Below are 144,179 nucleotides of genomic sequence, written 5' to 3'. Positions count from 1 at the left end.
GTGGTACGTGTATGGAATGAGCTGCCGGAGGATGTGGTGGAGGCTGGTACAATTGCAACATTTAAGAGGCATTTGGATGGGTATATGAATAGGAAGAGTTTGGAGGGATATGGGACAGGTGCTGGCAGGTGGGACTAGATTGGGTTGGGATATCTGGTCGGCATGGACAGGTTGGACCAAAGGGTTTCCATGCTGTACATCTCTATGACTATGACTCTATTTCAACTTCATCAATCTTGATCTGTTCAAGCCTGTTTCCCAGCTCCTTGAAGTTCTCATTCACAACAAGGTCCCTTTCCTTAGTGAAAACTGAAGCAAAAAACTCATTTAGGGCTTCCCCTATCTGCGGACAAGTTTCCTACACTGTCCCTGACCGGCCCTACATTCTCCCTGATCACTCTTATTCCTCACATATGAGTAAAATGCATTTGGGTTCTCCATAATCCTTCCTGCCAAGCCTTTTTTGTGCCCCCTCCTGGCTCTCCTCAGTCCATTTCTGAGCTCCTTTCTAGTAAGCCTGTAATCCTCTAAAGCCATGCTAGATCATTACTTCATCCACCTTATGTAAGTTGCCTTCTTCCTTTTGACAAGAAGCTCCTCTGTTCTTGTCATCCAAGGCTCCTCAATCTTACCCTTTCTTGCCTGTATCAGCGGATCAAATTTATGCATCACTCACAACAACTGCTCTTAAACAGTCTCCATATGTTTGTTGTGCCCTTTCTGTGGAACAATTGCTGCCAATCTGTACTTCCCAACTCCTATCTGATAGCATCATAATTTCCTTTTCACCAATTAAATATCTTCCCTCAGTAACTGCTCCTTTCCCTCCCCAAGGCTATGCTAAATGTGAGGCAGTTGTGACTGCAATCACCAAAGTGTTCTCCCACGCGAGATCTGACACCTGTCCTGACTCATTGCCGAGTACCAAATCCAAAATGTCCTCTCCCCTCATCATCCTGTCTACATACTGAGTAAAGAAACCCTCCTGAACACACCTGACAAAAACTGATCCTTCCAAACCATCTGCACTAAGGAGGTTCCAGTCAATATTGGAAAAGTTGAAGTCACCCAGAACAATAAACCTGCTACCTTCCAAAATCTGCTAGCCTATGAGTTTTTCAATTTCCCTACTGCTATTAGGAGGTCTGTAGAAACCCCCCCAATGAGGTGGCTGCTCCCTCGTTGTTCCTAACTTCCACCCATACTTTCTCAACAACCTTCACTTCTGTAGCTGTGATGCACTCTCTGATTAGCAATACTACACCCCTCCTCTCTTTCCAACCTCCCTGTTCTTTTTAAACACTCTAAACCCTGGAACATCTAGCAACCACTCCTGCCCTTGTGACACCCACGTCTCCGTTATCGCCGCAACATCATAGTCCCAAGTACTGATCAATGCTCTAAGTTCATCACTCTTATTTCTGACACTCCTTGCGTTAAAGCAGACACACTTTAACCAATTCTTTTGTTTCATCACATGAAAATCTTTCCCAATAGATTTACTACATCCTGTCACTACCTCATCTCCAACTACCCCCCTCTCAGATATGTAGCTTTGGTTCCCACCCCCTTGCCAAACTACTTTAAACCCTCCTGACTGACGCAAACAAATCTCCCACCCAGGATATTTGTGCCCCTCCAGTTCAGGTGTAAACCATCCTTCATGTACAGGTCCCACCTTCCCCAGAAGTTATCCCAATGGTCTGGGTATCTGAAGCCCTCCCTCCTGCACCAGCCTTGCAGCCACATGTTAAGCTGCACTCGCTGACTGTTCCCCACCTCACTATCTCGTGGCACCGGTAGCAAACCTGAGATCACAACTCTACTCAGCCTGCTCTTCAACTTCTAACCTAGCTGTCTGTAATCACCTTTCAGATCCTCAATCCCTTTCCTGGCTATATCATTGGTGCCAATATGTACCACAATTTCTAGCTGTCCACCCTCTCCTTTCAGAATCCTATAAACCCAATCAGCGATATCCCAGATCCTGGTACCAAGGAGGCAACATACCTTCCAGGAGTCCTGTTCCTGATCACAAAATCCCCTGTCAATCCATCTAACTATTGAGTCCCTAACCACTAGCACTTTTCTATTCTCCCCCCTTCCCTTCTGAGCATCCGTGCCAGAGACCTAACAACTATGGCTTTCCGCTGGTAGGCCGTCCCAACCAGCAGTATTCAAAATGGTATACGTATTGCTGAGGGGAAGGGTTACAGGGGATCTCTGCTGTATCTATTGGTTCCATTTCCTCCCCCTGACTGTAACCCAACTGTCCTTATCCTGTGTCTGAGGAGTGACCACCTCCCTGTACATCCTCTCAATTTCTCCCTCAGCCTCCTAGATGATCTGCAGGACACATGATTCAACTTGTGTCCTCTAACAGAAATGAACAATTTTCCAACAAATTATCAGCTGTTTTGTGAAATGGGTCCACCAACTATTTCAGTTGAAGCTGCCCATTCTTATTTAATGTAGATTACTTACAGAAGAGCGAGGACATGTTCATAATCCCCACTGTTTTCTTTTATTCATTCCTGAGATAACAGCGTCACAGACTGGATTAACATTAATTGCCCACCTTCAGTAACCCTTGAGAAGGTGATGGTGAGCTGCTTCCTTAAACTGTCGCAGTCCATTTGCTGTTGGTAGACCCACAATTCCCAGAATGGATGGTGTTTCAAGATTTTGACCCAGTCACACTGAAGAAACTGTGATATATTTCCAAGTCAGGATGGTGAATGGGCCAGAGGGGACCTTGTAAGTGGTGTTCCCTTGTCCCTCGAGATGAGAGCGGATGTGAGTATGGAAAGAGCTTGTTTTCTTTCATTTGCTTGAGTTTATTTTTATCCTGGCCCCTTGGGGCCCCTGCCCAAAAGAGGTTTGGGAGGCCCATTTATTTGTTTGTTTATTTATTTTGGTTTTTCCCCGGAGTAATAGGGCTTTTATTCTTGTTTAACAAAGTCAAGGCAGTCTTATTTTCTGTTTAGAGAGAGTAGAGTGAGCTTTGGTCTGTGTTTCACCCTGTGTTGTCCCGGTCCCAGGAGTGTCTGATGAGGGCAGTGTTGGCAGGGGGTGGGTCTTGGTTTTTTTTTCTGTTTTCATCTTTCATTTATGAGTGGAAAGGGCTGTCTAAGGAGCCTTGGTAAATTTCTGGAATTTTGGAATTTGAAAGGACGGTTGGATATTCCTCGAGGTGTCTTTGAATGACCTTCTCACGTGACTGAACATCCCCACACTGCGTGGGTGTCTTGGACATCCCATACTTGTGGTGCACCACCATCCCGTGGAAAAGCAAATAGCTTTATTCATTACCCAATTTGGAGGATTCCTGGCTGTTCATCCAAAAGCCATCGTTCTCCATTTTCAACCTTTTTATAACCAGTAAACAACTCTGAATCATAGAATCCCTGCAGAGCAGATAGAGGCCACTCAACCCATCAAGTCTACCATGACCCTCCAGAGTCCATCCCATTTGGACTCAATTCCCCCTTCCATATTCACCATAGCTAACCCATTTATCCTATACATCCCTGGACATTCCAAGTCAATTTAGCATTGCCAATCCACCAAACCTGCACATCCTTGGACTGTGGGAGGAAACCGGAGCACCCAGAGGAAATTCCATGCAGAAACAGGGACATCATGCAAACTCCACACACTTACCCAAGGCTGGAATTGATACCACGTCTGTGGTGCTGTGAGGCAGCAGTGCTAACCACTGAGCCAACATATCACATAGCTTGAAGACTTTCTTTTAACCCTAAAATGTCTTATGTCTCTTTTCCCTGTGTTGTTTTCCTCATTGTTCTAAAAGTAGGCTTCTAACTCCTGGAGGTTCCTAACAAGATCCTGGAACATTGAAGACCCAAAGCGAGGCTGAAACTGAATCCAAAGGAATATTTCACTTTCTAATCAGAAATTAGTTAGTATGCTGGAAAGTGCAGGGGAGATTCTTTCTGCAAATTATTTCTGAATGTATTTTGCATTATATTAATGTTGGGGCTGAGCTCATGATAATTGGTACAAACAGTTTGAGCTCTGTATCTACCATACTAAGCATCAATAACTGCATGCTGGGAAATCTCAACTCATACATTTATCAGGTTAATTTAAGTTCTCCAAAGTCTCAAACATGAATACATATCTTTAAGAGAAAATGTGAAGGTCAATCATTTGTGCATTTGACTGTGAATGTAAGTTTCAATCATTATTTCATTGAGCTACTCAAGGTTACCCAAGGATAGATAATAAAGAGGCCTTTCAGTGGAGGCAGCCCCATGTGTTTTTTTCACATTACTCATTATGCACATTAACTGTCCAACAGAATTGTTCTCGAAAATCAATTAAAAGGCATTCAAACTGAATAAAAGCATCAAACTCAATTTCAATTTCCATTTACACACATTCACAAAAACCCTAATGCATGGCATTCTGCTTTCAGTAGTTTATTGGATAATGACACTTAATCAATAAGTAAAAAGTTATATACGTTCCAGAAGAACAGTCAAACACGCATCCGTTTGATGGAAAAGAAACAATGGTGATTTCACAGCTTTGTACCTTTTTCTCTGTGCTAACTTAATGCTGTGACTCAACTTAATGCTGTCACTCTATCATTCACTCAAGGGCTCAAAGATCCAATCTATAGACGTTGACAATGCAGCTGCCTAGCACTATTCTATCTTCAGCTACTATGGCTGATCTCTGGGCTGGAACTGACTATTCCTTCTTCTCATTTAAAACATGTGACAATCAAGTCAGGAGAAGTGAATAGATTCCACTCTTCAGAGCACTGTTGAGCTCCGACAACAAAGTTTGAATTTATAAGAGAAAAGATATTGTCAATCTAATAAATAAATACTTCACTTTGTCTAAACTGGTCTCAGAGGTAGGCCAACCTTTAGTTAACAAGTTGGTTTTATTTCTAAAGCTCACCCAGGTAAGAATGCTGAAGTTATCAACAAAAGGTTTAAAAGGTATTAATATATCCAACTACACTCAACTGCAAAAGCAAAACACATAATCTTCCCAAGCACACTGAAAAAATGAACACTGCAAAGTGTCAGATCACAAAACGCGACCAAACAGCAAGTCAGGAAAGAAAATAATTTGTGGATTCTCAAGAGGCTTGTTTCCAGCTGTTAGGCTGCCTTCCTGCAGTAGCTTCTGATACTTGAGATTTCTATTCAAGTCATCATTCTGTAGTTGTTGATGTATAGGCGTTTGCCAGTTCACTCTGCCATATGAACTGCTGCTCATGCTGAAGGTTACTGCCTTTATTCAGTGTGGGAAACTCCAGGGCTTGCTTGGTCTAATATGGGAGAAAGAGAAAAACATTTCCAGGCCTAACTGGAACAATTTCTTGTAATTAACAAGATATGGTTTATTGCATGTCAGCATCTGGTTACAATTTACATTGATATGATAGATAATGCTAAAGGATGACCAGATATTCGATATAACTCTGTTTAGATTCTAAGCTGATCTGTCCACAAGTCCAAATGATATCAGCTTGGTGACAGGAATCACATTTTTTTCAAGAGCTCCTAATTAAATATTCTAGAATCTACTTTTTGATCTTTGGAGCTATTTTTTCATTCTCACTAACTTCTTTTTAGTGGACTATACAGTCATGTCTTCAAAATTGCATTGAATTTCTTCAGAGTTTTCTTATTTAGAAATATTGCATAACTATCTCAGATGGAACATACTATCTGTTCATTCTTTTATCTCGCAATCTATAAGTAAGATATTTATGTTAATTCATTATAAATTAATCTCCTGATAAGCAGTCTGTCTGTATAAAAGAGCTAACCAAGATGGCAATGTGGTTGAAGTACCAACATGTTAACTGGTGTTGGGGCACAGCAGGCAAGGCAAAGCATGCTACGGTAAGCATGCAGGTTGGTGCTAAGTAAGTAATGGCTAAAGAGCATATGATCAAGCTCTAGGATGCAGCCTGGTCCAATCAGTGAGCTGAGTGTCTGTCCCTACACACAAGTTGCTTCTACTGCAGCCACACAATGTTGCAATTGGTATCAACAGATCAAGCCCTGTGATGAAGTTCGGTCCTGAACACTATACAGGTCCTTCAGAACAAGCAGCGAGCTGAAGTCATCAGGTACCTGCTCTGACTCCTACCCACATCGATGTCCAGCTTGGTTGGTAAAATGGGAAATTGAATATTAATGAGGTAACACATGACAATAATAAGACATATAGCATGTATTACCTTATTTCTTTATTTTTCTACTTATTTTATGAAGTAATGCTTAACCTTTTTGCTCTATTTCTCTTACCACTTTGTACCTAAGTTTTTTTTGTGCCTGGATATCTTGGTACCCAAGATGGTACCTTGTGTGGTGACATTATACACTTTTCATCGTACTTCTGTACTTGAGTACATATGGCAATAAAACCTAAACCTAATCTAAAAGTAATAATCTCCCATAATTAGCAGGTTGTTGCTGCCTAGTGAGAAACTCACCTTCCTTTGTCAATGCATAAACGTAGCAGCAACATGTTCAGTAAATATCTATTGTGAACAAAGTAATTTGACTCTGAATAAGCTTAAATGGCCATTAATTGCTTGTTTGGATATGGCAAGTCAGCTCCCGATTGGTGTTATTTATTGATGTTGTGGTGAGAACATGACCATTATCAAGTCCGCCCGAGTCAGGCAAGCAAGGATTTTATTTAAATAAATGCAAGTGAGAAGATCAGCTCGATGACTTGAAAACCTTAAAAATACAGAGCTTTGAACACATCTTTAACATTCCCAAGTTGATATTTTCTGTTAGCCCATCTTCAGCTTTGGGTCTGTTCCATTGTAATTCAAACATCTCATCTGGTCTTCAGTTGTCTTATCACCCTGCTCTGTATAGCAATGCTTACGTGGACTGTTATTGTTACAACATGGAAGAAATCGAGGATAACTACTGCTCTTATTTCAAGACGATCATGCACTTATACTTAAACCCTCCAGATATCAACCCGCTTGTCTTTATCGACTTTAATTCGTTGGTGACTGATGTGATGGCATGGGTATGGCAATCCAACATGCTGGAAATTACACCGTTTGCAAACTGAAACAAGCCAGCTCTCAACACATCAAATTCAGCCAACATATTTCAATGTGCAATGAGCACATAGACCAAGTGGACTCTTGTGATTCACTTCTTGGCAGGATGCTTTTGTGCGTCTTCACTTTCTGCTGGTAATATGATTAGGTAATGTTTGAATGCAGGTGACGAGGCGTTCTATCACAGTACTGTCCTGTTACTAATGCCATCTGGAATCCCATTTCCTCTTTTCACTTCATAATGTCTGCATTGTACCCCTTTCCTGTTCACTGTGCCATTGCCAATTGACAGGAAACCCACCTGTCAAAAGCACTCGATGCTCATTTTGATCTTTGGAAGAAGCAGAATAAGGCTGTTCTACCTTAAAGTGCTCCATCTAGTGCCTTAGAATAATATGACTGCATCCTGTCCTGTGAATGATGATGTGACTCCAAACAAGAAAGAAAATAACTTCACTTTATCAAAGTCCATGTTGCAACTCTTAGGAACATCTTCAAACAATCTCTATAGAATATTATTGTTAATCCGCTGCAATAGTATTTACATAGTGACTTGAACACAACAGAATGTCCCAAAGTGCTTCATAGAAGCATAATGAAACTAAATCTGACACCAAGTCATACAATGCAATATTTGGTCAAATGACCGAATGTTTGGTTAAAGAGAGAATGTCTTAAAGGAGGAAAGTGAGGTAGCAAGACAGAGGTGAAGAGAATATACTCCAGAGTTTAGGGCCTAGTCAACTGAAGACACAACCACAACGATAGAATGTTTAAAACTGGGGATGCTGAAGAGACTAGAATTAGAGCATAGATATACCAGATGGATATGGGCCGGAGGAGATGTGGTGTTAAAAAGGTAAAAGTACTAACTTGCCTGCTTTTTCTGGAGGTTCCATTCTACAACTGCACTATTTGTGTCTTGCATTTTGTACCCATTACTCCAAGTGTCACAGAACATTATTTATAGCAATACTCATTACTGTGTACCATCTAAATGTCAACTAATAAAGAAAATTGTAATTCGTCCTGTTCCAGAATTTTCTCTTGTGTACGCCTTTTGTGGGATGCTTTAGCACATTTTTAAATGAAAGGTGCTATATAAATAGAAATTGCTGTTTCAAAGCTGGTGATTTAAAACTCATACTTTAATTCTGTAATCATCAACTTAATGACATCGCCCACACAGCAACATAGAAACGAACTGGCAGGGATCCACAAATTCAAGTGTTCGCTGTCAGAAACCAATGCATTTTACTATCTTTGTGTAATCACAACAAGCACAACAGGAGCCAACAGAATATATCCCAATGCATTTAGCAGTCATAATGCAAGCAATTAGAAGCTCAAACAGGTAGCAACCTCCTTACGTGTTCCTGTACAATATAACAAAGAGGCAGCAAAATTACATCCAATGCATGTATAGAGTCATACAGCACAGAAACAGACCTTTCAGTCCAACCAGTCCATGTCAACTATAATCCCAAACTAATCTAGTTACACCTGCCTGCTCCTGCCCCATATCCCTCCAAATCTTTCCTATTCATGTACTTATCCAAATGTCTTTTAAATGTTGTAATTGTACCTTTGTCCCACCACTCCCTCTGAAAGTTCATTCCATACATGAACCACCCTCTGCATAAAAAAATTTGCCCCTCTTGTCTTTTTTAAATCTCTCTCCTCTCACCTTAAAAATGTGCCCGCTAGCCCTGAAATTTCCCATCCTAGGGAAAAGACAGCTACTGGGTGGTAGGGTAGGTCAGTGTTTATACTGCTACCTCATGGCACCAGGGACCTGGGTTCAATTCTAGAATTAGGCCATTATCTGTGTGGAGTTTGCATGTTCCCCCGTTCTCTGCATGGGTTTCCTCCAACAATCCAAAGATGTGCAGGTTAGGTGGATTGGCCATGCTAAATTGCCCATAATGTCCATGGATTAGCCACAGAGAATGGAGGGTTGGAGGAGATAGGGTAGGGGTGTGAGTCAGTGCAGACTTGTTGGGCTGAATGGCCTGTTTCCACATTGTAGGGCTTCTATTTTAAAAATCTACCATCAACTCTAGCTATACCTCTCAATATTTTGTAAATGACAAAAGGAATCTCAAAAGCAAGGGGCTAAAGTTCAGTAGACACAATGAAATGGTACTATTTGTCTATTCAATTTGTTTTATTTAGATATGATTGATTGTCTGTCTGTCTGTCTGTCTGTCTGTCGGTCTGTCTTTGCATGCTCAGTCATCATATTCTTTAACTTTGCAAAACAGTTAATTTCTCCACTGCGATTTTGAATCTCTCTCTTGGTTGTCCTCTGAGATGAAGATGGCCATATTTATCCTCGAGGGTTTTGGTAAGATTCCATTGGGTGTATAGGTGACTGCTTAGGACAGTCTGCGCTCAGTGTGTTCTGCAGCAGATAGGATGGGATATAGTCTGTCAATCAAATAATGAAGAGTTGGATGGGATGCTACTTGGAGGTTTCCTTCTCTTGTGTTTTTATATGGTTCTGATGTGTGCGTGTTTTGATCCTGGATGACCTTTTCCCAAAACTTGGATGAAACTTTCCGAATGTCCTTATAGTGCTTCCTTAGATTGGCACAAGGCTGCACCCCAATTAAAAACTGTCTGCAAATGATTTGCTTTGATCAGCAACTAAGTGGTGAATGTTCTCAAGTGCTGACATGATCTAGTCAGGGACCAAAATCTTGGGCTTGAGATGGGGGTTGTCCTGGAGCAAGCTGGTAAAATTAGTCAGTTCTCCTCATACTGATCATTAAGATGGGAACCAGTTTAGCTCAGGTGGCTGGATTGTTGGTTTACAGAGCAGTGTGATGCCAACAGCGTGGGTTCAATTCCCATCACTGGTTTGAGGTTACCACGAAGGATTCTCTTTCTGAACCTCTTCACTTGCCTGAGGCTTGGTGGCCCTCAGGTTAAATCACCACCAGTCGCTTCTCTCTCTAATGAGAGAGCAGCCCCTATGGTCTATGGCAACACAACAAAGATGAAGTTGCCACATGTATTGAAGAACATGTCCATGTTACATGTGCAGCTCAGTCATCGCCAAAAGGGAATTTGTGAATTACGTCCCCAGAGATATCGGTCTTTATGTCCATTTGTCTCTCAGCAGTTTCCTGTTCACATGATATCTCCTAATGGTGCATGTGTCACTGTCATAAATGGCATTGGTGAGCATGGGACAGAAATTCACGCTGAGGGGGGCTGGCACTAACATGCATCCTTAATTAATTCCATTAGTTACTGGGAATGGATCAGATCAATCAAAGTCCAACAATGTTAACAGCATTATGTCAGGGGAGTGTATAGAAACTGCACCCAGACTTACCTCATCTCTGAATTCTGAGAAATAAGAATTAGGGAGTGAGCCAGATGAAGAGAAACTCGACCTCAATATAATCCCATTCATGGATATGTCACATTTGTTAGCCTTCTAGCATTTGCCAGCCACCATCAACATGTCATATGTCCTGGCATACGTGTTGTGAAACAGGAGTGAATTCACTGGGAACTTTACCCATGGAGCTTGTTTTGCCTGGGAAGGAAACAGAAATAGAACCCAGCAGCCCCTGAGCCATTGATCAGCCTTTTGAGAACCACACCGCTTAACTCCCTCATTAGGAGGATAGGGCAAGAAAAGGTTCCTGAATCAATCTCTGCTTTATCACCTTGGTCAGTAGGTCAGAATTGGCAGGGTCCTCAAGATATACCAGAAGCAGTTTTCTCTTCTTTTTCTGAAGCTTCGATCTAAAGAATGTTATGGCTTCAGACACAAGTAGTGAGATTCAAGTGATTACATCTAGATTAGATTAGATTAGATTAGATTCACTACAGTGTGGAAACAGGCCCTTCAGCCAACAAGGAGAAAGTGAGGACTGCAGATGCTGGAGATCAGAGCTTAAAAATGTGTTGCTGGAAAAGCGCAGCAGGTCAGGCAGCATCCAAGGAGAAGGAGAATCGACGTTTCAGGCATAAGCCCTTCTTCAGGAATGAGGAGGGTGTGCCAAGCAGGCTAAGATAAAAGGTAGGGAGGAGGGACTTGGGGGGAGGGGCATTAGGAATGCGATCGGTGGAAGGAGGTTAAGGTGAGGGTGATAGGCCGGAGAGGGGGTGCGAGCGGAGAGGTCGGGAAGAAGATTGCAGGTCAAGAAGGCGGTGCTGAGTCTGAGGGCTGGGACTGAGAAAAGGTGGGGGGAGGGGAAATGAGGAAGCTGGAGAAATCTGCATTCATCCCTTGTGGTTGGAGGGTTCCTAGGCGGAAGATGAGTTGCTCTTCCTCCAGGCATCGTGTTGCTATGGTCTGGCGATGGAGGAGACCAAGGACCTGCATGTTCTTGGCGGAGTGGGAGGGGGGAGTTGAAGTGCTGGGCTACAGGGTGGTTGGGTTGGTTGGTCCGGGTGTCCCAGAGGTGTTCTCTGAAGCGTTCCTCAAGTAGGCGGCCTGTCTCCCCAATATAGAGGAGGCCACATCGGGGGCAGCGGATGCAGTAAATGACGCATGTGGAGGTGCAGGTGAATTTCTGATGGATATTGAAGGATCCCTTGGGGCCTTGGAGGGAAGTGAGTGGGGAGGTGTGGGCGCAAGTTTTGCATTTTTTGAGGTGGCAGGGGAAGGTGCCGGGAGTGAAGGTTGGGTTGGTGGGGGGTGTGGATCTGACGAGGGAGTCGCGGAGGGAGTGGTCTTTCCGGAACACTGATAGGGGTGGGGAGGGAAATATATCCTTGGTGGTGGGGTCCATTTGGAGGTGGCGGAAATGACGAAGGATGATCCAATGTATCTGGAGGTTGTTGGGGTGGTAGGTGAGGACCAGTGGGTTCTGTCCTGGTGGCGACTAGAGGGGCGGGGTTCAAGTGTGGAGGAGCGGGAAGTGGAGGGGATGTGGTGGAGAGCATCGTCAACCATGTCTGAGGGGAAATTGCGGTCTTTGAAGAAGGAGGCCATCTGGGTTGTTCGGTATTGGAATTGGTCCTCCTGGGAGCAGATGCGGTGAAGGTGAAGGAATTGGGAATAAATTTGAGGTCGGGGTGGAAGGTGTTAGTAAAGTGGATGAACTGTTCAACCTCCTCGTCATCAATGTAGCGGAGGAAAAGGTGGGGGGTGGTGCCAGTGTAGCTGCGGAAGATGGACTGTTCCACATATCCAACGAAGAGGCAGGCATAGCTGGGGCCCATGCGGGTGCCCATGTCTACACCTTTCGTTTGGAGGAAGTGGGAGGATTGGAAGGAGAAGTTGTTAAGAGTGAGGACCAGTTCAGTCAGAGGAAGGAGAGTGTCAATGGAAGGGTACTGGTTGGTTCAGCAGGAAACCAAGAAGCGGACGGCTTTGAGTCCTTCGTGATGGGGGATGGAGGTGTATAGGGACTGGATGTCCATGGTGAAGATAAGGCGTTGGAGGCCGGGGAAGCGAAAATCATGGAGGAGGTGGAGGGCGTGGGTGGTGTCCCAAACGTAGGTGGGGAGTTCTTGGACTAAGGGGGACAGGACCGTGTCCTTCAGCCAACAAGTCCACACTGACCCTCTGAAGAGTAACTCACCCAGATCCATTTCCCACTGACTACTGCACCTAACACTACGGGCATTTTAGCATGGCCAATTCAGCTGACCTGCACAGCTTTGGACAGTGGGACGAACCAGAGCATCTGGAGGAAACTCACACAGACACGGGGAGAATGTGCAAACTCCACACAGACAGTCACCCAAGGCTGGAATCAAACCCAGGTCCCTGGCGCTGTGAGACAGCAGTGCTAAGTACTGAGCCACCATGTCATAGATGGGAGGCTGTGACAGGAAGGAATGATTGCATGGGACCTTACCCCCATTCAAGGATGTAGGAGTACAAGTTATGCTGCAGCTATACAAACTCCTGGTTAGACTCCACTTGAGATGAGATCTGGGCATCACACTTTAGGAAGGATATATTGGCCTTGGAAAGAGTACAATATCGGTTTACGAGAATAATACCTGGCCTTCAGGGGTTAAGTTACAAGGAGAGACTGTACAAATTAGATCTGTTTTCTTTAGTATTTAGAAGATTAAGGGGGTAAGCTGATCGAAGTGTCCAAAATATTAAGAGGAAAAGAAGGGGTAGATGAAGAGAAACTATTTCCATTGGTTGGGGATTCAAGAACTAAGAGACATAGTCTGAGAATTAGGCCAGACATTAGGAAGCACTTCTACACACAAAGGGTGGTAGAAGTTTGGAAATCTCTTACACAAGCAGATACCAGATCGGTTGCTAGCTTTAAGTTTAAAGTAGATAAATTATTATTGAGCAAAGGTATTAAGGGATAGGGCCAAATCCCGATATGGAGTTAGACCGCAGTTCAGTCATTATCTCATTGAATGATGGAATACATTCAAGAGGCTGAATAGCCTACTCCTGTCCCTATTTTCCTGTGTACCTCAGTTATGACTCCACTCCTCTGGCTCAGTAAGTTTTAGGATTGACCACCTTTTCTAGAGCCCTTAAGCTTGGTGTACACTAAGGTGCTATCCCAATGTAGAGCTGTGTTGCTGAGGATTTAAATGTTTGGATGCTAAAATAAAGCCTTTATTGTTGATGGATTAATTGAGTTTTCCATTTCTTAAAGCAATATTATAGGAGAGCAAAACGTTTTTCTGATGTCAACATTCCTCGCTCAACCATACCCACAATTCTCTCATTGCCGTTGCTGAGGCCTTGCTGCATTCCAAGGTGTGTTCTCAACAAATCATTATTCAAAGAAGCTCCGAATAATTCATTATTGTACATTAATTATTTTTGCAATGTTTCTGAGGAATGACAAGATGCCTCTAAATTCTTTCTTTCAACTTGATGAATTTTTGCATATATCTGGCTAAACTCAAGGCCAAATCACCAAGGTAAGTGATAGCAAAGGCCATATTTTCCAAGCACTGCTGCTGGCCTATTTGAACTAAGTGGATTGCCCACCAATAATTGGAACAACCCAGATTTAATGTGAGGCTGAGTGTATAAACTCTTTTGGATGATGGCCTCAATGACCATCTGGGAGAAGTGTGCGTCACACTACGTGACTGTGCTGGAACTAGTTCCTGCTGCTCAAGGTAGAACAGGGGTTGTATTTAACAGTAACACCACAGCACACTCAGTTTTGGAGAAGAGTTTTGGTTTTCCAGTAATTCTATTGACAGAAAGCTCTTTGTATAATGTTCCATTCGGGAATGTACAAAAATGTTAACATTATCAAATGGGATTTATTTCACGTATTCAATGATGAATCCTTGCGTGTTGCAACATTTTAAGGAAATATTCTAGTAAAGGAGTGCCTTGTCACAAGAAGTGGTGCATCAATTTTTCAGCCAGTCAATGCTATCTTATGCTTATACGAGTATATGTACATGGAAACATAGGGAGCAGGTGCAGGCCACTCTACCCCTCGAGCTAATTCTGCCATTCAGTAAGGTCACTGCTGATATGATTGTCACCTCAATTCAGTGTACCTGCCTACCCCTGGTAACCTTTCATACCCCTGCTCGGCAAGAATACCACTTTCCAAATATTCAAGGACTCTGTTTCGACACCATCTCCAGAACAGTGCTCTAAAGGCTCACAACCCTCTGACAGAAAATAATGTCTCTCTTCTGTTTAAATCAGCAACTCCTGATTTCTAAACAGTGGTCTTAGTTCTAGATTCTCCCATAAGTGGAAACATTCTCTCTCCTCATCCTGACAGGACCCCTCACAAGCTTGAATGTTTCAAGCAAGTCACCTCCTACTCTTCTCAACATCAGCATAGCCTGTCCGATATTTCTTCATAACACAACCCACCCAATCCAGGTCTTAGTCTAATTCTTCTCTGAATTACTTTGAAATCACATACCTCGTTAAATAAGGTGAGCAATACTGTGCCCAATACTGCAGAGGTATTCTCCACTATAACCATTAGGAACTAACCAGTGGCTTTTTTGCTCAGCTGGCCATGGACAGACTATTTGATAATGTAGAGAGGCACTAGACCTATTCCTGCCTTTAGGCCTAATACCAAAGGATGGTAAGCCTGATGATTTTGTTTCCCCCAACCAGTGATGTAATAGGATAATTATATTTCCTTCTGAGGATGCTATTGCCAACAATAGCAAAAAGAGCAAAGAGATTATGTGCAAGATTGGGCAGTGCGTCTGCTGCTGAGCCATCAAGTGAGCTTTTGTAAAAGGGATGACAGCTCTCCTCCAATTCATACTGTGATGTTGATTGCCTCCCTATATCTATTAACTACTCGAAAGCAGAAGGACTCCAGGTCACTCAGTCATGTAAAAGCGCAGATTGATTTATATTGTGGCCTTATATCCACAAGCATCTGGATTGCCACTATCCAAACTTATTTTGTTTACAGCCTTCAAACCATCAGAGAGGAGGAGTGGGGAGACCTTCGTGAAAGTTGCTTGCGATGGGATCAAATCCCGGAATTAAAATGAAAGCAATCCTTGTTTTTAAAGCGCACAGTGACACCATTTATTGGGATCATGCAAGTATCAAAATTGGAATTTGAAAACAAAATTAGGATAACAAGCATGAAACACATTCTGTACACTCTGGCCTTGAGGACAGAAACTGCAGTTAAAATGCATCCTGTGAGTCAGGCTTGAACTTACGTTTAATCTCTCCTAAAGGGGCTGGTGACAATGCATGGGTACCTGTTCACCTTCCAGTACCACACCAATGTGACTGTTCCTGTTGTGTGAATTTGAACAATGAATATCAGATGGTTGTCTCATCATGAGATATAAAAGAGACCTACTTTTTCACACAGAGTGGTACGTGTATGGAATGAGCTGCCAGAGGAAGTGGTGGAGGCTGGTACAATTGCAACATTTAAGAGGCATTTGGATGGGTATATGAATAGGAAGGGTTTAGTGGGATATAGGCCGGGTGCTGGCAGGTGGGACTAGATTGGGTTTGGATATCTGGTCGGCATGGACGGGTTGGACCGAAGGGTCTGTTTCCATGTTGTACATCTCTACGATTCTATGACTCTATGAGGGAAAGTACACTGGACGATGAGGTTCCACAACAGACCACTGCACTATACTTGGAAACCCCAATTAATGCTCCTGCCTTCAACCCAACTGGAGGCCTAGAAAGTTCCAGAAGAAATTGTGACACTTCATTACACCCCAGTTGATTTTATATTTTAGAAGTTAGAATACTTAATGATTTAATGCTTTCAGGTACTGCACACAGAATGATGCCTTAATTAAATATCCAAATTATCTTGCACTGCGGCAATGTTAAACTGGATTTGGTTCCAGTTACTCAATCCTTCTACGTGAGTTTGATGCGCAAAATCTTTGCTATATTAGCTGTGTTATTTTCAGAATTAATGTTCTCAAATAACATAAATTGGAGCCCAAGCAGAGATACTGTATTTTACCAGAAAAAGATTATTTAAATAAAGATTTATATCATTGCGTAAAATTTCCAGTCCAGATTTTTTCTTTTTTGTTGGAATTTGCTCTTGAGGGATTTATAGATTTATGCATTCACTACTGTTTCAAACCAAATCCTTCCCTGATCCTCCCAGGACTGTTGAGAAGTAATAGCAATAAGGCTGAATGTGTTCACTGTTATAATTCCTTTCCAAACTGGCTTTGTGGTTGAAAATAAATTAATCTCCTTCATTACAGCTGAGTCAAAATCTATGAACTCCAGTTGGACGTTCACTACATGGACTGCAGAGATTCAAGAAGATGGCTCACCTGTTCAAGGGCAATAAGAGATGGGCATTAAATGCCTTCAGTGCCACCCTTGGTGAATGAATAAAAGAAGTATTAATTTTGCGCTTCTCAAGCTGTGAAGTTATTGGTGCTGGGCTGTTGTGCTCTGTGTGTGATAACAGTGAGTGCACTTCAAAACTAATTGGTTTGTAAAAATGTTACCACTCTTGTTCGTCCAAGTGGAATTGTCATTTCACATTGAATTAGGGGACAGTTTTGTGGCATAGGCCTTTGCCTACCAATTGAGATTTCCAGATACATCGTGGACACAATCCTTTGCTTTCATTTTGGACAGTTTTGATGTACCCATCAACATTAGATCACTATTATTACTGCGTGGTGGGTGTCCCCTAATATTAGTGCAGAAACCTAATGTCAGCACATCCTAAAATACTATGACCCCTTAAAACGTCATAAATGAGTAACTGTAGAATCTGATTTGAATTCCATTGGCCAATTGAAATGATGCTGAAGGTAAGACAGGTGCAAACAATTGAAATTTTCAGTTATGTATTGCTCTTTTGTTAATATGGGGGCGACTTGTGCACTCAGATTGAGTCTTTTTTCCTGACTCCAACACATTGTCTCCTGACATGCAATGATCTTGAGCAACAACTTGCATTCATATAGCACCATTCATATCCTCATGTCTTGCTATGGTGCTTCCCATCCAACATAGTTCTGTTGAAGTAAACACTTGTGAATCAACAACAAATTATTTTACAGTCCCTTCAACGTGACAAGTTGGGACATTTTATTACACAAGCATTACAAAGTATGACCTCACCTAATATTTAGCAAGGTGACCAAAAGCTTGATAAGAAGGTAGGCATCTGAAGTGTCTTCCTGGAAGAAGGTGAGATAGAGACAGAGACAGAGAGAGAGAGAGAAGTGGAAAGGTGTAAGTAACAAAGGAAATCTTGCAGCCAATTTGTACATGGCAAGTTCCTACAGTGAGATGAGGAACAGATAGCCTAGTTCTTTTTTAAGTAACAATGACAAATATTGTCAGGACACTGATGACTGAACTCCTTGCTCTTTTTTAACATTGTCCCAGAGGTTCTTGTACTTGCTGATGGGAAAGATGAAGCTATAGCTTGATGTCTCACATGAAGATGGTACCACCAACAGTGCAGCATTCCCTGAGCCCTGTACTAAAGTGTCAACCTGGACTGTGTGCTTGAGACTCTGGAGGTGAGAATTAAATCCCCCATCCTCTCCTTTGAGGCAACAATGCTATCCAGAGAGCTGCAGCCGATACCTAATTCTTCAATAGCTGTGCTGAATATGTTTAAACTGCAAACAGCAACTTGATGAATGAAAAGCAGGCCTTTACAAACTGAAAATAACTGATAAACCAATCTCCAAGTGCCTCTTGCCATTAATGACCGCCCAGTATTAACACTGGAACATAAAAAGTAGCAGCAGGAGTAGGTCATTCAGCCCTTCAAGCCAGCTTCATCATTCAATATGATGATGGTTGATTATCCAATTTAGGACCCTGTTCCCACTTTCTCTCTCTATCCTTTGATCCCTTGAGCACTAAGATATTGCTAGTGATTATTTGGAAATAAGCTTTCTGCAATCTCTTCCAGAAGTAATTAGATCATGATCAGAAGCAAAATGGAGCTAATTTTACTTGTTCATAACTGGTGGACACTCTTGTAAAGTGTAGCATTCCTAATCCTCTCTTGTTTGAGATCAGCTAACTCAGTACCAACAAAGGAATGACCCAAAACATTTTCTTCAAGGGTTTTGCTTCTAACCTTTGTTGTCAATACCAATTTCCAGATCTCCTCAGGATGTGGGACATTAGAATGTGAAGAACAAAGGTTTAGAAAAGAAGGCATATAATAAAAAGGGTTTTGAAGAGCAGTCATTTGAAAGAATTAAAATACTGTAATAAACTTGATTTCCTTTGACATCTGCCCACACAGCACAACAAAAGGGATACTGTAGGTTTATAAATAGCCCCGTTATAATCTGCTGTTTCTTTTGGAACTTGTCTAATGTATCAGCTTTGCTGTCCAGGATCTGCAGTTTCCAGTGATATAACAAATTAAATCAATTTTGCAATCGGCAGCCACAGAGTGAGCGAAAGAAAAAGCTGCCCTGATTGTTGATCTGGCTATCACCTCATAGTGTTACATTTACAATACGTGTCTAAGGCAAATCCCTCTGAATCACAGAAAGAAAGTTTCATAACATCAAGCTAAAGAGTTTTGCCTTTGATCCACTGTTGCCAAGCCTACCTTCCCTCATTGCTTTCTATCTCGGTACTGCTATTCAATTCATGATTCCCCTTTTTATTTCGGAGCTGTTCAATTCATCTTGTGTCTTTCCATAGTTTTGTTTAGAACAGCCTCGAGTAATGGACACCCTTTGCACCTAATCATTGACATATTTGAATTCCTAACCACAATGCTGAATTGGTCAATGCCACCTCGGCCGGTCTGGGGCACATCTCCACTGGGCACTGGGAAGATCTGGCACAGGCTGCACTATGGAGATAGATTTAAACAGGAGCAAATGTCACCTTACAAGATTCAATGTTTGGAGAAATTCTGGCTTCCAGTCATGAAGGGAAGCAAAGCCGGAAATTACACAAAGTTTTGACCGAATGTCCTCTTAAAATTGTTGATATTAATTCTTAATTTGCCTTTCACTAGTTTCTATCTCTACCTCCTTGTCATTGTGTCATCACTGACTTTGAAGTTGTTTCCTTGATATATTTCTTTAGATCATTTTGTTTTCTGTTTCTATGAAGTTCCCTTCAACAAATGAGTTGCACTCTGCTGATCAGATGCACGAATATTGTACCTTCTGGTATTGAATACTGGTAGCTTTTTCTACCCAGGTTTCAGACTGTCATCGCTTGTGGTTTTTATATTTCTATACCAATGTCACAGAGCAATATTTGAAGACTTGGTTTTCGCTGGCACCCAACACAATGCCATTGCTACATGAAGATACCATTTTGCTTGTTGGGTCTTTCTGGGCGCATATTTAATCTTTAATCCTTAGTCACAATAAGTGGCTTTGTCGCTGTTTTGATGGGTTTTTCATTCACAATATTCATTTGAATAAGAATGAATATTCAGCAATGACAGATCTGACCATCTTGAACCAAGCACCAGCAAAATATTCAAAAGATTGCCATTTTAGAGTTTCACTTTCATTCCCACACCTGGACATCTGTTCCAGTTTTATTTTTCCTTCAGTAAGGAATTAAAATATAAACAAGCAAGCACTGTAAAAAGAACAAATTAACCTCCGACTATACAATGACCTGTTTTATACTGTGACCAGGCTCCAAATTGTTATCAATTCTTTCCAATCCTCTACAGATTGAGGGCAGGCAGAAACATAGAAATAAAGGGAATAGGAGCAGGAGGAAGCCATTTGGCCCTTCAAACCAGATCTGCCATTTGCTATGGTCATGGTGGATCATATAGCTCAATAAGCCTGTTCCTGCTATTCCCCCATATCCTTTGATTCCTTTATCCCCAAGTGCTGTATCCAACTCCAAATTTAAATCATACAATAGAGTCATAGCGCTGTACAGGATGGAAACAGAACTTCAGTCCAACTTGTCAGTCCAAACAGATATCCTAAATAAATCTAGTCCCATTTGCTAGCATTTGGCCCATATCCATCTAAACCCTTCCTATTCATGTCCCTGTACAGATGCCTTTTAAATGATGTAATATTTTGACCTTGACTGCTTTCTGTGGTAGTTGAATTCTACCAGCTCACCATTCTCTGAGTGAAGAAATTTCTCCTCATCTCATTACTCAATGGATTACCCCGTATCCTTAAACAATGAGCCCTGGTTCTGGATTCCCCACCATCAAGAACATCCTCTCTATCTATTCCTCATAGAGACATAGAGATGTACAGCATGGAAACAGACCCTTCGGTCCAACTTATCCATGCCAACCAGATATCCCAAACCAATCTAGTCCCACCTGCCAGCACCCGGCCCAAATCCCTCCAAATCCTTTCTATTCCCATACCCATCCAAATGCCTCTTAAATGTTGCAATTGAACCAGTCTCCACCACTTCCTCTGGCAGCTCATTCCATTACATATACCACCCTCTGTGTGAAAAGTTTGCCCCATAGGTCTCTTTTATATCTTTTCCCTCTCACCCTAAACCTATGCCCTCTAGTTCTGGACTCCCCAACCCCAGGGAAAAGACTTTGCCTATTTACCTGATCCATGCCTCTCATGATTTTATAAACCTCTATAAGATCACTCCTCAGCCTCTGATGTTCCAGGGAAAACAGCCCCAGCCTGTTCAGCCTCTCCCTATAGCTCAAACCCTCCAATCCTGGCAACATCCTTGTAAATCTTTTCTGAACCCTTTCAAGTTTCACAACATCTTTCCAATAGGAAGGAGACCAGAATTGCATGCAATATTCCAACAGTGGCCTAACCAAATGTCCTATACAGCCACAACATGACCTCCCAACTTCTGTACTCAATACTCTGACCAATAAAGGATTCCTGTTGGAATTTTGTGGGTTTCTAAGATATCCTTCATCATTCCTTCAATTCTCAAGCTCAAGGAAAGAAATAATGTATTCCTGTTTGAATGTTCTCATATTCTCGACTCTGCAGACTCACTGCTGGCCCCTCCCTGAAGTATTTGGAGTTGGAACTAATGTCAGTTCAAATGCACAAGGTGGAAGGAGATCCCAAATTAATTTGGCTCCACAAAGTGCAACATGAAGCGAACTGTGCAGCTCTCATGATGAGATAGTCTGTCACCTCTCACTGTCTAGATAATGGCCATTAACTAGCCTGTACTATGTCATTGTTCCTCCACTCTGTTGTCTGTTGTACCAGTGAGGTAAAAACAATGACTGCAGATGCTGGAAACCAGATTCTGGATTAGTGGTGCTGGAAGAGCACAGCAGTTCAGGCAGCATCCAAGTAGCTTTGAAATCGACGTTTCGGGCAAAAGCCCTTCATCAGGAATAAAGGCAGTGAGCCTGAAGCGTGGAGAGATAAGCTAGAGGAGGGTGGGGGTGGAGAGAAAGTAGCATAGAGTACAATGGGTGAGTGGGGGAGGGGATGAAGGTGATAGGTCAAGGAGGAGAGGGTGGAGTGGATAGGTGGAAAAGGAGATAGACAGGTAGGACAAGTCTGGACAAGTCATGGGGACAGTTACTGAGCTGGAAGTTTAGAACTAGGGTGAGGTGGGGGAAGGGGAAATGAGGAAGCTGTTGAAGTCCACATTGATGCCCTGGGGTTGAAGTGTTCCGAGGCGGAAGATGAGGCGTTCTTCCTCCAGGCGTCTGGTGGTGAGGGAGCGGCGGTGAAGGAGGCCCAGGACCTCCATGTCCTTGGCAGAGTGGGAGGGGGAGTTGAAATGTTGGGCAACGGGGCGGTGTGGTTGATTGGTGCGGGTGTCCCAGAGATGTTCCCTAAAGCGCTCTGCTAGGAGGCGCCCAGTCTCCCCAATGTAGAGGAGACCACATCGGGAGCAACGGATACAATAAATGATATTAGTTGATGTGCAAGTAAAATTTTGATGGATGTGGAAGGCTCCTTTAGGGCCTTGGATAGAGGTGAGGGAGGAGGTGTGGGCGCAGGTTTTACAGTTCCTGAGGTGGCAGGGGAAAGTGCCAGGATTGGAGGGTGGTTATACCAGTGGTCAGCTTTCAGTCAGCCGAATCCTCCAACTCGAAAATTCAGCTCACCTTCACAATCCGCATGAAATGACCTTTGCTTCACTCAAGTCTCCTGACACCCATTCTGTAAGTCCTGACATGTACAATTAACTTCCTTTACTTTTTAGCTCTCTTTCGATATAAACTAACCAATTCAACCACGTTACTTGCGAGCCCCTTTCATCCCATCTCACACCTGTTCCCTACAGCCAGGCTCCTTACTTCTTCCAGCTTTTATCTTGCACCTTCTGTTTTCTGGAACTAGTTCCTTCTTGCCATTCTGATATGTCCACCTATTTCCACCATTGGTTCCTACTAATAGCTCTTGGGCACTCTCCAACAAAACTTTCTTCCTTCTCTCCATCTAAGTGCAAGCATTTTATCTCTCATCAAAATGAGACCCTGCCCCAGCTTGCAACCCTGTGATCACTCAATGTCAATAATCCAAGCTCCCAGAGCTGACCTTCATTTATCTCTACTTTCTAACTGGCTTTTCTTTCATTCAAAGGTCCATAAACCATTACCTGGCTTCCCAGAAGCAAGCCTTCGATTTTGTCATATTCTATTCATTGCAGACCGTACCTTCATCTTTGAGGTTTTTAACATTTTTTTAAAATGATGATCTCATAAAACTTCTCCTTGTTGATGTGACTAACTTCCTCTCCGATGGCCTCCTGCACTTGAATAAGATTGTAACATTACTATATTCAGGTTGCATGAAGAATGGCCACTGGGGGATATTAGCAGTGGCCAAAGGAATGGCACTCGGATATGAATTAACATTGTCAGGAGTGTAAAGGAGAAATGAAGAGAACCGTTTGCTTTAGGGGATTAGGTGGGGCTCATTCTTCCTAGAACACAGGGAGTCAAGTTTGTTTCGGGCAAAATGGACAATTGGGATTGGGCCATCCATTACACAACTGATCCCACATAGTTTAACAGTAGGTATTCTTCTGGAAGCGATAGAAGTGCCTATCTAAGCAATGGTGCACCATCTAATGCTCAACATCTGAATGGAGATGGGGCAACTGGGTAACCTCAAAGTTAAAAAGCAGCCAAACCATGAAGACTTGATTTCAGCATTTTGAAGGATCAAGATTTGAGGAGGGGTTTGAAATTATCGACAGCAGCAAAGATCAATATTGATAAATCCTGAACACAATGGGCAAACTGAATAACTCATGAGGTCATCAGATTCATTAGTTACATAGGTTAACGTCACTCTATGGATGTTTTTCACTTCTCGACTAATCAGTGGGCATATTACATTCCACAGTTAATGAGTCAAATGGAATATGTAACTGACAGGGCTGTTTCACCTTCAAAGGTGGAGAGGAATTTCAAGTGGCACGTTTGGAAAAAATCATGCATCAGAGCTAAATATATAATTGGACACATTGGTATTAATGAAAGTAATAGTGGTACAGACTGACTAGGAGCTGGAGCCCTGCTTTTATAAATTGTAGCTCTATGCTTCATGGGTTTAGAACATTACATGTCAATATGAGTGATGACTTCAAGCAAGAAATTTCAGCTTAAAAGCAAAAAAAAATTCACCTTCAGGCTTCACCCTCGCAATGTTATATTTCTCATCCTTGCAAGTTCTTCCTCACTCCCACTCCCCCCCCAGTGATCCTATTTTCCTTCCTGCCATTATCTTCTTTCACTTCCTTTCCCTCGCTCACTTTCTACTGCCCTTGTTGTCTTAACATCTCACTTTCAACCCTACTTAGTCAGAGCTAATGACCCAGGATGTTTGCTGCCACTTGCTCTGAGGAACTACGGACACTTCCTATAATTTGCAGTGGTTCCAATTTTCTATTTCAAAGATTAAACAGCTGACATACTAAGTAATTGCCTTCTAATGACCACTAAATCAGCTGCTGAATTTCTTCCTGGCCTGTAATTATAATGAATTATTGCACTTTCCCCTCGCCCGCTCCCAAACAATGAATCCTGTTGTGAAACCATCAATGAATGTGGTTTAGTTCCTTCAGTTGAGTGGGGGTGTTGAAGAAAGAGGAAGATCATTTCAAATACAATTGTAGTTAAGGTCCTAGGCTGCCTGATTCAATATTGAATGATAGTGGGCGTTAGGACAGTCTCCTCCCTGCATTCAGAAGTCCACCCTGTCCTGGTAACTGCCTCCAGCTACTCCACCCCCTCACCACCTTGTGTTCAGTTTGCTCCACCTCCAGCTTAGTGACAGCTGTCAACCCCTGGACCACAGCCTGAGACCTCCAGAGGCGGATCCACAAATTTGGTTGTATCCCAGCACTAGGGAGATACCCACAAGCTGGCAGGAGGAGCTGTGCATCAACTCTCAAGCTCTCCTCATTCTGTGGCTATTGACCTGGCTTGGAGAAGTCTGCGCTAGCTCTCTCTCTCTCTGCTCCTCTCAAGGATCCTGTCTATCAGGGCAAGGATAATTGACCAAGGCAACAGCAACAGGACAAGCAAAAGAAAACATACAAACACACAAAGGAAGAAGGAACGTGAAAAGAAACACCGGCATTGAAGATTTCACACGAAGCGAGGTTTTCCTGCAAGGTGTATGGTACATTCCACATTCCGAACAATTGCACTGAATTGTACAAGGTAATTAGCTTGTGAGAGAAAGAGAGGGTTTTCTTTAAAAAGAACAAGGCATTTCCCAGTGTCTGGGGAACTGCAGAGATTTTGTGAAGCAGCAGCTAGCTCATGTGTTGGCTGCTGCAGAGAACATTGAATGTGTTTCCAATTCAAATATCAAGAGGAGAAAAGGTAGTAAAGATTTTTCTGCTTGAGAAAAGCAGATTAAAGCAGCTCTCAGTGATGCTGAATATTGTGCAGCACCTCGTAAAGAAAGCTAGATTTTACTGTTTTTCTTTGGCTGTGGAAAACCTGAACTCCCAGTGGGTGACTAACTTCAGAATGCTTCAGGGCTACAGTGGGGCAGTTGCTAACTTAGATAGCTCAGGGAGGTTTATTTCTTTTTAAGATGCACATTTTAACGTTTGTGATGCATTGGAGATAATGGGACATCACTTGACTGGTTTGATTATGTTTATTTGATAATGTTGGCTGGTGAGTGGAATCTGACTTTCTAAAGTAAACGATGATGTTTGCTGTACTGTAGGAAGTCACTTGAAAGTCCGCACTTAGACAGATGTTCAAATATTGGAGATGAACCCAGTACAGTGTGTAGCTGTTTGATATGCCAATGTTATAATTTTAGCTTGAATTTCTCCGAATTAACACGAAACAGATAAAAAGAGGAGTGATCTTATTTAAAGTTGAACCGATAGATAAATGTACAACACATGCACTTACCTCTGGCATCTAATCATAGCTAACGTCTTAACTATTTCTTAAAGCTGAAGGATTTCACTATTTCCTTAACGATTATTCTCTGATTTTAAAATGAGAGGGGAAAGTGTGACTTGTTCAGTTCTCCAGCTGAATGATAATCTCTTGGCTGCTCCTGAGGATATTACCCGTTTGTCCCTCGACTACACAGCAGTTAGTGTGAACGACACAGCCGCCAGATGACGCCAGCTTTCCCTCTATAAACACTGGCTTCTATATGTCGTTGCAACAAGTCTCGGAGCAAGCAACAAAAGCAGTTTTCATGAAGCCAGGAAGGCGAACGTCAAGAAAAAGACGACTGTATGTTTTAAAAAAAAACCAACGCTGCCTCCAATGCAGAAACGGAAACCTAAAGTTTACTTTCTTTTTTGCAAAATATAGTCATTCCATTTTTTTTTAAAACGCACCCCTTGCTACATAGTCTGTGTCTCTTTGCAAACTAACATTGACGCACCTAAAGGAACTTTTTGTTGGTTGAATAACTGGCCATATAAAAAGATGTCAGTCATGAATTTCCAACGGTGGGGCACTGAACATTTCCAGGTCACAGTAATGCAAATGAAATTAACCATGTGAAATTCACAGCATTTCATAACCGTCAAAAATAGTTGTGCTCTTGTGAAATTGGATGATATATATATAAAAAATGTGCTCACACTTTAACCTGACAAGCAAGTAAAATCTTTTCTTGTCCCACCTCAGCACTTTGTTTTTGTCCCTCTGGTTTTCAATCATGTTTTACCCCTTTTGAAGTTAGGATGTCCCACACTGTCTCAGAGCTCAGAGGGTATCATTTCTCCTCCTGTAGCCAGTGGTTAGTCAGCACAGTGTGTCGACTAGAATAAGCACAAGGGAATGCTCCAGTTCAGCTAGCCTGGCAGCATCTACAGATAGCAGAGTTGGCGTTTTGAGTCTGCTATAACTCTACGTCCAAATAAGGTGTCGGTTCGGTTTTTCAAATACTTTATTACACCCGAGTCTGACCGTGTTCCTGTCACTTGGACAGCGATCAGGAACACGCCCAACCACCGGCCACTCTTTCTTTATGAACACTGAATAACTTCTTTGAGGAGATTGGTACCCTGCCGGAGACCAGTGAACTCAATACTGTATACACCAATAAAGGTACCTGTGATCTCCTATCTGTCTGACTCAACCTCACAGAAAATATAGCATCTGATACTCAATACAGTCCTGCATTGAAGTGTCAGTCTTGAGCTTACTTTCTCAAGAGGTATATTATGGAATATATCTCCAAACTACAATCTTCCAACTCCCAGCCAAGAGCACAACACTGTGCAACTACAGCATCTACAATTCTCCAGGTTTTGTTTTGCTGCCATTCCTAGCTTCATTATAATTACTTTAATCAGTCTGCTTGGACATGTTATGGCCCACTTCAGAGGCAGGTTGGACTTGAGGTCCCTGGCCCTGAGGTAGGTTCACCAGTACTGCACCAGAGGCCCTCCTGACCTCTTTATGGATGCTTTTATTCAACCTGTTGAGTGTTGTTATGACCAACATCTGGGGCTAATTTGAGATTTGAACCCAGACCTTCTGTCCTGGAAGTAGGGACACTGTTACTACACTGCAAGGCACTCCCTAGAGCTTTACCATTTTAGTCCAACTGATAAATTGTCGAGAGGCAGGGTGAGATTGACTGACCTGAACATAAAGGTAAGCCTTTGTCCAAGCATGGCATTGAGGAATCTCAGTAAAACTGAGGTCAATAAGAAGCTGGGGCTGAATTCTTCACAAGATTGCAGATGAATCACTGGACAAGTTGTAAATTGCGCTTTCAAACATCATAGCCTTAGGCATAAAATTATTGTTTCAATAGATAGATAGGTGTTGAAGATATCTCTGTTTCTAATTAACTGGTTTCAATCCAAAAAAATCTTCCATTGTGGATCTGAGTAAATTATTTGTGAATATATTCTAACAGCAGTGATACATTGCCAGGGTTCAACTCCCCCTGGCACTTTAGTTTGTACTGTATATTTACTTAACAATGATTAAAGCTCCAGTAAAACAAACCACAAAAATTCCATTTAAATATTTTAATCAATGTGTTACCAAAGGATATTTGAGTTTTAGTTGCTTCAAATGTCATTACTATTTGTTTCAATATATCCTTGGCATAGCATTGGTTAAAGTTTTCACAAGGATTTGTTTCATTGTTTTTGCAATTGGAAGGATGAGTATTCTCTATCAGCTCCCTCCCATTTCTTGACAATTTTGTGGAAATGTAATATGCCACAAAACAAATCACTCCACAATGTGCCATCATTGTGTTGGAGTGCCACAACACTACAAGCCACAACAACATAAGGACAGAATGTCAACATTGGCCAATTTAAAAAAAATTAAAGTGCTTGAAAATCATGTTACATTATGGAAGTAATGTATAGGTACTCTACCTAAGTTAACAGTGTCGAGCCAATTCTCATCAGTAGATGAGATTTAGTTTGATTATTTTAAAATTATAATTAATGAGAATTTATGTAATCACCTTGTGACTAAACCAGTTGCTCTAGCAATGGCTCCTAACTGGTTGTCAAGTTTAGATTTACCCTCACAAATAACTGCTGTAATTAGTTGTAATTACATTAATAACCAAACCAATACCGATGCTCAATTCTGTTCTTAAGATCACAATCCACTGCAGCTGGTGATCTTGTTGTGAAAAATGGGAATTGGATCACACATCTATAAGACTGTGCAACATTGTGTAGGATTGACAACCATTCCAGATTGTTCCTCAGAGATCTAAAAACTGATAACCGTTGGACACTGCTTTGAACAACCCAAAAACTTTGCAAAAATTTGTGGATTCTTTAACCTTTTTAAAAATTAGATACATAATCTTTAGAAGTGGGGTAAAATGGCTATGCAACTTGTCTGGGGTGGTGGTAAGCAGGAAACTAAGTGATTGAAGATCCAGAGATTTCCAGGAACATGTTAAGTTGGACTCTGCTGGGCACTGACCTTACACTTTTGAATATCTTTGCAAAACTTTCATACAGAGCAGACACATTATGAAAAAAGAGCATTAGATTGTTGAGTGATGCCAGACAATACCAAGAACTTACATTTTTATCGTACTTTGAACATTGTTAGAAATCCTAAGGCTGTTATTAGAACCATGATCAATTAAACAGTGATGCCAAGACACACGTAGTAGGTATTAGGACAGATGGTCAGAAGTTTGGACAAAGAACTAGGTTTTATAAAGTATATTATGGAAGATAGTGGTGGTCAAGTCTGACAGTAGCTGTGCAGAAAGAAACAAAGTTAACAAGTTTAATATGACTCTGCTTCATAGTTGAAGAAGAAGAGACATACTTGACTCAAAGCATTACTTTTATTTCCCTCTCTTGCTGAGGCCTGCAGTGTTTCTCCACGTTCTGACTTCACATCTCTGTCTTTGCTTAGATTTTCTAATGTGTCTTAAAGCAGGAAAGAACAATGATTTGAAGTACGAAGGAAATGCCAGAGTCAGACCCTAGTCAGCTGGAAGCGTGGCTGCCAATCAGAATGTGTTGCATTCTGGATCACTATTTTGTGGAAATTCCTATTATTGTCCTTTCCAAGCTGTTAGCCCATCACTTCTTCAATGGTGGCATAATTTATTATTCTTTCCCCTCTCCTTTCCTGACTCTTGCTGGGCAACTATTCCATGTGGATCACACTCTCCGAGGACTCCTAACATGAGAGCTGCAACAGAGAGAGGTGATGGGGAGGTAAACTGGGGAAGGCATCATAGGTGTGCTGAGTCTTATCCTCACCTATTATACACACAGCAGGAAGGGTCTTGTGGTGATATCCCAAGCACTGGGCCAGGAAATCCAGGATTACGTACCACCTTCCTTGGATGCGTATCATTCTGTCTGAACAGGTTGATCAAAATAACTACACATCCAGCAGTAGCTCCTTTGATCATGGTCACATTGGAAAGCCTTGCAGGATTTTTCTAAACCCACCTCCCACCCTCTTATTTCCTTTCACAGCATAATACCCAAAGTATACAACCACTCACCCTATAAAGCCTTGAACATGTTAAACATCCAAAGTCACCCTGCTGTCTTTCCAGGTAGTTTCAATTCATTCTACACAAAACGTGAGTCAAGTCTGGGCCAGTCGTGTCCTGTTCAGTCCTACACTATTCAATTCAATAATTATGTTGGTTGATCATCAGGGACCTTTCTCTCATTGGATCTTGTAATTTGATGCATAACCAAACAATTCTAGGAGTAATTTTCTGGAATTACATAGGACTCAAATAGAATGATTTCTTTTGATATTGTAATCTAAGAGCTTAGAATGTCCAATGACTGTTGAAATCAAAGTGAGAAAATGGATAGGAATGCAAAAAAAATCATTGACATTATATCTGCTGTCAATTTTAATCCAACCTCCCACTTGATATTCAGAATGGTTAACCCAGAGGAGCCAGCAGCAGATGTCATTCTCTTGATTTTACATTCCCTCCCAAGTTACATTTTACCCATTTTGCATCTTACAATAGAATTACAGAATAAAGTGATGGCAGGAATGTCATCTGACCTAGAATACATCGAATGAGGCAAGAAGCAAACCTCATTACCCCATTGTGATCATAATGGATTGCCCTAACTTTGGCTGGTCAATGACACTTGGTCACAGATTTTGTTTGTTGGTTTTCTCTCAAAGGTTTTTATTTTCTCTTATTTTTCTAAAATTGAAAACAAAATCCATAATTATTGTAATCTTCTTTCTTTGTGGAAAGTGCTCTCAAGCCATCTATCGTACCTTCTTTTAACTCATTCCTTAGCAATGTTTCAAAATTGTGTAATACCTTACCTCCTCGTTCTTGTCTTCTAGCTATAAAAGTTAAAAATCAGGCATGGGGTTCACGTAATCAATACTCTTTTGATTAAACTTGCCTATTCTCCTGTCCTTTTGACTCTCTGTCGATGTTTACTCTATGGCAGTTGGCCATTCACCCAGTCCAACTTGGTTAAAAAAAGAATCTCTGGTCTTATCAATGTTGTGTAAGATTGATTATGAAATTAATTTAATACAATAAATGTCGCCAGCATGCCAAGAGATATGCATTGTCCTTCCACATCAGTATTTCTGTGTGATGTTAATGCTATGGATGGATGCATTTATCACTCAGTTGTGAGTTAGCCCACTGCACAAATGATGTTGTGTATGTTGTCATTGGTGTTGTAGGCATTATTGTAATGTTGGTTGATCCCTTTGGCAACCTTTATTTATTTTAAAACCATGCTTTATTCATAAAAATATCTTTATATACATACAAAGTCCGTAAAACAGTTCGGTTCTGTGCAAGAACATATTAAAAAACAAACCCAATAGATAGATTAAATTAGATTCCATTCCCTACAGTGTGGAAATAGGCCCTTCGGCCTAACAAGTCCACACCGACCCTCCAAAGAATAACTCACCCAGACCCATTCCCCTACCCTATATTTACTGCTGACTAATGCGCCTAACACTATGGGCAATTTAGCATGGCCAATTCATATCTTTGGATTGTGGGAGGAAAACTGAGCACCCAGAGGAAACCCACGCAGAAACGGGGAGAATTTACAAACTACACACCGACAGTCGTCTGAGGCGGGAAATGAACACAGGTCCCTGGTGCTGTGAGGCAGTGGTGCTAACACTGAGCCACCATGCCGCACGAGCTTGACTCCATCCAGCAAACAAACCAAAGGCATTTCTTACTTGTTCAAGACTATATTTACATATATTTGAGGATCCGATAACTGAACAGACGCCCATTTAACCACGGTAGGAAGACGTTAGATGGTGGTCTTTCCCCACTGTGCCTTGGCGGCAGCTGCTCTAAGCTTTTGTGCGTCCCTCAGCACATAGTCCTGGACCTTGGAATGGTCCAGTCTGCAACACTCAGTCAGGATCAACTGCTTGCTCTGGAAGACCAACAAGTTTCAGGCAGACCAAAGAGTTGATGAGACCAAAGAGTTCCTCCAGGTGGAGTCGATGTTTGTCTCATTGTGCGACCCAGTGAACAGACCGTAGAGCACAGAGTCCCACGTCACGGAACTGCTCAGGCTGAACCTCAACAAAAACCATTGCATCTCTCTCCAGAATTCCTTTGCCAAGGCACATTCCAGCAGGAGATGTGTGACAGTCTCTACCCACCGGCTGCCACTTCGAGGGCAGCATGCGGTGGCGCAGACTGACCGAGTGTACATGAAGGATCTCACAGGTAGTGCCCTTCTCATTACCAGCCAAGTGACGCCTTGGTGCTTGTTGAAAGTTCTGGTGATGAGGCATTCTGCTAACTGACTTTGACAACCCGAAAGGATCCATCCTCTTCACAGGGTTTCAAGGATGCTGTGTGCTGACCACTTCCTGATGGACCTGCACTGAAAGGTGTTTTTCTTTGTAAGTTTCTCCATGAAGGACAGGTGATACAGAACAGTCTGACTATTTGGGACATTCCACGGCAGCGAGGCCAGGCCCATCCTTCTCAACACCAGGGACAGGTGGAACCTCAGTGCATAGTGACACTTGGTGTTTGCGAACCGTGAGTCTGCATACAGCTTGATGCAGCCATACACCAAGGTGGCCATCAGGATGAGTACGGTATTGGATACATTCTTCCCCCTTTATCCAGAGATTTGTACATGGTACCCCGGCAGACACGGTCCATCTTAGACTTCCAGATGAAGTGGAAGATGGCTCAGGTGACTGCAACATTACAGGTTCGGGGAATGAGCCAAGCATTTTCTTTCAAAATTTCCAGAAAGATCATCTGAAAGAGTCTGAGGAGAATGTTGTTAATCTGTGCTCCAGTATTGACTTTCAGCTTCAGATTTAGGGTTATGTGCTCCTTTCTTATCCACTTGCTGATCTGAATGGTTATTTATGTATTTTCTTTGGAAATTGTCATATCCAACCATTTGATGTAAGTGTATGGTTCCTATGTCTATTATGTTCTCAAATGTGTCGTGATCTTCCAAGGTGTATGTGTCCTGGCTTCTCTTCCTCCTCATTTGCTCTATTGATTGACCTCTGATAACTCCTTTACCATCTTCTTTCTTTGTTTTGCACAACTTTTTCCATAAACTCTGTGATTTGATGAATGTGTACAGCATTTCCTTCTAGTTGTGAACTCACAGTCATCTACACTACCAGCGCATCTTTCTCACTATCTGGTGCGTATGCTTTGTGTTGCTTAAACAGTGTCATAGAGTCATTGTGATTTACAGCATGGAAACAGACTCTTCGGTCCAACTCATCCATGCCAACCAAATTCCTAAATTAATGTAGTCACATTCTTCAGCATTTGGCATATCCTTCTAACACTTCCTATTCATATACCCATCCAGGCGCTTTTAAATGCTTTAATTGTACCAGCCTCCACCACTTCCTCTCGCAGCTCATTCCATCCACACAGCACCCTCTGCGTGAAAAAGTTATCCTTTAGGTCCCTTTTAAATTTTTCTCTCCTCACTTCAAACCTATGCCCTCTAGTTTTAGACTCCCTTATCTGGGGAAAAGACCTTGTCTATTCACCCTATCCATGCCCTTCATGATTTTATGAATTTCTATAAGGTCACCCCTCCAACTTCAATGCTCCTGGGAAAATAACCCCAGCTTATTGAGCATCTCCGTATAGTTCAAATCGTCCTACCCTAGCAACATCCTTGTAAATCTATCAACTCTGTTGCCTTTCTCTTGACCTTAATTGAAGGTTAATCATTTGGGTAGCCATGATCTTCATTAGTCTGCATTTGGGCTCACGTGCTCTGACAATATCTAAAGGTTGCCATGTTGTGGGCCTGTACTTTGCAATGTAATCTTTGCATTCCATTGTGTGCAGAATCCCAAATGATCTGATCTATCAGTCCTTCATCTATATCTTTGATTTTATCTTTTCTGCTTGCAGTTTTCAATCATGTTAAGAAGTTATCAATAGGCTCATCTAGTTCCGGCTTCAAGCTTTGAAATTCACCAGTGGATCCAATGATTTGACAATGGCGAGAGACGTGTGCTGAATTTTTCAAGTTATTTTATCTCGGTTTTTACTCATTCCTCTTCCAAGAATTAAACAATTATAAATCTTTCCCTTCTGGCCACAAAAGAATGCAACTGACCTTTCCCTCTTTGCAAGCACCATTTTGTTTATGTGCAGTTTACTACTTGTTCTTCCTCCGTGATTTATTAATTTTCGTTTCCTTTCAATCTAGTCCAGCTTGAAATCTATTTATAATATTGATATCTGCTGCCACCACTAGATCTCAGAAGTTCAAAATAATAACATTTTTAAACTCAATATGGAGTTTCAAGTGTATTCCATTCAGCTTTTCACGTGACTGATGGATTGATGCATTGTTGCTTGGCACCCCTCTGCAATGGGACAGTAAATGTGTCACCATGGGTGGACATTCTCACAATAACCAGTTCCAACTTCCTTACGAATAACACAATATGACAGGTAGCCAAAACGTGTGGTGCTGGAAAAGCACAGTCAGTCAGGCAGCATCCAAGAAGCAGGAGAGTCCACTTTCAGGCATAAACTCTTCATCATTCCTGATGAAGAGCTTATGCTCGAAACGTCAACTCTCCTGTTCCTCAGATGCTGCCTGACCTGCTGTGCTTTTCCAGCGCCACACGTTTTGACTCTGATCCCAGCATCTGCAGTCCTCACGTTCTCCTAATATGACAGGTAGTGTCATTGCTAATCTATGACTCCAGGCGAGAGAATATTCAACATATTCTGATATAAAACCAGACAGACAAAATTTTTGCAGAATATAGTGGGACAGCGACCTGTGTGTACAAAAGATTAGTTTATCCTTGCATGGTGGTGGCATAGACCAGATGTGCCCTATTGTCCTGCAATGCCAAGGCTCCTGAGCTGTAGGTTAGTACTTAACATCCAATCTGCAAAGTTTCTTGATCAAGCAGGAATTGCACCACTGAATTACAGATGATATATTAAAGCAATGGATAATTTAAATGCTGCTTCATTTTTGCATCTAGATAATATGTTGCCCAATATAAAACAGCAGATTACCAGCTTAAGGAGCAATGTCCCAGCAAGCCACTTAATGTGCACATACATCTTTCATCCACCCTGTGGATACCACATTTCAGATTTCAAACATGATAACTTGGACCAATTCAAACCAACTTTAAATAGGGGAAGCCAGTTAATGAATGAGTACTGTTGGGCTAGCTGGGAGCCAAATATGACCAGTCACCTAAACCTAATCCCTTCCTCACTCTGCTGGAATGGTAGCTTTAAAGGGAAGAAGTGGATCAGGTACCCATCCTTTTTAATAGTTAATCGTCACAAATATATTCTCAACACTATGTAATAAGTAATTACTGTCATGGGAAATAAGCTAGTAGCGATATTGATGAATAGAGAATATTACCTGGGAAGGGTAAAATTTCTTTTTGTCAATGCATTTAATAATATTATAAATCAGGATGGGATAACCTCCATTCAGTTAGTTTAGCGAAATCGTTCCCTGTCAAAGTTTGATATGATGTCATAATCCCCAAGAGCAAAGATCAAACCCAGCCGTGTTTCACTGGAATATGTGTGAGATTGTTCTGTATTGTAAAAAATTTTTGTACATAATGTAATGATTCCCAATCCTATTTTTCTTGTTAACAGTAGAATTACAGTACAGATCATGGTTCCAATGATTGCAGGACTAATTTGAACTGCAGATGTATCAGGATTAATTAAATATTATGGCACAGATGGATAGACACTCCACAGCACTAATAAAATGTCCTGCCTTATGGGGAACTGAGCTATTTGATCTACAGAGCGCCAATGCAATCCTTTATCAATGCTGAGTTAATTGATCTTAGATGGGGCAGCGTCAAGGACAGCAGAATAGACCTAATCAAATCAAGGATAGAGAGTGGAATGATCAGTTACTAGGATTCTGTTTCGAATTTGTGTGATCTACACGAAAGTGAGCAACATGAGGACAACAGGTTCAATGATGTGCCTCACAAGGTAAAAATGCACACTGACTAGATCCTATGCATGATCTGTTAAATTTAAAACTGAAAAGAAGTTTAAAATGGTGATTTCTTAATGATTATAACATGGTTCTAAATGGCTTTTGAGGTCCATCACCTTTGAAGATTTTACATGAAACATTTTTGTTTGAATGCAATTTGTGGAAAAGTAGAACTATCAAGGTGAAAGTGACATGTGACTGCTTTCCCAGAGTTTTCAGAAAGGTGTCATCCTTTTAGGAGATAGCTTGAGCAATGCCTAGAGTCCAGTGGTAACACATTTGACTTTGAATAAGCCTGTAGATATTTCATTGCAGTACCACAGGAGTGCTGTAGTGACTATGAAAGAGAAACTAATTGCAGGACCTATCTTCTTACTTTCGGTGCATCCAGCTCACATTAAGATGCCCCGGCTATATTTTCATGCACTCACCATATGAATGGATCGTTTCCTTTTCGAGTTTTACCATCACTCGTCGACGCATGGATACCCCTATCTAGCTAACCACAGCCAGATGATCTTAAGGGAATGGGTTAAAATAATGTGGACCAGAATATCAACAAGGCGAGGGATGAGCTGGATTTTTCAACCATTTGATTACGTTACCACTCATCTGTCGTGTGTCGCGAGCACTTTAATTCTTAACACCATGATTACCCACCACCAATTACTATGTGACTTAAAATACTCTAATTTTTATTAATGAAATGTTAAAATTTTAAAATACTAGTTAAAATCAATACTATTTAAAATTAACCTAAAACCTTGTTTAAAAACAATCAAAATTAAAAAGTTATTAGATTTTGTCAACTGGAGAATCCTGAGTCCATAAAAATCCTTAAAAGCTCAAGAGTCAAAGATAAAACAAGGTTTGCGATGTCCTGAGCAAAAGATTTAAATTTCTCGATCTCGAGGTCTTTCATTAGTTCATTGTTCTTTTCGAACCATTTTCCTCGGGATCCCATCACAAAACCATAAAAGGATATTTTTGTTCCTTTTGTAAGGTCCAATATTTCCTTTTCCAGATGTTTATACTTGGTTTTCTTTTCTTCCCAGGCCTGTTCGAGTGAGTTAATTTGTAGGTCTGTTCTAATTGTTACATCGACCATGATAATCTGATTTTCCTTTTTAAAACTTAAGCCCGGTATCCATAATTTCTCGGTATTATCTTTAATACGTGGTTCCACGTATATTATCCATCCTTATTTCTTTATAAACTTTGTTATTTCTTCCATTACCCTATTGTGTCTTTTTAGCCTCATATTTTTAATATAGAGACACCATCCTGAGATATGCGCAATTGTTTCAGAATTATCATTACATCTCCAACAACTCTTGATATTAAACGGCCTTCCATACGTTAGCAACACCCGTGTTGGATATAGGTTCGTTCGTAATAAGATCAAATTTATTACTTTGGACGTCTTCGTGTGTTGTATTTTTGTCAACCAGTTATTAGAGACATTATCATTCTTAAAATAGTGGGTACCAGCCCCTTGATAGGGCAAGGCCATCCATCTCTGAAGTTCCATAGATCTCCAGTTAGCATAGTTCTTATTGCTAAATTCTTCTATTCGCTCACTCTCTTCCTCGATAATATCAGATTCTCCCAATTGTCGATTTATATTTGGATTCCGGATATTTTCTAATATTTTCAATTTGCTGAGCTTGTGCATTTTCATGGCTATACTACCACCCACGAATGAAAACGAGGCATGTAGGATTTCATCCTCAGATTTGTATAGCATCTCGTATTTCCTCAAAATCGCAATTGGTATAAATGTTGACAATCTATTCACCGCAAGGCCGCCATCCTGGGACTTTGTATATAATAGCCCATCCGTGATAGATTGTGGGAGATGTAATATTTCTTTGATTGCATTTTTAATTATGTTATCCAGTTTATTAAGATAGTTTTATGATACCTCTGGTAAAATTAGATAATAATATAATCTAGGGATAAAATAAATTATTCAAAGTTCCAATTTCTGAACAGGTTTTAAAAGGGATCTTTTAAGATTTTCAATCCATGGGTCTAGTTGGTTTTATACCTAGTTGGTTTTCCCAATCCGATTGGCTTACACCAATCCATGCGTCTATCTTTGCTCCTAAGTATTTATCAGTACTTCCTGGATCTATGAATTGTATATTACCCTCGTTAAACTTCCAATTTGCCTTATCATTATATATAAATGTTTTGTTTTTATAAGTAAAGTAAAACCCTTTTGGTTTTCTTATATTGACCTCCATCCCTGTATTATTACAAAATTTCTCAACCAGTTTTAAATTGTATGCCATTCCATCATAGGATTGGCTAGTTAAAGCTCTATCATCAGCAAATGCTAGAGTTGCACAATGATAGCTCTCTTTAGCTTGACCTAAAAATAATCCTCTTTTTCTTTCTTCGATAGTGCTTATAAGGGGGTCCATAACTATATTAAAAAGAATTGGTGATAACGCATCACCCTGTTTGACCCCTCTTAAAATTTTAATCTTATCAGTTTTACAGTTAAAATCTTCAATCTGAGTAAAATTATTTTCATACAAATTTGTAATTAATGTAATAAAGGTTGGGGGGAGATGAATTCTTTTAAGGGCACTTATTATTAATTTATGTCCTACGGTATCAAAGGCTTTCTCCAGGTTTACGAATACCACTGCTAAATCAATTTTATTCTTCTTGGCTCCATTTATGATATTCTCCAGGATTTTAATATTTTCTTCACACCCTGCCACACCTGCCATAAAACCTTTTAGCCTCTTATTTAAGTTTATAACTCTACTTAATCTATTGGCTATAATATTTGTAAACAGCCTAAGCATAATTGGACCTATCGTGATTGGTCTCCAGTTACTAATATCGTTTAATCCATCCTCATCACTTACTTTGGGAATCAGCACTGTTCTACTTATTTTAACTTTTTCCAGGATTTTACCTGTTTTTACCCAAATGGTATATATTCTAGGAATTATCACATTATCTTTGTTAAATATACTAATTATTTCTTTCAGCGTCATCCGATCTGGTCCCGCCGCGGTTTTAACATCCATCGCCTTCACGGCCTGATTTACGTCTTCTACCGTTATAGGACCAGTCAGTATGTCGCATATTGATCCCTCAATCTGACCTTCGTATTTAGCAAAACCTCTTAGATTACTTTTATCGGTGGAATTAGATAGTCTCTCTTTAAAATATTCCTCTAATTCCTCTTTGCTAATCGGACATTCACACTTAGCCAGAGCCCCCATCAGGGTTCTAGCTAAATATTGCCTTTTAGTTTTATATAAAACCTGTACTTCTTTGAACTTTCTTTTTTTTCTACTGTATCTTCTCTTAGCGTTATTTATCTTCTTATTACCCTCTTGTCTACTATCCTGCTTAGTACCTACTTGATTTTCATATTTCAATTTCTCTGACTTATGATTCTCATTATTATTCTCTAATTTACCGACTATCATATCCATAATACTATCATAGTCCTTCAGTATACCTTTACTCTTACTTATTTTATCCTCAATTATCTCTACTAATTCTGTAAGTGACCTATCTTTATATCCTACACTTCCATTAATATTATTATTACCTTGATGACTATGCTCACCAGCTCCTATCTCCTCTATTACAGTATCTATATCCAGGTCACTACTCGCACTTTCACTTTTATTATTATTACAAAGGACCACTTCCTGACTTATGCCCGCAACTTTATCGCGACTTTTACTATGTTTTTTTAACAATCTCCTTTTATCAGAAATCTGTTTTGTTGTTCTAGTTTCCAATTTTTCCGCAATAAATTTATTGATATTTTTACAACCTCTGAATTCTAATTCTAATTGTTGTAATATTTTAATTTCAGAATTAGACCATATACCTCTTTTACCTCTCTCTCCTTTTTCCAAGTTATCTTTATTCTCTTTATTCTCTTTTTTCCTCTTATCGTTTCTCAGATTGGGATGCATGTGCCTCTCGTGTTGTCCCAATCCTCTAGCTGTTGTAAATTTCAATGGGCACATTTCACATTGGTATGACTTCTCGTCTTCCCTCTCTTTAATATTGCACTTAGAATAGTGACATGCGACTGCGTGATAGTTACCTTCCCAGCCACACTTACTACATTTAATTCTTACCACTTTAATCCCTTTACATAATTTTAGATGTTTCCTAAACAATCCCATAGTATTATAAATATTGTTACAAAATTTACACATAAAATTGTCTAACGGGTATTCTACTATTATCTCTAATTTTTCTTCCTCATTAATAACCGGATGAATAATCCTACTCTCACTCCTTTCCTTGTTGCATTCTAGTTCTCCAATTTGACTAAAATCAAATGGCCCTTTAAAATTCGAATTAAAAATTGTCCACCTGTTAAATGAACCAGACTCTAGAGGGGCCTTCTCTAAGAGTCCTTCCATTCGAATTTGGTCCTGATTACTCTGGACTTTCTTATTGGCTTCCTCATGCCTGCCAGAGGACAGCCATGCCGGAGTAACTCTTAGGGTCTCTTCCGTTTGTGTTGAAACGGATTGTCTCGTCCATGTTTAGCTAACACACTTAGCACACGGTGCAGCCAATAACAACTGTGCGGGGCAGTTATTTTCCCGGTCTCCCACCCAACTGGAAATTTTGGAGTTAGACATAATCGCCACTGCCAAAACTAGGTTTCTATCATTGACCGAATAGTCACCAGCCGTCTTGTATCTTTTCTCTGGTCGTATTAGCTGACCTGATCCGAGTAATGCTCTTACAACAGAAGGAAATGGTAAGAACTGTCAGTGGCATACAGCATAGGTTAAATCCAAAGGTAAAACCAAAGATAAAATCAGTGATAAAACCATGCTAATATAACCTCTAGACAAGTTAAAACCACTCCTCTGTTTGGAGCTTCCTCTTACAGGTCGTTTCCAGGGGGAACCGCGTGGAGGTTCAACCAACTTTGCAATCGATAAAATACGTAGAAACGATTACAAAGGTGACAACACAGGCACCGGTCAGAGACCAACAACCATTAAAATCTGTAGTCACATTCCCCCCAAGGTTGGACTAAAGAAGGTGTTGTCTAGTCGACATTTTTACCTCAGCAAAAAAAACTGAAGAATCTTTCAGTCAGTCCTGTTTGGAAAATACTGCTGTGCAGAATTTCTATTGTATTTTCTGCTGTAATAGAAAATGATTCTGTTGTATGAAGCACCAAGATGAGACGCAATATGATATCAATGTTATTTTAATTAATACTTTCATTTCATTTTAGATAGTTACATTATGCTCACGTTTCATTTTGATCTCATGTGCATTGTCCTAGCAAGGTGAGGATTATCTGGGAATAATGGAACACTGTTGACTGGTTGTGAGACCCACAAGCCAGAGATAATGGAACACTTTTTATTTTCGTTTTAAAGTCAGTTATTTTTATTGACTGGGCCTAGTCATCCTCCATGCACTTAAAGTCAACCCAAACTTTGCTGCCCATGTCTAACTCACAACAGGGCATTCACTGGGGCCAGGTACAGAAGACATGAACTCTGGTGCTGTTGCAAGCCCAAGCACCCAGTCTCACCCCCTGACCCCAACCCAAGCACATTAGCTCTGTCCCTGACCTAAGCACAATTGTCCCCCCACCTCCCCGCTTCCCCCCCCCCCAGCACCCAGATTATTGGGTGTTGGTGTATGCCTTAGTCCAAGCCCTGCCATTCACCCCTCTTCCCAGTGCACTGGCTCCCGTTTATGTAATACCTTGATTTAAACTTCTTACCCATAGTTTTTAAATCCCTCCATGGCCTTGCCCCTCTCATTCTTTGTCCTACCACCCTCCAAACTATCACCAGTCCTCCAATTCTGACGTCTCAGGCAATCCCAATTTTAATTATCTTTTATCTTGGCTCATGTACTTTCCGCTGTAAGGGCACTGAGCTGTGAAATTGTCTTGCTAAACTTCTCCAGATTTCTGTCCCTGTCACTTCATTTAAAATGCTCTTTTAAGAATGACCCACTCAACTGAGATTTTCATCACTTGCCCGAAACACCACCTTAAGTGGTGGTGTTTCACAAAGACTTCTTATACAGCACCTGCCACACCTTTCCATCCCCTTCCTACTCGTGACCAGTGTTGTCTGGAAACACATGGGTAGCAGATATATGGAAGCCTCCAAGTTCCCCTCTCAGCCATTCACCATCTTGGTTTGGAATGATATCACTACTTCTTCCCTGTCGCTATGTCAGAATTCTAGAGCTCCCTCTCTAACGGCATTAAGGAACTGTCTACGCCAAAGGGACTGCAGCGATTCAACCTGGCAACTTACCACCACCTTTTCAAGAACAACTAGAAATGGGCAATAAATACCAGCCCAGCTAGTGATGCCCAAATCCCCTGAAGAAATGAGTGAAAATAAATCTATCTGAAGCATTAATTCAGTCACTGTAAAGCATCTCAGAAGATTGCACTTTGTTAAAGGTTTAGAATGCAGATTCTTACTATTACCTTAACTTCAACTTCAATTGGAAGAGTGCCACCTACTGTATCAGTTACTCGTTTTCCTTTCTTCGTCCCATTCTGATGGTTGTTGAGAGATTAGCTTTTCTTTGGCTTTATTCCAGTGACAAACATACCAGGTGTGCTCATTGAGAACACACAGCGAAAATCTAATTTAAATTTCCTTTGGATAAGCATTTACTTACACACTGTTAGCATTTATATTGATTCCAGAACAGAAACAGGCCATTTGTTCCATCTGTTACATCCTTCCGATAGCAGGGAGACCAGGATTGCATGCAGTACTCCGAAAGTGACCTAACCAATGTCCTGGACAGCCGCAACATGACCTTCCAACTCCTGCACTCAATGCATTGACCAATAAAGGCAAACATACCCAATGCCTATTTCACTATCCTACCTACCTGTGACTCCACGTTCAAGGAAATGTGAACTGCACTCAAGGTCTCTTTGTTCAGAAACACTCCCCAAGACATTACCATGAAGTGTATAAGTCCAGCCCTGATTTGCCTTTCCAAAATGCAGCACCTCACATTTATTTAAATTAAATTACACCTGTCACTCCCTGGGCCATTGGCCCATCAGATCAAGATCCCATTGTAGTCTGAGGTAACCTTCCTTCACTGTCCATTACACCTCCAATTTTGGTGTCATCTGCAAACTTACTAATTATATCTCCTACGTTCACATCCAAATCATTTATATACATGACAAAAATCAGTGAACCCAACACCGATCCTTGTGGCACACTATTGGTCACAGGCTTCCAGTATGAAAACAACCCTCTACCATCACCTTTTGTCTTCTACCTTTGAGCTATTTCTGTATCCAAATGGCTAATTCTCCCTGTATTCTATGTGATCTAATCTTGCTAACCAGTATAGCATGAGGAACCTTGTTGAATGCCTTACTGAAGTCCATAGAGATCACATCTACTGCTCTGCCCACATCAATCCTCTTTGTTATTTCTTCAAACAACTCAATCAAGTTAATGAGACTTGATTTCCCATGCACAAAGCCATGTTGACTATCCCATCCTGCCTTTCCAAATAAATGTAAATCCTGTCCCTCAGGATTTCCTCCAACAACTTGCCCATCACTGATGTCAGGCTCGTCAGCCTATAGTTCCCTGGCTTTTCCTTACTACTGTTCTTAAATAGTGACACTATGTCAGCCAACCTCCAGTCTTGCAGCACCTCACCTGTGACTATCGATGATACAAATATCTCAGTCAGAGGCCCAGCAATCACTTCCCTCGCTTCCCACAGAGTTCTAGTGCACACCTGATCAGGTCCCAGGGATCTATCCACCTTTATGCGTTTTAAGATAGCCAGCACAACCTCCTCTGTAATACGGACATTTTTCAAGATGTCACAATCTATTTCCCCACACTCTGTATCTTCCATGTCCTTCTCCATAGTAAATACTGATGCAAATATTTGTTTACTACCTCCCCTATCTCCTGCAGTTCCACACATGGGTGGCCTTGCTGATCCTTAAGGGGGCCTATTCTCTCCCCAGTTACATTTTTGTCCTCAATGTATTTGTAGAATCCCTTTGGATTCTCCTTAATCCTATTTGTCAATGCTATCTCATGCCCCCTTTTCGCCCTCCTGATTTCCCTCTTAAGTATTCCTCTATTTCCTTTATAATCTTCCCGTGAATCATTTGACCTCTGCTCTCTATATCTGACTTATGCTTCCTTCTTATTCTTTACCAAAACTTCAATTTCTCCAAACAATATCCCTGTTCTGATGATGTCCCCAGTCGAACATAGAAACTAGGATCAGGATCAGGCCATTTGGCCCATTGAGCCTGCTCAATTTCTCCAGTCATCCAGCATTCCCTGCATCAACCAGCATTTCCCTCACCCTAACAGGAACATACTGTCTCTGGACTCTCATTATCTCATCTTTGAAGGCTTCTGATTTCCAGCCATCCCATTACCTGTGAACATCCACCCCCCAACCAACTTTTGACCGTTCTTGCCCAATACCATCAAAATTGGCCTTCCTCAATTTAGAACTTTAAGTTTTAGATCCAGTCTATCTTTTTCCATAACAATTTTAAAATTAATAGCATTATTGTGGTTCTGTTCGCCGAACTGGGAATTTGTGTTACAGATGTTTCATCCCCTGTCTAGGTGACATCCTCAGTGCTTGGGAGCCTCCTGTGAAGCGCTTCTGTGATGTTTCCTCCGGCATTTATAGTGATTTGTATCTGCCACTTCCAGTTGTCAGTTCCAGCTGTCCACTGCAGTGGCCGGTATATTGGGTCCATGTCGATGTGCTTATTGATTGAATCTGTGGATGAGTGCCATGCCTCTAGGAATTCCCTGGCTGTTCTCTGTTTGGCTTGTCCTATAATAGTAGTGTTGTCCCGGTTGAACTCATGTTGCTTGTCATCTGAGTGTGTGGCTACTAAGGATAGCTGATATTATAGGACAAGCCAAACAGAGAACAGCCAGGGAATTCCTAGAGGCATGACACTCATCCACAGATTCAATCAATAAGCACATCGACCTGGACCCAATATACCGGCCACTGCAGTGGACAGCTGGAACTGACAACCGAAAGTGGCAGATACAAATCTCTATAAATGCCGGAGGAAAGATCACAGAAGCGCTTCACAGGAGGCTCCCAAGCACTGAGGATATCACCTAGACAGGGGACGAAACGTCTGCAACACAAATTCCCAGCTCGGCGAACAGAACCATGACAACGAGCACCTGAGCTACAAATCTTCTCCCAAACTTTAATAGCATTATGGCCACTGGCACCAAAGTGCTTCCCACTGACACTTCAGTCACCTGCCCTACCTTATTCCCCAACATTAAGTCAAGTTTTGTACTAGTCTAATAGGTACATCCACAGACTGAATCAGAAAATTTTCTTGTACACACTAAACACATTCCTCTCCATCCAAACCCTTAACACAATGGCAGTCCCAATCTATTTGATGCTATCTTAATCATTTCAGGTTCTTCTGCACAAATTTGTTCTTTACATGATTTATTTAAAAAGTACGCAGTCTTCATTAAAATCATTTTGATTTCAGAAAATGTCTTTTCTCGATTTCTGAGCCATCGTGAGTTGAAATTTCAGCTTATTCTGTACCTACTGCAGATTAGAATGACTACAGTCTGATGTGAGTGATGAGCAACAGCTTGTGGGAAAATGCAAATGTAGAGATGCTATGAAGATTAGTTACAAGTGACTGTGGAAATTTAATTTGACAGCGTGGATAGGTATAGCGCAGTAGATGGAATTCCGCAAGAATCCATGTTTTCACACATAAGGAATAAACTAAATTATGAATAATAGATAATTAGCCAGTTGTCAAAAATCTTCCTGGAATTATCTGAAGAGTTCAATGAAGAACAGTACTCTGGTGGTGTGCACATTTTGAGTTCAATATAATTTCTCTTCAAAATTGAAAATCACCAATGTGCCCAGTCATCTCTCCAATCATTGTTTCTGCAGCTAGACCTATTGAGATAAAGGATCAGCCATGATCATGTCAAATGGTAGAGCAGGCTCAATGGGCCAAATGGCCTGATCCTGATCCTAGTTTCTATGTTCGACTGGGGACACCATCAGAACAGGGATATTGTTTGGTACAAATAAATAAGTTGTATGGCCTTTGCCACCATTCATATTCAGATCTGTTCTGAAGAAAAGTTATATTGGATACATGAATTCTCTCTCTCTCTCTCGCTCTCTCTCGCTCTCTGTCCGCTCTCTCTCTCTCTATACAGATGCTGCCAGACCTGCTGAGTTTCTTCAGCAATTTCTGTGTTTGTTTCTGAACTCCAACTTTCATTGTATTTTAGATTCTTTTAGCACTCAGATACACTGACTAAGAAAAGAAATGTCAGTTCTTACTTTGGAATGGAGAAAAGAAAGGACACTGGCAGCTGAAACATTAACACCAAGTGTTTGTCACTGGTTCCTGTCCTACGTCCGCAGGATACAAACTAAAATTGGGTGTTAAGAGGATGTGGTACAAACAGGTAGTAAAGAGACAAATTGTTCCATTATAACATCTGCCCAAACTACACTGTCCACATCATAGAGTTGAAACATGTTCCTTATAAATTACCAGCACAGAATTTTGTCAGAATTGCACATGAGCTCTAATTCACCAGAAATAAATGGAGTAAATTTCCAATGCATTTTCATTTGTTACAGTGTTTGTCTGAGGAAGTTGCCACAGCTTTCTCGGAGCTTCTTTCGAAAAGAACCCTTTTTATAGTTCAATATTTTAGTTGAAGAATCGGTATATCTGACAATGCAGTCCTCCCTCAGCACTGCACATGAGCATCCGCTGAGTCTATGTACTGAAGTCATATGTTGGATTGAAGCCTTTGAACTCAGCAAGACTATGACCAGTTTCTTTGGAAAATACTCCCCTTCTCTCAAAGTCTTTCATTCCTTTAATACTATTCTGGGCATCTTTAAAAATCACGCAACACCAGGTCATAGTCCAATAGGTGTATTTGGAAGTACAAGCTTTTGGAGTGCTGCTCTTTCGCCAGGTGGATAAACCTGTTGGATTATAACCTGATGTTGTGTGATTTTTAACTTTGTCCACCCCAGTCCAACACCAGCACCTCCACATTCTGGGCATGAGAAGTTAAAGCGCAGCTCAATTTGCCCTCTTGAGCGAATACTTAACATCCCATGATGCTATTTGTAAAAGAGCAGTGAGGATCTCCCCACTCTCTAACCAACAATCATCATCACAAAAACTGATTATCAGATTATTGTCACATTGTCGTTTGTGGGAGTTTGATTGGTGAAATGTTGCTGCTGTGTTTCTTACATTACAACAGGGCTGACTGCACTTCAAAGGTGCTTTCTTGAATGTCAGGAATTTTGGAATGTTCTGATGTCTTCCCGGCACTACATAAATGCAGATTATTTTCTTCCAATGGCATGGATGGCATAACATGTAGTGTGTAAAACAATGGAATCTATTGTTTCTCTGAGCTTCGGCCTTTCTTAGTTTTTCAATCCTAAAAATTTGCCCTGTGAGTATTTACCTTGTTTTTAATCGTTTTCTAGCATTAATGAAATTTGTTTAAAATGTCAGATACAATCCCATTGGAACTATGTGGCTATTAATCTCCGTCATACATGATTTGTGCTCACCAGAATCACTGATAGTATCAAAATGAGGTGACTCTCGCACGGGATTAGGCCATTTGGCCCCTTGACCCTGCTGTACCATTCAATACGATCAAAGCTGGTCCTTTCATGGATTCAGCTCCACTCACCTGCCCATTCGCCATAATCCTTCATTCCTTTACTGTTCAAACATCTATCTATCTTTGCCTTAAAAACATTCAATGTGGTCATCTCAACTGCTTCACTGGTCAGGGAATTCCACAGATTCATAACCCTTTGAGTGAAGGAGTTCCTCACCCCTAAATCTACTCCCCCTTATTTTGAGACAATGCCCTCTAGCTCTACTTTCAGTCACTAGTGGAAACAACCCCCCTGCTTCTATCTTATCTATTCCCTTTATATTTTTATGTCTTTTTTAAAGATTCCACCCCTCCCCCCTCCAATTCAGGAGAAGATGAAGGGAAAATAACAGAAAAAGATTTTGGATGGGAGTTCATGTTGCAGCTGTATGGGACATTGGTTGGACCACTTTTGGAATATTGCATGCAACTCTGGTCTCCTTCCTATTGGAAGGATGCTATGAAACTTGAAAGGGTTCAGAAAATATTTACAAGGATGTTGCCAGGGTCGGAGGATTTGAATTATAGGGAGAGGCTGAATAGGCTGGGGCTGTTTTCCCTGGAGCGTCAGAGGCTGAGGGGTAACCTTATAGAAGTTTACAAAATCGTGATGGGCATTTATGGGATAAACAGATAGCATCTTTTCTCTAGGGTGGGGGAGTCCAGAACTACAGGGCAGAGGTTCAGGGTGAGAGGGGAAACATATAAAAGGGACTTAAGGGGCAACGTTTTCATGCAGAGGGTGGTGTGAATGGAATGAGCTGCCAGAGAAAGTGGTGGAGGCTAGTACAATTACAACACTTAAAAGCATCTGGATGAGTACATGAATAGGAAGGCTTTAGAGGGATATGGGCCAAGTGATGAAAAATGGGACTAGATTAGGTAAGGATATCTGGACATGTTGTCCGAATGGTCTGTTTCCATGCTGTATATCTCTATGATTCAATGTCTGTAGCTGGTAAAAAAAAAAGCTGAAATGGCCGTGAGAATATGACATTATTTACAGAGCTGTCTAATTTATTTCTTGATGAATTCTCCAAATACATGGATTGACGTAAATAATACAGAAGTATGGGATGTAAATAATATAAAATGTTTGAAATACACAGCAGGGCCAACAGAATCCACGGAGGGAGCAACTTTTTCTTGTTGAAGGTCACTTGACCTGAAACAATAACTCAGTTTCTCAGTGTCTGTCCAGATGCTGCACAAAACTTGCTGTGTATTTCCAACATTTTCTGTTTTTATTTCAGATTTACAGTCACAGTGTTTTGCTCTCGTACAGCCAAGTGGCAGTCTAGTGCATAAATTTAAATGATCAACATGATTTTAATGAAACAACTTTGAATTATATACAGTAGGATATGCGTATAATGCACTCAGCAGATTTCCATGACCTTCATGTGAAATCTATGTAAAACCAAATTGCCTGCACATATGCAATGATGGTGTAGTATAAACTTTTTACAGCTTTTGGAATAGAGTCATAGAGATGTACAAAATGGAAACAGACCCTTCAATCCAACTCATCCATGCTGACCAGATATCTGAAATTAATCTCATTTGCTAGTATTTGGCCTGTTTCTTTCTAAACCCTTAATAGAACATAGAACAATACAGCGCAGAACAGGCCCTTCGGCCCTCGATGTTGCGCCAACCTGTGTGAACTAATGTAAGCCATTCCCCACCCCCCACCCCTACACTATCCCATCATCACCCATGTACTTATCCAAGGATTGGTTAAATCTCCCTTATGTGGCTGAGTTAACTACATTGGCAGGCAGGGCATTGCATGCCCTTACCACTCTCTGAGTAAAGAACTTGCCTCTGACATCTGTCTTAAATCTATCACCCCTCAATTTGTAGCTATGCCCCCTCGTACAAGCTGACGTCATCATCCTTGGAAAAAGACTTTCACTGCCTATCCTATCTAATCCTCTGATCATCTTGATTTTATTCCTATTCATATGCCCAACCAGATGCCTTTGTAAAGTTCCATTCAATCATGGTGTTGTACAGCTACAGATATGATGTGTGACTGGTGCCTTTGCAGTACCTAACACACCGAGAAAATGTCATATTTTGTTTTAAATTATATTACTTACTATAAATTTTATTGTGAAGAAACATTGCTGAAAGTGTTTTAACATCTGCTGTTGGATGAATGAATGTGCTGAAACATAAATATATTAATTTAAATTTGTCTGTCTTCTGGTCTGTCAATAACATTGAAGCCATTTCAGATAAATAGGTTAATATGGCACTATCATCAAAATAGCAAGCTGTGGAACTCTCTTTGTAACTGTTTTATTAGTTATCTATTGCACAGCCTACTGTCAAGGATGGTCACAGAGCAAATTGCCCACTAATGTTCATTTTAATTGGGGATGCATTCAGTGAGGATTGCCATTTTATCAGATGCAAAATGATGTAGGATTACTTCATGGAGTGGCTGTGCAACCCATTATTATAGTCTGTAAGATTTTGTCATGTCAAGACAACATTTATAGCTTGTAAAGGAGTGAACTTAAAATGTAACCACATGTGACATTAGGTTGTCAAGGGACTAGCAGACAATTACAGGAGGCTACGAATAAACATTGTGCTTTTATGAGGGAAGCGCAAGTTATTTGTCACCTTTTTTAGTTCAGTGTTATAATGGAGGGTCTGCAACTGCACAACTCAGAGCTGTTCATTATTCCTTTTAGATCAATGTGGATATCACATTGATGTCAGCAGGCAAGGGTGCAGAGAGAGAAAAAGAGGAGGTGTTAAGGTGAAATTGGGGGCCAGAGGTTTGTTTCAGTCTGTGGACCAGAAAGGGTGACATCAGTGTATCCAGCTGGACTGTAATGGTTAGGACATTTAACGTAGAAATGAATAAGTTAAGAGTAAAAAGTTACAGTAATGTCTTTTTAAGCCAAAGAATAAAGTGCAAAGGAAAATTATTGAAACTGATATTATGGATTCAGGAAACAATTAGGAAGTTTCCTGAGGACAGAAAGTAGTAATGAAGAGAAGCTGTTTCGAGTGTGGGTTATGTTTAAAATGTGAAGAGTTGTGATTTATCTAATAAAAAGGAGATTACTTCTTAAGAGCTAACTGAGGTTTCCTGTTTGTAAAATTAGCATTTGTTAATAAAATTGTTAAAAATGATCAGCAAATCAAAGTGATTCCGGGTCACAGATCTCAAACTCCAGCTGGATGCTGTGATTGTGGTGATTCTGTAATCGACTTTTGAGGTGGAATGTCTGAAGCCCTTTTCCTGCTGCCCCAGTGGTGGCAGATCTGTGGGAGCTCATTGGGATTTACACCAGTTACCTTGGGAAATCAGGAAAACCCAATTGGAATTCCTAGTGAACAAGATATTTTTGGCTTGCTTATATGCGAAGGTCAGTATCCTATATCATACAATGATTCTTTTTAAGGGTTAACATCAAGTATGAATTGAGTGCATTCTGATAAGGTTACTTAAGGTATATATTGTTCTAAAAATTGAAATCTGGACAGAACGTTAGCTGAACAAAAGCCTTTTTGCAATCAGTAGCTGAAAACTCATTTTTCTTGTGATCTTGGTTGAATGTTTTTCTATTCCATTTGATTGAGAACAACCACATCTCTAACCTGTGGCTTCAGTCAATAGAGGAACATAAGAAACAGGAGCAGGAAAACATCATAAGATTGATCAAGTCTGCCACGCCATCCTACTCTCCCACCCTATTCCTGTATCCCTTGATTCCTTAGTGTAGTGGTCAGGCAGGTGGGCCTCACAGAATATGAGATCCCTGATTGGGGGTGTCAACCCAGTCCAATGAGGGAGCCTGGCTGACAGATATAAACAGGAGTGTAAGGGGTTCTGTTCACTCTAGGAACTAGCTTTGAGCTAGCTGGGTCAGTGTCAAGTACTATGCACGTGTAAATAAAGGGTGATTTGGTGACAAGATACCAAAATTTGTGAGTTATTTCAGTGAGTGCCCAAAATCTATCCATCCCAGTCCTGAATGTACTCATTGGCTAGACATCCATAATTCTTAGGGGGGGGGCAGATTTCCAAAGAGTCTCAAACCCCAGAGAGGAGATATTCCTTATCATCTTTGTCCTGAATGGTAAAACCTTCACCCTCACCCCTGGTTCTAGACTCTCCTGCCAGGGAAAACAGCAGCATGATATAAACCCATCTTTAAAAAAATATCTGTTTCAATTAGCTCACCTCTCCCTTTTCTCAAGTTCAGAAAGAGTAGACCCATTCTGTTCCTTCTTGTAGGAGAGCCTCTCATCCCAGGAATTAATCTGGTTAATCTGGAATTGCATTAGCAGGTAATTTTAAATATCCATTTACAAATTAATTCTCAGGTTGTAGACTTTGCAAGAGTGAGCCAGGAACCTCTCAGTATTAAGTAAGAGAAAGATCAATGAACTAACTGGACTTTTACAAACAGTTGATAACATTGTAGCCACGTTCACCAATACAAGCCTCAAAGTTTTCAAACTTCCAACCTGATGATTGAACTCATATGTTCTTTAGCGATTGTAGTTACCATAACATTGTTGTACCCTGCATCTGCGCAGTTCCAATGCAGAATGGACCAAGGAGACAAAGAGGAATGTTTCTTTCCCCATGTGGTTGTTCTGTTCAGTACATTAAGTCAATAGAGGTTTCCGGTGAATTATTACGTACCATCAAAGTAAAGAATATGGCTAATTATCATATGTGAGCTGAAAATGTGTTGCTGGAAAAGTGCAACAGGTCAGGCAGCATCCAAGGAACAGGAGAATTGACGTTTCAGGCATCAGCCCTTCTTCAGGAATGAGGAAAGTGTGTCCAGCAGGCTAAGATAAAAGGTAGGGAGGAGGGACTTGGGGGAGGGGCGTTGGGAATGCAATAGGTGGAGGGAGGTCAAGGTGAGGGTGATAGGCCGGAGTGGGGTGGGGGGGCAGAGAGGTCAGGAAGAAGATTGCAGGTTAGGAAGGTGGTGCTGAGTTCAAGGGATTTGACTGAGACAAGGTGGGGGGAGGGGAAATGAGGAAACTGGAGAAATCTGAGTTCATCCCTTGTGGTTGGAGGGTTCCCAGGCGGAAGATGAGGTGCTCTTCCTCCAACCGTCATGTTGCTATGATCTGGCGATGGAGGAGTCCAAGGACCTGCATGTCCTTGGTGGAGTGGGAGGGGGAGTTGAAGTGTTGAGCCACGGGTGGTTGGGTTGGTTGGTCCGGGTGTCCCAGAGGTGTTCTCTGAAATGTTCCACAAGTGGGCGGCCTGTCTCCTCAATATAGAGGAGGCCACATCGGGTGCAGCGGATGCAATAGATGATGTGTGTGGAGGTGCAGGTGAATTTTTGGCGGACAATGTCGGTGGGAGATTTAACCATAGAGCGTAATAATCAAGCCTGGTCATGTCTTGAACACCTATGCCTTCCAGGAGGTTCTGAATAATAAGGAGCAGGAGTAGGAATCGGGACTTACTTTTCAGCCCCATGTCCCCTCAAACCCAGGGATATCTGGGTACAATGTATTTCAACTGCAGTTGTGCAACACTTAATTCAGCGGGCGCATCTGTGTGCATGTTCATGTCCATGTGCGTCTATCCACATATGTGTCCATCCGTGTGCCTGTGTCTGTATGTCTTTACATGTGTGTCTGTCTGTGTGAGTGTCCATGTGTGTTTGTGTCTGTCTGTTTGTGTTCGTGTGTGTCCTTGTTGTACATCCATGTGTGTGTGCATGTGTGTGTGTCTGTGTGTCAGTATCCGAACCATCCATCCTACCATTCACCAGGAATCAGCAACAAGTAAAAAGAAGAGAAATCCCAGACTTAATAAGAATAGAAGCAGACAGTGACCACAATCAAGATTAGAGTGGTGCTGGAAAAGCACAGCAGGTCAGCCAGCATCCAAGGAGCAGGAAAATCAGTGTTTCGGGCAGCAGCCCTTCACCAGGAAAATCTGCATGGACCTGCAGAAAAGGAATTTTAACATGCAGGTTATTTGATTCATTTTTAGGCCATTGCTGGCAAGACCAGCCTTTATGAACCATTCCTTTTAAATGTATGGCTTGCTCGGCTAATTCAGAAGGTAGCTGAAAATGTGTTGCTGGAAAAGCGCAGCAGGTCAGGCAGCATCCAAGGAACAAGAGAATCGACGTTTCGGGCATCAGCCCTTCTTCCTGAAGAAGGGCTGATGCCCGAAATGTCGATTCTCCTGTTCCTTGGATGCTGCCTGACCTGCTGTGCTTTTCCAGCAACACATTTTCAGCTCTGATCTCCAGCATCTGCAGTCCTCACTTTCTCCCCTAATTCAGAAAGTAGTTATGAATGAACAGACAAATTGTTTGGACCTGGAGTCACATATAGGCCAGTCAAGGTAAGGATGGCAGATTTCCTCGCCGAAGGGCATTGGTGAACCAAAGAGATATTTTTACAACAAATCACTAGTTACGAAGTCACCATTACTGATAATAGCTTTTTGTCCCATATTTATTTAATTAATCAAGATAAATTCCCAAGCAGCAGTGGTGGGATTTGAACTTCAGTCTCTGGATCATTAATTCTGGCCTTAGGGCTATTAGTCATTCACATAACAACTATGCTACTGTCCCCTTAATAAATGAACACTGATGAGTAAGCCTGTGATATGAAGGTTTGCATTTGTGTAGCGCTTTATCTCGTTGTCCCAAAGTGCTTAATGGGCACTGAATAACCCTGAACTAAAACAGCTATTTATTGTGTTATAGTCAAAAAGGGCAGTCAGTTCGTGTTTGTGAAAGGTCCAAACAGGAGTGAAACTGTCAATCAACATCTAAGAACAGAACATTCCTTGAATATTTCTCAATATCCCCAAATGATAATGGAGTATTGATAAAAATCTGGAGAAAACGTCAAGACACCAATTAAAATGATTATTCCTTATTCCTTACCATGAGAAAAGCTATAGCAATAACAAGTTACATTTATATTGTGCCTTAAATTATTTAGCTTCATTGAAGCATTATAAAATAAAATATTATATCAAGTTATATAAGGAGATATTAGATCCAAGGACCAAAGGGTTGGTTTTAAGGAATGCATTAAAAAGTGAAAATGAGTGAAGACACTGAGAGGAATAGGGAGGAAGCTCCATGCATGAGGGTCAAGGCGACTGAAGTTATAGCTGCCAATGGCACAGCTATTCATGGGTTTTTATAACAATTTATGACAAATGACAAGCAGGATATGAGCTAGCCATTAGTTGGTGTATTCTCAGGAAACTGTATCACTCAAGTAACATCCTCTGTATATGTGATGGCAGAAGTGTAAGGTGTTGGATTCTTATGGGTTCAGGCTTATAGCTCTTCCTTGCCATAGTTTGGATGGTAGGTCCCAAGCCCTTCATTTGAACAAACAAAGGATCAGTCTTTCCTCTGAGTGCCATTAAGAGCTAATCATATTCGGTGTGTGCAGGCAGGCTGTGAAAGCCACTCTGGGCTCCTCCAGTTTAGAGTACAGACATGCTCCAATACACTGGGTAATTGTCTCATGGATAATTAGGGCATGAATTTTGGAAATTAATATTTGAAATAAAAGTGGAAATTTGAATCACAAACCTTCAGGCTTCAGTGACATAGGAGTCTGTCTGTCCAGTCATCCCCAGAGAATACTGTATTTCCATGAACTCTTGGCAGAATGTTACATTCTTGGATTCACAAGAGGTTTTGAATAAACTAAAATATAAATGGTTCATACGTTTTGGAGCAAAACCCATTCAACCTCTGAACTCCTCTCTATTATACCGTCTGAGGGGCAAAAAACTAATTTTTTGTCGAAACAGATAAAGCTCCAAATACTTAGCAGGTCTATGGGAAGAGAAACAGAGTTCATGTCTTATGTTAAATATGAATCATATTCAACTTGAAATGTTAACTCTGCGTCTTTCTCTCCACAGATGCTATCAGAGCTGCTGAGTATTTCCAGCATTTTCAGATTTCCAGTATCCGCAGTATTTTGCTTTTAATTCTTGTAGAACCTGGCTTCTTCACTGCCCCTTCTGGTTGAAGTGGATAACTGCATCAGATAGGGTTACCAGATAGGGTTAGTTTCAGTTTCTGGTTCTCTTCGGGACCATCTTCCTCAAAAGCAAAAGATAGTCGTTTTGTAGAAGATTTCATAGTTGGAACACAGTGGCTCAGCAGTCAGCACTGCTACCTCACAGTGCCAGGGACCTGGATTCAATTCCAGTCTTGGCTGACTGTGTGGAGTTTGCACGTCCTCCTTGTGTCTGTATGGATTTCCACCAGGTGCTGTGGTTTCCTCCCACAGAATTCAGAATTGCCTTGTAGTGTCCAGGGAGGCAAAGGTTAGGTGGATTAGCTAAGGTAAATGTGATGTTACAGTGCTGGAGTGGGTCCAGGTAGGACACTCTTTGGAAGTTCAATGCAGACTTGATGGGCCAAATGGCATCTTTCTACACTGTAGGGATTCTATTATGTTGCCCCAGGGGTCTGTGTGTGTGGGGCAGGGGGAGGAATTGGTAGTATTGTGGAACATGTTACTTCTTTCATTGACCAAGTATCAAAGCTGACAGACTCTTGCATCTGTTCTCTCTGTCTGTTGTTTCTTCTTCAATGAAATTTCTTGGATCTAGAATCAAAGGAGGGATGGCTACAGAATAGAAGTCATAACCTCTGCCAAAGATTTCAAATGGGATACATCCTACCGATCTTGGACATGTAAATATTTCTGAATGGCTCTCAATGTTTCTTTTATACCTATACCCCCGTGATTACCCACAGCCCTTTTTCACACTCAGTCTCCTTTTACATGGAAATCTCTCCAAGTCTCTCTTTCCCATTGTTTTTGTATTTCTTTCATATTCTCTGCAGACCCCTCTCCGATTCCCATTTCAGTGTATTTCAACATTCTGGAAGTTCAATCCTTGGCCATAAGGATTGAACACAATCATCTGTGTTCAATGAAAGGCTCACAATCATGAACTGCTGATGACTGTAGGTGGGGCTCCAATATCTGAAGTATAACGAGTAGCCAGTCCCACAGTATTGTGATGCATAATGATCCTGTGTAATAGGTAGCCTTGTGCTGTATCCAATCATGGTGCACCAATCAAAATGCAAGCAGTCATTTATCATGCTCCTAAATACAATTGATTCTTTGCTTCAGAATTCTAGTGTCAATTTCACAACCAGAAAGGAGCATAAATGTCCGTGTTCTGCGAACATAACATTTGGAGGACTAGGAGGACTTTCTGGCAAGTCCAAAGTGGAAACAAAATCCCCTATTGTGCTCTCTGTCCTAGAACATTCCGTTTTCTTTGCAAGAGGTATCCCAGATAAACAGTTTCCCCAGAGATGGTCCAGGAGAAATATTCCAACATTTTCAGTCCCTTAGCTACAAAATGCCGAATTCTATTGTCTGTTGGTTTGTGTCTTACCTTCAAATGTTGTTAATTTTTGTAGTGGAATCTTTACACAAGGTGTGGAGGCAATCTGGAACACCTTAAAAACATTGCAGATGTCAACACAGTTAAAGTTTCGAAGCCCATGAATTGATATCCCAAAGAGAAAATCTAGTTGAAAAAAAGCTTGGAAATGAATGTACTGGTCATACTGGAGTATACAAGACATGTTGAACCAGTATCTTTTTACAGAGTTTTCTAAGCTTGGATTGTTAAATAAAGTTGAGACTATCTCTAAAAACGCTGGAGAAAATGCTAGAGAAACTCAGCTGGTCTGAATATGAGTTATACTGGATTTGAAACATTAACTCTATTTCCCTCTTCACCGATGCTGCCAGACCTGCTAAATCACTCCAGCATTCTCTGTGTTTGTTTCAGATTTGTAGCATCCGCAGTATTTTGTTTTCATGTGAGACTAACTCTGAACTAATTGGAAGGTGGAATAGGATAGTTTTGCTACATGAATCCAAGTATGGCCAATTGTAGGCATTAATTAGTGTAACTATAGCCATGGTTCCATTCTATTTATTTTTAATTCTTTCCCAGCCTCTGTATATCAACAACAAGTCCTAATTTGTCTTGTGAAGGAGGGTGGGGGAAGGGTGAGAGTTTTAAGGCATTTTCTTGAATGGCTGCAGTCCACATGGTGTAGGTACATGTTCGTGTACACACACACAGAGGGGTGAGTTGCAGGCTTTTGACTCAGTGTTAGTGAAGGAACAGCGATACAGTTCCCAGTCATGGTAGTGATCGACTCTGAGGGTAACCTGCAAGTAGTGGTGTTCTCTTGTATTTGCTTTTTTAAATGCATTTATTCATGGGATGAGGACATCACTGGCTCGGCAGCATTTATTGCCCAATGCTAATTGCCCAGATGGCAGTTAAGAGTCAACCACGTTGCTGTGGGTCTGGAATCACATGTAGGCTAGACCAGTTAATTTCCTTCCCTAAAGGGCATTAGTGATCCAGATGGGTTTTTCCCAACAAACAACAATGGATTCATGGTCATTTTTTAATTCCAGATTTTCTTTCCCTTATTAAATACAAATTTCACCATCGGCCATGGCAGGATTTGTACCCAGGTCCCCAGAACACTATCTGGGTCTCTGGATTAACAGTCTAGCGATAATACTACTAGTCCATCGCCTCCCTCGGTTGCTGCTATTGTCCTTCCTCAAGGTAGAGCTCATGGTATCATATTCATTTAATGATTGTTGCAAGAAAATCAATGGGAGAGTTTCATCCTGTAAGATCTGAAAATGTAATCAAATAAAGGATAAATCTGATAGTTCAAGGGTAAGTATTACGGGAGTTCAAATGGTGTTATAAGATCATAGGCAAATTAAGTGATGATGCTTTTCATTGTGTTCAATCAGTCATAATTGTGTGGGATGCCAGGCCAGACTCAATTGCCTGAATAGAACTCATAGAACATAGAATATAGAACAGTATAGCACAGTACAGCATAGTACAGGTCCTTCGGCCCTCGATGTTCTGTCAACCTTTTATCTTACTCTAAAAGGTGAGAAACCAGGTGAAAACAAGTGAGCTGGTGTGGAAAACAAATCTGGCAATTTCCTCTCTGATGCATCGAGCTGATCAAAACTAGTTCAGGAGCTCAGTCTGGCCAGGAATTCAATCCAGTATCTACCTTTTGCAAATGCTGATGAGTGATCCAGTCTGGAGCAAGCCTGACTTGCATTTAAAGGAATTTAGTAATGGGAGACTGTGTATGTGGAATTCGCACATTCTCCCCATGTCTGCATGGGCTTCCTCTAGGTACTTTGGTTTCCCCCCATGGTCCAAAGATGTGTAGGTTAGGTGGATTGGCCATGCTAAATTGTCCATAGAGTTCAGAGATGTGCAGGCTAGGTGGATTAGCCATGGGAGATGCAGGGTTACAGGGACAGAGTAGGGGGGTTGAGTCTAGATGGGATGCTCTTCAGTATCAATGTGGATTCAATGGACCAAATAGGCTGTTTCTACACTGCAGGGATTCTATGATTCTAAGAATTGCCACCCACCACATAAGACAGCATTCTCTTTCCATCCAGAAATGTTATGGTCTTTCGACGGGAGAAATGTCTCCTGGCATCAAAAAACCAACACCTGGAGTAAAAAGACTCAGATTCAATTCCTGAATTAGTTACTGTCGGCCACTGTCTAACTTGGGAAGCTAATAATTTGCCTCAGTGCCCTTTGGGGAAGTGAGGAGCCTGTGGCAGGGCTGGGGGGAATAAAATGCTTCCAGTAATCCTACCCAGGATTCCCAGTCAGAGTCACCTGCTGGAGAGTACGGATGATTGCTGGGCCCAACATTGGAAAAGGAGACTTCCCCAGTTGAATAGCCTGTGGACAGTCGCCCATGAAGACACTTTGTTTGGGCAGGGAGTCACTGGAGCTATGCCTCAGAAGAAGCAGAAGACATGGTGAGAAAATTGGCTGCAAGTAAAAGAAAGAATGAGGGGGACTTTACATGCTCTGCATTAGGAAGATGAGGCATCAGTGAGTCACTGTTAGATTTGACAAGGTTGAATGAACGATACTGTTTCCTTATTCCCTGTTAAATGCCATCCATTTACCATTAAACTCTTATTTTATGCTCCTGGCAGGAGCTTTGAACAATAAACAAATTGCATAAAGGGCCAGTATTTAGAATGAGGCAAAAACTGAATAAGGAGTCAGTGGAACTTTTCACCTAAAACAGCTGGAAAAACACACAGTACACAGAAGTATTTATTTCGATTTGAGCTATGCCAAATTTTCCCTTGACCAACCCTGAGACTCCATTCCTGCCTTGCTGCACCGAGTCTCTAATTCAGGGCACCAAAGAGCGGAAATGATACTGACAGTAGCTCCATCAAATATTTATTTTACAATCAGCACTGCCTAACTCATCCGGCTTGGGCTCTGTATGTAAGGATTTCTTATGTGGATATCAGATTCTAAAGAGAGTTGCAAGTTCACTTTAGGCAGCTTTTCCTCTTCATCGAGTACAATGCATGTAGTTTTTTTTAGTCCTTGTAATACCTATGAAGACTACAATGCTCCAATTTTTGTGAATCATTGGTGGGTTCGGTTTATCCTTGGATGAGTTGGTGGTGCAATGGCAAAGTCACTTGAGAGTGGTTAAGGCTAATGTTTTGTGATCGTAGGTCGAAATCCTAATGTACGTTTTTAAAAAATATTCATCCATGGGAGGTCTCTGGCTCGACGTCCAATTATTGCCCATCCCTAATTGCCCAGAGATAGTTCTGGAATCACATGTAGGCCAGACTGAGTATGGATGAAAGACTTCCTTCCCTAAAGGACATTAGTGAACCAGAAGGGTTTTTTCTGGCAATTAACAATGGTTTCATGATCATCATTAGACCTTTAACCCTTAACTCCAAATCCTTCATTGAAATCACATTCTATCATCTGCCAAGGCGGGATTTGAACCCAGGTCCCTAGAACACCATCGTCATACCACTAGGCCATTGCCTCCCCCAGTGGGATTCAAATTTAACTAATAAACCTGGAATTGAAGATTAATCTCAGTCTTGGAGATTAGTTCCACAACTATCATTACTTGGTGTAAAAACCCATCTGGGTCACTAATGTCACCTTCGGAATAGATATCTGGTGTCCCTAACTGGTCTGGCTTACACATGATTCTAGGCCCACCACAATGCAGTTCACCCTTAGCTGTTGTCAGTTCAGAGGAAATCAGGGATGGACAACAAATGGTGTTACTGCCAGAATGACCACATCCCATGAAAGAAAAAAAGAAAGTGTCATAAAGAATATTTTTCTTTGAAACTTTGTAGCCAATGAGACAGTTGTATGATCCATTCCTATCTAATAGGATGTCAGCTATAGCACTCTCATCTCTGAGTCAGAAGATTATGGGTTCAAATCCCACTCCAGAGTCTTGGGCACCACATCTCGCTGAAGTTCTCTCTCGATCTAAAGGATCCAGTCCCACAATTTCCATTAAGATCTGGCAAGATCTCCCTGGTGCCTTGGCCAATGTTTGCCTCTCAACCAGCGCCACTAAAACCTGATTATCTCCTCAATCCCATTTCTGGGAACTTGCTACATGGAAGTTGATTGCCGTTTTTCCAACTTTCAAACAATGATAATGACTGAAAACCACCTTATTGGCTCCAACAACCTGGGAATTATGCCTCAAAAATACAAGTCTTTTCAATATGCACCTGGGTTTCATTGAACACGATGAATCCAGGATCACTCCTAAGTCAGTGTTGAGATGACAGATTTTGCTCAATGTGGCAGTGCGAATGTTGTAATTGACCCTATTAACATATGAAATCAGGACAGGAATGGGCTATTTGACCCCTCAGCCCTATTCCATCTTTCAATAAGATGATGGCTGATCTTTTTTTGCGGACTCAGCTCCACTTACCCACCCACTCACTGGTTTGCACCACTGCCTCACAGCACAAGCGACCCAGGTTTGATCCTACCCTTGTTCAACTGCATGTGTGAACTTTGCACATTCATGGGTGGCATGGTGGCTCAGTAGTTAGTGCTGCAGCGTCACAGTGCCAGGAACCCAGGTTCAATTCCCACCTTGGGCGACTGTCTGTGTGGAATTTGCACCTTCTCCCTGTATCTGTGCGTGTTTGCTCTGGTTTCCTCTCACAATCTAAAGGTGTGCAGGTCAGGTGAATTGGATATGCTAAATAGCCTATAGTGTGAGGTGTATTAGTAAATATAGGGTGGGGTGGGTTGGTGTGGACTTGTTGGGCTGAAAGGCTGTTTCCATACAGTCGGGAATTTAATCTAAACCCTTTAGTGTTCAAAATTCTATCCATTTTCACCTCAAAAACATTCAACAAGGCAGCCGCAGCTGGGCAGGGAATTCCACAGATTCACAATCCTTTGGGTGAAGAAGTTCTTTCTCAACTCAGTCCTGAATCTGCTCCCCCTTATTTTGAGGCCATGCCTCCGAGTTCTAGTTTCACCTGTCACGAAGAACAAACTCCCTGCTTCTACCTTATCTATTCCCTTCATAATTTTACAAAGATCCTCCCTTATTCTTCTAAATTCTATTGAGTATAGTCCCAGTCTACTTGATTTCTTCTCGTAACGAAAAATGCTTCAGGTTAGGTAAAAGGAAAGACGTCTTGCATGTGTGCATCGTTTTTACAATCGGGTTTTGCGTCGTTTTGCATCGGGAAACCTCAAAGTGTTTTACAGCAAATGAAATGTTTTTGGAAGACTGGTCACTCTTTTAATTCAGGAAATAAGGAAGCCGCAAACTTCCATAAACAGGATTTTGATCATTTCCAGATAATCATGTTGATTAAGGGACTGAAATTGGTTTGGATACCTGGGATAGCCCACTGTTTTTCTCCAAAATAATGCCATGGGGTCTTTTACATCCATCACATGGGACCTTGGTTTGACATCTCATTTTAAAAGGCGGCGTGGTGGCTCAGTGGTCAGCCCTGCTGCCTCACAGCAGCTGGGACTCAGGTTCAATTCCATCTTCAGGTGACTGTCCGCATGGAGTTTGCATGGGTTTCTTCTGGATGCTCCGGTTTCCTCTCAGTCCAAAGATGTGGAGGTTGGTTGGATTGGTCATGGTAAATTGCCCATAGTGTCCAGGGATGTGTAGCTAGATTAGCTATGGTATTATAAGGATAGAGTAGGGAGTTGCGTCTGGGTGGGTTACTTTTCAGAGGGTCAGTGTGGACTTGCTGGGCTGAATGGTCTGTTTCCACACTCTAGGGATTCTATGATTCCATGAAAAGAGGGCAACTCTGTTAGTGCAGCATTCATTGGAGTGTTAGGTTAGCATTCAAGCCCTGGAGAGGGACTTTATCTGAGAACTATGAAATGTTCAGAGGCAAGACTGCTGCAAAACAAGCCATGGTTGGCATAAGTAACACAAAAAGTCAGCCTGGAATCTCATTCCTGATCATAAACCAGTGACTCCAGGCTGGAGCACACATGTATCTGAAAGCTGAGTGAAAATTTATTTGGGCTCAGCTGGTAACCTCACACTTGGTTGAAGAACCTGTTCATTGAACATTGGCAAATTATCTTTGGACTGAACTCAAATCCACCCTGCAATCAACTTGCTCATAAGTAGAAGCTCAAAGAGGTATCAAAATGCAGTGATATGTAGTTAGAATTTTTTTAATTAATTCATGGGGTGTGAGTGACACTGGCTGGCCAGCATTTACTGTCCATCCCTAGCTGCCCTTGAAAAGGTGGTGGTGAGCTGCCTTCTTGAATCACAGCAATCTAGGTGCTGTGGGTAGAACCAAAGTGCCATTAGGGAGGGCATTCCACAACTTCGACCCAGTGATATCAGAGGGACAATAATATATTTCCAAGTCAGGATGTTGAGTGACTTGAAAGGAACTTGCCAGAGCTGGATCTGTGTCTGCTACCCTTTTCCTTTCAGTTGGTGGTGGTTGTCGGTTTAGAGGAGCCTTGATGAATTTTTGTAGGACATCTTTCAGAAAGCAGCAGTATGTACTGAGCATTGGTGGTGGATGGAGTGGATGTCGTGCCAGTCAAGCAGACTGCTTTGGCCTGGTGTTGTCAAGCTTCTCAAGTGTTGTTAGAACTGCATTCATCCAGACAGCTGGCAAGTATTCTGTCACACTCCTGACCTGTGCCAGCGTTGACATTCTGAGCTCACTTGATTGTTAATACCAGGGCAATAGCATTCCAATTCGTACCTAACTAATTTCCGCACACCTTCCAGAAGGAAACACTGGAAATAGAGAGGAATAAGAAAGCTGGCTGTTACTTTCCTCTCAGTGATTTTGCCAGCTGAGGTCACCTCACTCAGCACAAAGTGAGAAATGAACCAGGTCACTCAGTGGCACACCAGTAGTGACGATATCAAATGAGCTCCAACTACTGCAGTTAATGAGGTGACTCCAAAACAAATAGCGAGTCATAGAATCATAGAGATATACAACATGGAAACAGACCCTTCATTCCAACTCGTCCACGCTGATCAGATATCCTGAATTAATCTAGCTCCATTTTCTAGCTTTTGACCCACATCTCTATAAACCCTTCCTATTCATATACCCATCCAGATGTCTTTCAAATGTTGTATTTCTACCAGCCTCCATCACTTCCATTGGGAGCTCATTCCATACACACACTACCCTCAGGATGATAGAGTTGCCCCTTAGGTCCCTTTTAAAACTCTCCCCTCTCACCTTAAACCTATGCCCTCTATTTATGGTCTCCCCTACCCGAGTGAAAAGACCTTAACTATTCACCCTATCCATGCTCCTCATGATTTTATAAACCTCTATAAGGTCACCCATCAGCCTCTGACGCTCCAGAGAAATCAGCCCCAGCCTCTCCCTCTTGTTCAAACTCTCCAACCCTGGTAACATCCTTGTAAATCTTTTCTGAACCCTTTCAAGTTTAACAACATCTTTCCTATAGCAGGGAGACCAGAATTGAATGCAGTATTCCAAAAGTGGCTTAACAATAATATCCTGTACAGCTGCAATGTAACCTCCCAACTTGTATACTCAATGCACTGACCAATAAAGACAAGCGTGGCAAACGCCTTCTTCACTATCCTGTCTATCTGCAGGGAACTACACTTTCAAGGAACTATGAACCAGAATCCAAGGTCCCTTTGTTCGGAAATACTCACCAGGTCCTTACCATTAAATGTAAAAGTCCTGCCTTGATTTGCCTTTCCAACATATATCACCTCACGTTATAGATTAAACTCTACCTCCCACTTCTCAGCCAATCAGCCTATCTGATCAAGGTCCCATTGTACTCTGAGGTAACTGTCTTCACTGTACACTATACTTCAAATTTTTGTGCCATCTGCAAATTTACTGACCACACTTCACATATTCCAGAGATTTTAGAGAGCTTTTTTTCAATAATGTCCAAAATATACTTTACTCATTTAAAAAACTCTTATGTACAGACATAGTCACTAGACTGGCTTAGTTTTGTACAGTCTTAGCATATTGAGGACAAATAAATATTGAAGTTTGACTCTCCCAGCCGTTCCAACAACCCAAAAGCTTTTCCTACTTAGCAACATTTTATTTACATACATTTGAGGCACTGGGAGGTTCCAATAACTGAATAAATCCCCATTGTACTTTGGCAGAAATGCCTTAGATGGTGGTCTTTCACCACTGTGCCTTGGCAACAGCTGCTCCAGGCTTTAGTGTGTCCCTCAGCACGTACCCCTGGACCTTGGTGTGTGCCAGTCTGCAACATCCAGTCGGTGGTCTCCTCCTTGCCTCTGGAAGACCAACAAGTTTTGGGCAAACCAAAGCATCTTTCACTGAGTTGATGGTCCTTTAGGTGCAGTTGATGTTTGTCTTGGTCTTGGGGAACAGCCCGTAGAGCATAGAGTTCCACATCACCGAGCTGCTCGGGATGAACCTCGATAAAAACCAGTCTCTACCCACCAGCTGCCACTTCGAGAGCAGCATATGGTGGCGCAGACTGACCAGGATCTCCGAGGTAGTGCCATCCTGAGCCAGCAGCCAAGGTCAGTTCAAAATGGTTGCAGTTGCTCATGTGTCTGTCCACTGATGGTGGATCTGAGCAGAAAGTGGCGACATCATCAATGTACAGGGAGGCTTTGACCTGCACGTCTCCGCTGCCTGGAATAGTCACCCCTCTCAGGCTCATCCTTCCTGATGGACTCATCAAAAGGCTCTATGCAACACACAAACAAGACAGGAAGGAGAGGGCAATCCTATCTGATTCCAGATCTGATTGAGAAGCTTTCTGACTCCCACACATTGATTAAGACTGAACTACTGATGGTGGTGTAGAGCAGTCAGACGTAATTGCAGAAGAGTTTTTAATGTCAAAAGTATACTTTATTCATAAAAATACCTTTACATACATGCATAAAGCAGTTCAGCTCTGTACAGTAGCATGTGAAGAAACAAACATTGGAGTTTGACTTTACCCAGCAACTAAACTAAAGAGATCTCTCTCTTGTGCAAGATTATATTTACATACATTTGAGGCACCAGGAGGGTCCAATAATTGTGGAAGATTTTAGGGAGCCTATGCTACACTCAGGGCCACAAAAGGAATTCCAATTTTTGTTTTGCAAATGTACTTGCATATGACAAGGTTTCAACTGGTTTGTGGCCAGTCAGTCAGGGTGATTGAGTTTGAAATTGTTTCTGAGTTCATTTAGGAGCCAGTGTTGATATTCACCAGCTTGGTTCTCTGGTCCCCAAATACTGAATATTGAACAGACCATGAAATGTGCGATTCCCAGCAATGTAAACTGAAGCAACAGGCTAAATATCCCAAGAGGCCAAACCAATAATGTTTCAAGGTTTCCCATAAAATGATATCTAAAGACTGTGATGACGATTCAGTGTTATTTTGCTAGGCATGGACATCATAGTAAAGCAACAACAAATTAGCATTTATTTGGTACCTTATATTATGATTTCCCAAAGCAGAAGGTTTAATTCGACAAACAACTGGCACTGAGTCACATAAAGAGATATTCGGTCAAATGACCAAAAATGGAGAGGTCAAGAGAGTGAATTCCACAGACCAGGGTCTTGTCAGCTGACAGCATGGCTGCCAATGGTGGACTGATGAAATTAAGGGATGCACAAGAGGTCAAAATTGAAGAAGCAGAGAGATTCCATAATGTTGCATAGCTGGAGGAGGTTACATTGATAGGGAGGAGGAAGACCAAGAAGGAATTTGAAAACAAGGATGGTAATTTGAAAGTTGAGACATTGGCTCCTGATCTAACAATGTAGGTCAGCGGGGATAGAGGTGCTGAGTGAATTAGACTTGATTCAAGATATGATAGAGTCAACACAACAATCTTGAATTGCAATATAACTAACATACTGTAAGATTCTATCAATAAAATTCTAGTTTTATGATTGTCTGTTCACTGAGAGATGACAAAATATCATCAGACCAACTCTCCATCTGAATTCTAACCAGTTCACTTCCTGTCTCGAGTTTGTTGACTGGGGTCTGGGTATCAAAGGCACATGGAATCATCTGATGGGCAAACCTTTCCAGGTGGAGGTAAGAGGGCCCATGACACTATTTTGAAGAACAGGAAACTTTTCCCCAGGTCAACATTGCTGATTGTGGGAGCTTGCTGTGCACAATTTCACTGGCACCATTCCCGCATTATAACAGCAACAGCATATCAATAAGTATTTCCTTCACTGTGAAACACTTTTTGGGATAATAGAGGCACAGTCAAAATAAGTTTGTTCTTTCTGGAGAGCATTGTAGAGATGATCCTTTGGAACTGAGGTCGGCAGGAATTTGTTCAGCCAGAGGATGATGAGCTTATGGAACTCTTTACCACAGAGGATATGGAGACCAGGTCATTGAGTGCATGTAAGTCTTGATTGGTAATTGGATCTGGTCATTGAGTGTATTTAACATGAGAGAGGGACTGTTTGAATATTGTTAGTGTGGGAGAGTTGCTCTATGAGCAATCATGCAATGTCAAGTACAAAACTGATGTATGCTGTCTAGTTGTCCAAGTGAGTTAAGTGGTTTCACCTCAATCAGAGGAAACTTTATCAGTTAAAGAATAATGTATAGACAGATAAGTTCTTGAATGTCAAGGAGATCAAAGGTTGTGGGGAGAAAGCAAGAAAATGGGGTTCAGAAACTTATCAGCCATGATTGAATGGTCCCTGCCTATTTACTATGATAGGATGGTAGAGCAGATTCAATGGGCTAAGGCCTAACTCCTGCCCCTATGTCTTATCTTACGGTCTTAAGGGTTACAGAGAGAAGGCAAGAGAATGAGGTTGGGAAAATATCAGCCATGGTGGATTGGTGGAGCAGACTTGATGGGCAGAATGGCCTAATTCTGCTCCTATATCTTGTGGTAGCCCTGGCTATGATCTAATCTGAATCTAATCATATTGTGGAAATTTGAAATGAAACCCTATCACAGGAAATGGACATATAAGATTGTCAACTTATTGGACTGATTTGCCCTCTTTATTCAAATGAATGAGTTGGAAAATCAACCATTCTGTTCAGACATCCATTTAATCCTATATCCCTCATTCTATATCATCACAGAAAGCGAACATTACCTTCACAAATTTTCTAGCAAGGTCATTGCACAAGATTGAAAGCAGGAAATAGGCCAGATGATATTTCTTCCTGCATCCTAGCCCAGGATAATGAGGGATATTGTGGTAAAATTCTGATTGGCTTATCAGCTGAGAGTTGCCAACCCTGCACGGGAGGAAGCAAAGCTCAAACATAAATACTGAGCCATCGGGAGTAGGAGTGGGGGGTTACAGCATGTCATTCTCAACTAAGTCAGGAGCTCCAGAACTGAGCTTCAGACAAACTGAAAATTTAGTTTATGAAGGCAAAGATTATATAATAATATTTTAAATGCAAGGAACTGTGATTAGATGTTTTGAATAGGTATTGTTTCTTTCTTTCTCTCTCTTCCTTAAAAACCCAGCTGTTTGACCAATCGTTTTGTCACTTATCCTAATATATAGTGATTCAGTGTTGAATTGAGGGGTGATAGATTTAAGACAGATGCCAGAGGCAAGCTCTTTACTCAGAGAGTGGTAAGGGCGTGGACTGCCAATGTAGTTAACTCAGCCACATTAGGGAGAGTTAAACAATCCTTGGATAAGCACATGGATGATGATGGGATAGTTTCGGGGGATGGGCTTAGATGAGTTCACAGGTTGGCACAACATCGAGGGTCAAAGAGCCTGTTCTGCACTGTATTGTCCTATGTTCTATGTTGATGAATTTTATATAATAATTGCTTCTACTAAGCATTTTGGAATATTTTACAATGCTATAGGCTCTATATAAATAAACTTACTTGTTTGCATTGGTACCTTTAATGAATCCACTCAGTGGCTTCAGTCTAACGGTTGGATTAAACTGTATAAGTCCAAAAACAAATTGCAAATGTGGAAATAAAAACAAGAAGTTGTGGAAGTATGCAGCAGATCCATTGGTTTCTGAAAAGAGAAGAGTGTAATTAAAGTTTGGGTTTAGAATTTCGGTTAATGAGAAAGATGCCAAGCTCTTTCTATAAGGGTGTCTAAAATAAACGGAGGAGTGGAGAACACCAGGTTGAAATAAGAGGTCAAATATTGTGGACAGGTCAGACACCCTCAAAAGATTTTAAGAAAGTAGCCTGAACCATAACTTTGCTCGTTGTTTTAAGTAGGTGTAGAGTGGATATTCCAGGAGTGATGCAGCCGGCTTAACCACTTAGTTTTAAACAAAACAGAATTTATTTGCAAGATTAACCAATGAAACACAATCAAAACAGAACAGAATATAGAATAACCTAACCTATCAGAAAACCCAACAGACTATCCCAACTTAATGATGCTGTTCAAAATACTTCAACAATCCCCATAAACACCCTTTTGCAAAAATAAAGGAAATATCCAACACACGTTATTACAGGAGAGATGTCAGAGAGAGGAAGGATCAGCATGAACCTGTTTCTTGGAGTCCAGCATCTTCACAGCTGACTGCTTGTTAAAACCAAACCAAGCCAGAGAAAAGCTGAAAATGTGTTGCTGGAAAAGCGCAGCAGGTCAGGCAGCATCCAAGGAGCAGGAGAATCGATGTTTTGGGCATGAGCCCTTCTTCAGGAATGAGGAAAGTGTGCCAAGCAGGCTAAGATAAAAGGTAGGGAGGAGGGGCATTGGAAATGCAATAGGTGGAAGGAGGTTAAGGTGAGGGTGATAGGCCGGAGAGGGGGTGGGGGTGGAGAGGTCAGGAAGAAGATTGCAGGTTAGGAAGGTGGTGCTGAGTTCGAGGGTTGGGACTGAGACAAGGTGGGGGGGGGGGGGGGGAGGGGAAATGAGGAAACTGGAGAAATCTGCATTCATCCCTTGTGGTTGGAGGGTTCCTAGGCGGAAGGTGAGTTGCTCTTCCTCCAGCCATCGTGTTGCTATGGTCTGGCGATGGAGGAGTCCAAGGACCTGCATGTCCTTGGTGGAGTGGGAGGGGGAGTTGAAGTGTTGAGCCACGGGGTGGTTGGGTTGATTGGTCCGGGTGTCCCAGAGGTGTTCTCTGAAATGTTCCACAAGTAGACCAACCAACCCAACCACCTCGTGGCTCTACATTTCAACTCCCCCTCCCACTCCACCAAGGACATGTAGGTCCTTGGACTCCTCCATCGCCAGACCATAGCAACACAACGGCTGGAGGAAGAGCGCCTCATCTTCCGCCTAGGAACCCTCCAACCACAAGGGATGAACTCAGATTTCTCCAGTTTCCTTATTTCCCCTCCCCCCACCTTGTCTCAGTCTCAACCCTCGAACTCAGCACCGCCTTCCTAACCTGCAATCTTCTTCCTGACCTCTCCGCCCCCACCCCCACTCCGGCCTATCACCCTCACCTTGACCTTCTTCCACCTATCACATTTCCAACGTCCCTCCACCAAGTCACTCCTCCCTACCTTTTATCTTAGCCTGCTGGACACACTTTCCTCATTCCTGAAGAAGGGCTCATGCCCGAAACATCGATTCTCCTGCTCCTTGGATGCTGCCTGACCTGCTGCACTTTTCCAGCAACACATTTTCAGCTCTGATCTCCAGCATCTGCAGTCCTCATTTTCTCCTCCAAGCCAGAGAAAAGCTTTGCTGGGAGAACTGGTCACTTACCTTTCATTGTACAAGTGTTCTTTTTTTAAAACTTGAAAGCTTTTTGCCTGAGGCAGTATGTGTTAGCAATAATCAAATTGGCCCCAAAAACCCTCTGAGAGTCTCTGTATTTACTACCCCTCTGAAAGAAAACTAAGGACATCATAACTTTGTTAAAGGAGCAGGAACATCACAAGGAACAATTGTTAATGTCTTAACAATGGAAATGATCGAGGTGTGAAACCTGCTGGATGATATTGAAACATCCCCTCAGTGAAAAACAATAAATGTGACACAAAGAGGAATAAAAGGCTCTGAAACTGAATTGTGAAGTGGAATCTGAGCAATGAAAGCACAAGGTGCAGATTGCCAATGTACTGCACTTCACACATGGGAGCACACCTGACATTTAATATTTATATATGTAGGTACATGTAAACATGCAACTGAAGGATGTCACCTTTCTCTATATCCTGTGAACAAATGGAGCTGTTTTGAAACTGACAGAATCCAGCTTGCTAACACCATAGGTGGTATCATGGTAATGTCGCCTGTATAGTGAATGGAACAAGGTTGGCCAGGCTGATCTTGTTGAGTCAAAGGTACCTGAATGGGGCTGTTAACCTGGGCCAATCAGGGAGTCCTGGCTGACAGATATAAATAGGAGTCTCAGAAAGCCTCCTCGCTCTTGGAACTAGCTTTGAGCTGGCTGGTCAAAGTCCATATACAGTGCACATATAAGTAAATGGTGTCTTGATGATGGGATACTAACTTCTGTGCAGCTATTTCAATTGGACTGGTAATCCAGAGACCCAGGCTAATGGCTCAGGGGGTGTGAGTTCAAACCGTACCATGGCAACTGGTGAAATGTGATGTGCTTAAAATAATCTAGTAAATAAAGCTAGTTTCAGTGATAGTCAACATGACACCTAGAGCGTATTGTCGTAAAAACCTGTCAGGTTCACTAATGCCCTTTAGGGAGCAAATCTGCCATCTTTATCTGGTCTGACCTATGTGTGACTCCAGATCAATAGCAATATGGTTGACTCTTAACTGCCCACTGAAATAGTCTCAGTTCAAGAGTAAGGTGACTGTCTATGTGGAGTTTGCACATTCTCCCAGTGTCTGTCTGGGTTTCTTCCCACAGTCCAAAGACGTGTAGGTCAGGTGAATTGGCCATGCTAAATTGCCCGTAGTGTTAGGTGAAGGAGTAAATGTTGGGGTATGGGTGGGTTGCGCTTCGACGGGTCGGTGTGGACTTGTTGGGCCGAAGGGCCTGTTTCCACACTAAGTAATCTAATCTAATCTAATTAGGAACGGTTAACAAATGCTGGAATTGACAGTGAAACACATACATCTCATGACAGAATAAAGAGTGAGAAGAAAAAAGTTAAAAATATAAAGGAATGCTTGGACCTTAAGCTACCCCTACTATTCAGATCGCTGAATTCAGTGAATTTATCCCAGGTCAGACTTCCAGTCAAGATCAGACCTGTTGCCAACCTCCGCCTGACATTTTAAGGACATATTTGAGGGATGCAGCCCCAGTCACAAGTTCTAGGAATAACAAGGCTGCTTTTCTCCCCCATTCCACGATCAGAATTGCTCCAAGCAAGAGATGGTTTCCCTGCCATGAAAGACGTTATTGAACTTTTTTTCTGGAAATTGTTAGACTTTGCTACACGTTTTGGAGAGAGTAAGACATGCCTTAGAGAGACAAACATCCTCCCGGATTCTGAAAGAATCTCCTGTGAAATACAGCACTGCCATATACCAGCAATAACCCTATTTATCCCAGATGGATCGTGCTTTGAGTTGTTTTTCTGGAAAATGTAGTAATATTTAAAATCATCCTTGCACCATTCAGCAGTTGCCTGTGTAACTCTATAGTCGAACTGATTGATGTGTCATTAATGTGAAAGTTGAGTTCAGTGTTCGCTGAGCTGAACCACCCAATAAAGATTTTGAACTCCCATTACAAATTTGTGAAAATATTTTGGACAAAAATTAATTGGAGGCTTGTCACCTACAAAACCATCAACCGTGTGTTCTCAGTATATCCATTGATTTGTCTTGTTGGCTAAATGATCAGTATAACCGATTCCCAATGTAACTGATTGTCAGCATTGGCAAGTTCATCACATTGGGCAGGAAAATGTTCCTTAATAGTTGCTTGACCTTTCCTCATCAATCTGCTGCTGATGTCTTCCTTCCCAAACTGTTGCTCAGAACATTAGTGTTACAAATCTTTCTTTCAAATCTCCCATTTTATGTGTAAGTGATTCACAGCTAAAACTGTAGTTAATTTGTTTTGCAGATAGAGAAGTGGAATTGCTAAGTATCCACCATATTTTCCTTGCTACCCCAAAATTATTGTTGGGCATTTAGCTGCACAGACAGCCATCTGGTATCCTTATCAAGACGCTAACTATTCATTTATACTGTTGCATTCAATTGTTCTGTGTTTGACTGTTGGAGTCTGGTAATAGATCTATGCTACTGTGTTTGAGTGGTTACGTTTGGGTGTAGATACAAAGCAACAGACACCACAAAGTACTAGAGGCTGAGCTGCAAGCACAAGTGTTAAAATCTTTGATTATAGAGATATCTTAAAACTCTTGGGAATAAACTTGCTGCACACTTGGAAACTCCTCCTATATCTGTATTACTCTAAAATATATAAAAATACATAACATGTCTATTTGGTCACAAGCTTCAGCAGGGTATTTTGGGGAAAGAGGGCATTGCAGCTGAACTGAACTGTGCCCCATTCACCTGGATCAGAGCAATAAGCAAAAGCCTCTCTCTAGCCTAGAAGCCAGTCTTAGTACATCGATTCTATCCTGATTGGGCAGTACAGTGGCACAGTGGTTAGCACTGCTGCCTCACAGCGCCAGAGACCTGGGTTCAATTCCCGCCTCAGGCGACTGACTGTGTGGAGTTTGCACGTTCTCCCCGTGTCTGCGTGGGTTTCCTCCGGGTGCTCCGGTTTCCTCCCACAGTCCAAAGATGTGCAGGTCAGGTGGATTGTCCATGCTAAATTGCCCGTAGTGTTAGGTAAGGGGTAGATGTAGGGGTATGGGTGGGTTACGCTTCAGCGGGGCGGTGTGGACTTGTTGGGCCGAAGGGCCTGTTTCCACACTGTAAGTAATCTAATCTAATCAGTTAACTCAATACCAGCTTGTCACTGAGCTTGGGGGAGTTTTCAAATCTGAATAATTTGATTCCAAACAGGACAAGGTTTCGAACAGCTCAGGAAAAAGGAGATGACTGCTGACTACTAAGCATGAAAAACAATTCACATTGTCATTTCCCTCCATCTTCAGGAAGATCCTTAAAAGCTCACTTCAAAACAACGTTGTTACACAGCGGGTGGTGGATGTCTGGAATTTGCTGCCTAAGAGGTGATGGAGGGAGAGACCCCTGAACTCTTTCAAAAAGTACATTGGATGTGGATCTTAAGTTCTGTATTTTATAGGATTATAGGCCATATGCAGAAAAATGGGATTAGAAAGGGCATTTGGGCCAATATGGACAAGATGGGCCAAATGGCATCCTTTTTTTAGTTCCATTTCCAAATGGTGTTGTAAATCTCACTTGGTACTCTGTAGCAGTACTCAGGACATACTCTTCGTTCAATGTTTAAAACATTCTACAATGAAAAGAACTCTACTTACATGTTAGCATGTGATAAACTGAGACTTCACAGCATTCACAAGCAGAGACTGTCTCACCAGTAAGCACCCCCCCCATAATTCCCCAGCGACCACCTTCTTTGACAGACATCTGTGTTTCTTCTGCAGCAATGGTGCTAACTCACCTTTCCCTCTTTTCTCTTTTACAGCTAAACCATGACCACTCTGCTTTTAGTGTTTGTGTGCTTGCGAGTCATCACAGCGGCTATTTCAGTCGAAGTTTCTGGTAAGGAACTTTTCAAGATAAATTAGCAATGAAATCCTATAATATGAAACAGTCTTAACTCAATTTGGAGCACAAACACCAGGGGGGAATCAGATTTAAGTGGCATATGGATTCACATTGATCATAAATGTGAGGTCCCACAAGACTCTCATTATTGATGGGAATTGTGGATCTCAATGGCACTGGTTCTCCAAACGTTCATCCTTGATTAACAGTCAAATTTAACTCGTGCTTAGATGTCCACCTTGTGTGTCAGATTTCCATATTTTCTGACTTGAGAGCCAGACTATAACTAGGGTTTGCCAGATTCATGGCATTCTAAATAGAAGATTGTCTCCAACCAATTCCAGCAGCATAATGGCACTCTGAGTAACTTGTCATGTCTGTACACAATAATTTGAAAAGTTCTTGATGTCGACAACAATTGGGATACAGGTAGTGCTTCTATAATGCAATGGTTGTGTTCTTGTGCAACCCCTGCATTATAGAAAAATTGCACTTTAGAAACAGCGCATAAAGTGTTGGCATTAAAAGTTCGTGCTTTGGAAACCGTGTCCCCAGTTCATCAATTGTGTTACAGTGAATTCGCATGAGCAAAACACCTGCTGCAGCAGAACGACCTGTATTTGATTCTCCCACTAGGTCTGGCCCATTTACTAATGTAAGGAGACATTATTTTATTCTGTATAATAGATGACACAAAGGCCCTGAGTGTGAAGATTGCCGTGCAGTCACCAGTGAAGGCTGTTCTTGCGAGTTCTGTGAATATCCCCTGCTACTTCATCGACTCCACATCACTCTCACCGGACACTCCCTTGGCAACTTTGCTGGCCCCAAGAATCAAATGGACAAAAATCAGCGAAGATGGGAAAGAGACAGTCATAGTGGTTGCCACCTCTGGAAAAGTTAAGATCAGCCAAGAGTACCAAGGTCGAGTCAAGCTTCCAAGTTACCATGAAATTCCAAATGACGCCACCTTGGAGTTGGATAAACTACAATCGAGTGATTCTGGAATGTACCGGTGTGAAGTGACGCATGGTATTGAGGACAGCCAAGACGTTATACAGTTGGTTGTTAAAGGTCAATATTATGTTTTATTTTGGTTTTTCTGTTTTCTCCTTCTTTTTGGAAAGTTATTTTTGCCATTGTAGCCAGGAATAGTAAAAACTGAAAGAATTGTGGATGCTGTGAATCAGAAACAAAATCAGGTTGCTGGAAAAGCTCAATAGGTCTGGCAGAACCTGTGAAGAAAAATCAAAGTTAACGTTTCAGGTCCAGTGCCTCTTCCTTAGAACAGTTCTGAGGAAGGGTCACTGGACCTGAAACTTTGACTTTGATTTCTTTTCAAAGATGCTGCCAGACCTACTGAGCTTTTCCAGCAACTTCTGTTTTTGTATAGATTATGTAGTATGTTTGTTACAAGCAAAATCCTTTCATCACTGGAGTTTCTTGGTATATTTCAATGCCAAACAAATTGACTCTCAATGAAACTTCTAAGTTTCATGGTTGCTAATTGGAATACTGAAAATTGGCGATCCTCCCTCTGCCAAAGCAAGTTGGTGTTGTTAATTTGATTATGATTGAAGTCAAATTAGTGCTACAAATGCTCCAAGTCCACCCTTAGGATATGAGTGTACAAAACTAAGAAAAAATATTGGAGTCCAGGTGGGGAGTTGAATGGCATCTTTCTCTGCCATTGTTTTTCTCCAGTTCTGCGGGACATGAGATCCAAGCCCATATATAAGCTGACCAAATGAAAGTGTTAGCAGTATTTGGTCAGCAACGACAATGGCAATGAGGAGAATGCAATAGCAAAGTCTTGTGAGATCTATGACATGCCCTGATTATAATCAGCCATCTAGACTTTGATAATATTCGTTGGGTTTAGTCAATAAAAGCTACAAGAGCCTGAGCTATAATTTACAATATGCCAAAGGTTGATTCTAGACGATGCTTGATACCCACATTTTCCCTTCTGATTTCAGGTATTGTCTTCCATTATCGTGCAATCACCAGCAGATACACCCTCAACTTCTACAAAGCCCAGCAGGCTTGTGTTGACAACACTGCCATCATCGCAACACCAGAACAACTGCAGGCAGCTTACGATGATGGATTTGATCAGTGTGATGCTGGATGGTTGGCTGATCAAACCGTAAGGTCTGGACCGATTATATTTGTTACCCACAAATGTATGTGGTGGATCATTTTGGGAGCATGGTACATCATGGTGGTAAAACTAATACAATAGTGAAAGAAATCTTCCGAGGCCACCATAAATTTCCAAACTATGCCAGCTTCAGTGAGGCCCACGAGTGATATGGAGACTTAAACTCCCCCAATATGTACATGAATTAGATTTGCAGAAATATTTTCCAGTAGAAACAATTTTACATTGCAGCGTACAAGAGATGGTCGAGCATCTATTCAAGAAGACAATGTTTCCTATTTTCTCCTTCAGCTCCCAACAGTAATGATTAATTATTATATCTGAGTTTACTAACATCAATAACCCTAGCAGACTACAATGAAGTAGAATTTTGATATGGATCTAGTGGGTGAATCATGGCAGAATGTTCATGAAACTAACAGACAGTTAGTTCCTGTTTTGTCCGTTTAACAATGTCTATAGTGGATCCCAATATTTACTGGGAACAAAAAACGATAATGATTTTTTTTTGACAGTTATTTCTGAATTTATATTCTTAGATATCCAATTCATAAACCTCGAGTAGGATGCTATGGTAACTTGGATGAATATCCAGGTGTCAGATCATATGGTGTCAGAGATACAAATGAAACCTATGATGTTTATTGCTTCGCAACAGAACTGCCAGGTAGGAAACATGTTCTTCCTTGGAGATAACACACATAGTGGTTCACAGTGAAGGATGCAAACTTGAAGCAAAAATAAGAAAAGTCATCAGGTCTGTTTGGCCAAATGGTGCCAATCTTCAGGCTCCTCCAGGGACTTCTCAATCTTAACTCCAATACGGGTCAGGAATCTACCTGCAGATTGTTAAGCTTGCACTTGTGGCCATCGATCATGAGAATGCATTGTTTGTAAACTCACACCATGACAAACTGTAAATGAATATAAATAAAGTCCTCAAAACCAGTGGAGTACAAGTACAATTCAGAGGAATGGTTGTAGAATACTTGGAGTATGCTTAGCAATTTTTCTGTTATCAAAAACTTTCTGGTATTTCAGGAGATTGTGTCATAGCAAACCCCTACCTACCAACATTTGTTAGCGTTTGGTTTTTTTCAGAACTGACTTTTCCAGCCCATTATTTACCTTATTTGCCAGACAGAGTGCGCGTGTAAAGGTTATATTTAACGGCACACTGGATTTCTCTAACGTATTGTGACAAAGGAGAGAAGTCATGGCTGGAAAAGTTAATTTTCCATGATGTCTCAGATGCAACTGCACATGTGCAGATGGATCACTGAATCTCAGAATTTCAGAATCACAAAATTGTTACAGTGCAGAGGGAGGCCATTCAGCCCACTGTGCCTGCACTAGCTCTGCAAATACTTTGTGCCAAACTCCTGTCTAATATCTTCTCAATTAATTCCAACTCCAGCATACTTTAGTGTATTTTAAACCGGAGCACTCACTGTGTGGAAAAGCTTCTCCTCACTTTTCATTTACTTCTTTTGTGAAACACTGTACGTTCTCATTCTTGATCGTTTTAGGAGCGGAAACAGATTTGCCCCATTTATATCTGCCCCCCCCCCACCCCGGCTCATAATTTTGATCTTCCCTTAGCTTTCTTCTCTCCGAAGAAGACAGTCCCAAACTCTCCAATCTATCCTCTAAACTGGTGGTTCTCATCCCTGGAACCATTTTCGGAAACCCCTTCAGAAACCCTTTCCAGCGTGTTCCCATCATTTTTACAGTGTGATGCTGAGAACTGTATGCAATGCTTCAGCTGAGTTCTCACCAGTGTCCTATACAGGTTCAGCATAACCTCCCCGCTGTAGTACTCCACACCTCTACTAAATTAACTTCAAACCCCTATGCTTTATTAACAGCTCCCTAACTGTCCTGCCACCAACATGAGAAGTGTCTGCAGGACACGATTTCCACTTGGCCAGGCTGCTCTGCCACACTTTAACTTATATATTAAAATATTTTACTTACTGTGACTTCAGTAACTTTAACTTACTTTAACCTTGTTCGTGTAATATTAACTAAAAACTAGTAATTAGCAGAAAATAGAAGTTCTTCATCCCTGTTCACAAATCAGGTCCTTCTCTTGAGTTAATAATTTCTTACTTTCTCTGAATGAGTTTGGAAATTAACATTTTGCAAAGGTTTTAACATTGAAACATAGTGCCTAACAGCAGCTGCTGAGCAACCAATTAGCTCACTACTTTTCACAATTTTACAGTGGTGCCCTGTCTCCTGCACTGGGGACACCCACAAGCCACATGAATGAATTTCACCCACAAAACAGGAAGGGTTAGCACACAACTACAGACCTAGATGATAATGCATCATCTAACATTGTTTTGTAGGAAGCCTATTCCAGAGGTACAGTAAAAGGAGCAGGTCTGGTTAGAGAATATGTCTTATACAGAAGTAATATTATTAATGTATATGGAGAGAATTATCAGTAACAATATGCAGTGCATAATTTAAAAACAGAAAGCTCTGTAAATACTCAGCAGATGTTGACACTGCAATGGAAAAAGAAATAGGGTTGATGTTTCCAAGTGAATATGGTTTTTGTTTCTTTTGCTTTCTGATCTTATGTTCACATTCAGTGCTAATTATTATGGTCATACCTTTGCTGAATCTAGGTCACTATAAGTGACAACAAGTGGACATGTCCTTTTCAAGAGCAAATAGAGATGGATAACAAATGTTGACTTTACCAGGGATTGATAACATTTTTTAAAGAGGACCAGAGTTGTGATGAAGATTTCTGTCCTAAATGCAGGCTTCAAAAGTTTTATCAATCTTCCGGTTAGGACCCAAATAAATTTCTCTTTCGCATGTGTGTGGGATCCTACATTCAGGATCAGCAAAGGGAATGCAAAATGTAGATTCCATTCCAGATCAATAGAATGCTCCATACCCAGAACACAGCAATGTGCAGAAGGTGAACTCAATGTGTTAGAAGTTTTCAAAAAGTAAACAAATAAGTGCTTGATTCCCAAACTGTTTCATGGTCATTGCATTTTATAAACAAATAGCAATGGAACGAGACAGGTAAGGGGACGGTCAAGCCTGATAAAACAATCTCCTGCCTTATTCCTTACTCAACCCAAAAAGGGTGGCACGGTGGCACAGTGGTTAGTACTGCTGCCTCACAGCGCCAGAGACCCGCGTTCAATTCCTGTCTCAGGTGACTGACTGTGTGGAGTTTGCACGTTCTCCCCGTGTCTGCGTGGGTTTCCTCCCACAGTCCAAAGATGTGCAGGTCAGATGAATTGGCCATACTAAATTGCTCATAGTGTTAGGTAGGGGGTAAATATAGGGGTATGGGTGGGTGGCGAGTCGGTGTGGACTAGTTTGGCCGAAGGGCCTGTTTCCACACTGTAATGTAATCTAATCTAATAACGAATTTGAATGGTATGGGGTACAGTTATATCCACCCGATAGTGAAGGTAAAGGAACTTCATTTTGCACAACAGTTCATTTGAAGAGCAAATTGAAAGCGTTCTTTTATATTAAAGCATTATGGAGCATTATCACAGAAGTCATTACCAATCCTCTCTTCCCAGATGGGAAAAGCACAAGATTGTGTTTTACAGTATTTAACATACAATGTTGAACATTATTCAATATCAAGTTTCACAAGTGGTTTTGGCATAGATGATGTTACTACCAGCTTAGAAGCAAACCTGATTGTAAGTTTAAAGTGGTGACTACTTCTGTGATTCCAGTTTAGAAACCATGCATTTGAAATTAAGTAATTAAGAATGAGTGAAACATTGTCATACAATAGATAATACAGGTAGATGTGCACTAAGGGGCAATTAAATTTCTAACATGAAAGAAGAGATTATAAATGCAAGGTCGTTGGTTGATCCATCTGAAAGGGTTGGGTTTGTGTTGATGTTGAGCACTCTGTTGTGCTTTGGTTTATCACGTATAACCTTTTTATGGACAGTATTTGCTGGAATTTGAGGTGGATTTACTTAACTCAATTGATCAACTTCATTTTCTCGCCTTTCCATCTCTAGGTAATGTCTTCTACATAACTACCACTGGGAGGTATGCCTTTAAGGAAGCAATGGAAGCTTGCCTTGACAAAGGTGCCCAGTTAGCCACCACAGGACAATTATACATGGCATGGAAAGATGGCATGGATCAGTGCAATACTGGTTGGCTTGCTGATGGCAGTGTCAGGTACCCTATCACAAAGCGAAGACCCAACTGTGGTGGCAACCTACTCGGCGTAAGAACTGTGTACCGGTACGCCAACCAAACTGGATACCCTGATCCAAGCACCCGCCATGACGCCTATTGCTTCAGTGGTAAGAGATTATGAATTTCTGGCTGATTTGCTTGGATAAGTATTGGTTATTATCATGAAAGCGTTCAAAAGCTAAGACAAATAAATTACTTACTCCAAGAGTGAGTAAGGAAGCCAAGAGAAATGTTTAAACCCTATAAGTATTAATGTGCAGAGAAGATAAAGTTATAAAACAAGAGATTAATCTGTAAACAGAACAGTCAGAGAGGTGTGATGGGCATAACAGTCCTATGGGGCTTAACAGCATTGGTGACTAAAGCTTACTTCAATTGAAAAATAAATTGGTTATTTTTGGACATAGCGCAATACAGAAAAGTGATTATAATCACTTTCACAATGCAGCAATTTAAATATTAGGATGATACGAGAAACAGATTCTTTTGCAAAAATTTTGCTGTGTTTTGTTGCGCTGTCAATTTCGCTTCGGAGAATCTGGGTTCGAAACTAACCAAATGAGGCAGTCCTCTCACTCTGTATGTGGTCTGTGTGTCTGTCTTAATCTATAGGGAATGAGTTAGGTTAAAAATAAAGACACAATGAGGGAAAGTGTGAATAGTCAAGGTCTTTTTCCCAGGTTAGGGGAAACTAGAGGGCATAGGTTTAAGGTGAGGGGGAAACATATAAAAGAGACCTGAGGGGCAAATTCTTCACGCAGAGGAGGTGGAGGCTGGTACAATTACAACATTTCAAAAGGCACCTGGATGGGTTTAGAGGGATGTGGGCCAAATTCTGGCAAATGGGACTAGATGAATTTAGGATATGTGGTCAGCATGGAGGAGTTGGACTGAAAGGTCTGTTTCGGTGCTGCACAACTCTAACTCTACCTTTGATTATCAGCCACAAGGTTAAATGTTGACCGATGCCGGAGCACACATCATGCCCATCCCTTTACATAGTGTCTTCACGTACAGATGTATGGGATCCAGTATCTGTTTCATTATCACTGCATTAAATTGATAAGCCATGGCTGAGAGTTGCTCTGCCTGGGTTTCTATAACAGGTGCTGCAGCCATTAGTGAGTACGGTTAATGTAGTGTAATGGACGCAGGGCACATGGATGAGGTTTGCTCAGTGCGACATCAAGTATCAGACCTTCCAATCAGCTCCATGTGCAACATCCATTATTATTACCTAAAAATGTGCCAAACATAGTTTTTATCCCTAGTGCTTGGTGCTAACAATCATCCTCCATTGAACCAAAATGGACCATGACATGTATTCTAATGTGTTTTGTTCAGCCTGCATTTCAATCACTTAGTTAGAGAAGCTGAGATTATATTGGTATAAGAACTTCAGACTGTTAGGACTCTGATGTATAATTCAATTTGATGTTAATCTTTGCAATATTTAATGCAATGAGGATCCTTCCCTTAATCTTCCCTTTGCTGCTAATCTCTTCAACATGTTTCTTTTCTGACAGGAAAAGTTGATATTGAAGCAATAACAGAAACTCCACTCATCTATCCAGCAACAGAGCCAGAAGAATTATTTACAGATGAAGGAAGTGCCTTTACCATTCAAACTATTACTGAAAGGGTCGAGAAATTCTTCACACAACCAATTGTAGACAAAGAAGCAATAGGAGATATTATTACACTTAGTCCCTTTACTCCAGAGACTCTTCCATTCACTGAGGAAGTGACTGAGGTGACCGGAGTTCCTGAGATTCTCACTCCAGGGACCGGCAGCATTCCACCTTCTGAGGAACCTGTTCCGTCTGTTAGTGAGGGAATTACTGTTGCTGAAATTACACACCTACCTGAAAACCTAACAATTAGCGAAGATTTAACCACTCCTGAAATTGTATTAGCAGGAACTGAGGTGGTCACCCTTTCAGAAGTCACCGTTTCTGAGGTAGCAACTGCTGAGGTGTCTACACCTGCTGAAGAGCTGACAGCAACTGCAAGACTTGAAGAGGTCACAGTGACTCCGGGGGAGAGTCTAGCCACTATTGAGGAGGTTGTTGCTGTGGCAACAGCAGCTCCAGAAGTCCTTGCAACCGTGCCTGAGGAGCTAACAACTCTTCCAGAAGAGACTGGCACCCCAGTCACTGAGCTCATCACCCAAACATTAATGATCGAGGAAGGGAGTGCAACATTAGAACCAATATTTCCTATCAGCCCAGTTTCTACAACCGGTGAGTTATTGGCTTGATGGGCACAACAACAAATTTGCCATCATTTGCTGATATTTCAGAGACTGTAGAGGAAGGTATGGTGGCCTAGTGGCTGTGGTACATGACTGGCAAATCTCAGGTTATGATTCCTAGCCCTGCTACGGCAAGTCACGAAAATGAATTTAAAAAAGTAAAGATACCTTAACGGTGCAGGTGCATAGTTCTTTGAAAGTGGAGTGACAGGTAGATTGAGTGATGAAGAAGGCATTTGGTTTCTGAAAGTTTAAGAGTTGGGAGGTCATGTTGTGGCTGTACAGGACATTGGTGAGGCCACTTTTCGAATCCCACATATAATTCTGGTCACCCTTCAATAGGAAGAATGTTGTTAAACTTGAAGTGGTGCAGAAAAGGTTTACAAGGATGTTGCTGGGACTGGAGAGTTTGAACGATAGAGAGAGGTGGATAGGCTGGAACTACTTTCCCTGGATGCCGGAGACTCAGGAGTGAGCTTTTGTGTTCATAAAACCATGAGGAGCATGGATAGGCTGAACAGCCAAAGTCTTTACCCCAGGGTAGATGAGTCCAAAACTAGAGGGGATGGGGAAAGATTAAAAAGGAACCTGAGGGATAACCTTTTTTTAGAAGGTGGTGCTTGTATGCAATGAGCTGCCAGAGGAACTGGTGGGGTGGATATAAAAGGCATGGGTATGTGAATAAGAAGAGTTCAGAGGGATATGGACCAAATGCTGGCAAAAGGGACTAGGCCAGATTGCAATGTCTGGTTGGCATGAATAACTTGAACTAAAGGGTTTGTTTCCAAGCTGCATGATTCTATGACTCCATGTTTATTTGTAGTTTGCATCAGGAAATACACAGTGGATAGGAAATCAGTCAGGGAAAGGAAACTTCTACCTCAAACTGCGAACACCAGCCCCATACAAAATAGTACACTTTCGACAGCCTTTGGAATTTGGCAGCCTACAGCCCGGAGGATGCAACATTGAGTTCTCCAATTCCAAGTAACCTCCCTTCCTATCCCCCGACTCCCTTCCAAGCCCCTCCCCCTCCCTCCCACTCCTTCCTCTCACCAACCGGATTTATTCCTCCCATTGACCAACCAGGTCGTACCCTCTACCTGTCTTCACCTATCCCCACTTCACCACTTCACCACTGCACCATTCTGCCCCTGCCACCCCCTTTATCTGCAGCTCCCCCTCCACCCACCCCAGTCCTGAAGAAGAACCGCCTGATGAAGGAGCAGCGCTCTGAAAGCTAGTGCTTCCAAATAAACCTGGTGTTGTGTGATTTTTAATTTTGTACACTGCAATCCAACACCAGTACCTTCAAATCATAGATAAGTAACAAACTGGCCTTTAAACTCGCTAGTCAACCATTCAAATATCGCTAAAAATGTTCATGTCTAGGATCCCACTCCACCCCTGTGCCCTGTAGGACAAAATGTGAATGATAATAAACTTTACTGTTTAATGGTACAACAGTAAGACTCCATCTCTGCTACTATGTGTGATGAGGCTTGGAAGAGGAAAACATTTTGAGAGGTTGCTGGAATCGAACATTGTTTATTCAATATTTTAGAGCTGCACAGTAACATCTCCTTTTAGAATCTTTCCAGCTTATTATCTCATACGTCAGTATTGAAGTAGCTTATGGTTCACATAATTGAGGAGTAGGCTTTTACTCAACAACATTCACTGTATGTGGCTGGTTTTATGTGGTGCAACTCAATCACCTGCACATATGTTCCTCAACAGGGGTTGTTTTCCATTACCGTGCTATTTCAAGCAGGTACTCTCTGAACTTCACCCAGGCCCAAATTGCCTGCTTGGAAAACAATGCTGTCATCGCCTCACCTGAGCAGCTTCAAGCAGCCTATAAACAGGGATACAACCAGTGTGATGCAGGCTGGCTCTCTGACCAGACTGTCAGGTAAAACATACACTAAGTCTCTTTGGTTCCAAACAAAATGTCATCTACAAAGCATTGAAAGCACAGAAGAAGGCCTAATGGTTCCATACTGGCGTTTATGCTCTACATAAGCACACTCCTACCACTTTCCATTTAACCCGATCAGAATATCCTTCTATTTCTTGTCCCGCATCTGCTTATTTGGCTTCCCATTGAATACAACCATGTTATTTATATCCACTACTCTGTATGGAAGCACATTCTACCAAGCTCTTGGTATCCAAGTTTCTCCTGAATTCCCTAATAGATTTATCAATCACTAACTTATATTTATGGCCCCTAATTCTGGTCTTACGAGAAAATGGAGATATCTCAAAATTATAAGCTTTATAGCGATCATAGTTTGATTTGATTTGATTTAAGCTTTATTGTCACTTGTACTCAAATACAGGAGTACAGTGAACCGTGTATAATGTCGCCACACACATGCCATCTTAGGTACGAAGGAACCTAGGTACAAACTTAGGTAAAAGTAGTAACGAAGAGAAACAAAGTTAAAAGTAAAGCATAACCATTGTTCTTAGTATAAATAAAGAAATAAAGTTAAAAGTTAATTGTATGACATTTAAGCATTACTTTAATGGTGATATTAATACAACTGCCAAAGCCATCATTAAACAACACAAAATAGTGTTCAACAGTTGCAGTAATTAATATAGTATAATATTATCAACAGGAGGTGATCTTCCAGTCCCATATTTCTGCTCAGCAAATTAATTAATTTGTAGTTGATTTGTATATCAGTGGTAGCTTTTCACTGAATCCCTCGATACCCTTGACTTACAGAAATCTCTCAGTCCCGGCACTCACTCAGTTTCCACAACCTTAGTGGGCGGCACGGTGGCACAGTGGTTAGCACTGCTGCCTCACAGCGGCAGAGACCCGGGTTCATTTCCCGCCTCAGGCGACTGACTGTGTGGAGTTTGCACGTTCTCCCTGTGTCTGCGTGGGTTTCCTCCGGGTGCTCCGGTTTCCTCCCACAGTCCAAAGATGTGCAGGTCAGGTGAATTGGCCATGCTAAATTGCCCGTAGTGTTAGGTAAGGAGTAGATGTAGGGGTATGGATGGGTTACGCTTCGGCGGGGCGGTGTGGACTTGTTGGGCCGAAGGGCCTGTTTCCACACTGTAAGTAATCTAATCTAATCTAAGATAATCTATGGGAGTTCCATATTTCATCACCCTTTGTGTGAAAATGGGGCTCCTGATTCGACTCCTGAATAAAAAAGAAACTGATTCCAAAGCCTTTAACGTCTCTGTGGGAGCCTGTCCCATTTCATCAACTCTCAGAGAAGATGCTAACCTGAGGCCTTGTTTGCCCTCTCCAGTGGATGTAAAAGATCCTATGGCACAATTTTTTAAAAATAAAGCGGGGGCTTTCTCCAATATTTAGCCTTCAACCAGTAACACTAAAAAGAATAGATTATCTGGACACGATCAGACAACAACTTGTAGGAGCTTGTTCTGTACAAATTGGCTGCCACACGCACCACATCACAAAGCATTGAATTGGCTGCAATGTGCTTTGATGTATCCTAAAGTTGTAAAAGGCTCAGTGTAAGTTCTTTCCTTTCTGAGAATGCTGATCCTAAGTAAAAATTAGATTCGCTAAGCCTCAGCAGTTTTACCTCAGAGGAGGTTAATTGCATACATAAGCCTCTGAAAAAAATCAGAGCACCAATCTTGCAGGGTACCGATTCTGAAATTGATATTCTGTGGAAACACACTGGCAATTGATTTTAATAATAAAGAGCAGCAAAAAAACAAGTATTTTTGTCTTCGATTCATTAAAAAAACTTGGATATAAAGCATCTTTTCATTTTTTAATGTCCTTCCCTGAAAATAATGACATATTTTGTGGGCATTTTTCAAGCAAGCAAAAGCATATTTTGAGGTAAAATGTGAAAGAGTACAAACATTCATTTTTATGGATTTTTCATATCGGAAACTTCTGTTTGTTTAGGTACCCTATGGTGAACCCCAGAGAACGCTGTTTTGGTGACAAAGATGGCTTCCCTGGTGTAAGAAGCTATGGTGTCCGCAAGCCTGAGGAAACCTATGACGTTTACTGCTACATTGACTGTCTAAATGGTACAATATTTAAATCTGGACAGGGGCCAGTTTCTTTTCCCCTGAGTCTCTTGTAATGATCTCAGCTGATGTTATTATTGGACCAGTTGGTTCCAGACTGAAATCATATCTGATCGTATTTTATATTATTTTGGTTGGAATGAGGTGATCTCTAACTGTAACATAAGGACACAATCCTACAGGTTTGGATTTAACAATAAATCAGAAGTTTCTTATGCAAAAGAAATAAGGATAAAATAGAATAAACCAAGCTATTTCCATATCATGCACAGTTAAAGATTTTGAAACACATATTAAAAATATAATCCCATCATTTCCAAAAAGCACCCTTTTACAATACTTACCCCAGAGAGGATGCCCTTTTCTATGCCGCATAGAGTTCTGCATAGCTGTGGTTCCAATTCCCAGTCATAAGAATCAGATAGTGCCTTCCTCAAGTTTTCATAGAGCTAAGCTTAAATTTTCTCAGCTTCAAATAACCCTTTCACCCTTTTACCCAAACACCTCTGGTCTGAAACTTTAACTAAAGTCCTTACACTAAGGCAACATGTTTTTTTAAAATTCTAAACTATGTTCTCCATTTCCCAAGAGCAACTGTATTATGTATCCAGCTTCAGGTTCAACCACGACCATAAAAAACTGCCCAAACGGTATCTGAAAATAGACATTTTTTTCAAACCATGGGTATTTCCTTTTAGCCCAAAAACCTAAATCCAGAAATGTCTATCTGAAAGCTTTATGCAAGACACGGTTTATTTTATTCACTCATAAATTCCCACCAACCTTTGAAACTATCATTTTGACAGTTCTTTTAAAAGATATCACCCAGACTGCAAAAATATTTATATGTTAATCATTAAACTCCCTTCAGCACATCGAAAACTCTCATTCCATTAGTTCAAATTCAGAAATCCAAACTCAAAACTAAATAATATTAATATATATATATATATAAATTGCTTGCCATACATCATTATTTATCTCTCTAACTCACTCTCTCCACCTTTGAGTCAATCTTTAAAATGTACCTAAGTTTGCCTTAATATCTCCTTACATGTCTTGAGCTCCAACTTTGTTCACTTTTACAGGCTACAGATTCAGGAGAAATCATGGCGCCATGAACACATCCTTCAAAAATGCCACACTTCAAATTCCTGGACAGTGGTGTTTGGGGGTGTAGGGAACAGGTTGTGAGCTGGTTTGGTAGTCAGGCCAGGGATCTGGGAAGTGTCTAATTATCAAGGCAATTGTCAATGTTCTCTGAGGGGGGACAGCTGTGATTGGACAAGTAGGAACTTTCCTTTCAAGTCTTTGGTTTCCATGTCTTTGCACACTCGGAAGTAAAATGAAGGGTGATAGTGCAGGAAATCTCAAAAGTAGGAAAACAAATAATTAAGACATTTCAAATAAAGATCCAATGACACCAGGATTAAGTTTGAGAAAAAAGCTACAGATTGTAAGAGCTAAGGAAGATGAGGAGATAGTGTTTCACCTTTTAAGGTCTATGGAGTATAAGTTTGAGTAGAAAGCTATCAATAAGTCTTGATTTCAACTCTCAATGAAGAAGAAGACTATTGTAGGATTGTAGATTTAGAATTTAAAGAATGTAGTACAGGGACATTGCTAATGCTCGCACTTTTGTCACTAACTGGAGATAATGAAGGTTGTAATAGAGATGGTGGGTAGAGGCTAGTGATGAGAAACTGGCAGGAAGCATCATTGTATCTTAAATAGCTGCTTTCCTTCTTCACACACAAGGCAAAGTTATGTTTCCTGCACCCTTGGACACTGTTAATTGTAAACTTGTTTTGGAAGGTCAAGTACTTCTGCAGTGGTTGATCTAAAACCAGCAACTGGGTGACTAGAAATGTATGACAGGGTCAGTTAACAATAATTGAGCAAAGATGCCAAAATTTGTTGAAGTTCCAAAATGTGAAGAATTGCGTATGAAGGTATAAATGGAAGTTATAAAAAAGTTGGTCAAGAATTAGGGTTAATGATATTGGGGAAAAACACAGATAAAACTGTAATTTTCCATAACTAATAAACATTGAAAAGTGCTCCTGAATTCCTTAAGCCTACTGTTCATTAGTATGTAACAATTTTCAAAAACTAGGAAACATGTCCCATAGTACATAACATTATCAAGTTTTGTTAATTTTGTTTCTTTTCTATACTATTACAGGGAAGGTATTCCACGCAACTGTGGCCGACAAGTTTACCTATGATGAGGCAGTTGATTATTGCCTAAGTCACAATGCTAAGATAGCCACTACTGGCCAATTGTATGCAGCCTGGAAGCAGGGTATGGACAAGTGTCGAGCAGGCTGGTTATCAGATGGCAGTGTTAGATACCCTATCCAAAGTCCCAGACCATCCTGTGGCAGTGGACGAGCTGGAGTGAGAACAGTGTACATGAACATGGATCAAACTGGGTACCCTGATCCTGAGTCACGCTATGATGTTTATTGCTTTAGAGGTAAGAAATTTTTTTCCTATTCGTTTTGAGATTTCCCTCATACAGAACAGGGCCGGCAAGTGAGGGAATGGATGACAGAAATGGAATGAGTTTGTACATCCTGTATCCTCTCTGAACTAATTGTTTCTTTATTATTCACTAATGAGATGTGGGCGGTGCTGGGTGGTCAACATTCATTTCCCATCCTTAGCTGCCCTTGAACTGAGTGGCTTGCTAGACCATTTCAGAGAGCAGTTGAGAGTCAACCATATTGCTTTCATAATATTAATATTGCTTTCAGTCTGGAGCCATGTAGACCAGATCAGGTGAGGATGGCAGATATTCTTCTCTGACGGACATTATCTAGTGATCTAAATGGATTTTTCCAAGTCTATAATTGTTTCATGGTCATCACTGGATCTTTGTTCCAGATTTTTCTTTTATTGAATTCAAATTCCACCATCTGCCATGGGGGGGGGATTTAAATTCAGGTCCACCAGAACATTAGCTGAGGTTTTGGATTAATAGTGATATCACCAGTAGGCTTCCCTTTGAATTAACTAAACTTGTCCTTTCAGAAACAAAAACAAAAATTGCAGGAAAAGCTCAGCAGGTCTGGAGGCCACTGTGAAGAGAAATCAGAGTTAATGTTTTGGGTGAGGTGAACCTTCCTCAGAACTGTCCTCTGTCTATCTTGCATGCTCCATCACAAGATTCATTCAATGGTATGCACCCATTGTCTACTAGACATCATTGCATAAAATAAAGTTGCTTTCAGATGGGAAGTGGTAGTACAATTTCAGAGAATCTGATTTTTAATCCCAGTTCAGGAACTCAACATCTGAATAATTTCTGATTCTGGACTCTGCACTTAATGAATTTAATGCCCAATGAGTGACACTGGGGAAGGCATAAAGGCAGCTACAGTTTCCTGGATGTGTTGCTCCAAGGCGGAAAACAGCCATGATAAGGCTTGCAGAATAGAGCAGGCAAGAGACAAGAAAACAAATGCCCAAATGGTCAGTTGGAAGATTCTTGACATTCTGTCTTTAAATCACCTTATTTTTCATTGGCTACCCCCAACATGTAATAGCTCCTCACATTGCTCCCAAGAGCTAAACATTTATCAAACCCAAGCCAAAGGGGAGGTGCTGACGTAGCTGTAATCCAGTGGTTTAGTAATCCAGATCGTCAGGCTATTGTTCTGAGATATGGGTTCAAAATCTATCATGGCAGATAATGAACTTTGAATTTAATAAATATCTGGAATAACGAAAGGCAACCATATAACTGCTGCTGTTCGTAGTTTCCTTTTAAGAAAGGAAATCTGCCAGACTTACCTGGTCTGGCCTGCATGTGACTTCAGACCCACAGCATCATGGTTGACTTTTAGCTTCCCTTTAGGGAATTAGCAATGGGTAATAATTACTTCTTGCGAAAGAATAACAAAAAAATCTCTTTTCCCAGTCTCGTGACCCTCTCAGCCTGTTGTTAAGCTCTTCTGTGGGAAGTTTATCAGGGCATTAATTGAGGGCAAGAGCATTATTGGCTCCTTCACCTACAAGCCACCATTCTTGATTGGAAAGCAGTGCATCTAGAGATTTCAGAGGATTGGCACAGCATCCATATGGGTTACTTATTATGTACTCCCACACCCAGCCCCATCATTCCATATATCCCCACCTCCAAAGACAAACAAAAATCAATCCCAAAGAATCATTAAGCATGGTTCCCATAGAAACTGGAAAACTAGAACAATGGTATGCCGGGGAGTGAAGACAACAGCATTGTAACTATGGTCTACAGAATAACAGGACCCTCTCCTGTGCCATATCTTCTCTCTTCCAGCTTCCCCACACAATAATGATTAACATTTAAAATTTTGTCTAAAAGCAAAAGACTGCAGATGTTGGAAAGCTGCATGTCGCTGGTATTTTAAAACAAAAACAGAAATTGTTGGAGAAACTCAGCAGATCAGGCAGCATCTGTCGAGAGAGAAACTGAATGAATATCGAGTTATACAAAGCAGAAACAGACCCTTCAGTCCAACTGGTCCATGCTAATCATATTCCAAAATAAACTAGTCCCACTTGCCTGTACTTATATCCCTCCAAACATTTCTTGTTCATGTAATTATCAAAATGTTTTTTAAATGTTGTAACTGTGCCTGCATCCACCACTTGCTCTAGAAGTTCATTCCACACACAAACCACTCTCTGTGTAAAAGAATTGACCCTCATGTCTTTCTTATATTTTTCTCCTCTCACCTTAAAAACATAAAACAACCTGGAATTCCAAAGAAGTCATATCCCAAGGATTAATTTCTACCATAAAAGACTGTTCCTACAGGAACTAAACAATGTCTGATCAATATATTCCAATGTTGCAATACAAGTTGGAAACGCTAAGATCAAAGTAACTAACTGAAGGGTGTACTTGCTCCTCAGTTGAGCTGAGACGATGTTGGACATGGGTGAGATTTTGTCATATGTACCAATTTTAAATAAATGTTCTAGAAATTTCCATTTTTTCCCCGATCTTAACTTTGGTGGAAGAATGGTTTCAGCAGTCATTGGTATCCATTTCCAGAGACACCACTGAAATTGCAGTGTACATTTAGAAAAAACCCATGTAACATCTCCACTATAACCTCTAACATCTTAGTGCAAAGTCCTAGGGATGTGACACTCATTGACAAATCTCAAGGGGTACTTTTAACGTTACCATTAAATGCAGTTTGGATTCTTGGTGCTCACTATCTTTTTCTTTCTTCCCCTTTTCCTTTTAGAGGCGATTGTTCCTGTGGTTACTGAAGAGCCAAAGATTGAGAAACTGACCGTACCTGTGATCCTACTGGACAGGGTTTCAGAAACTCCTGAAGTTGAGGTAGAAACAACAGTGAGACCAGAAGAAGCTGAAGAAGGCAGGACTGAGACCTTTGTTGTGGACACTACAGGGCAGCCCACTATAACATTTGGTTTGACTGAGGAGACTATAGCGACCCAAGTGGTGCCAAAGGTGGCAGTATTGCCAACTGAATGGGCTACAATATCCCTGATGTCTGAGCCTACTACTGAAGCCATCCCAGACACGTATCTCACAACTGAAGAGGCTGAGAGATTCCTTGAGACAGTTACACCCACAGCAGAGCCTGGTGAGTACTGCAGTTAATAATTTGGGAACAAGAAGATACTATTGGAGGAGTATTATAACCACATAATTCATGCTCTATATTAATGAAATCTAACCTTCCCTCATTGAGAAGTCTTCACTAGATATATCACAAACCCTTCATTGCTGAAGGAGTTGGTTTGTACTACACTAATAATGCTGGCGGTAAGCTATTTGTTCTCTTATCTGGAGGACAGTTGTTCATGATTGAGTTTACACAGTGACAAGAGGAGCAGGATTAGTGGTGAAATTGGCCTGAGACTTTAGCATCAACCCAATTAATAAACTGTTCACTCTATGGAGTGCCTTCATAGAACCACAGAAAGGTTACAGCACATAAATAGACCATTCAGTCCATCATGATTGCACCAGCTGAACAAACTATCCTACCCTTCTAATCTCACTCTCCAGCATCCACTCTGTGGCCTGGTAGGTTCCAGCACTGCAGCTGCAGATCCAGATTCCTTTGAAAAGAGTTGAGGGTTTCCAACTTTACCACCAAACTGGGCAGTGAATTCCAGACACCCTCTGCCTTCTGAATGTGAAAGATCTCCCTCATGTTCCCTCTGTTCCATCTACCAATCATTTTAAATCTGTGTCTCCTGGGAATGATACAGGGAAAGCAGGTCTTCCCTGTCCATTCTATCCTTATCCCCTTGTTATTTTATACACCTCAATAGGTCAACCCTCAGCATCCTCTGTTCTCAGGAATACTGTACAACCATAGCCTGTTTGATTTCTCCTCCAAGTCTGCAGCTTTGAAACCCTGGCAATGTTTCCCTAAATCTCCTCTGAACTCTCTCTAGATCAGTTATGTCCTTCCTGTAATAAGTGATTATAACTGTACCCAAACCTCCAGTCAAGGAATACCTCCAATTGACTTCAAGAAAAAATAATGAAGGGGGTCCAACATGGGCAGTATGGTGGCTCAGCGGTTAGCAGCTTCAATTCCCACCTCAAGTGACTGTGTGGAGTTTGCACATTCTCCCTGTGTCTGTGTGGGTTTCCTCTGGTTTCCTCCCACAGTCCAAGGTTGTGCAAGTTAGATGGATTGGCCATGCTAAACTGCCCCGTGTTTGAAATGCACGGTTACAGAGATGGGGTGAATCTGGGTAGGATGCTGTTTGGAGGGGTGATACAGACTGAATGGGTGCTTCCACACTGTAGAGATTCTATGGATCTGGACTCTCTAGTTAATAAGGCCAATTTCAGCTTTTGGGAGGGGAATTTCAAAATTTTGTGAACTCCTACCCTAAGTTGTGTGTTGCAAATGTCACTCATTGGCATATTTTTGGTTTGATAGTCCTGAACAATTAAATATACTTGATTCCACATTTTCTTGAACAAATGATTGGACCAGAATATTCTTGAAGAGGGCAAAGTTGAAGTACATGGCCAGGAAAAGTGGGCTGCATGCATCATATTTTCTATCTTAAAACAAAAGTAATCTTCTCAAAGGCATGATTTGGAGGTGTCAGTGTTGGACTGGGGTGGACAAAGTTAAAAATCACACAACACCAGGTTATAGTCCAACAGGTTTATTTGGAAGCACTAGCTTTCCAAGCGCTGCTCCTTCATCAGGTGGTTGTGGAACATGACCATACGACACAGAATTCATAACAAAAGCGTTACAGTGCCATCGAGTTGCAAAGATATATTAAACTAGTTCAGTTAAAAAATCACACAACACCAGGTTATAGTTCTTAAACAAATTTAGATTAAGTCTTTCATCTTTTAGAATGGGATAATGTGATTTAGGTTCTTTAATATGTAAATCCCAGAATTACATTCTAAAGGTAGCGTCAACTTATTTAATAATAGGTTTATTTAATAATCTCAGCTCAGACAATGCATTAAATGTGTGAATGTAAAGTCTGTACCATGTTGAGTCAATTCTATTCCTGAAGTGGGGCTTACAGAATCTTGCATATATATGATGGGAGGTGTCCCCGCGTGTAATGGTGGTATCCGTGTCAACACTTTGACACATCTTGCCGTAACTGCCGTGATAGGGTTGTACAGTGTTGTGGTCGATGTTGTCCTGAAGGCCGGGCAGTTTGCTGCGATCAATGATCTGTTTAAGGTTTGGTGGTTGTTTAAAGGTGAGAAGTGGAGGTGTAGGGAAGGTATTGGCAAGGTGCTCTTCCTCATCGATAATGTGTTGCAGGCTGCGAAGAACATGGCGTAGTCTTTTGGTTCCCAGGAAGTACTGATGCCACCTTTAGAATGTAATTCTGGGATTTGCATATTAAAGAACCTAAACCACCGTATCCCATTCTAAAAGATGAAAGACTTAATCTAAATTTGTTTAAGAACTATAACCTGGTGTTGTGTGATTTTTGAATAAAGTTGTTTAATATATCATTACAACTCCATGATACTGTAACCTTTTGCTATAAATTCTGAGTTGTATGGTCATGTTCCACAACCACCTGATGAAGAGGCAGCTAATGCTTTCAAATAAACCTGTTGGACTATAACCTGGTGTTGTGTAACTTTTAACTTTGTCAAAGGCAGTAAGAGCAAGGAAGCACAACACCTGAAGTGAAAATCCTCAAAGTATTTTCCAGTGAAAGAGTGTCGGGTATTGTCTTTTTGAACAAAAATTTGTTCATGAGATGTGGGCATCATTGGCTAGGCCAGCTTTTAGCGCCCATCGCTAATTCCTCAGAAGGCATTTAAGACTCAACCTTATTGCTGCAGGTCTGGAGTAACATGTAGGCAAGGCTGGGTAAGGATGGCAATTTCCTTCCCTATAGAATATTAGTAAAACAGATGCATTTTTACAACAATTGATGCTGGTCATGTGGTCACAATTAGGCTAGCTTTTATTGTAATTTTTTTTAATGAATTCACATCATACTGTCTGTTATGGTGGAATTTGAACCTATATCTTGAGAAATACTAGCCTAGGGTTCTGGATTACTTGTCCAGTTAACATTGTCACTACATTACGAACGCCTTTTGAATGTATGCAGTAAATACTATTCTTTTTTTTCCATGATTTCAAACAGTTGTTTGTATCTTTTTCAGAGTTTACTGAAGTAACGTCTCTACCAGATATTGAGATAAGTGGAGAACCGTCTGGAGTCCCTTCTGAAGAACCGTCTGGAGTCCCTTCTGGGGAACCTTTTATCAGTGGAGAACCTTCTGGAGAACCCTTTGTCAGTGGAGAACCTTCTGGAGAACCCTTTATTAGTGGAGAACCTTCCGGAGAACCCTTTATTAGTGGAGAACCTTCTGGAGAACCCTTTGTCAGTGGAGAACCTTCCGGAGAACCCTTTGTCAGTGGAGAACCTTCCGGAGAGCCCTTTGTCAGTGGAGAACCATCCGGAGAACCTCTTGTCAGTGGAGAACCTTCCGGAGAACCCTTTGTTAGTGGAGAACCATCTGGAGAACCCTTTGTCAGTGGAGAACCTTCCGGAGAACCTCTTGTTAGTGGAGAACCTTCTGGAGAACCTTTTGTTAGTGGAGAACCTTCCGAAGAACCTTTTATCAGTGGAGAACCTTCCGGAGAACCTCTTGTTAGTGGAGAACCATCTGGAGAACCCTTTGTTAGTGGAGAACCGTCTGGAGAGCCCTTTGTTAGTGGAGAACCTTCCGGAGAACCTCTTGTTAGTGGAGAACCTTCTGGAGAACCTTTTGTTAGTGGAGAATCTTCTGGAGAACCTCTCATTAGTGGAGAACCTTCTGGAGAACCTTTCATCAGTGGAGAACCTTCTGGAGAACCTTTTGTTAGTGGAGAACCTTCTGGAGAACCTCTCATTAGTGGAGAACCTTCTGGAGAACCTTTCATCAGTGAAGAACCTTCTGGAGAACCTTTTGTTAGTGGAGAACCTTCTGGAATACCAGACATTAGTGGATTACCATCTGGAACATCAGAGATCAGTGGCGAACCATCTGAAATACAGGTAATCCTAATCCCTCCAGAAGATAAAGAATATCCAACAATTCCATCTATATTTGTAGAAGCAGGGGAAGGATCCATTGAAGAACAAATTTCAGGGATTCCAGTTTCAAGTGGGGATTTGGATGCCAATGGCAAACTATATGACATTAGTGGCCAACCTTCTGGAGTTCCTGATGGTAGCGGGGAACCTTCTGGAATTCCCCAAATTGTTATTGCATCTTCCAGAATTATTGACATAAGTAAGGAACCTTCTGGCATTCCTGAAGGTAGTGGAGAACCATCGGGAGTTCCAGAAGTCACTGGAGGACCTTCAGGAGTTGATGAAGTTAGCGGAGATCTTTCAGGAGTGCATCCAATTAGCAAAGAACCATCTGTTGTTCCTTACATTAGTGGTGAACTTCCTGTCATGCTTCTACCTCTAATTCCTAACATTTCTGGAGATGGTTCACTACCTGATGTGGTAGTGAGCACTGGTCCAACAGACCTTGAACTAACCTGGGTGAAAAGAAAGATTCCACAAGAAGCTGGAGGTGAAGGGGATAAGGTTTCTTCAGTGTCCGTAGACAGTGCGACATCCGGCGTCACAGAAATGTCAGTTGGGTCCGAGACTGTAGGGGTGCTAAAGGTTACTCCTGCTACTCCAATAACACTTTCAACTGTTCCACCTCAAATCTCGCCAGAAGTTGTGACAATTGTGGCTGAGCCGGTGATAGCAGAAGGTACTAAATGTTTTGATTCAAATTATCTTCCTCACTTGGAGTAGATTCTGTATTAAGTGGTGTTCCAGCAGCATAATGGAAAACTGTAGCCAAAAACCACTGGAATTGTGTATTTTCTCATTTACTAGCGGATCACCCTTGGTGGTGTTCACGGTAAGTCAGATGGAATGCTGTTTTATAATGACGAGAATGTTATGCGATCTAAGATACTACTCCTCACTGAACTGGAGATATGTTTAAGACAGGCTGTGTTTTTAAGGCTGCAAGATCTGACTAATGTAAGTAAATATACCTTCAGGTCAGTCAGAGTGTAATTGTTTCTCCCTGATGAGAAATTGTTCCTTTATCCATCTCCTGGTCAGAAAACACGAGAGATGACAATTACTCACAGTGTATGACCTCAGTTATTTTCATTCAACCTATTGTTCATCCTCACAGGAGACAGATCAACCTCGAAAGAGAGAGAGAAATGTACCTTATTGCTGAGGGTGGTTAACTTGTTTACATGACTAGGGGAGTCCAGTCATTCATGTAGCAGCCTGTCTGATTCTTACATTAACGAACTGGAATTTAATAAGAACACTTTCCCAGTTGGACCAAATAAGGCATCTACTGAATTAGATGCTGAATTTTCATCGTAGGGGTAAGAAAATTGAACCTGATCTGTTGTGAGGTCAGAAATTCATCTCCAATGAGGAAACGTTCTGATTTTCCTGGGTATAAGCATTGATATGGAGCTTGCCCTTCTGCTCCTGCCACAAATAATGCCAACCCATTCATAGCTCAAGCACTTGTCAACCATGTGGCATCATGGCACATCCTATACTGAACACATCTTTCTCCTTCGTCACCCTCGTCCTCTTATAGGGTGGTGCCCTAAGGCAGCTGGGCTGGTTCACAAATCTGTACCCACTTGCCTTTAGATTGGCTGGCCCTGAAGCCACAGATAATCGGCCCAACGTTTGAAAATGAGAAGCACAATTCATTAAAAGCTCTTAACAAACTTCTAAGCAAGCTTTAAACTAATTTTTAAATTAATTGACCTTGATAGAAAATCACTTCTAATATGCATTTATCAACTAAGGTGGCTGAATGGAAAACTTGAAACTGAAAGGAAAATTCACACATGCTGGTGCTTGGAGCTATTGATTATTATTCCCTCACAACAGGGAGAAAGATCTTCATCACATTGTGCATTGTGATTCCAATTCTGGAATTTATGTTGGAGGAGGGATGGGCACTTGAGAGGGCGCAGAGGAGATTTATCAAGATGTTGCCTGAACTGTTGAACTTTAGTTAGGAAGAGAAGTGATGTAGACTGAAGCAGAGGAAACTGAGGGGAGATAAGGTTGAGATGGATGAAATGATGATGGTATAGATAGGGTACACAGGAAGAAACCTTTCCCCTTGGTGGAGGGATCAGTGACCAGGAAGCATGGATTTAAAGTAAGGGCCAGGAGGTTGAGATGGGAATGTGAGGAAAAATGTCTTCATCTAGATGCTGAGATGAATCTGGAACTCGCTGCTTGCAAGGATGATAGAGACAGAATCCCTCAACAAGTTTAGGAATTATTAAATATGCACGTGTGATGCCAAGGCACACAAGGTAATGGGCCAAATGCTGGAAAATTGGACTAGAATAGTTAAGTGATTGTTTTTGGCTGACACAGACTCAATGGACAGAAGGATCTTCTTCTGTGTAGTAGACCTCTATGACTATCCCCTCAATATAAAGTGGATGCTATGTCATACACTACAAGGGAAAGAAGATTTTCTTAACCTACCCAGGTCTGCTGTGACAAACATTAGAACATTAACTACACTTCCAGCATTTTATTTTACAGGGAGTACAGGAGGATAGGTAGCTGAATGATAATCAACACTGAGGTTACTAACCAAAATATCCAGAGTGTGAAAGATTAAAATTCAGCCATATTTGACCATTTTAATTCAGTTTCAGGGAAATAAATTGTAATATCAATAAAAGCAATGTTATCAGAGTGATGGTAAAGATCCAGCTGGTCTGCTATCCTGCTATTCTTACCGAGCCTAACTTACAGACTGGACTTCAAATAATTGGAGCAGGTTCAGCTCCCTGGCCAGTGAACTATTGGGCAAGCGTCTGGTTCTTCTGAGGAGGAGGTCCAGCTGCAGTAAGTGCTAGGTAAGCTGCGTTCATGCACCTAACCTCTAAACTACCACCCCACTCCATCAGCAGCTGAGGGATAGCTGTCAGACATTTGTCCCGATTCTAAGTCTCATTGACAACCCAGACCATGTAGGTTTGTTTCCCCTGTGGGCTGAACCTTACCTCCAGTTTAATCGCAGGTGGGTTTTCACATCACTAGGCGACTGATGCGCACCCTCTCCCATGATTTAATTGGGCTAATGGTCATGGTTCCTTTGGTAGATGTCAGAAATATCAGCCCAGTTGGTGAATTCAGTCAACAGGCCTTGAAGTGGCCAAGCAAGCCAATCAATTGCTCCATCCCTTTCTTGTGGCTATTAGGGATGGGCCACAAATCTTGCCAGAGTTGTCAACAATCTGAGAATGAAATTAAACATTTTGTTTTTAAATTCATTCATGGGATATGGACATTGCTGGTTGGACCAGCCTTTATTGCCCATCCCTAGTTGCCCTTGAGAAGGTGGTGGTGAACTGCCTTCTTGAACAGCTGCAGCCCATGATAGGTAGAGCCACAATGTGTACAGTTCTAGTTGCCCTGTTATAGGAAGGATATTATTAATGTGGAGAGGGTTCAGAAAAGATTTACCTCAAGATGTTGCTGGGAATGGAGACTTTGAGCTATAAGGAGAGGCTGGATAGGCTGTGACTTCTATCACCGGTGCATAGGAGGTTGAGGGGTGACCTTATAGAGGTTTATAAAATCATGAGGGTTACAGATAAAGTGAATACCAAGGCTCTTTTTCCTTGAGTGAGAGAGTTCAAAACTAGGAGGCATATTTTTAAAGTGACAGTTTTAAAAAAGGACACAAGGGACAACTTTTTACACAGGGAGTAATTCATGTGTGGAATGAACTGCCAGAGGAAGTGGTAGATACAGGTACAGTTATAATATTTAAAATACATTTGAATAAGTACATGAAGACAAAAGGTTTGGAGGGATATGAGCTAAACTCAGGCAAATGGGACTAATTTATTTAGTTTGAGGACATGGTTGGCGTGGACTTGGACTGAGCAGTCTGTTTCCATGCTGTGTGACTCTATGACTCTCAGAGATGGAATTCCAGGATATTGACCCACTGACACTGAAGGTTATGGCGATATGTTTCCAAATCAGGATGGAGACTGGCTTGGAGGGGACCTGGCTGCTGGTGGTGTTCCATGTATCTGCTGGAAAAAGCACAGCAGGTGAAGAAACCTCAGAGGAATGGGAGAGTTGATGTTTCAGGTTAGGACCCTCCCAACCTGAACCATCAACACCCCCCATCACCCACCACTCCTCTGATGCTACTTGACCTGCTATGCTTTTTCCAGCGCCACACCTTGTTGACTCTGACTTTCCAGTATCTGCAGTCCTCACTATCTCCATGTATCTGCTGCCTTTGCCCTTCTAAGTGGTAGAAGTTGAGAGTTTGGAAGTTGCTGACTAAGGAGCCTTAATGTAATTTCTGCAGGGCATGTTGTAAATGTTACACACTATTGCAACTGACCATTGGTGGTGGAGAGAGTGGATGTTTGTGGATGACATTTGGACAATTGACATTTGTGTACATTTTCAAGCTGGCTCCTGTGCGAACACCTAAACCATTTGTGCTAAGGTCTTCTATTGGTAATCATTCCTTTTTTTTTAGAAAAATGGCACTGAAATGCCAGAAGAGAAATTTAACATAAGTGTTTGCATTTGATGACAAAGTCTATCCCAGTGATGTAACAGGTATTGTGTCTTCGTGCACCTAATCAGTCAATGGCCCAATTCCTGAATCTTGGTTAGACCACTGAGAGTACTATACACAGTGCTGCCCATCATATTCTAAAATGCACACAGAGGCATGAGAGAAGGTGTAATATGGATTTAAAGAATGATAAGATAAATTCATGGGTACAGAAATCAGGAAAGAAATGACAGGCCAGGATTTTTTCTGTTGTGAAAAGTCTAAAGGGCGATCGAATAGTCTTTAAAGTGGTTGAAGTATTTTATAAGGCAATGTTTCTGAAAGGGTCAGTGTTGAAGTCCAAATTGAGCTCCACCCAACCTATGACATCTATATCCTAAGAGTCAGCACATCTTAGGATCTCGATGGGGACAGACCTGTTATCCAAGATCTCCCAAAAGTTTTACTAACACTGTTTTCATACTAATGGAACTTACACATGATTGCTATCATGCCGTAAAACACAGCTTCTGTAAGACAGAAGCCCCTTCTTGTTAGATCACCTTGTGGTTTTCCTCTATCCCTTTAGACCTACTAGTCCCTGTAGACTTAGTTAGAGAAGGAAGACATTGGCAACTGTCCAGCCATCCATTTGTTGGCAGTGGTTGACATCACATGCTCACACAACAGAAAGGTTTTGATCAAGTGGATACAAAGAGAATGGTTTGGCTTGTGATCCAGGGTCTATCAGTATAAAACAGTGATAAGGAATCAGACAACACCAGGTGAGAGTCCAACAGGTTTATCTGGAAGTGCAAGCTTTCAGAGCGCTGCTCCTTCATCAGGTAGCTAGTGGGACAGGAACACTGGACACAGAATTTATAGTAAAAGATTAAAGTGATGCAATGTCCACCCCAGTCCAACACTGGAACCTCCACATCATCAAGAAATCAAATAGGGAACTCAGGAAGAACATCTTTTTCCTAAAATAATGCAAATTTGGATTTTTTGCCACTGGGAGTAGTTGAAGAAAATCACATAGATCCATTTAAGAAGAATGGAAGCATGTATGGGAGAAGTGAGCAGAAGTCTGTCATAGATTTTGATGACAAAAGAGGAATAACGCTTGAGTGGTGCATAAATTCCACCATGTTACTGTTCAGTCAGTAACAGGATGAATGGTCTGTTACTGTGCCATCTATTTGATGTAATCCTGTGTAATGCATATTTTGAGGGAATGAACTGCAGAACCAGCCCTGCAAGTTGTATCTACCAGTTATGTTTTCAGAGCAATGCTCAAATGCTTTGTAATGATGACAATTCAAACATGTGCATGAGTTTAAAAGGATTCTTTTTTAAGGTGACAGAAATCGTTGAACTTACCAATTTGGGCTGAGAGGCTGATTTAGCCATCATCAGTAGATTGCTGTAGAAGAACTGTTTAAACCATATTCAATAAAGGATGTAGGCACAGTTATGTTTAAATTGGACTAATTCTCAGTCCATTAAGTGCCTCACTTTAACTGAGTCAAACATCAAGTAACTGCATCACTCTGTGATCTTCCTGGTTTTTCCATAGTTGTACCTGTTCTATGTCAAGACAACCTCTGTGGTAAGGGAACATGTGTACTGAGAGAAGGCAGCTTTGTTTGTGAATGCCCGCCTGGATTCGCAGGACAACATTGCGAAATTGGTACGTGAGTTAATTATTATGTTACGTAGCCAGCTCGCAGCCTTTCCAATACAGTGAAAGGTAACACTACAATGATCGGGTGAGCACTACCTTTGAGTTTTGCCCAAATGCAGCATCACGGTCGGTATTGAAATTGCAGCTAAGCACAAGGACCACCTGAGTGTTTGGCTTCAGCTTCAAGGCAGAATGCTAATACTGTGTGCTTCAAACATCGACAACATGGGTAGGTCACAATTAGGATCTGGTTCCAGTCACCAATGCAGTACCTTGGAGGAGCTCTGATTCCTAATCTCAGAGGACCAACTTTGAAGAAACCCAGAATCATGGAATTGTTACGGTGCAGACGGAGGCCATTCAGATCTGCAATGATTCTCTGAGCATTTTGATCTACTACCAATCTCCTGCTTACTCCTCATATTCTTCATGCTGTTTCTACTTGAAGCACCATCTAACACCCTCTTGGATGGTTCATTTGAACCTGCCTCCACCACGTTTCCAGGCAATGCATTCCATACCCAAACTATTCACTCTGAGAAAAGTTTTTTTTTTGCTGCCCATGTTAGGCCAGTAGAAAAAGCTAGATTTTTAACCATTGAGAGGAAGCAACAAGGAAGTGATCGTATTAGGAGAAATGCAACAGAAACAGTGTTAAAATGGTAAACTCAGAATATAACTAATCATGACAATGTGGCAGGGAGAGTCAACTGCAAATTCAGGGTTGACCCAGGATTTTCTCCCGTACACAGTGAGCAGAGTGGCAAGAACTTAGAGATCACTTTTAGGAAACAGTTGAAGTTGACACTCGCCCTGGAGCTGGAAAAACCTCCAACCTGATATTTATTTTACAAATAGATTGACATTCTGACCTCAATTTGTTTGGAAAATTACTGTCAGTTCCTCTCTTAACCACAAGATGGTGATGCAGTACCATCCATGATCATTCAACACCAAGGAACTCCCATCTGTTGCATGATCTTTAACATTTGGCAGTTATTTCAAATTCCGTAGTGTCTCCCACTAGAGATGGATTCTCCTTTGAAAATTTTGGCATATTCCTGTGGAATCTCGGGTGTCAAATACTAGCACACGCCGAGGGATCCCACACAGTCACTGGCATATTCCTGACACACTCCTCACAATGTCCATAAACACTATAAGAAAGCCTTAAAAAAAACTGACCCATCCCTCTTCTGTTATTTTATAAACCAGAAACAGCCACCACTATCTCGGAGAAAACAATATTATCATTGAAGAGCATTGGTTTCTCTCCAAAAATATAAAGCTCATAAATCAACAAACACTGGAACCATAGATGGAATAGAGAATACTTGAGATGCTATATTTGTTTTCTGAGCTCTGCATAGATGGCCACAAGTGAGCAGACCCCCAATCGTAATGTTTCAACTTTTGGTTTAGTTCTTGGCATCATTTTGTGTTGCAAATGTAGAGTGAGGGTGTTAAGACAGTCAGAAATAAAGTGATCATTAGCAAATAAAAATGACAATAAAATAAACATGACCATAATATTTTTGGATTTGTGCATCTGTTTATCTTCCCAAAAGAAAAATTTTGACCGATGTGTGTAGGAATGCATCAAATGTGATTCGATTGGTTTCTATCGGGATAGATTTAAAGGGACACTATTGTCATAAATAAATATTTACCATGATGACCTTCACATTACGTAAAGAGTGAGGGATGAGTTAATTTGTCATTTAGAGCTCCTGTTCAGATCCTGAAACTGGATTCAAAAGGTGTCATGCCTCTGGGATTCTGTAGAAAGGCCCCATTCACATCACAATGTCAATGTTACAGCATTGGTGAGTAGTTGGTGTTGCTCTTTATCCCCCAGCCCCACTCCCTACCTTCTCATTGGTTGCTGAAGATACCAGAAGGGTCACTGGATAAAAACAACTTGACTGACCACATACTAGGCTACACATTCTATCAGCAGCCACACAACATAGCAAATTCTGGTTCTGCTTGACCAACTGTAGTAGAGTATTGTTGGTTACGGTATACGCTCATTGAGTCTAAGGTGTAGCTTCTGTATGAGTTGATGAAGGTGCAGGGAGTGAGTGCAGGAAACTACTGAGGATGGTGCATCTCAAATAAATTGCAGCAAATCTGTGGCCTAAGTTAATTGAACAACATCATCCTACATCAATGCTGAAAGCATTCAGTCACACCAGACACCAATGCTTCCCCTGTGGGACAGACATAATGAACAAAAGGGGTTTTTTTTGGAGCCTGTCATTGTTCAACAGCAATCAAGAGCTTGCTCAAGTTTCTGCTTTAGTTGTGTCATCATCACAAATTAATATCCAGATTCTGCCATGGGTGTACAGAACAACCTCGGTTATTCAAACATCTATTATCCAAATTTCGGATTATCCAAACAAGATCTCAGTGTCCCAATGCTTGGGTAAACTGTGTTATCCAAACATTCAATTACCCAAACAAAATACTCCCCGCCTGTGTTGTTCGGTTAATCGAGGTTGCCCTGTATTTATATTGGGTAGAGGGGCAAAGTGCAACTTAAACCAGACATGGAACCAGGCAGTTGGAATAACGACACGGAGGTCAGTATCGCAGTACCAAGCCACTCTTTGTTTACTTGTCCACAGTACACAGCCTGTGGCCAGCTAGCTCAGAGTCAGCCACCTGAACTGAGGAAATTCTAATCTCCTGGTTATACTTTTATTTTAGCCAGTATGGTACCATTATTCCAGAACAGCGTAGGAATAAACCAGGGAACTGTAGCCAAATGAGTCTAACTTCAGTGATAGGGAAACTTGGAAAAATTCTGAGAGACAGAGTGAATCTCTACTTGGAAAAGAAAGGATTAATCAAGGTAGTGAAATAATAACTCAGAGGTCAGCATCCCATTACCAAGCTACCCTTTGTTTACTAGTGTACAATACAGTGGCTGTGTCCCCAGCCAGCTCAGTGTCAGCCCTCAACAGAGGAAGTTCTAAACTCTTGGTTTTATATATATATTTTCTTTCCTCCAAAAACACAAAAAACAAACAAAAAGAAGGCATTGTCTCGGATCAAGAGAACTTTTCCACACAGTAACACTGGCTGTAGCCAGTCAGCTCAGAGTCAGTCCTCAACTGAGGAGATTCTCCTGGTTTTTTTAAACCATGTCACATTTTATTTGCTTGCGCATGGTGCACTGGTTGTAGCCAGCCTGCTTGGAGTCAGTCCCCAAACTGAGGAGATTCTAATCTCCTGGTTATACATGATTTTTTAAAAGTGTGAGGAAGGAATATGCAAACACGTTTATAACTGAAATGACAGCACAGAGGCTGGTACCCTGTCACCAAGTCACCCTTTATTTACGAGTGCACAGTATACAGCTTTAGTCAGCCAGCTCAGAGTCAATTCTCTGAACGAAGGAGATTCTATTCTCCTGGTTATACTTATTTTTCTTATCAACCTGTTCAGAGTTGTTATTACACATCCCTGAAGCAGGTGAAACTTGAACCCAGGCATCCTACTCCAAGGGTAGAGACACTACCTCTGCGCCACAAGAGGGCCCTTTCTAAATGAGGGCTCACCTGGGATACGAACACTGGACCTCTCACATCTGTACACTGTGGAAGGCCCTAAGCGAAAATCATACCGTTAGACCAATGAGCCACAGGGTCCTCCTGGTTGTATTGGTCAGCCACGGTTTTCCTGATTGGCCCAGGTTGACAACTCCAACCAACGACCTCATAATCAATCCCTACAGCACTTCTTCCAATCCCTACATCACTGTTTGTTCCTGTGGCTTCTACAGGATTCCATTTATCCAATAATTAAATTTTGGATGCAAATTGTGGAGCAGGGATTGTGGGTGGGGTGGTAACTTTCCAAGTTTCTCTAGATACTGGTCCCACAACCAATCGGCACAGTTTCTTCCAGGAAGAATTAAAAGCTTCATTAAAATACTTCCAAGTTATGGACGTGAGTCATTAGGAACTGGGTAGAGTGATTGGCAGAGCACCAACATAGTGATCTCAGGTTCCATTCTTGGTTTGAATTTTATAACTGAATTACATTTTTGCAAGGAGATCGATCATGAATACCTGGATTTGCCAATAGATTTGTGGGGCCTGTGGCATTGTGTTATGTTTCAAACTCTAGACTTCCAGGTCCTGAGTTCAAATCCCACATGAAAGTGTGTCATGATTTGTTTGAACAGGTTGAACAGCAGCACACAACAGGCCCGAAATGTTGGAAGTACATCCTGCAATTAGGTTGGAAATGCAGTAAAGTGGCTAACTCTCTGCTGGTTGAACTACAAATTAAAACCTGGTTTGAAAAATCTAACATCAGCAATTTCATTCTGTTATATTTGCAAGTTGTTTGCAGCCATGAAATACAAGAAGGAAGTCAATCAAACTTAGGATATTTTATCCTAAAGCGGAAATAATCTGAATTATTCCAGTTTTTGTGGTATCACCGCTTACTGGAAGCCATTACATTGTACAATGTTTCAATTACATCATTCTGGTTAAATTCAGATAAAGTTTAGGGAGATTGATGGAACTTGAGTGTGAATCTTGCAGCCTTAAAATTATTTTGCAAAATTGCTGCTGCAAATTGATATGCTAACTCACCCATCAGTAGAAATATTCATGGAATGATCAACATTGAAGATTTTAATGTCAACTCACCTTTACCATGAGCATGGATACCAGGAGCATAAATAATTTTGGAATTTCTTTGAGTTATCCAACAGGTGCTAAAGAGAAACAAGATTGATTCATGAACTCTCGACTGCAAAGGATGGGCAATTTTCTGTTTTGACACGATGGAGTGAATGGCCTTCCTCTGTGCTCTAACCAGTCTATAATTCTCTGTTTTAGAAAAGGAGGGAACAAAAAAAAAGACTGTCCATCATTTTCCATCTTGATGAGGCACACACAAGCAACATAATAATGTGCAAACAGACAGCTGTGTTTGCTCCTGCATCTGCACAACAAAAGTACTTAATTGGCTGTAATAGGCTTTGGGATACTCTGTGGTCTGAGATGATACTGTCTAAATGCAAGTCTCATGTTCTTTTGTCGAACCCTTTGTTTCATGAAGGTTTTTATGCAGATTAACGCATGTCAGCCTTGGAAAAGCATGGTCAAATACATTCATTCTCGAATCTGGGTTGGATATTGGAGCTGTAACCTCTTCCTGATTGTTTTCAGATAAAATTGGGTCACTTATTTTTAATGAATTTACTTACATTTTGTTATGACTAATGTCTTGCACCTCAAGAGTTAGTTTACAGGAACAGTCACAAAGGTTTTGACTGAGATGAAAATACAGGTTCAGACTGTGACTATGTACAATAACATAGTGTTCATTGATGCCACCAACATAATGTCATATGGTGAAGAGAACTCCCCTGTTACAGATGTGTTCCAGGTAGAACAATTTGACTCTTCACCTGGTTCCGTTTGTAAAGAAGAATACACTGTGGTGATATTCATGATGACTAAAACGTAACTGTTTCACTTGTTACAATCAATTGCCTAACCAACTGCTGCAATAGCATTTTTCCAAAGCCTTCAGTGTGTTGGTGAATTGAATTGGTACTATGCTACAGGCTAAAGTGAGCTGCTGCATTTCACCCTCTGTGCCATCAACTTTAAAAACTGGGCAATGTACTTGCCATTCTGATTGCTAAATATGCTCTTGGCTCAATTTTCTTTATTTCTAAACTCTCTTGCAAAACAATAACAGTCTGCTTTTAGTAGATACTAATGAAAGGGGAACACTCGTATGCTTTTCTGCTGGCCTCCATCTTGAATCATGTGTTATGGTGCTACTGAAGAGATGCATGTTGGTTAGTTTAGACACAGCAAGATCCAAAAGTTAGTTAGTTCCCAGGTTAGACATGACAGTGGATCCATGTTCATCATTCATCTGACTAATCCTGATTACTTTCATCATTTTGCCTCATCCTATTGCATTTGACTTTTTGTTTTCATTCCCGTCAGTCTGATTTGTGCAAGAGTGGGGAATGGGTCACATGCCACATATCTCTGATACCTTTTCGCAATGGATTTGGGTAGTTAATGCCAGCATTCAATGTCAGAGTTCTTCAAAAAGACCAAAATTTACAAGTTCTCATTTTAAAGGCTAGACTTTTCAAAAAGACAAGTTTAAAAAAATTCTGTTCATTATTTGCATGAATTGTGAGGAAACTACCTGTAGACTAAAGAACTGAGTTAACAGAAAGGATGAGACTGCAGATAATGATTATTGCTTAAACTAAATTTAGCCAACTCAGTATAATTCGTCATAAGTTTCGTTGCGCTGTCACCAATTAAAGTGATTTGGATTGCTTTTTTGCCCAAGATTCATCATCCAGTCACTCGTGTAGTCTGAAATGCTGCTAAGGTCAGCAACTGATCTCCAATAGTTTATCCAATTCATTGTTGATATTAAAATTTAAAAAACTGATTGTTGTTCTTGTTGTGCAGTGGTAATGTCCCTTCTCCTGGACTAAGAGGTCTGGCTTCATCACATCTGCTCAAGGGCTGTGTACTAATGCCTCTGACTAATTAGAAACTATCAAAATTCAAAAACATTAACAGAGTAAGAACAAAATAAATTCAAAAGATGCTTATAAGCCTTTATTCCTGATGTTAAGGCTGCATCGTTAATCCCATATTATACAAGATCCAGCATGCTCAGACTGATAGACTGAACATTTCCCTTCTCTCCTGGCTCATTATACTAATTGGCAGTACATTGGCAATCCCATTCAGATAGAGTGCTAGTTGATTCGGATGAACGAAAACACCAAACTGTTATCGAGATAGTCCTCTGCAAGTAATGGAAAGGTACATTTTTAAGGCCATCAAAGAAATTTGATTATATATCTGTCAAACCTACAACCAATAAAGTAATGTTAAATGCTGATGCTGCCTGCCCAGTACAGAATTAAACAGCAAGATAGGAGGCTATTTAGCCCACTGTATCTGTGCTGGCTCTCTCAGAGCTGCCATTTTGTCCCATTCCCCATGTATTCCATTCCCCGACATATCTTTTATGCTGATCAATTGAAAAATTGAATTATATTTTGAAATAGAGATATATAATGTTTTCAGCTTACAATCGAGTTTGGTCAAATTGCTCTAATTGATCTCTGTCCAAGTTGACAGAATTAATGATCATTTGAGCAATTCGTTGTTAGATTAGCAGAAGGTAACCTAATCAGGAAACTAGAGTGGAAAAGTGTGGCGCTGGAAAAGCACGGCAGGTCAGGCAGCATCCGAGGAGCACGAGAGTCAATGTTTCAGGTTTATGCCTGAAATGTTGACTTTCCTGGTCCTCGGTTGCTGCCTGACCTGCTGTGTTTTTCCAGTGCTCCACTTTTCGATTCAGATGCTCCAGCGTCTGCATTCCTCACGTTCTTTTAATCAAAAAACTAGGTCAAGCCAGCTGAGTTAAAATTAATTCATGGTGGAATCTGATCTTGTTTGCTCATGGTTGGTCTCATGGGCAAGGCTTTCCATTTCTAACCAATTGGCAACGGTGGTCACGGGTGAGTCTGTGCCTGCTGTCTAAACTATTTCCCAAGGAAAAGAAAGCGTGTAGTTATGACAGGGAGACTGAGGATAAGATATTAAAGACTTTGAGGAACCATTAGATCAAGCAAAAAGAAGACCAAGGGAAAGATTGAATTACAACTGAAAGTGAAAGTCAGCCTCATCAAGGGTTCCCTCTGTCAAGTTACTGGCATTAGTTTTCAATTGCTCAGCATGTTTCTTGTAGGTAACTACAGCTATATAATCAAAACACAGTAGCAAATGGATGCCTTCAGAATAAGCACAGAGAGAATCCCCCTTTCTCTCATTCCCCACCCTATCATATCATTCCCTGCTTGAAATCCTAACGGCAGAACTTGATTTCTTGCAGACATTGACGAGTGCCACTCGAGCCCTTGTCTGAATGGAGCTACCTGTATCGATGGCATCGACTCTTTCAAATGCTTGTGCCTGCCCAGCTATGGAGGGGACCTCTGTGAAGTTGGTACGAGAAAGTGGCTTCAGCTAATTTTACTAACAGCTTACAAAGACTAGCCCAGCTTAGGGTGGGCAACTTGTTCTGGGTTTGACTTACATTGTATTTCTTGCCCTAACTAATCTTCTCTTTTATTCTTAGGGATTCCATTTTCTTTTCCTGATAGTTTGTGCACAACAGTGGTAATATTTACTGCTCTTGCAGGATCAGTTGTTGTGTGGAAGCAATCTCACTCTGCCATCAAGACCCAGCCCAGGCAAAAGAACAGCCCAATAACTAAGCCAGCCTGCAGTGAAACTCTATTCTACTCAGCTGTGAAATGTTATTCCATTCATTGTCACTAGTAAAGCTCAAACTAGTCCACACAGTAAAAATTACAGGCATGCACCCAGTAAGAACATAGGGATGCTGCTGTTCTGCCTACAGCAAAAGCTTCTTTGGTCCTTTTTACACAACAAAGCCATAAACAGTCTCATATATGTCCTAAAGCTCATAGGACTGTCTACTGGACACCCATTTTTCAACAGGTCCTAATTCAAATAGCTGAGATTGCTTACAGGCTACTGATAGCATGTGACATTTTACGTTGGTCTTTCTTCAGTTCAGAGAGGTTGTTGTCTAATCATCACTTCCATTACTGAGGTAGATTTCTCCTCCTTTTTGAATAATAAAGTCTTAAATATGATTTGGAGATGCCGATGTTGGACTGGGGTGGACAAAGTTAAAATTCACACAACGCCAAGTTATAGTCCAACAGGTTTATTTGGAAGCACTAGCTTTCAGAGCAATGCTCCCTCATCAGATTCCACAGCCACCTGACGAAGAGGCAGTGTCTAGAAAGCTAGTGCTTCCAAATAAACCTGTTGGACTATAACCTGGGGATGTGTTGAAAAGTCTTTGTGATCACTGATTTATCCAGTTATTCCTGCAATAAAACCAGTTTGAATGCAGGGAGTAATGGGGCAATTACTGTTTGATAAGTAGATTCCGTTCATTTATTTGAAAGGAATGGTTTCCTTCATATTTTCCTCATTCAACTTGTTAGGGCCATCTCAGATCAGAAAAGGTGAGTCATGTGATCCCATGACAGCTACGTTGAGTGATGGTTCATGGTTAGTAAATGAAAGTTGTCTTCACAGTGGCTGGTCATTGGTTTATCAACTGACCTTTAAGATTGCATTGAACATAGAGCCATAGAGATGTACAGCACAGAAACAGAACCTTCAGTCCAACTTGTCATGCCGACCAGATATCCTAACCTAATCTAGTCCCATTTGCCAGCACTTGGCCCATATCCCTCTAAACCATTCCTATTCATATACAGATACAGATGCTCTTTAAATGAGCATTGTACCAGCCTCCACTGTGTCCTCTGGCATATCTCATCTAGCTTTCAATAAAACTTGCAGGAGTTGCAATACTAGTTCAAAAGGGGAGAATTAAGGTTTTGCTGAGACTTACTGGCTCCGGTTATGGACTACTTACTAGATTATGACAGAGACAAGCTGAGTCTACAAGTAACAAGTAAGTGTGGCATTTGACCTCCAAAATCTCTTGTTAAGAAGTGAAAAATCTCCTACCATTTCTACTGTCAGCACTAAGGCCCTATATTGAAAAATGTTATGATGAATGATGAGTGAGGACAGAATTTTAATGACCCTTTATTCAAATAGCCTCTTAATGCTCACATGAAGAAGAATAGGCATGAATCAGTTACAATGAACATGGATAGGACAGAAAAGAAAGATAGGATGGTAGAAATGAATCAATGAGTTTTGATGTAATACTTGTATCTAACACCATGTTCATTGTCATCTTTGATATTCCAAAATATTCTGTCTTTGTACAGAGGAATATGTAGAAATTGTAAGATGAGATTTCTTCTTGCCAACACCCTTTTAATTCAACTCAGAATGTTTATACACATAGTGTAAGATTGAATGTTTCGTTGTCCTCAACTGAGCCAATAGTGAATGCTGCAGTAGCTTCGAGGTTCTAACATCTGGGTCAACACCTGAATAATAAAAAGGAAAGGTTAAGGGTGTTTTGAAAGCAACAACCATAAGACCTACAAAGAGTGATGCTGTCTTAAGGTTTAAATTCTCTTTCCTCATCCAACACCATCAATTCAAATTGATACCACCTTCAACAAAAACCGGTGTTGTGAACAAACCATTACAGATCACCACAATCTTTATAGAATACTCAAAAGTCAAACCTTTAACAATTTTCTCCTTTTCCTTCTCATATCCTTTGTATAGCTGTGTGGCAAAATTTTCACCATGATCTGATGGCACTAAAATGGTTCTTCACCATTGTTAATGTCATTTTTAGACCAACACTGCTGCATTCTCCTCCAGGACAGATCTAGGTAAACTCTCAAAGTGGACCATAAGGCTGCTCTCTCATTAGAGAGACAGCTGGTGGTTGTTTAACCATGTCTCAAGCGAGGCAAGATTTTGAGAAGGAGAGTCCTTCATGGTAACGTCAGCCAGTGTAGGAACGGAAACCACACCATCAGCATCAGACAATCTATACTGGCTGTCCAGCCAACTGAGCTAACTGTTCCCTTAGGAACTAAGTAATGCTTTCACCTTCATCATAAAGGATATTCTGAGATCATGGGCACTCATGCAGATAGAATCAAGGTTGTCAGATCTGTGATTTAGTTTCAGGAGATTTTGTACTGCCTCCCGCACTTTTACCCAAACAAGTCAAAATGCTTTTTTTGACTAACCCCAGCTGTAGTTGATGTTATGAAGGTGGAATGTTATCATTTTGCTTCTGAATAAGTTAATCTACAGCAACCCTGGATCTTGGTGATCAGGAGTTTGTCTTCCAATGTCCCACTTTGCCAACAATTCTACCCTGCTTATTAGCATTCACATTCTAATAACTTGATCTCTATTCAACTATCTAACTCCAAGTGACAGAAACTCCAACAGGATTAGTCTCCCATAATCAGATATATCGGTAGGACTTCAAGATCATGGCTTTGCCATTTCCCTCAACCGTTCCCGATGCTATCCAGCTACTGTCACTTTTTCTGTTTAGGCCTATACAGTATCACACTCATGCACTATTACTCCCCACATGGTCTAAATGGTAATAAAGAAAGCATTAGTGCAGTGATTACTTTCAAATATCGGGTTATGGCAACTGATGCTGGAGGATTGGAGAAGATAAGACCAAGGTGATCTCTTCATCCCAATTATGTTTGAACTGTGGCCATGTCAAGGTGAAAATTCTGCCTCTAACCTTAACAATATACGCAGAATTGCCTGAAGATTATAATTGTTAATTTGTAGTAAGGTAACTGAGTGCTAATATACCTTTATGCATGTTTGATTTTTTTTCTCCGACTTTTGAAATAGGTTCCATCACTGATTCATTTTTTTCAGTCCTTTGCTGGTGAAATTCTGGTTTAATTAAATGTTGGTTTGTACACTAACAATTACGTGCATATTGTCCGGTGGAAAAGAGCAGCATTGTCAAGCACTGAACACCTGTATTGCTTCTGTGTTGCTGTTTTTCACTGTATGAGTTGGCATTGCAATGGTGGGAAAGAAATCATTTTCTACAGTTTAGGGAAGTGAATGAAAATTCACCAAAGCTCAACGTAGTGAGACCTAAGTCATAACTTCAGTTGGAAATGGGATTGGACAGTGCAAGTCATGCAGTCACAATGCAGTTAAGTTAATGGACACTACAGAAGTGAAATATTGTAGAAAAGGATCTTCATCATTGTTCACTGCAATTTGTACATTTTTCACTGCTTATGGGGTTTGAGATGGTGCCTTTTTAGAGATCGTGCATGTCTTTTTAAAATGAATTGGAATCTTTTGGTGACGAATATAAGGTGTTGAGCTGAATTTCCATACAGTGATTTTCCAGAGAGGTGCCGAGCTCCAGAAACAAAATATTACAATGCAATCTCTAATGGTTCAAATGTCTTTGCCATAGATGTGGAAAAGTGCGAAGTTGGTTGGGTTAAGTTCCAGGGTCACTGCTACAAGCACTTTGTGGACCGACAGACATGGGAAGCTGCAGAACACCAGTGCAGGAAACACAAAGCTCACCTGGCCAGCATTGTCACCCCAGAGGAACAAGAGTTTGTTAACAGTGAGTACCGGAGGTCATAGCAACAACCATTTTTCATGTCATTTACCAGTTAAGTTATTTCATCTTTCATGGCTGCACTCATTAGTCAACTTCATCCATTGGCATTCATGGCCTGACTGTCAAATCTGACCTCAAACCAAATGTTCACATTTTCTTTATCGTGATATATTGTTCCAGGGAACTCAAGTTTCTTTTTCATATAAATTACTTAATTACAACAACAATCTCAGGGAAATGGTGGTGTAATCATAATAACCATTGGGCTAATACTCTAGTTGCCAAAGCTAATGTTCTACCGACAAAGCTTCATAGTGGAATTTAAGTTCAATTAATACCATTTAGACTTGCAAACTAGTCATGGTCATAGTTTTTAAAAACCCAACTGGTTCACTAATGTTATTTTTTGTGAAGAAAAGCTGCCATCCTTACCTGCTTTTACATGACTCTAGGCTCATTGCAACGTAGTCAACTCTTGGCTGCTCCTTGAATTGGCCGAGCAAATTATTTGTTTCAAAGGCAACAAATTCTGGCCTTGCAAGGGCTACCCCACATGCCACAAGGATAAAGAAATATTCAATTCCCTCTATTGAATATAATAGTCAGGAGAAAATCTCCTGTTCTTACTCCTGGACAAGATACAATTGAATCTCCTTCAATCTCCTTCTTGTCTCTACTACTGTCATTTTGTCTCTGATTTTATTAACATTATGATGGTTAGTTTTCCTCTTCAGAAGAGTAACATGTTTGAAATAAATGGGTGACTTCGATATTTACCCTCATGCATTTCCAAACAACTTCCTCCAGTTCATCTTTTAGACCCTAAAATCTGCTCTTTTCCAATCTGGGATCTTAAACTTTGACTGATTTTTATCCTTTCCCAACTCAGTATTGAACCTTATTGCGTTATGATAGTTATTTTCCAAATGTTCCCCCATTCTCCACTTGGCCTGCCTTATTTCCTAGGATCAGATCTAGCACAGCTCCCTCCCTGGTAAAACTTTGGTGTACTGCTCCAGAAAGTTCTCCTGTGTACATAGCAAGAATTTCTCCCGGTCCATGCCCCACACTCTACCTTTTGTCCAGCATACCCTACGATTATTGAAGCCCCCATCTATCACAACCCTGTTTTTCCTGCAGTTTTCCGTACTCTGCCTACAATTGCACTCTCCTACTTCCTCCACACCATTCAAAGATCAATAATAAATACCCAGCGAGGTCACTGCTCCCTTCCTGTTTCTCACCTCTAAACATATGGACTCTGATTCAACATCTGTACCTCATTCATAGACAATGATATTATCTTTGACAAGAATTGTTACACCTTCTCCATTTTTACCTTCCCTGTTTCTACTGAAAGACTTAGAGCCAGGATGTTCAGTATCAAATCCTGTTCTATCATGAACCATGTTCCTGTCAACATTCTATCAATATCCCCCAAGAGCAATGTGTGCTTCCAGTTCCCCAATTTTGTTCACTATTCACCCTGATTTTACATCCTTACAATTTAACCCTGCTTTTAGCTCTTTCTTGACCATTGGGAGACAAGCATCTCTTTGTTCACTGTCAACACTCCAGCCATCCCTCACTTCCTTTTCTGTTTCCCATCTTCTTGCTTTTGCCCTCTCTGTTACTTCCAAAACTAGACCAATTAGTTAACCTACTCCCCTGCCTTACCAGTTTAAATCCACCCCCACTGCACTATTTATTCTCTCAGCCAAGAGATTAGTTCCATTTTGACTCAGGTGAGATCCATATCTTCTGATCAGCCTTCTCCTTACCCAAAAGCGATCCTCATGTCCCAAAAATCTGAACCCCTGCCTTCTAGCCAACCCCTCCCCCTGACAACACATATTTATCTTCCTGATCTGCCTTTGCCTAAATGGTGAAGCTCATGGCATTGGTAGTATTTCAAAGATTACTACCCCAAAGGTTCTACATTTCAACCTTCTCTCAAACTCCTGAAACTCATCCTGCAACTGCTCTCAGCCATCCATCCCAATGTTGTTCGTTCCCACATGAACCACACCACTGGTTGAACACCCTTTCTTTGCAAGACTTTATCCAGCTATTCCATTATGGCCTGAAACCCATCCACCCAGGAGGCAACAGATCAGACAGGATTCGGGATGTTGGCTGCAAACTAGACTGTTTATCTCTCAAACTATTGAATCACCCACCACTACCACCTTTCTAATCTGCCTCCCAGCCTCTCTCTCTCTCTCTCTCTTTTCTAAATCTAGCCCTGGGCACCAGTGTATTGTGGTTTTGCCTGCACGCCATCCACCCCAACTCAGCCCTTTTCCTCACTAAATAGGCATCTCAAATCTCACATCAGTCTGATGGCTCATAGGAGTCCTGTGTTTTCTGCTGTCTCTTATTCTTTTAGCAAATGGTCCCCCACTCTCCCTGCATCTCTCCACTCCTCCTTGGCTGCCAGTCACAATGTGGGGTGACCACCCTCTGGTACAACTCATCCAGAAATCTCTCTCCTCCTTGTATGGTGTGTAGTGAAGAGAATCACTGCTCCAAGTCAGCCACATGTTGTTTATACACTGTTGCCCTCGGGCACTTCGCACAGATATGACTGTCCTGGATATCTTGTAGATACAAAACCTTCCACACATATCACAACTTTTCCCAGAGTGTCTGCCATCTTCACTGGTCACCACTGAGGTCCTGCTGTTTCTAAGCCACAATGTAATTTTCGAACAGCTCTCCCTTTCTCTTTTGTTGGTTTAGGAAGGAGGGATGTAGGGAAACACTGCAGTAGTGTAATGTAATTTAGAGCTCTTAGATCTTCCAGCTATGGCTGTGTCAGAGGCAAAATCCTGCCTCTATAGTTGTCATGAACTATCAGTGCATGACCTACTTCAGTTGACAATGAAAATGAATTCACAATTAGCCTCCTGTCAGACTCTGAATTTGATATTGTTGCTGTATTTGTGCAGATCATGCCCAGGATTATCAGTGGATTGGACTGAATGACAAGACAATAGAAGGTGACTTCCATTGGTCTGATGACAGTCCACTGGTGAGTATTCACCCCATTTTCCTATCTATATCTCTTTCTCTTTACAGCGATTACTGGTCTTTTCAGAAGCAAGTGTCATGCATCTAAAATACGTCAGCACAGAAGGATACAAAATAAATGGGGAATAAATAATAAGACTTTGCTTGGAATATAATCAGTTCATTTACCCACTTAGTGGTAAACACCAAGACAGGAGACTGTCTACAACGAGATCAAATCATTTTCCCCATTCTCTACCATTCCTTTTGGCATCAGCATTTGTACCATGATTTGTAGTGCAGGTTGTCAGCTGATATTCCAATTGGAATACAGAGTTTTGTAATTGTACTTCGAATACACACTTTAAAGTGCAGGAGATTGGAAGGGCATCTGGTCCAAGTGCTGCATCCAGATAAATAAATTAAGGACATTTATGATATTCGTCCCCTCTGGCCTGCTCAGCAATTTAACAAAATCATGGCTGATCGATTGTGGCCTCAAACCAAATATTTGCCTAGATCCCCAAGAACATTTGGCTCCCTTGTCAATCATCTTTCTCTATCTCAAAAGCATTGTTTGACCCTGACTCTGCTGCACTTTGAAGAGAACAAATTCTTGCTTTTGAGAAAGTAGCTTTATTATGCCTTAAGGATCGGTGCTGGGTCCACTGCTTTTTATCATTTATATAAATGATTTGGATGTGAATGTAGGAGGTATGGTTAGTAAGTTTGCATATGCTTAGTAAGTTGCTGGTGTAGTGGACAGTGAAGAAGGTTATCTCAGAGTACAAAGCAACCTTGATCATTTGGGCCAATGGGCTACGTAGTAGCGCATAGTGATTAATCTAGATAAATGTGAGGTGCTGCATTATGGAAAGACAAATCCAGAGCAGGACTTATGCACTTAACGGTAAGTTCCTGGGTGGTGTTTCTGAATGAAGAGACCTTGGAGTGCAGGTTCATAGTTCCTTGAAGGTGGAGTCACAGTAGACAGGGTAGCGAAGAAGGTGTTTGGTACATTTGCCTTCAGCAGTCAGTGCATAGAGTATAGGAGTTGTGATGTCACTTTGCGGCTGTACAGGACACTAATTAGACCACTTTTGGAATACTGCATTCATTTCTGGTCTCCCTGCTGTACGAAAGATGTTGTGAAACTTGAAAGAATGCAGAAAAGATTTACAAGGATGTTGCCAGGGTTGGAGGGTTTGAGCTATAGGGAGAGGCTGAACAGGCTGGGACTGGGGCCATTGGAGGTCTATAAATCATGAGGGGTGTGGATAGGGTGAATAGCCAAGGAATTTTTCCCTTTATTTCTATGGATTAGTGCTGTCACTGGATGATTGACTGCTATCTTGGCCTCTCATATCAATAAATAAAGTGTTTCCTAAAGAAGACTCACAGACAGTATTGCAGCTTCAAACCAGCCTGTCATTTCCCTGATAATAGCTTGATTTCCTGAGGTTAGTGCTGCTGTGATCCAAAAGTTTGTTAGAATCCGAGCTCCCCCTTTCATTAAGGAGATGAACTAGGATGCAGAGTGTTGCTCCCCATCAGTAACATCACGAGAGGAGACAGAGAGAGGTTTAGTTAAGGGTATCTAGGCTGATAATCAAACTAATGGTTCTGAAAGGAATCGGCTATACGAGAAATATTATTAAAATGTTGTTGGTAGAATAGCAGCCTGTACTCCCAGCATGTTGTCTTTCTCATTCAGATTTCCAACATTGGTAGATTTTTTTAAAATCTCTTGCACTGAGGTGGTGTGGGGTTAACCGTTCTCAAGATGGGACGTACTTTTTCTTTCTCCTAGTTGTACGAGAATTGGCGACCCAATCAACCAGACAGCTTCTTCAACACTGGCGAAGATTGTGTTGTCATGATATGGCACGAAAACGGCCAATGGAATGATGTCCCATGTAACTACCACCTGCCTTACACATGCAAGAAGGGGACAGGTAAGCTGGGATACTCCTGTGCAGCGCCACCTGTATTCCAGGGCACTCCATTAAAACAAACCATTAATGTCGCATCCCATTAATGGACTCAACCTAAAAGTATGTATAGCTAAACAAAAGATTCTAATTGGTCTTTATATTTAAGGGGAGCCAGTTGGACATGTGTTTAAACTTGTCATTGAAATAATCCACAAAAACAGGAGAATTTGAAGTGGAGATGGCCATTCAGCCCTTTGAGTTGTTACAATATTTGTTAAGATCTTTGCTGAACTGATTATGGCTTCAACTCCACTTATAAGCTCAAACCTTTAATCCTTGAATCACTTGTTGATCAAAAATCTGTTGAACATGCTGGATAACACTGCTTGCATTGAAAGGTGAGCTGAGAAAAAGAATCATAGAACCTATACAGTGTGGAAGCAGGCCATTTGATCCATCAAGTCTACATCAACCCCCCAAAGAGCATTCCACCTAGTCGCAGTTCCCCACCCTATCCACATAACCCTGCATTGCCCATGGCCGATCCACCCTAACCTGCATATTGTTGGACTATGGGAGGAGACTGGAGCACCCAGAGGAAGCCCACACATGGTAGATTTGGGGAGAATGTGAATCAAACCTGGGTCCCTGGTGCTGCAATGCAGCAATGCTAACCACAAAGACAACGTGTCCAAAGATTCACAGATAAAAGCATACAACATCACAATGACAAAGCCTTGAGTTGGAGGGTGTAAGAATAGGAGTTAGATCACTGCCTGGGCCTTTATTAATTAAGTTTACTAGATACAATTTAAAGACTTCATTATTATAGTAGTCTTATTGAAACATTTTTGTTTCTGCAACACATTATTCCACAAAAGGAGCTGCCACATGTACTGAGTTATTTTAAAACACAACTAGGTTAGCACAATCATTTTGTTCACAACAAGATTCGAAAATTGTCAGTGAGTGATTGATGACTTGATCATAATATGTTATTAATTGACGTAAGAGACACCAAGACAGCTCCTTTCTCTCTCAATGGAGTATGACATATTTACCCTTCAGCTGGTTCACCACCTCTACTTGGCTCCTGAACTTATTACAACCTTAATCCAAACATGGACAAAAGTCTGAACACGAGGAGGTGAGGTGAGAGGGGCTGCCTTGACATCAAGTCATTATTTGACCAAGCATCATGGAGCCCATGCAAAACTTGAGTCAAGGGCAATCAGTTGGAAAGCTCTCTGCTAGTTGGAGTAATACATAGCACAAAGAATGATGGCTGTTGGAGGCTAATTGTCTCAGCTCTGCAGAAATTCCTCAGGGCAGTGTCCTAGGCAGAACCATCTTCAGTTACTTCATTGATGACATTTCCTCCCACACAAGGTCAGAAGTGGGGATGCTCACTGGTGATGCTCACTCCCCAAAGCCCATCCATTATCCACAAGGCACAATCAAACACATGGTAAAATTCTCTCCACCATCGATGCTCATGGATTCCTTACAAAATGCACGCTAGAAATTCACCAAACATCCTCAGACAGCACCTTTCAAACCCACAACCACTTTCATCTGGAAGGACAAGGGCAGCAGTTACATGGGAATACCACCACCTGCAAGTTCCCTTGCAAGCCACTCACCATCCTGACTTAGAAATATATCGCCATTGCTTTATTGTCATTGGGTCAAAATCCTGGAATTCTCTCCTGAAGGGCATTGTCGGTCTACCTATAGCACATGGACTGCAAGCAGTTCAAGAAGGCAGCTCACTACCAGCTTCTTAAGAGGCATCTAGAAATGGGAATAAATGCTGGCTCAGCCAGTGATGCCCACTTCCCACGAATGAATAAAGAAAACATTCCACCACCTCAGAAACTGAAGCAGTCCATTTCTATACGCAGTAAGACATGGACCAATTCAGGCATGGGCTCATAGGTGGCAACTAAGATTTGTGTCACGTAAGTAGTAGACAGTGATCATCTCCAACAAGAGAGAATCTAACCCTCACCCCTTCACATTCAATGGTATTGCCATCACTGAAACCACCAATATCAACATCCTTGGGTTACCATTGATCAGACACTGACCTGAACAAGCCATATAAATACTGCAGCTACAAAAGCAGGTTGATGGTGAAGAATTAAATGTGTGTAACGTACCTGATGTCTCCACAAAGCCTGTCCACCATTTACAAGGCACAAGTCAAGAGGGTGATGGGATTCTCTCCACGGGCCTGGATGGATGCAGCTCCATTCAACAATACGCAAGGAACTTGGCACCATCTGGGACAAAGCAGTCCTCTTAATTGTCATCTCATCCACCATCTTAAACACTAACTCTCTTCACTTATGACATTCAGTAGTACCAGTGTGTACCATATATAAGATGCATTGTAGTAACTTACCAAGGTTCCTCGACCAACATCCTCCATATGTGTGACCTCTACTAGCTAGAGGGACATGGGAAAGAGTTGCATGGCAATGCCACCACCTTCAATATCCCCACCAAGTCACACACCATCCTGAAATGAAACTATATTGTGGAACCATCACTGTCACTGGGTCAAATTCCTGGAAATTACATGCCAACAGCACTGCAGGTCCCCTTACACCCCAAGGACTGCAGATGGTCAAGAAAGCACAACCTTTTCTAGTGATACCTACAACTCATAAATGAATAAAAAGCAATGAATAATTTTCTCAATAATGTACAAGAATGTTCCCAGAAGCAGGTGTGATATATAAATTCCACTGATGTTATACCACTTGTGCTCTAAACAATAGTTTACTTTGTTCTTTCCTTCAGTTGCTTGTGGTCAGCCACCAATAGTAGAACACGCCAAAACCTTTGGGAAAAAGAGAGAACGTTTTGAAATTAACTCCTTGGTGCGTTATCAGTGTAAACACGGCTACTTACAGCGCCATTTTCCCAACATCAAATGTAAGCCAGATGGGCAGTGGGAGCAGCCAAGAATAATGTGCATAGACAGTAAGTAGAAATTCACTCTGCTCTTTCCATTTTAAGTTTGTTTTGACATGTCTTCCCAAACACCCTACTTCCAAATGTTTTTGTTGCCCATCACAAGAAACGTGTCAAATTCAGTCCTCTAGTAGGATGCAGAGATTGGTGTTTGTGAATGCTGAGTCACAAGGGAATGAAGGTCTGAAACAAGCACGGAGAACTGCTGGAGAGATGCTGCAGATCTAGCAGCATCTGTAGAGAGAACCAGAGTTAATGGCTCAAGTCCACTCAGACTCTTCTTCAAGGCTCGAAACACTCCACAGGCATTGCTAGACCTTACAAAATCATAGAATCCCTACAGTCCCTTCAGTCCACACCAACACTCCGAAGAGTAATCCATCCAGACCCATTCCCCTACCCTATATTTACCCCTGACTAATGCATTTAACCTACACATCCCTGAACACTATAGGCAAGTTAGCATGACCAATTCACCTAACCTGCACATCTTTGGACCTGCTGAGTTTCTCCAGCTTTCTCTGTGTCTGTTTCAGATTTCCAGCATCCACAGTAATTTGCTTTCATTGGACTGAAGGATCTTCTTCGTCTGACCTGATTTAATATTCCTGAGAACCACCTTAATCAACAAGGAGAGAAAATGGTCACTGTATTCCACTTCTACTGATCATTAGGTGACAGAAGGTTGTATATTTCAGGAGTTATATAAAATCATTCAGGTTCACAAATCTGGCCTACATTTTGCAATAATTTGGATACATATTTCCTGTGTTGTAGGCCTTCCAAGGTATTTAATTGTCAGAATGAAGTGGACAATCATGGGAAGATATCTGATAAATCCTTCCTTTCCAAAAAAAATAACAAGCGGGATTCTCCAGCAGTTTAGTCACAAATAGAATTTCGTCACCCTTACTTGAGTGAAGCTGGAAAAGTAGCCAAATTCAGGCAGTGTCATGGATTAAAGACTTGTGAATGATAGAGAGAAATTAGGACTATTATTTGAAAATAATTAAAATGATAAATCATCTATTTATAATCTGGCAGTTCTCCTTTTGAAAATAATCCTAATATTGAAATGATATCTAAGGCATAAATCAAGCACTTTTATCAAATATTTGGTCTTGTTAATTCTGTAACAATATGTTAGAAGTTAAAAACAAAAATATATCTCAAAAGACACATTACAACTTAACTCATAACTTCTATATAACAGTTGATCTTGCTGAATTTACGTAAGGAAGGAAGCTTCTCAATCAATGTAAACACAAGCATGCTAACTGGACTTTGCAGCTTTTTGAATTAAACAGATGACCAAGCCTTGGTAAAGATCCATCATGTTTAAAATAAATACATTATAATTTTAGCTCATAATTTGAAATTATCATTCCCTGCTAAATGAGAAGTTTAACAATTGCTGGACAAATATTTGGCTATGGACTGATTGTTTTACCCTAAATAATACTTTTTAAAAAAATGTTTCTCTGCCAGTTGTGAAGGCATGGGATGTATTCAGTCACCTGAAACAACTTAAAAATAAGTATTTTGTTCGTCCATATTCGTTACAATACTTTATCTAGATACCAGTGCAAATGGAAATAACTCCAACAATGTAGAGAACTGGCTGCTTTCTGAAACACAATGCCAAAACTAGAGACAGCTAGGTAAATAATCCAAAATTCATCAGCCAAGTATTTCTGCTCTGGAAGCAAGAACCGATCTGGATGCAAAACACCCCCAAGAGATTTGAGAAGTACTTCTTTCTCACAAGGTTCTGCTCAAGTTAATTTGCAGATCACCAACATGCAATTAGCACAAGTGGGCATCATTTTGAAAATAAACATCTAAAAATAAAACTTTTAGCTTGAAAATATACTCCTTGGCATATTTAAGACTGGCAACTGATGCAGTATTGTTAATACAAGCTGAACATAAGTTGATCACTAAGTCTTTTCAATCACCTGTAAGTAACCCAATTTTAAATCATTGAAAAGTATCCTAAAGCTATATAGCACCAGCTGCTCTGATATACACTCACAATATTTGAGGAATCACGCCTTCAGCACACTGCTATATATGGACAAACATTGCTCAAGGACATCTTCTTTCCCAATGGTAGCATCACGTAGTGCTTGTTTACAGATGGCTGCAGATTCAAACTGATAGGGATAAATCCTGCCACAAAAGGCACCCAAGTGGTAATTTTTGACTGTTGTTTGACCATTGCTCAAACATTGGCATTTGATACCAACCTATGGTGAGTATCCAGAGCTAGAGGACCAGTGAGGTACCCAAGGCTGTACTTCAAGGATTCTTGTAACCATGACGAGAAGGCCCTAAACATTGAATTTCACATGTGGGATAAATTAGCAATGGAGGAAACAAGTAGCATTACTTCAAGGTTGCATGAACCATTTTGGCAATCGGTTGCTCAGTAAATGAAAAATAAATCTAAAAGTTCCTTTTTAAAAATATACCTATTTATCACCTTGTGCCTGGGTTGGAGACATAATTTCTTGCCCCTAAAATGGATGCAATTAACAGAAGCTTCAATAGCAACTAATTCAGTCTGGCAGAATGACGAGTTTTGTACACCTAGGCCAACTTCCACCATGCTGTTTTAGAGGACCATGGAAACTTCATTTGCTTCAGACATGCTTGCGATTAAAATTCCTTGACATTTCTTTGGCACTGATTTAAGGTGAATTGCACACCTCCTGGAAATTCCTTACATCTTTTGAGTAATTCTAAGTGCACAAAGCGTATCCATATGTCAGTGCTGCATTTGTTTGAACTTAATAAGCCCTTACAGTAGATCTATACTGATTTTCTATTTTCTTCTACAGCTGCCACATATAACCGCAGGCCTCAGACGAGAGTTGACACAAGTAGGCCGCATCCTGAATCGAGTGCTTCATACAGCTCTGACCCTTAAATGAAAGTAAAAGGATATAATTCTATTCCAGAACATTTATATTAAGAATTATTTTATCAGCCAAAAGAGTTGTTTTCCCAGCCAATATATAAAGCACCAAAGCAGCCCTAGATCCAATGTCCTTTTTTTCCCTCGATTTGAAGTCAAGCATTATCACTTAGGATGAACTCTTCGGGCCATCACCATGCCTTTGGGAGAAGACCCGAAGATTTTATTTTCAGACAACTAAACTTCGTAAGGAATATTAGATCAACTCAGTATCGGAAAATTTGCAGCAGCATTAAAACAATGTTGGAATCAATAATGCAAAACAGAATTATTCACAAATACAATACATGCGCAGATTCTTTTACAACTGAGGGAGAAAGTAAAACAATGTTTTCTTTCTGTGAACATTAAAGCAACAAAATAATAGTCCTGATGCTATATATTCAACTGGCACCATGCAGTGCATGGTTTATTGGATGTCTTTTATTTGTTGAGGTGTATAGTAGAAATTGGAGTGCTCACCCATTCATAATGCAGCAGCCACCTCCCAGGCTTCTGTTGCATGACAATCCTGAGTTGTATAACTGTTGAACTTGAAAACAAGTGAAAAAAAGGATTTGATTTTTTTTTCCCAAAAAGAAATGTGTGTGGACGGAAAAATTACTTTGACAAAGTATCTCCTTGAAAATTTAAAATAAAGTACAAACTGTTAGGTTTTATCCTGAGTAAAAGAAAAACAGTAAGGTCTTTAAGAATATTTCAGATAATTGAGTGTGTGTTGTGTGTGTATGTGTGTACATGAGTGTGTGTTCGATTTAATGAAACTGTGAATGGTTGAGAGATAAAACTGTGTGCACAGGTAGCAGAAAAGTTACAAGAAAGGAAGCTTTGCTTTTGTTAAATTTTAGTTAAATAAACAGCGAGGACTGGAAAATGTCAACATATTTTAAAATTTATGGAAACCAATGATACACGTGACATTCTTTTTCTACATCAAACAATGTAATTTACTTAAGAATTTTAAACTCACAGAGAATTTCTTTTGTTTTAAAGGGAAATATCCTCTATTTGCAGCTGTGAAACTGTGGGTTTCCCTGTTTTATTTTAAAAGTTTAATCTTTCCTTTAAGGTTCAGAACATTTATTGCGTTTTTTTGTGCAGTGAGACATTTCCCTTTTAGTTGTTTCGTCTGTTTTTGAATCCCAACCCCATTTAATGGGATAAATGTCTCATTGCCCTAGCCAGCTTCAGATGCCTGGAGTAAAATATATTTGGTAAGAAGCCCTAATCCAGTCCCTGTCACGACGAACCCAGCAATGCCAGAACGGGCTGTAATTTTCTACCTGCAAGAGGTTATGAGATAGCTGCTGTGAGAACCAGACTAATGCAATCAGAAACTCAACTCCGAGCTAAAGTGAACATGCTGGGGCAGTGTAGAAGTAACAGGCTGGTTTATATACCTGATGGGTGAGTGCTTGATACTGGCACAGAATGCCTCAAATCAAAAAGACAGGATTGCAAATCATATCACTGATGTTCATTTTTCTAATCATCACATAAGGATACAAAATAAGTGGACCTTAATATTAGTACATGGCCTACAGTGAAAGCATAGCTTCCTTCACACAGTAAACTCTATACCAATCTGAAGCAGTTTAACTGTAACTAATCTTTTGCTTACAAGATTGATGATACATCTGCATTGTCAGTGCAAAGTGGTTTAGCTTCAGACCAGCACAAAATGAAGAGTCAAAGAGAGTGTTTCCCCACCCAAAGGGTCTCGCTGCAGTGAAACTGGACTTTTACCCCAGATGTATATACAACTTCCTTGCATTGTTGTAGATTGCAAGCCCTTTGTATTGACAGCCAACTTGTAATGTAGTCTACCAAGTCATTGGCAAGAAATATATCTTGCTTCATATTACAGTAGGACCTCAAGATGACTTTGTCTTTGGAAGCCCCATAATGCTGTGAGCAGTTGCTGGATCAACTTGTCATACAGCAGGAACTCTCTCCTCCCTGGTACAGACAAGCCCGAACTAAAATTTGATACAAAATTAAGGACAGTGAAGAGACTGTCGGCTCGTCACTGCTCATTTCTGACAAAGTTAATGCCTTGAGGAGGGGAGAGCAAGAAATAACATGGAGAAGACTGAAAAATAAAACAGTACATTATTACAATTGCAGGGTGATGCACACTTATTGCTCTGTAGTTTTGCTTTCCAGGTTATTTTTAAGACTAACGCATCTGCATTGGCACCTCATGTTGTAAAGAATAACATTATCCAAATCCCTTTCCATCCCTGATAATTGCCTACAGCTTTTAGTCGCCTATCTATCACTAATATGAGTGATGCTGAGATTCTGCTTCAGTCTCAATTCAGCTGCAACTTGTGAAGTCTCAGACATCACCTCAAACACTGGAGAAAAAAAACAATAAAACCATGACAGAGATGTAGTCGAGTCTATTCTGCTGATTATTGAAACTGGTACCACATTCCTCAGGCCTCATTAGGAATGCGAATTTGCAGCATATCTGACTCCTTGTTCAGGCTGTCATCAGGCTCTCCTCCTTGACCTATCACCTTCATCCCCTCCCCCACTCACCCATTGTACTCTATGCTACTCTCTCCCCACCCCCACCCTCCTCTAGCTTATCTCTCCACGCTTCAGGCTCACTGCCTTTATTCCTGATGAAGGGCTTTTGCCCGAAAGGTCGATTTCGAAGCTCCTCGGATGCTGCCTAAACTGCTGTGCTCTTCCAGCACCACTAATCCAGAACCTGTCATCAGGCGTAGTAGAGATGTAGCCTGGATGGCAGACAAAACAGAGAGATATTTCCTCTTCGCAGTTATTTCATCCTTATAAGGTCCACTTAAAACAGCATTCTATGTCAATCACCATTCTAAGAAATGCATTGGCAATTTTTTGAGTAGGAACCATCGAAGTTACCAAACACCAGCCTCTACTCAACTTTTTCAAGGCCAATATTTTGGGTCAGGTAGACGTATTAAGTTTGAACAAAAGTCCTTATCTAATACTGTGCTACGGGTTCCATCCATCTCTTTTATATTTTAAATTTTGTGGGAAAGGAGGGAGCTGCATTTGAACAATCTTACAAATATTACTGAAAGGGAATTCGCATCAATTTCAAGTTCATAAAAATTGCTTTCAGAATGAATTAGATCTTCTCTTCGACAAATGGTGTGAGAGAAATCGGTATGTGCAGATTATTATAAATTGTTTCTGTAAACTCTAAGCAAGTAAGGATTGAGCGCTTCTAAGTCTTTGTAGTTGGAATGTTGTATTTGCTGGTAAGAGGAACTGTTTGTAACCTTGCATGAGAGGATTTGTACTAAACTCTGTATGTGTTTTGCCATTTTGTAACTTTTTTTTTAAAAGAAACTTAAATCCAGAAATGTAGGTGTTAATTCAAGCACGGCTATGTATTAAGATGAGGAAACCAATCTATTTCTGCATAAATTAAATTGTATACAATAAACTGTATCCCATGTTACACCTGTTCTTAACTAACCTGGTGACTTCACAAAGTTTTTAGAGCTTGGCTGGAGGGAAAGAGAGAGAATGTATATGTTTTGAGCATGTGTTTTGTGTCTGTCTCAACACAATCCATTCAGCAACTGTTCAGTTGGCTGGTTTGCGATGCAGAATGGCATCAACAGCACGGGTTCAATTCCCACACCAGCTCTGGTCACCACGAAGGTCTTGTCTTCTGAAACTTTGCCATTGCCAGAGGCATGGTGACCCTTGTCTTAAAAATTACCACCAGCTCTCTCTCTCTCTCTCTCTCTCTCTCAAGAGTCCCATGGGACTATGGCAACTCCACCAAACTATTTTGTTTGTTGCACTTCAAAACAGTGAAAAGTTGTTTCTATTGAGTCCTGTGTGTTTAAGTAAATGATTTCAACCAGGCAGACATGAGTAGTGAGAACACAGCCATAGAGGTTTTGATTTTTTTTTATCTGCACCTTTTGTTAATTTAAACTTTGTGAAACTAATGACCCCTTTTTGAATTGTATAAAATATCTTGGACCTGAGTCATCTAACATATGGGTTAGCGCAAAAAAACTATGTCTGATCATAAATCTCATTGAATTATTACACTTTCTTCACATCCTCATTGAATTTAATATTTTGCAAAATGAACAGGCATTTGAAACAAATAAATCTTCGCACTTTGTTGATCATCAAGATATTTGGTTTTCAAAATAATCCACCATTTTTCTCAACCAGTGATTGAAGCACAATAACTTAAATGCATTCCAAAAATGGAATTGTTAGCATGAGGAAGTTAGAATATTATAAGAAATAATTAGACTAGTCTATTCAGTGAGATCAAGGCTGGTCTTTTGCCTGAAGTCCATCTTGTCATCACATGCCCATATTTGCCTGCCTCACCAATACTTTGAAAGTTGGGGCTTCAGTGACACTGATGTAAAACAAAGAGGTACAGATGCTGGAAATCTAAGACTCATGTGGGAATTGCTGGAGGAACTCAGCATCTGTGGAGAGAAAAACAGAGCTAATGTTTCAGATCCTTCTGAAGAACAGTCATATAGTCATACAGGGCTCAAAACATTAACTCTTTTTCTCTCTCCACAGACACCTGCAGGTCTGCTGAGTTTTTCCATCAATTTCCATTGTTGCATCAGCAATATTCTTTTTCCTCTGACCATGTAGGCCTTTGATTGGCTATGAGCCTAAGACAGGGCAGGATTTCAGCTACAAGGCTGTTTATTGGATGAGAAGCTCACCAGACAGCACTTAAGAAGCTAATTGGTGTTTCATCCAGCAAGCTTTCTCATTAGTGCAGGCAGGCAATCCTTCATCCTGATGTCACCTATCCCAAATCCAATGTTTGGTCTTTTTGGCTCCAACATATTATTTGAAAAATATTCATCCAAATATGGACAAAACACTGCTTTGTGAATCAAGTAATTGGAGCTCAAACTTCAACTGTTCCAACACAAAATCACTGAAATTTCAATGTTGATTTGTATCACCTGTGAACACAGTGCTGTCAGGAAACTGCAGAGCAAAAATATTGCTTTGGTTATATTCTAAGGTGCAGCAAGAATAATTGTTTTAACAGGTTGCCTGAGCTTCTTGAAGTAATAGAATTATTGCTGATCTTTAGCACTGCAATCCTTAGCATTGCTATTGGACACAACTCCATTGTAATCATGGATCAAATGTGATGAAAAGTAATTAGTTTAAAAACAATGGAGGTAGATCTATTACCCTTGACTTTGAAAACGAACCGGGCCTCAGTTTAATTTCTCATCAAAATGATGGTTCAAAAACAACGGATGAAATCTTAAAGGGATCTGAACAATGTGGGCAGTGAATCAGACAAGAAGTCCATTGAGATCTATCTCAATGTCAAGAGCATCTCGCTGCATCTTTTATGCATTTGCTGAGGAGCAGGATGAGTGTCAAATTGCCATTTAAGGCAGACTATATTTTGTTAAACACTTTATTAAGGCCGCAATTGCCCTCATTAGTATTCAGCGTCCTAGCTTACCTAACACGCCCAATAAGCTAGACATAAGGAATATTCTCGAAACGGAAGTCAGGGCAAGTATCTGGCAATTTCAGTTCACCGCTTGCTCTGAAAGACCTCCATGTTGGACACCTCACACCAAAATCTCAGAGCATACTCCAAATGCACTGGCCATGTGCACCCCACATCCATGGATATGGTGTCCGACCTGTGCCACTCTCTATGAACTCTCTTGGCACATCTCCGATCTATGGAAAGGGTGCATCTGTATTTCAATACTGCACTCTGGCCTGCACCGACAACTCTCATTGTCATGCTGCAGCAAGGACAATGTGTGCACAGGGACATATATCCAACTCATGGACTGGACCAGGCTGAATCTGTGGGCTCTTTACTCACTCTGAGCCTACCTGGATGCTCACAGCATCCCTACCTTGTACTTGTGCTTCTCTGTATCTCTAGCCCTTGGCTAGAGATAGCAGGCTCGTATTATTTCTGTTCGACCTTGCCATTTAACACAAACATAAAGCCAGGAAGCAAGTTACGGTTGTCAGCAAATCTCACTCAAATCAAGGGAAATAGTTTATTACCAGATGTATCCAACCAATAGTCCACAACCTCCCATAAAAAAAGACCTATGTGTATTTTATTCACCATCTAATTTGAACTTTATTGAGTCGAGGTCTTTCGGAAAATCAATTGCTAATATTTTATTTTCTAATTAGTAGATCTTAAGAGCTCCACTGTGTGCACCTAAGCGTCACACAGAAAAAAAAACCCATAATGGACACTCATGATTTATGATTCTTCCTTTAAACTATTTGAATTAGTCACCAGGGGAGAACACTTACACACAATATAAATAGTGTTGAGTTGTGTTCCCAAACAGATCATTTGGGAGATATAATTAGAAAGTGGACATATTGGGCTGATTTATGAGAAATTAGATCTAAGAGATTACAATAACCTATTCCTGAAAATACTTCTTATCTAATAGTTGATCGAAAATATGTTCTACCCTAAAGTCGTCCTACAAAAGCTGTTGTGCAAATAGAGCAAGGGTGATATGTGAAAAACGTTTTCACATAGTGAGTTGTTAGGGTCTGGAATGCACTACCTGAAAAGGTGGTGGAAGCAGTTTCACTGAGGCATTCAAGAAGGCATTGGATATTATTTGGATAGTAATGGTGTGCAGGGATATGGAGAAAAGACCAAGCATTGGCACTAGGGGATAGAACTGGTATAGGTATGATAGGCTGAAAGGCCTCCTTCTGTACTGTAACAATTCTGAGATTATTCTAGCAAAACCATGGTAATGCATAATGCCTTACAAATCATTCCCAATGTCACTGGGTTCACAGAGTTGGCAGACAATGGTCTTGTCATGGAGAAATGACGAATGTAATATTCACTATAAGCATAGCAAGGCCACTTCATATAATATTCACATCAATTGATCAAATGATGTATTAATGATCTCTGATAACACATTCACTTCTGCGATGGCAAATTATATTTTGTAAGATAAAGAATCCAATTCCAAGTTTGTCATTGTTGCCAATACTAGCTGTCGAATTGGCATCCTACATGTTACATTGCTAATCCATCCAGGACATTAGCGTATTTTCGATGTAGTGGCTCTCCCTCAACTAAAGGCACTTTTTGACTTTAATCACTTCAACAGTTCTGGGAGAACAATGCCACTTCATCCATGTCCCGGTTTTACATTCAGATTTGGAGTGGCAAACTCCATCAGCAGGTTGGGCTGTACAGAAACAAGAACTTGGAACTCGCTCATTATGTTCATATTACCAAAACTGGTTTAGTTATTCTAACTACATAATTGATCCATCTGTGGTTCTGCAATGCTGTTGGAATAAGATAACTGGGTTCCATAAACGCACAAAAAAAAACTGGCGTCTCGCAGTTCCCATAGTGTAAGGAAGATTTGGATGATAAATGTTTTGAAGCCATATGTAAATAATCCATGATCACAGTCATGTCTGTTCTCCATTACTGTTATGATCTTCTAAGGCCAGGTAAATTCCTACAAATAGCATGTGTCAGTGTGCATAGTTACTCAGCAAGGTTGGATACTCGCACTCCAGTTTTTACAAGAGACCTCACCTTTGCTGTATTATATTTACGGTAAAACCATTTTCCCCTCTTGGTTGTTATAAATACAGCATTGTTTGAACCATCTAAATCAAATCTTCCTAAGGATGCAGGTAATCCTTTGATGCTTCTGAATGATGCTAACAAATATGAGGTAACACTCCAAGGTTCATATTTTGTATGTTTAGTTTTCTCTCAGTAGTTCAATGACACCCTGCATTTGAGAGAGCCTTTAGCTTTCTACAAGTATTTGCATTAATCCACTGACAACTCTCACCTTGAGAGAGAAGCTTAGGTTATTTTCCTACATATATCCAAGAGAAATTAACTCAAACTTTCTTGCCAGATAAATATCACTGGCCCACTATCTTTGTCAGTTTGATCTTGGCATTCAATATTTATGGGAATGGCTAATTTATCACCAAGGTAGTAATATGTATTCTGTTTGTGGGCATATAGTCATCAGGACAGTTATTGTGCACGTGACAATGAAGTTCCTACACTCCAGATTTTTAAATGTAGCTCACAAGATTATTCCACCAAATTGGCTTATAATAAAACTTCTCAGGATATCATCGCAATTTAACTCAGCTTTTCCGCTCCCAGAGAATCATGTCTCTGGCTGGAAACAGAAGATAGAGGTGAAAATAATTCCAAAGAAATTTGGGAGTTTGCACATTCTCCCCGTGTCTGCGTGGGTTTCCTCCGGGTGCTCCGGTTTCCTCCCACAGTCCAAAAATGTGCAGGTCAGGTGAACTGGCCATGCTAAATTGACTGTAGTGTTAGGTGAAGGGGTAAATGTAGGGGAATGGGTCTGGGTGGGTTGCTCTTTGGAGGGTCGGTGTGGACTTGTTGGGCCGAAGGGCCTGTTTCCACACTGTAAGTAATCTAATCTAAAGAAAAATGGTAAGTTTAAAATGTTGTTGCATTCTCCAGCAACAGTTCAGTCTGGGAAAGTAAAATGACTTAACTCCAATTCACCTTGTGATTTGCTTGATTAACCTTTAGATGCCAAGGGGACCCACACTTGGTCTATTTTAAAGACTCAACCAGGATAACTGTGCATCAATATAACTAATGTCTCCACTAGCAACTGACAGAATTATTGCATTATTCTAAAGGAGTCAGTTTACTGTGAGGAAATAGGATTCTGAAATAAAATCACACAATGCTGGAAATACTCAGCAAGTCAGGTAGATCTGTGGAGAGAAGCAGAATTAATGTTTCCGATTGATCACAATTCACCTTGTCTAGAGAGGATTCTGTTGCACAGAGAAGTTGAAAGGGAATAGAAACAGGATCTCTGTACAAAGAGGATATTTGTTTGGGAATTGTGTTGACTTGTGCAGTTCAAGAGATGATGTAACTTATAGATCCAAATTAAGAAGCTTATATAAAGAAGAAGCAATAGGGGTAAAATGGCCTACCCTCCTGAGCAATCACTTTTGGAAAACTGTTGTAAATCTCTGCAAAACTATAAAAAAGCAAATGGAATAAAGGAATATTATTCATTCAGTCAAGCACACACCTTCCACAGCCCATGTACAACTTACCTTACTATATAATTAATCTCCTAAAGGAAGGTTTGGTAAGAGTACTCCCAGATCCCCAAAAATAATTAAGCAAGACTCCAGACTATTCATTCATCCATTCTCACATTCTTGTACGTTGGCCTACAAATCTTGAGAAAGTAGTTAATCATCCAACTCTGCTCTACCAGCAAGCCCTAAAGGTTTTGCAGTCTCAATTCATTACTAGACTCTCCAATCTTCTTTGCAAATACTTTCTCAGCTCCTTTTTAAAGAGTTTTTTTTAAGAAACAAACTGTCTATTATCATTCCATAAGTCTGAGCCAAATCCATGACAAGGGGGTAAGAAAAGACTTCTTCCAATCTCTTGCTTTCTTTGGAACGGTGTTAGTATTTATCTAATTCTCCCATTCCAACCTCAGGCGACTGTGTGGAGTTTACACATTCTCCTCGCGTCTGCGTGGGTTTCCTCTGGGTGCTCCAGTTTCCTCCCACAATCCAAAAATGTGCAGGGTAGGTGAATTGGCCATGCTAAATTGCCCATAGTGTTCAGGGATGTGTAGGTTAAGTGCATTAATCAGGGGTAAATATAGAGTAATAGGGTAAGGGAATGGGTCTGGGTGGGCTACTCTTTGGAGGGTCAGTGTGAACTTGTTGGGCCAAAGGGCATGTTTCGACAATGTAGGGATTCTAAGTTCTACTCAAAGGGTAAGTTAAGTATTTTGATTGAATATACGTCACTTGTACCTCTACATAGTTCATGACACATTCGACCTTCTCTACTAAAACTAAATTCATCTTTTAACATTCTAAGCAATTGGCTGAACTTTCGTACTGACCTCGTCAGAACAATGTAAAAATCTTCTTATAGCTGCCTGTGTTTTTATAGTGATGGTGTATTGCTTGGATTATACATTAACATTGGGACCTAAACAGCAGTGGAGAACTCATTTTTCTCCCTATTCCAATAATGTAAAAGACTCTGAGCTAGTCTTTTCTGTACTTCTGGTTAGAAATACCTCAGTAGCATCACCAATCAGATAAGTAAGGACCTGATAAGGATTTTCTTTTCTTTTCCTGTGATTACTTAGACTTCCTGAAGACATTTGCCACATATGATGTGCTATTGCTTCAGAAATACTCTGCTATTCCTCTCAAGTAAGTCCAGAACAAGTATGAAAAATAATGTCATCAGACAATTCAAGTATCACACATTACAAGCAACTCCAGCCTCATGCAACAGTTAAACATAACACTTTTCACTAAACATTATTGAATAGCCTTAGGGAATGAGAGACCTTGGTGCTTTTGTTATTGTACGTTCTCTGCCCTGGGTGATTAAAGTAAATTAGATAGCCTTTGACTCAGATCCAGTTTGAGATAGTGCAACTGAAAAGAGATTGAGATCCTGGACTCATATGATTCACCTTAAAGACTTTATCCATTCCACCATTAGGTCTGGCTGTGTCTTTTGCATTTAAATGGAGAACAGAATGAATTCAGCATTACCAGGGTTGAGGGTCTCATTACTTGATAATCCACAGTAATGATACATCACAGAGTATATGATGTGGGGGAATTACTATACCAATGTGATACAAATAATATTAACTGAATTAACACATTCACAATTAGATTCCTCGTAAAGAATTAAATGGGTGGATTCTGAGATCCACATGTTCTAATATTATAACAAGTCAGTGGTGAAGTGATGGTCTTCATTGTGTTAAATATGTAGATAACATGCTCAATTGTTTTTTAAAGTATATAAAAATGTATTTTCAAATTCATCTTTTGTTTATAAAATACATCTTTTGTTTTTTGTGGTTAACATAGATTTATAAAAGTTGCAGCATTGTATTCAGTGTAAGCAAGACATAGGAAATTCATATGTTTGAAGATGGCATTTATTGTTGTAGCTTCTTTATTGTGAATCTTGCTTTGTTATGCTGTATATGTATCGCACACTGTCATTTGCTTGTATGATGTATGCTTTAGAGGTAATCTGTAATCACCTTCATACGCTGAATCCTGGGACCTACTTGTAAATGCTGCAGTTGACATGTTATACTGTTTGTTTTGCCAAAGATTTTTTTAGCAATCCAGAGGTTACTGTTCACAGAAATAAGGTGTTACTTTCTCTTCAGCCTGCCTCTTCAAATTACTACATATTTCAAGGTGTATCTTTTTCCATTATTACAAAACCAATATCAGTAAAAATAAAAATTAGTGGGTGTCAGGTACAAAAATAAACTCCTGGAGATCTGTTGTATTTACTGGAATTATAAGAACTTTCACACTGCCATCGATATACAGGCATATTTCAGAAACAATATCACTCTACAGTGTTCTTTGTACATTAGTAATAACCAATTGCTAATCCATCTACAATCATAACACAGTGGCATGAAGGTAGATTCACCACCAAACACAATTCTACATTTACATTTCGATTTTCTTGTACTATAACTTAATGGTTGAGATAAATTACCAGTTGGCTAAGTATTCCATTCTAATGAAGCACTGCATCTAAGGGGAATGAGCAAAAGAAGTGAGGACCTGTATTGCATCCTGATCATTTGTTAGACCTGGAATTCCTATCTTTCCCAGGATAAGAATCATGGCAGCGACCATCTGAACTCAAGTAAGCTTGAGATATGCTTTATATGATAGTTTAAAACAGTTGACAGCAACTCAGCAATCCCAGCATAATGTCAAGATCTACCCAATGTCACAGTTAAACAGGTGATAAGGACAATCAAGGTTTAAGCATTAAAAAATTCTCAACAAGATACTAATTCTTGATGTCAAAGGCTATCCATTATTCTAACATATGAGTATGCTTCATGGGTACTGCTGATGAGCAAGTAAAGTGTGATTCACTGGAATGGTGCTGGTAGGGAGGAGTAAAATACAGTATGCAGAGAACCTCTGACAAGCATTAATTCAGTGCCACAGAGTGTATCAAGGGACAGGTATGGATGCTACACATTAATGTTGTGAAGAGGTGAATGACCCCTGCACGAAAGATAGAGGTAGATGTTTTACTTAAAGTGCATCTTTCTAGGAATGAGAAAATTTTAAATTTAGCCAAATCTAAACCACTGGGGTAGTCATAGAGTCACATAAAGTGAACCTTCAGTCCAACCAGTCCATGCCAACCATAATCCCAAATGAAACTAGTCCCACCTGTTTGCACTTGGCCCGTCTCCCTCCAAACATTTTTTTATTCAAGTACTTAACTAAATGTCTTTTAAACATTGTAACTGTACCCACATCCACCACTTCCTCTAGAAGTTCATTCTACACAAAAACCATTCTCTTTGTAAAAAAGAATTGCCCCTTATGTCTTTTTTAAATCTTTCTCCACTCATCTTAAAAATATGCCCCCTAGTCTGAAAATCACACACCCTAGGGAAAATACACCAGCCATTCACTGTATCTATAACCCTCATTAGATTAGATTAGATGGATTCCCTACAGTGTGAAAACAGACCCTTTGGCCCAACAAGTCCACACCGACCCTCCGAAGAGCAACCCACCCTGACCCATTCCCCTACATTTACCCCTGACTAATGGACCTAACACTACGGGCAATTTAGCATGGCCAATTCACTTAACCTGCACATCCTTGGACTGTGGGGGGAAACTGGAGCACCCGGATGAAACCCACACAGACACTGGGAGAACATGCAAACTCCACACAGACAGTCACCCAAGGCTGGCATCGAACCTGGGACCTTGGTGCTGTATGGCAGCAGTGCTAACCACTGAGCCACCGTGCCACCCACTATAATTCTCTAAAAGGTCACCTCTCAACCTCCTATGCTCCAGTGAAAAAAGTCCCAGCCTATCCAGTCTCTACTTATAACTCAAAGACTGCATTCTTGGCACCAACCAGGTAAATCTCTTTTGAACCCTCTACAGCTTAATTATATCCTTTCTGTAACAAGGAGACTAGAATTGGACACAGTGCTCTGGTCATTTTTGCTTTAGGTTTATTCATTGGGCTTGGGTGTACTGGACTGGGACAGCATTTATAGCCCACTCCTAGTTGCCCTTGAGAAAGTGCTGATGAGCTGCCTTCTTGAACCAGTGCAGTCCTTTGTGCTGCAGTAAGTAGATTCACAAGGCCATTAGTGAGGAAGTACCAGGATTTGTACCCAGCAACATTGAAAGAATGTGATACATTACCACTCCCTCCGTGACTCCCTCGTCAGGTCCGCACTCTCCACCAACCCAACCTCCACTCCCGGCACCTTCCCCTGCAACCACAAGAAGCGCAAAACTTCCCCCCTCCCCCCTCACCGCCCTCCAAGGCCCCAAGGGATCCTTCCATATCCAGCGCAAATTCACCTGCACCTCCACACACATCATTTACTGTATCCGCTGCACCTGATATGGCCTCCTCTATATTGGGGAGACAGGCCGCCTACTTGTGGAACGTTTCAGAGAACACCTCTAGGACACCCGCACCAACCAACCCAACCGCCCGTGGCGGAACACTTTAACTCCCCCTCCCACCCCGCCAAGGACATGCAGGTCGTTGGCCTCCTCCATTGCTAGACCCTGACCACACGACACCTGGAGAAAGAGCGCCTTATCTTCTGCCTAGGAACCCTCCAACCACAAGGGATGAATGCAGATTTCTCCAGCTTCCTCATTTCCCCTCCCCCCACCTTATCTCAGTCCCAACCCCCGGATTCAGCACCACCCTCTTGACCTGCAATCTTCTTCCCGACCTCTCCGCCCCCACTCCCTCTCCGGCCTATCACCCTCACCCAAATTCCCTCCCCTCTACCCTTTATCTCAGCCCACTTGGCACACCAGCCTCATTCCTGAAGGGCTTATGCCCAAAACGTCGATTCTCCTGCTCCTCGGATGCTGCCTGGCCTGCTGTGTTTTTCCAGCACCACATTTTTCAACTCTGGTCTCCGGCATCTGCAGTCCTCACTTTCTCCTGATACATTACCAAGTCAGGATGGCTCACTGGGGAAATTTCTGGTGGTGGCTTTGCTCTGTATCTGATGTCCTTACTTATCTCTTGACCTCAATAGTAAACAGAAAACTAAATTCAGTATCAAGTTCACGTTCCCCTTAATTAAAAAATCAGTTCAAGATGGGGAAAGGGAAACCCGGTACCCCAGAGAATCAATTATTGTACTTTACAAGTCCACCAGATGCTCAGATTGAATGAAGCCAATACTGCCAAATGAATGCCTGTGTTTTATGAAAACCATTTTCCATCACATTCACTTCTGTTAAGTAAACTACTGTAGATATCAGTTCCTAGTTAGTAATGTTGTTGAAAACGTAATGCAGTTATAGAGGTTTACAGAACAGAAAAAGGCCCTGTGATCTATTGAGACTGTGCCAGTCAAAAACAACAACCTACCTACTTCAATCCCAATTTCCAGCAGTTGACCCATGGTCTTGTATGCTTTGCCATTGCAAGTGCATATCCAAATACCTTATTGTAAATCCATGGCCCCTTGTTATTGATCTCTCCACCAAGGGGAAAGTTCCTTCTTGCCTACCCTGACTATGCTCTTCATAATTCAATGCATCTCAATCTAAACTCCCCTCAGTCTCCTCTGCTTCAAGTAAAACAATATACATCTGTCCAATCTTTCTTCATAACTAAAGCCCAGGCAATATTCTGGTAAATCTATTCTGCAGTCCTCTTCCTACAACATGGATTCCATAACTGCACACAATTCTCTAGCTGTGGCCAAACCAACTTTTTATGCAGCATAACCTTCCTGCTCTTAAACTCTAAGCCACAGCTAATAAACGTAGGTATCCTACCTGCCTTCTTGTCCATTATTTCCACCTTGTTATCCTCGTTATTTTGTTATTCTGTCCCTTTGATCCTCAGTGCTTACCAAGGTCAATCATGTATTTCTTTGCCTTGTTTGTCCTGCCGAAGTGCAGGATTGAAATTTGCTGGATTGAAATTTGCCAGATCAGTCTATCTGACCAGCCCATCCATATCCTGCTGTAATCGAAGGCTATCCTCCTCATTATTTACCATCCCACCAAGTTATTGTAACATCTGTAAACTTAGTGATCAACCCCCTCTACATTCAAGTCTAAACCAGTTACATACACAAAGAACAGCAAGGGTCCTCACTAGACCAGCACAGTCCCACTACACACAGGCTTCCAGTCTCAAAAACACACATCAATCATCACCCTCGGTTTCTTTCCATTCAATCAATTCTGGATCCAATTAGCCAAATTTCCTTGGATTCCGTGGACTCCTACCTTCACTATCAGTCTTCCATGTGAGGTCTGATCCAAAGTCTTGCTGAAGTCCAAGTAGATTGCACTGTCCTCGTCTACACAACTGATCATCTCTCTGAAAAGTTCAATCCAGTTGGTCAGACATGCTGACCCCTGAGTGGTTAGCACTCACAGTGTCAGGGACCTGAGTTCGATCCTACCCTCGGGCAAAATTCTGTGTGAAGTTTGCATGTTCTTCCTGTGTCTGCATGGGTTTCTGCCAGGTGCTCTCTGGTTACCTCCCAAAGACATGCAAGGTGGTTGGATTGATTGTGGTAAATTACCTATAGCGTCCAGGGATGTCTATGTTAGGCCCATTAGCCCTGGGAAATGTAAGGGGATGGGTCTGGGTGGAAAGCTCTTTGGAGGGTCAGTGTGGACTTGTTGGACCAATTGGCCTGTTTCTGCATCATAGGAATTCTATTCTATAAATCATGCTGACTGTCCTTGATTGATTCCTGCCTCTCCCAGTGTGTCACAACAATAATCCAAATTCAACTACTGCTTTTTACACATATTACAAATCACCTGCTTGTGAAAGAATCACAGCTAAAGAGAAAACATGCAATATATTAAAATTTGGAAAAAGTTTGATCATGATTATAATGCGCAACAAGAGCAAACAGTTAATTGAATATTAACTTTTGGGTGCTCTCTGCAACCTGAGTCGCAATGCAGTCAAGACCAATGAGTTGTAAATTCTCTCTCAATCACAGGATCCTCAGTTTCTACGTAAAATAAACATAAATGTATGTCTATCTAATTCCTGATGAGCACAGTCGCATTGGCATTAAAATGATCCTAATTCGGCATTAAATGACAATTTCATTTGTATGGAGTAAAAACGCAGGTGATAAATATAAATCCATTAGGAAGGATTTCTTTTGTAGGATTGGAGCTAAGACCATAAAGCATAGGAGCAGAAATAGGCCATTCGGCCCATCAAGACTACTCCGCTATTCAGATAAACCTCAACTTCAGTTTCCTGCTTTAACCCCATAACCCTTTATTCCCTTTTAATGAGTTGAAAGATTGTCTCCTTTGGTCTTGCACATACTAAACAGACATGCCTCAATAGCCTTCTGCAAAGAATTCCACCGATTCATTACAGTCTGAGAGAAAAGAGAGTGCTCCTCATCTTTGTTTGAACTGGGCAATCTCTTACCCTGAGATTATATCTGCTACTCAGAATCTCCTACAAGGGGTAACAACCTCTCTAGATCTACCTTGTAAAACTAAGAATCTTATTTGCATCTATAAGGTCAGCTGTCATTTTTCTAAATTACAATGATTTCATGATCAACCTACTCAACCTCTGCTCATGAGACAATCCATCTATTCCTAGAAACAACCAAAATGAACCTTTCTCTAGATTGCATCCAATGCCAGTGCACCTTTCCTTAGATAAAGGGGTTCAAAATTAATCACAATATTCCTGGTATGGTCTGAGTGTTGGCTTGTACGGTTTTAGTTACGTTGTTGATGTGTGTGGCTTCGTCATCCACATCTAGTGTTTCATTGTTGTGTACTGCCAACTTGGTCAACATTCAAAAAAAAAAGGAGCAAAAGAAAGGAACTGAGAGGTGAATGTAAAAGAAGTTGAACAACGATATTTTGTTTCTGTTGTTTCCAGCTCCTTTCACATTTCCTTATTCAGCCGAACAGCATGATGGGCATAAGTACGACCATTCTCTCAGATCGATTGAAGTAACAGCACCAGAGAGGTGGACAAAATGGTCTCTCCTCACTTCGTTGTTCCATATAAATGGGCAATGGAAGCCTTAATCTGTGAAAAAAGTCAAGGAACGAAGTGTTCTTCTTTTCCCATAATTCTCTTTTTATTCATTCACGGGGTAAAGGTAACTGACTAGGCCAGCATTTATTGCCCATCCTTAATTGCTCAGAGGGCAGTTAAGAGTCAACCACATTGTTGTGGGTCTGGAGTCACATGTATCAGGTAAGGATGGCAGATTTCCTTCCCTTAAGGATATTAGTGAATCAGATGTGTTTTACCAACAATCAACGATGATTCATTGTCATTATTAGTTTCTGAAACATCTCAACACAGCATTGCCTCTAAATTGACCAAATTAAATGATTAACAGAGACTTCAAAGGCCTGACAGCTAATGAGCTCCAAATCTATGACATTGTAATCAGAAATCAGGTGTTCACACTACACTGTCAACAAAATTTGGGAGTACATCCTCATTGAAGAGTAGGTGGTTGTCTCTGAGCAAATTTGGACAAAATGTCCGAACTGCAAAATCAATAATTGAAGAGAATGCTTAGTCGCATGCAAACCTCACCATGCTCTATCAGTTCAATATTATTATTAAACTCTTCCTTAAAACCTTTCCCTGCCTAGTTGATGCTTACAAAAGTTGAGAAATAAATGTTTTTGTCAAGAACTTCCAGCTCACTGAGGGGGCTTCAGGTCAGTCCACATCCAAAACCTGCTCGGAAAACTCTGCTTACATTTTGACATTTTTTGTACATTCCACTATAGCTGCTGAGAATGACCACGAAATTTTAAAACCATAAACAATAATGAAAAATAAAACAAGCCACAATATCCTGAATCATAGAATCCCCACAGTGCAGAAAGAGGCCACTTGTCCCATTGAATCTGGACCCCACCCCACCCCAA

The 144,179-nt window shown here is 41.0% G+C and overlaps 1 protein-coding gene across 4 annotated transcripts; it reads left to right on the top strand.

Moving 5' to 3' along the window:
* Window positions 1-24,763: 24,763 nt before the first annotated feature.
* acana (aggrecan a) lies at window positions 24,764-134,515 on the top strand. Of its 4 annotated transcripts, XM_072565189.1 has the most exons (19): window positions 24,764-25,107; window positions 74,547-74,623; window positions 75,317-75,703; window positions 76,609-76,783; window positions 77,333-77,460; window positions 80,822-81,115; window positions 82,535-83,251; window positions 85,003-85,177; window positions 87,176-87,303; window positions 89,489-89,782; window positions 92,550-92,915; window positions 95,966-97,561; window positions 102,978-103,091; window positions 111,006-111,119; window positions 115,074-115,232; window positions 118,181-118,263; window positions 120,052-120,196; window positions 122,984-123,166; window positions 126,001-134,515. In XM_072565189.1, exons 2-19 carry the CDS (start codon window positions 74,554-74,556, stop codon window positions 126,087-126,089), a joined length of 5,217 nt encoding a protein of 1,738 aa, XP_072421290.1. In that variant the 5' UTR covers window positions 24,764-25,107; window positions 74,547-74,553; the 3' UTR covers window positions 126,090-134,515. The 4 variants fall into 4 exon arrangements, with proteins under 4 accessions (XP_072421290.1, XP_072421291.1, XP_072421292.1 ...); XM_072565190.1 differs by lacking the exon at window positions 102,978-103,091; XM_072565191.1 differs by lacking the exon at window positions 111,006-111,119.
* The last annotated feature ends 9,664 nt before the right edge of the window (window positions 134,516-144,179 follow it).

This window comes from Chiloscyllium punctatum, chromosome 48, assembly GCF_047496795.1.
Source record: "Chiloscyllium punctatum isolate Juve2018m chromosome 48, sChiPun1.3, whole genome shotgun sequence".
Classification (NCBI taxonomy): domain Eukaryota; kingdom Metazoa; phylum Chordata; class Chondrichthyes; order Orectolobiformes; family Hemiscylliidae; genus Chiloscyllium; species Chiloscyllium punctatum.
This window is presented reverse-complemented; position numbering and strand designations above follow the sequence as displayed.

Excerpts from the sequence above, each read along its gene's own strand:
- acana (XM_072565189.1), top strand. The coding sequence starts at position 74,554 with ATGACCACTCTGCTTTTAGTGTTTGTGTGCTTGCGAGTCATCACAGCG. Across the intron at positions 92,916-95,965 it reads TACACCCACAGCAGAGCCTG|AGTTTACTGAAGTAACGTCT; the intron begins GTGAGTACTGCA and ends TATCTTTTTCAG. Across the intron at positions 103,092-111,005 it reads AGGACAACATTGCGAAATTG|ACATTGACGAGTGCCACTCG; the intron begins GTACGTGAGTTA and ends GATTTCTTGCAG.